The sequence below is a fragment of the Oncorhynchus clarkii genome, chromosome 3 (genome assembly GCF_045791955.1).
Source record: "Oncorhynchus clarkii lewisi isolate Uvic-CL-2024 chromosome 3, UVic_Ocla_1.0, whole genome shotgun sequence".
Classification (NCBI taxonomy): domain Eukaryota; kingdom Metazoa; phylum Chordata; class Actinopteri; order Salmoniformes; family Salmonidae; genus Oncorhynchus; species Oncorhynchus clarkii.
In genome coordinates, this window is record NC_092149.1 from 85457080 (window position 1) to 85587079 (window position 130000).

At 45.4% G+C, this 130000-nt stretch overlaps 3 protein-coding genes across 4 annotated transcripts in view; 1 reads left to right on the forward strand and 2 right to left on the reverse strand.

Moving 5' to 3' along the window:
* Positions 1–22919: 22919 nt before the first annotated feature.
* Positions 22920–101843, reverse strand: LOC139405527 (FHF complex subunit HOOK-interacting protein 1B-like). Of its 2 annotated transcripts, none has more exons than XM_071147933.1 (13): positions 101751–101843; positions 95854–96036; positions 71601–72116; positions 56049–56471; positions 55374–55604; positions 50447–50692; positions 49652–49819; positions 40278–40357; positions 39785–39954; positions 34800–36254; positions 32359–32537; positions 27987–28152; positions 22920–24313 (listed from the first exon to the last, which is right to left on the reverse strand). In XM_071147933.1, exons 3-13 carry the CDS (start codon positions 71727–71729, stop codon positions 24003–24005), a joined length of 3558 nt encoding a protein of 1185 aa, XP_071004034.1. In that variant the 5' UTR covers positions 71730–72116; positions 95854–96036; positions 101751–101843; the 3' UTR covers positions 22920–24002. The 2 variants fall into 2 exon arrangements, with proteins under 2 accessions (XP_071004034.1, XP_071004035.1); XM_071147934.1 differs by having other exon boundaries at positions 24274–24313; positions 28048–28152.
* An 11593-nt stretch (positions 101844–113436) lies between these two features.
* Positions 113437–119109, forward strand: LOC139386262 (cyclic nucleotide gated channel subunit alpha 4). Its single transcript, XM_071131761.1, has 7 exons — positions 113437–113505; positions 113819–113910; positions 114586–114692; positions 116082–116665; positions 117024–117269; positions 117895–118060; positions 118523–119109. The coding sequence occupies exons 2-7, from the start codon at positions 113867–113869 to the stop codon at positions 119107–119109; spliced, it is 1734 nt and encodes a 577-aa protein (XP_070987862.1). The 5' UTR covers positions 113437–113505; positions 113819–113866.
* Positions 119110–126371: 7262 nt separating this feature from the next.
* The window catches only part of LOC139406195 (leucine-rich repeat neuronal protein 4-like), a 6006-nt gene continuing 2377 nt past the window's right edge, over positions 126372–130000 (reverse strand). The window contains exons 3-4 of the mRNA XM_071148700.1: positions 128241–129910; positions 126372–126659 (exon numbers count right to left, since the gene is read on the reverse strand). Coding sequence (XP_071004801.1) covers positions 128878–129910 — 1033 coding nt within the window. The 3' untranslated portion in view covers positions 126372–126659; positions 128241–128877. The remainder of the gene's footprint in view (positions 126660–128240; positions 129911–130000) is intronic.

Consider the following 130000-nt stretch of genomic DNA (forward strand, 5'->3'; position numbering starts at 1 on the left):
TAACATAGCCATAACATTAGGTAACAAATCTAATTTTATTTGTCACATGTGCCGAATACAACACCTTACCGTGAAATACTTTCTTACAAGTCCCTAACCAAAAATGCAGTTCAAGAAATAGAGTTAAGAAAATATTTACTAAATAAACAAAATAAAAAATGTAAATAAAAAGTAATACAATAAAATAACAATAATGAGTCAGTGTGAGGGGGTACAGGTTAGTCGAGGTAATTTGTACATGTAGGTAGGGGTTAAAGTGACTATGGATAGATAATAAACAGCGAGTAGCAGCAGTGTAAAAACAAGGGGGGGGGGGGGGGGTTGTCAATATAAATAGTCCAGGTGGCCATTTAATTAAATGTTCATCAGTCTTATGGCTTGGGGGTAGAAGCTGTTAAGGAGCCTTTTGGACCTAGACTTGGTGCTCCGGTACCGCTTGGCGTGCGGTAGCAGAGAGAACAGTCTATGACTTGGGTGACTGGAGTCTTTGAAAAAATGTTGGGCCTTCCTCTGACACCGCCTAGTCTATAGGTCCTGGATGGCAGGACGGTCCAGTGATGTACTGGGTCGTACGCACTACCCCAGATGCTGAGCAGTTGTCATACCAGGCAGTGATGCAACCAGCTCTCGATGGTGCAGCTGTATAACATTTTGAGGATCAGAGGACCCATGCAAAGTATTTTCACAGTCTCCTGAGGGGGAAAAGGTGCTGCCGTGCCATCTTCACGACTGTCTTGGTGTGTGTGGACCATGATAGTTTGTTGGTGATGTGGACACCAAGGAACTTGAAGCTCTCGACCCGCTCCACTACTGCCCCAGTCGATGTGAATGCGGTCATGTTCGGCCCTCCTTTTCCTGTAGTCCACTATCAGCTCTTTTCTCTTGCTCACATTTTATGGGAGAGGTTGTTGTCCTGGCATCACACTACCAGGTCTCTGACTGCTTCCCTATAGGCTGTCTCATCGTTGTTGGGGATCAGGCCTACCACTGTTAATGTCGTCGGCAAACTTAATGATGGTGTTGGAGTTGTGCTTGGCCACACAGTCGTGGGTAAACAGGGAGTACAGGAAGGGAATAAGCACGCATCTCTGAGGTGCCCCCGTGTTGAGGATCAGCATGGCAGATGTGTTGTTGCCTACCCTTACCACCTGGGGGCGGCCTGTCAGGAAGTCCAGGATCCAGTTGCAGAGGGAGGCGTTTAGTTCCAGGATCCTTAGCTTAGTGATGAGCTTTGTGGGCACTATGGTGTTGAATGCTGAGCTGTAGTCAATGAACAGCATTCTCACATAGGTGTTCCTTTTGTTCAGGTGTGAAAGGGCAGTGTGGAGTGCCATTGACATTGCGTCATCTGTGGATCTGTTGGGGTGGTAAATGAATTGGAGTGGGTCTATGGTTTCCGGGATGACGGTGTAGATGTGAGCCATGACCAGCCTTTCAAAGCACTTCATGGCTACAGACATGAGTGCTACAGGGCGGTAGTCATTTAGGCAGGTTACCTTCACTTTCTTGGGCACAGGGACTATGGTGGTCTGCTTGAAAGGTATTGCAGACTCGGTCAGGGAGAGGTTGAAAATGTCAATGAAGACACTTGCCAGTTGGTCCACACATGGTCTGTGTACATGTTCTGGTAACCCGTCTGGCCCCACGGCCTTCTTAATGTTGACCTGTTTTAAGATCTTGTTAACATCAGCTACTGAAAGCGTGATGACACAGTTGTCCGGAAAAGCTGGTGCTCTCATGCATGCTTCAGTGTTGCTTGCCTCGAAGGAAGCATTAAAGGCATTTAGCCTGTCTGGTAGGCTAGCGTCACTGGGCAGCTTGTGGCTGAGTATCCCTTTGTAGTCCGTAATAGTTTGCAAGCCCTGCCACATTCGATGAGCATCAGAGCCGGTGTAGTAGGATTCAATCTTAGTCCTGCATTGACGCTTTGCCTGTTGAATGGTTCATCGGAGGGCACAGCGGGATTTCTTATAAGCGTCTGGATTAGTGTCGCGCTCCTTGAAAGCGGCAGCTCAACCCTTTAGCTCAGTGCGGATGTTGTGAACAACGTCGTCGATGCACTTATTGATGAAGCCGGTGACTGAGGTGGTGTACTCCTCAATGCCATTGGATAAATCCCGGAACATATTTAAGTCTGTAGCAAAACAGTCCTGTAGTGTAGCATCCGTGTCATCTGACCACTTCTGCATTGAGCGAGTCACTGGTACTCCCTGCTTTTGTTTTTGCTTGTAAACAGGAATCAAGAGGATAGAGCTTTGGTCAGATTTGCCAAATGGAGGGCGAAGGAGAACTTTGTATGAGTCTCTGTGTGTGGAGTAAAGGTGGTCAAGAGTGTTTTTTTCCCCTCTGGTTGCACATGTGACATGCTAGTAGAAATGAAGTATATTTACAAAATAAACTAAAGTTTGCCCACATTAAACTAAATTTTGCCCACATTAAACTAAAGTTTGCCCACATTAAACTAAAGTTTGCCCACATTAAACTAAAGTTTGCCCACATTAAACTAAAGTTTGCCCACATTAAGGTCCCCGGCCACTAGGAGCACCACTTCTGGATGAACATAGCCATAACATAAGAAAACATTTGTATTATTTGTAAAAAGTGGAGAAAAAAAACACATTTTCACATCGGGTCAGGCAATTACTCAGAAAGGCAGCTGGGCAGAATGATTGTGTTGATGAAACTTAACACATTTATGTTTCTCTGCTGTCAGCCAGCCCTCACTGCTGAGTAGGAACCTAAGACGCAAACTCCAGCACACTGACACTTTTAGGACATTCAGGAAGTGGCCCACTAACCTATATTAATCTAGTAAAATAATAAATAATAAAATAAAATTGTATAAAAATGTAATACAATAAATGTATTATTAGTCTTGTGATCTCAGGCTCTGGCTGTTGATCCCGGATTGGCTGTTGATCTCAGGCTCTGGCTGTTGATCCCGGATTGGCTGTTGATCTCAGGCTCTGGCTGTTGATCCCGGATTGGCTGTTGATCTCAGGCTCTGGCTGTTGATCCCGGATTGGCTGTTGATCTCAGGCTCTGGCTGTTGATCCCGGATTGGCTGTTGATCTCAGGCTCTGGCTGTTGATCCCGGATTGGCTGTTGATCTCAGGCTCTGGCTGTTGATCCCGGATTGGCTGTTGATCTCAGGTCGGCTGTTGATCCCGGATTGGCTGTTGATCTCAGATCGGCTGTTGATCCCGGATTGGCTGTTGATCTCAGGCTCTGGCTGTTGATCCCGGATTGGCTGTTGATCTCAGGTCGGCTGTTGATCCCGGATTGGCTGTTGATCTCGGGTCGGCTGTTGATCCCGGATTGGCTGTTGATCTCGGGTCGGCTGTTGATCTCGGGTTGGCTGTTGATCTCGGGTCGGCTGTTGATCTCGGGTCGGCTGTTGATCCCGGGTCGGCTGTTGATCTCGGGTCGGCTGTTGATCCCGGGTCGGCTGTTGATCTCGGGTCGGCTGTTGATCTCGGGTCGGCTGTTGATCTCGGGTCGGCTGTTGATCCCGGGTCAGCTGTTGATCCCGGGTCGGCTGTTGATCTCGGGTCGGCTTCGCGTTCCTAGGAAACTATGCAGTTTTTTGTTTTTTTACGTGTTATTTCTTACATTAGTACCCCAGGTCATCTTAGGTTTCATTACATACAGTCGAGAAGAACTACTGAATATAAGATCAGCATCAACTCACCATCAGTACGACCAAGAATATGTTTTTCGCGACGCGGATCCTGTGTTCTGCCTTACAAACAGGACAACGGAGTGGATCCTATGCAGCGACCCAAAAAAACGACTCCGAAAGAGAGGGAAACGAGGCGGTCTTCTGGTCAGACTCCGGAGACGGGCACAGCGCACACCACTCCCTAGCATTCTTCTTGCCAATGTCCAGTCTCTTGACAACAAGGTTGATGAAATCCGAGCAAGGGTAGCATTCCAGAGGGACATCAGAGACTGTAACGTTCTTTGCTTCACGGAAACGTGGCTTACTGGAGAGACGCAATCCGAAGCGGTGCAGCCAACAGGTTTCTCCACGCATCGCGCAGACAGGAAAAAACATCTTTCTGGTAAAAAGAGGGGCGGGGGCGTATGCCTTATGACTAACGTGACATGGTGCGATGAAAGAAACATACAGGAACTCAAATCCTTCTGTTCACCTGATTTAGAATTCCTCACAATCAAATGTAGACCGCATTATCTACCAAGAGAATTCTCTTCGATTATAACCACAGCCGTATATATCCCCCCCCAAGCAGACACATCGATGGCTCTGAACGAACTTTATTTAACTCTCTGCAAACTGGAAACAATTTATCCGGAGGCTGCATTCATTGTAGCTGGGGATTTTAACAAGGCTAATCTGAAAACAAGACTCCCCAAATTTTATCAGCATATCGATTGCGCAACCAGGGGAGGAAAGACCTTGGACCATTGTTACTCTAACTTCCGCGACGCATATAAGGCCCTGCCCCGCCCCCCTTTCGGAAAAGCTGACCACGACTCCATTTTGTTGATCCCTGCCTACAGACAGAAACTAAAACAAGAGGCTCCCACGCTGAGGTCTGTCCAACGCTGGTCCGACCAAGCTGACTCCACACTCCAAGACTGCTTCCATCACGTGGACTGGGAGATGTTTCGTATTGCGTCAGATAACAACATTGACGAATACGCTGATTCGGTGTGCGAGTTCATTAGAACGTGCGTTGAAGATGTCGTTCCCATAGCAACGATTAAAACATTCCCTAACCAGAAACCGTGGATTGATGGCAGCATTCGTGTGAAACTGAAAGCGCGAACCACTGCTTTTAATCAGGGCAAGGTGTCTGGTAACATGACCGAATACAAACAGTGCAGCTATTCCCTCCGCAAGGCTATCAAACAAGCTAAGCGCCAGTACAGAGACAAAGTAGAATCTCAATTCAACGGCTCAGACACAAGAGGCATGTGGCAGGGTCTACAGTCAATCACGGACTACAGGAAGAAACCCAGCCCAGTCACGGACCAGGATGTCTTGCTCCCAGGCAGACTAAATAACTTTTTTGCCCGCTTTGAGGACAATACAGTGCCACTGACACGGCCTGCAACGAAAACATGCGGTCTCTCCTTCACTGCAGCCGAGGTGAGTAAGACATTTAAACGTGTTAACCCTCGCAAGGCTGCAGGCCCAGATGGCATCCCCAGCCGCGCCCTCAGAGCATGCGCAGACCAGCTGGCCGGTGTGTTTACGGACATATTCAATCAATCCCTATACCAGTCTGCTGTTCCCACATGCTTCAAGAGGGCCACCATTGTTCCTGTTCCCAAGAAAGCTAAGGTAACTGAGCTAAATGACTACCGCCCCGTAGCACTCACATCCGTCATCATGAAGTGCTTTGAGAGACTAGTCAAGGACCATATCACCTCCACCCTACCTGACACCCTAGACCCACTCCAATTTGCTTACCGCCCAAATAGGTCCACAGACGATGCAATCTCAACCACACTGCACACTGCCCTAACCCATCTGGACAAGAGGAATACCTATGTGAGAATGCTGTTCATCGACTACAGCTCGGCATTCAACACCATAGTACCCTCCAAGCTCGTCATCAAGCTCGAGACCCTGGGTCTCGACCCCGCCCTGTGCAACTGGGTACTGGACTTCCTGACGGGCCGCCCCCAGGTGGTGAGGGTAGGCAACAACATCTCCTCCCCGCTGATCCTTAACACTGGGGCCCCACAAGGTTGCGTTCTGAGCCCTCTCCTGTACTCCCTGTTCACCCACGACTGCGTGGCCACGCACGCCTCCAACTCAATCATCAAGTTTGCGGACGACACAACAGTGGTAGGCTTGATTACCAACAACGATGAGACGGCCTACAGGGAGGAGGTGAGGGCCCTCGGAGTGTGGTGTCAGGAAAACAACCTCACACTCAACGTCAACAAAACTAAGGAGATGATTGTGGACTTCAGGAAACAGCAGAGGGAACACCCCCCTATCCACATCGATGGAACAGTAGTGGAGAGGGTAGCAAGTTTTAAGTTCCTCGGCATACACATCACAGACAAACTGAATTGGTCCACTCACACAGACAGCATCGTGAAGAAGGCGCAGCAGCGCCTCTTCAACCTCAGGAGGCTGAAGAAATTCGGCTTGTCACCAAAAGCACTCACAAACTTCTACAGATGCACAATCGAGAGCATCCTGGCGGGCTGTATCACCGCCTGGTATGGCAACTGCACCGCCCTCAACCGTAAGGCTCTCCAGAGGGTAGTGAGGTCTGCACAACGCATCACCGGGGGCAAACTACCTGCCCTCCAGGACACCTACACCACCCGATGTCACAGGAAGGCCATAAAGATCATCAAGGACATCAACCACCCGAGCCACTGCCTGTTCACCCCGCTATCATCCAGAAGGCGAGGTCAGTACAGGTGCATCAAAGCTGGGACCGAGAGACTGAAAAACAGCTTCTATCTCAAGGCCATCAGACTGTTAAACAGCCACCACTAATACTGAGTGGCTGCTGCCAACACACTGACACTGACTCAACTCCAGCCACTTTAATAATGGGAATTGATGGGAAATGATGTAAATATATCACTAGCCACTTTAAACAATGCTACCTTATATAATGTTACTTACCCTACATTATTCATCTCATACGCATACGTATATACTGTACTCTATATCATCGACGGTATCCTTATGTAATACATGTATCACTAGCCACTTTATACTATACTATGCCACTTTGTTTACATACTCATCTCATTTGTACATACTGTACCCGATACCATCTACTGTATCTTGCCTATGCTGCTCTGTACCATCACTCATTCATATATCCTTATGTACATATTCTTTATCCCCTTACACTGTGTACAAGACAGTAGTTTTGGAATTGTTAGTTAGATTACTTGTTATTACTGCATTGTCGGAACTAGAAGCACAAGCATTTCGCTACACTCGCATTAACATCTGCTAACCATGTGTATGTGACAAATAAAATTTGATTTGATTTGATTTGATTTGATATTTCAGGTCGGCTGTTGATCCCAGATCAAAGTGAAGTTTGTGAAGTTTGTGCCCTGCTTGTTTCTGACTGTGAGCTTATACGACGAGGACATCTCTCTCTCTTCTCCCAGTTTCTGCACCTCACCACATTCCTCCAAATGTGATGAAACTGTAATTCTACTCACATTGTCACAACTATTTCCCTCTTCTGTTCCTTGTCTCTCTCTTCCCTTTCTTGTCTCTTCCTCTTTTCTTTTTCGTCAGGTGGCCTCCAGTCTGTGTGGCCCCCATGTGACGGCCATGCCCCACCTGCGTGATGCCCAGATGTTCCGTCCTCTCTGCGTTATCGGGAAGCGCGTGGAGCGTTCGCTGCGTGTGCGTAAGGTCCGCTCCCTGTTCCCCCTAGGGCCCTTGAAGGACCTGTTAGATGACCCGGCCGGTTCCCCAGAGGTCTCCCTGAAGACTGAGGGGCCCGTGCGCTGCGACTTCCTGCACGAGGAGTTCCTGGATGCCGTGGGGAGGGTCCGTGTGCAGGTCAGCAACCTGAGGAAGGAGGCGGCAATATGTCCCTTGGCTCCACACAGACAGCTGTCCCTCAGGGACAACCTGCCCTGGCTGGACTCTGTACACCGCCTCTACCTGGTGAGACACTGGACTTAGATAAACAGAATGAATGATGTATCGCTTTTCTCGATCTCTGCTATATATTTTTTTATGCACTATATCGGGTACCTCGGACCAACTGCCATGTCTGACACAAACAGGAAGTGGGGGAATGGGACTCGCGTGGCTCCCATTGCATATGTGCACCATAGAAGTCTTGATTTTTATGACATCATCCACTCGGCAAAAACTGGTTGAATCAACGTTGTTTCCATGTCATTTCAACCAAAATATTCAATGTGATGACATTGAATCAACGTGAAAAACATGTTTGATTTTGTTAAAGGAATCAACATAAAGGATTTAGATTTTAGATTTGTTTACCTTTTTAACTTAAATCCAATGCCATGGTGAATAATTTTGATGATTTCACATTAAAGTCACTTTAGCTGAAAACTCAACCAAATGTTAATCAAAACTAAACATTGTAATCAAAACTAAACACTGATGTCTGTACCCAGTGGGCATGGTCTAATCCAAGGCTTTCCAACCCTGTTCCCGGAGAGCTTCCATCATGTAGGGTTTACACTCCAACCCTGTTCCTGGAGAGCTACCCTCCTGTAGGTTTACACTCCAACCCTGTTCTTGGAGAGCTACCCTCCTGTAGGTTTACACTCCAACCCTGTTCCTGGAGAGCTACCCTCCTGTAGGTTTACACTCCAACCCTGTTCCTGGAGAGCTACCCTCCTGTAGGTTTACACTCCAACCCTGTTCCTGGAAAGCTACCCACCTGTAGGTTTACACTACAACCCTGTTCATGGAGACCTACCCTCCAGTAGGTTTACACTCCAACCCTGTTCCTGGAGAGCTACCCTCCTGTAGGTTTACACTCCAACCCTGTTACTGGAGAGCTACCCTCCTGTAGGTTTACACTCCAACCCGTTGTAATTAACCCAATCCAGTTTGTCAACCAGCTAATTATTAGTTTCAGGTGCGCTAGATTAGGGTCCAAAAACCTACAGGACGCTAGCTCCCCGGGCACAGGTTTGGAGAGCCCTGGTGTAAACCTACAGGACGCTAAGCTCCCCGGGCACAGGTTTGGAGAGCCCTGGTGTAAACCTACAGGACGCTAGCTGTCAGGAACAAGGTTGGATCGTAAACCTACAGAACGCTAGCTATCAGGAACAAGGTTGGATTGTAAACCTACAGAACGCTAGCTATCAGGAACAAGGTTGGAGTGTAAACCTACAGGATGCTAGATCTCAGGAACAAGGTTGGAGTGTAAACCTACAGGACGCTAGCTCCCCGGGCACAGGTTTAGAGAACCCTGGTGTAAACCTACAGGACACTAGCTGTCAGGAACAAGGTTGGAGTGTAAACCTACAGGATGATAGATCTCAGGAACAAGGTTGGAGTGTAAACCTACAGGACGCTAGCTATCAGGAACAAGGTGGAGTGCCCTGGTCTAATCTCTTTCTATCTCTTGGTTCCAGGTGAGTGAGGTGTACTGCAGCTCTGATGCCAAACTGCGTGTGCTGGGGATGGAGAGGAGGACAGAGCTGAGGCTGGGGCCCAACACCCCTCTGGCCTTCTCCTGCCTCAGGCTCTCTGTCTCTCCCTCGGGCCTGGTGGAGGTGTGTGACGGCTGGGAGGGCAGCTACCTACACCCCAAGGCCAGGTGGGCCAAGTTCGACTCCCCGGACTATGCGTCTCTGGTAGCAGGTAGACCGGTGTCTGAGCCCAAGATGATGGGCCTGCTCTCCCAGTTTGGTGAGCTAACCTCCACTCTGTTGTCCAATGAATTAATATATGCAAATAATGTGCCTTTTTTTTACCTCCTGATAATGAACCTCCCTTCCTGATCTCCCACATTCAAGTTCTCCCATCCCATTTCATGGCACAAACACAATTCACACTTCCCTTACTTTCCAATTCAGATTCAGATCAATTTATAACCACCTTCCTCCCGTTCCCCCTTCAGCGTTCAACTTCTCCCACCCCTCCATAATCTCCCTGTCCAGCTCGGCCCTCCACCTGCCGGACCCATCCCCCAGCAAGGAGCAACACCAGCACCGCAAGGTGACAGACTACCAGGAGGCGCAGGAGATCTCCAGCGAGGCCCTGCTGCCCCTGGAGGAGGAAGAGGAGGAGGGAAGCTGAGGGAGGAAGGGAGGAAGGGGGCTGATAGGTAGAGGGGGAGAGGGGGAAGAGAGGAGTGTGAGGAAAGGACATTGGTGTCTCAGGGTTAAAAGCCAATTAAATGAAATTGACAGATGAGCAATGCCTAATTCCATCCGCAGTTTATTATAATACACAACAAACACAGATATTGTTAATCTACGACAACCTGTCCAGTTATCTAGTCACACAGAGAAAAGGTTATTGTGATTCCAAGAGAGTGAGTCAATTTATTGTTGAACTAGGCATTTTTATTCATTGCAGCGTGTCTGTAAAGTCCTTGATCTTGGGGACTTAAATATACAGCAGTCCTTGATCTTGGGGACTTAAATATACAGCAGTCCTTGATCTTGGGGACTTAAATATACAGCAGTCCTTGATCTTGGGGAGTTAAGTGTACAGCAGTCCTTGATCTTGGGGACTTAAATATACAGCAGTCCTTGATCTTGGGGACTTAAATATACAGCAGTCCTTGATCTTGGGGAGTTAAGTGTACAGCAGTCCTTGATCTTGGGGACTTAAATATACAGCAGTCCTTGATCTTGGGGACTTAAATATACAGCAGTCCTTGATCTTGGGGACTTAAATATACAGCAGTCCTTGAGCTTGGGGAGTTAAGTGTACAGCAGCTGGTCATGTCTTCTCTCTCTCTGACTCAGATTCATCAAACACCCATGGAGAATGTGAAGGAGGGAGGGAGGAGGAGGGAGAGAGAGCGATAGATGGATACAGAGAAGGACAGGGATATAGAAAAAGAGGAGAGGGACAGAGAGAGAGAAAGACAGAGGAATAAAAGATAAGGGACAATAACAGAGAGAACCCACACCAGATAACCCACATCAAACCAGATAACCCACATCACACCAGATAACCCACATCATACCAGATAACCCACACCATACCAGATAACCCACACCAGATAACCCACATCACACCAGATAACCCACACTAGACAACCCACATCACACCAGATAACCCACACCACACCAGATAACCCACACCGGATAACCCACATCACACCAGATAACCCACACTGGATAACCCACATCACACCAGATAACCCACACCGGATAACCCACATCACACCAGATAACCCACACCAGATAACCCACATCACACCAGATCACCCACACCACCCCAGATAACCCACACCACCCCAGATAACCCACACCAGATAACCAACACCAGATAACCTACACCACACCAGATAACCCACATCAGATAACCTACTTCACACCAGATAACCCACATCAGATAACCTACTTCACACCAGATAACCCAGACCACACCAGATAACCTACACCACACCAGATAACCAACACCAGATAACCTACACCACACCAGATAACCCACATCAGATAACCTACTTCACACCAGATAACCCAGACCACACCAGATAACCCACATCACACCAGATAACCCACACCACACCAGATAACCCACATCACACCAGATAACCCACACCAGATAACCCACATCACACCAGATAACCCACACCAGATAACCCACACCACACCAGATAACCCACACCAGATAACCCACATCAGATAACCCACATCACACCAGATAACCCACACCACACCAGATAACCCACACCACACCAGATAACCCACATCACACCAGATAACCCACACCAGACAACCCACATCACACCAGATAACTCACATCACACCAGATAACCCACATCACACCAGATAGCCCACATCACACCAGATAACCCACACCAGACAACCCACATCACACCAGATAACCCACATCACACCAGATAACTCACATCAAACCAGATAACTCACACCAGATAACCCACATCACACCAGATAACCCACATCACACCAGATAACCCACACCAGACAACCCACATCACACCAGATAACCCACATCAAACTAGATAACTCACATCAAACCAGATAACCCACACCAGATAACCCACACCAGATAACCAACACCAGATAACCCACACCAGATAACCCACATCACACCAGATAACCCACACCAGATAACCCACATCACACCAGATCACCCACACCAGCCCAGATAACCCACACCAGATAACCCACACCAGATAACCCACACCACACCAGATAACCCACATCACACCAGATAACCCACATCACAACAGATAACCCACACCAGATAACCCACATCACACCAGATAACCCACACCACACCAGATAACCCACATCACACCAGATAACCCACATCACACCAGATAACCAACAGCAGATAACCCACACCAGATAACCCACATCACACCAGATAACCCACACACCAGATAACCAACACCACACCAGACAACCCACACCAGATAACCCACACCACACCAGATAACCCACATCACACCAGATAACCCACACCACACCAGATAACCCACATCACACCAGATAACCCACACCAGATAACCCACATCACACCAGATAACCAACAGCAGATAACCCACACCAGATAACCCACATCACACCAGATAACCCACACACCAGATAACCAACACCACACCAGATAACCCACATCACACCACATAACCCACACACCAGATAACCTACATCACACCAGATAACAAACACCACACCAGACAACCCACACCACACCAGATAACCCACACTACACCAGACAACCCACACCAGATAACCCACACCACACCAGACAACCCACACCAAATAACCCACACCACACCAGATAACCCACATCACACCATCACTACTTTAGACCAGAGGCCATAGGGCGCCCCATAGGCAGCCCTGGATAAAAGTAGTGCACTATGTAGGGAATAGGGCTCTGGTGTAAAGTAGTGCACTATAGAGGGAATAGGGCTCTGGTCTAAAGTAGTGCACTATGTAGGGAATAGGGCTGCCATATGGGACGCAGACCTATTTCCGTTTGATTAGTTTAACAGAAACTTCCTGTCAGTGGCCTCAGCTGATCACACCCTTTGCCGGTCGGTCGCTGCACCCCACTATGAGACACTGTATCTAGACAAGTAGACCACCATCCTTTGAAGCCATCTCCACTTGGCATTCAATGAGTGTGTGTGTGGGTGGTTGAGTGGGCACTGAATGTTCTGTGCACGATTTACGATATCCATCACACTTCTGTCCCTACCTAGTCTATATCTTATAAATAAATAATAATATATGACATTTAACAGATGCTTTTATCCAAAGTGCTTCATCCTTAGTGCATTCTCCTTCAATGTAGTCTCATCACCTTTGACCTCTGAGATGAATTCTAAAAGTGGAATCAACATGGTGGAAATCTACAGGAAAGAAATAACTAGTTGTTTTAGATCCTGCCAGACATCAGTAAGAGATCATAGCTTTCAGCTGGTCATTCTATATCATGGAAAGACGCCGTGTTCCTAATGTTTTGTAGACTCAGTATATTTACTGTGTAAGTTACATAGTCAATATACTGAGTGTACAAAACATTAGGAACAGGTCATCTTTCCATGACATAGGCGAACCCAAGTGAAAGCTATGATCTCTTATTGATGTCACTTGTTAAATCCTCTTCAAATCAGTGCAGATTGAAGACGAGGAGACAGGTGAAAGGATTTTTAAGCCTCGAAACAATTGAGACAAGGATTGTGTATGTATGATCGGCAATTGGCAACCCATTCCCTATGGGATTAATTGACACATCAGCAAACATTACAATAATTCACTATGGTCATTAAATGATCATTTTTCTTCCGGCGTTCTCTGCATTGTGCATTACATAAAGAGTGAAAAAAAGCAATCTATACATAATAGTAAATAAAGTTATCCAAACAATAATTATATCTTTAGAGCAGTAAAATAATATATCTACAGTACCAGTCAAAAGTTTGGACACACCGACTCATTCAAGGGATTTTCTTTATTTTCTACATTGTAGAATAATAATGAAGACATCAAAACTATGAAATAACACATATGGAATCATTTAGTAACCAAGAAAAGTGTTAAACAAATCCAAATATTTTATATTTGAGATTCTTCAAATAAAACACCCTTGATGACAGCGTTGCACTGTCTTGGAATTTGCTCAACCAGCTTCACCAGGAATGCTTTTCCAACCATCTTGAAGGAGTTCCCACATATGCTGAGCACTTGTTGGCTGCTTTTCCTTCACTCTGCGTTCCAACTCATTCCAAACCATCTCAATTTGGTTGAGGTCAGGGGATTGTGGAGGCCAGGTCATCTGATGCAGCACTCCATCACTCTCCTTCTTGGTAAAATAGCCCTTACACAGCCTGGAGGTGTGTTGGGTCATTGTCCAGTTGAAAAACAAATTAGTCCCACTAACACCAAACCAGATGGGATGGTGTATCGCTGAAGAATGCTGTGGTAGCCATGCTGGTTAAGTTTGCCTTGAATTCTAAATAAATCACAGTGTCACCAGCAAAGCACCCCCACACCATAACGCCTCCTCCTCCATGCTTTACGGTGGGAAAACACATGTGCAGATCATCTGTTCACCCACACCGTGTCCCACATAGACACGGTGGTTGGAACCAAAAATCACCAATTTGGACTAAAATACAAAATTCCACCGGTCTAATGTCCATTGTTCATGTTTCTTGGCCCAAGCAAGTCTCTTCTTCTTATTGGCGTCCTTTAGACGTGGTTTCTTTGCAGCAATTCAAGCATGAAGGCCTGATTCACACAGTCTCCTCTGAACAGTTTATGTTGAGATGTGTCTGTTATTTGAACACTGAAGCATTTGTTTGGGTTGCAATCTCTGAGGCTGGTAACTCTAATGAACTTATCCTCTGCAGCAGAGGTAACTCTGGGTCTTCCTTTCCTTTGGCGGCCCTCATGAGAGCCAGTTTCATCATAGCGCTTGATGGTTTTTGCGACTGCACTTGAAGAAACTTTCAAAGTTCTTGATATGTTCCGTATTGACTGACCTTCATGTCTTAAAACTAATGATGGACTGTCGTTTCTCTTTGCTTATTTGAGCTTTTCTTGCCATAATATGGACTTGGTTTTTTACCAAATAGGGCTATCTTCTGTATTCCAAGAGCTCTACTTCCTGAGTCGGCCAGGGCAGATGTTGCATATAGAAAGGTAATATGTTCATGAATAAAAAATACCCAAATATTTATAATTTCTAGTAAACTCAATGTTTTCACCAAAACAAAACTGAAAAACACATCTTAGTAGCTGGTTTTCTAAAAGTCATTATCTGTGTTTTAGTCTGGTTGATCAGGAGTCTCCAAGTCATTATCTGCGTTTTAGTCTGGTTGATCAGGAGTCTCCAAGTCATTATCTGTGTTTTTGTCTGGTTGATCAGGAGTCTCCAAGTCATTATCTGTGTTTTAGTCTGGTTGAACAGGAGTCTCCAAGTCATTATCTGTGTTTTAGTCTGGTTGATCAGGAGTCTCCAAGTCATTATCTGTGTTTTAGTCTGGTTGAACAGGAGTCTCCAAGTCATTATCTGTGTTTTAGTCTGGTTGATCAGGAGTCTCCAAGTCATTATCTGTGTTTTAGTCTGGTTGATCAGGAGTCTCCAAGTCATTATCTGTGTTTTAGTCTGGTTGATCAGGAGTCTCCATGTTTTACACCAACAGACTGCACATTACATGTTCTGCGGGTCTTGTTCAGTGTCCGCCATCAAAATAATATCATCAGCATATAAAAGGATACTTAGCATTTCATCATCATATCTTACTCAAAATATTTATCCGTTTAATTTGTTTTGCGCCAAATCAATTATAAACAAAGCAAACGAAGTCTATGAAAAAGGCGTTTCCTTGTTTTAAACCTGAGGGTGTGTGAAACCAATCTGAACGATATTCATTAACACGCACCCAACCAATTGGTACTTTGTAAAGAGACTGAATTGCTTGATAAAATTTCACATCAATCCCTGTAACAAACTATAGGCTAAATGTGTGCCATTCAGAGGGTGTTTGGGCAAGACAAACGATTTAAGTACCTTTGAACAGGGTATGGTAGTAGGTGCCGGGCACACAGGTTTGTGTCAAGAACTGCAATGCTGCTGGATTTACAGCACTCAACAGTTTCCTTTGTGTATCAAGAATGGTCCACCACACAAAACACATCCAGACAACTTGAAACAACTGTGAGAAGCATTGGAGTCAACATGGGCCAGCAACCCTGTGGATACGCTTTTGACACCTTGTAGCGTCCATGTCCCTGACGAATTGAGGCTGTTCTGAGAGCAAAAGGGGGTGCAACTCATTGTTAGGAAGGTGTTCCTAATGTTTTGTACACTCAGTGTATATGTATAAATTATTTAAAGTGATATACTGATATTTCACTCCAAGATGCCTCTATGTATATTGCCTTCTGGAGAGACCTGAAAATAGCTGTGCGTCCCTTGGACAAGGGAGGTGACCAAAAACCTGATGGTCACTTTGACAGAGCTCCAGAGTTCCTCTGTGGAGATGGAAGAACCTTCCAGAAGGGACAACCATCTCTTCAGCACTCCACCAATCAGGCCTTTATGGTAGAGTGGCCAGACGGAAGCCACTCCTCTGTAAAAGGCATATGACAGCCCGCTTGGAGTTTGCCAAAAGGCACCAAAAGACTCTAGTCTCCCAAGATTGAACCCTTTGGCCTGAATGCCAAGCGTCACGTCTGGAGGAAAGCTGTGCGTCAACGCTCCCCATCCAACCTGACAGAACTTGAGAAGATCTACAGAGAAAAATGGGCTGTAATCGCTGCAAAATGTGCTTCAACAAAGTACGGAGTAAAGGGTCTGAAAACTATTGCAGTTAAATTATAATAAATTAGAAAAACAAATCTGAAAACCATTTTGTTTACGTTGTCATTATGGGGTATTGTCTGTAGATTGACGAGGAAAAACAAACCATTTAAAAAAAATATTTTTTTTTAGTAAGGATGTAAATGAATAACAAAATTGTGGAAAAAGTCAAGGAGTCTGAATACTTTCCCGAATCATTCTAGCTCTGAGCTAGGCTAACAAGGAAGAGTTTGAGAGTCAGCCATCTATAGAATGTGGCATGCGGTGAGATAAGAGTGCCGACACACATTCATCTAAAAGGAGATTATTAAAAGAAGAAAAGAGTGAAAGACAGGAAACGCAAAATGTCTTAATAAGTGGCAAGCTGCTACAAAACTACTTTAGACCGAGGACCTACTGTACCTATTTTGGTAGCAGCTTGCCATACAATACTGTGCATTCATCTGTACAGAAACTTCATGTGGTGTGTGTCAGAAGCTCAGAAAAAAACTCTGAAACTGGAGAGAAAAAGCCCCCTCCCCAAAAACATAATACCAGTGTTACCAGTTGACGTTATTCTTCAATAACACAAACCCCAACGCAAATCAGGGGGAGGAAAACAGGTTTATTCAAAAGAGGATAAATCATAGATGTTACGCTGAGAGGTAGATGGTCGTTCCTTCCCTGTTCTCAGTGATTCTCTCCATCCAATAGTTCCTTCCCTGTTCTCAGTGATTCTCTCCATCGAATAGTTCCTTCCCTGTTCTCAGTGATTCTCTCCATCGAACAGTTCCTTCCCTGTCCTCAGTGATTCTCTCCATCCAACAGTTCCTTCCCTGTTCTCAGTGATTCTCTCCATCCAACAGTTCCTTCCCTGTCCTCAGTGATTCTCTCCATCGAACAGTTCCTTCCCTGTCCTCAGTGATTCTCTCCATCGAACAGTTCCTTCCCTGTCCTCAGTGATTCTCTCCATCGAACAGTTCCTCCCCTGTCCTCAGTGATTATCTCCTGTGATTCTCCCCCCCCCCCCAGAACAAAGGGACAGCGTGTAGTTTTATAACCCAGCCCTAGCCTGCCTGCGGTTGACCAATTAGAATTCCTTGCAATAAAACTGAGCCAGTGGCCAAATAACAAAGTATCCTATTTCAGGCTCAATATATAGACACATTCCTCCCATGTCTGTTCATTAATCCCCTATTTCCATTGATCGCTATAAAAAACTCTATCGACTTTTAGTCTCTGCGCTGTGTATTTATCTTCCAAATATTCTTATACACAATATTGACAGGTCAAACATTTATGAATTAATAATAAAAAAAAACATGCCCTTTTATATTTTATATTTTTAAACTTTTAATTATATAAAAATATTTATTACAACATTCTTCATTTTGCGTGTAATTCATTCAATCCAGTCGATTAATTCATAGGCGTCCGTATTTATAAAGACCCATTTGGTTGGTTTCTACATGATTTAGAGACGAGACTCAGTCCACCTCCCGTTTCAATCGAAGCCTGTTTGCATAGATTCCGGGAGACATAATAACATCTCTGGGCAAGTCTATCCTTCGTTTCACAACGCAGAAACAAAAGTAGGAAAGAAGAGATGACATAACGTAAAAATGTAAAAAGTGATAAGGCGAGATTTTTGTCAATTCATTTTCTCTACTTCCTCAGAGTCAGATGAGTTAACGGATACCATTGCAAGTCATTTCATTAAAATGGTATTTACATGCTTCTGACTCTGGGTATGTTGATAAAGGTTGATAAAGGGCTCAATTGCCCCCCTCCCCCCCAAAAAATCTCGCAATATCCCTTTAAATCAAAATGAAAACACGACAACCAGAACTCCTTAAACATCATATGATTATTGATTACATGATCAGTTCATGATGTCACAGAGATGGAACAGTTGCCACATGGTGTAAACATGACGAACAGTTAACAGACCAGGAACTCATGACAATAATATTGGAGATCTTATTAAAAGCTGGACGGTGGGAGAGACATACGGAGTGGCAAAACAATTATTTTGCTGTCAGTTCCAGACAGAGATGGCTGTAAAGGGGGGGAAAGAGGTGCTGAGGAAGACGACTGCTGAGGAAGACGACTTCTGCACGCGCACATGAAGAGTTGAACACACTCACAAAACATCAAACAATCAATACAATTTGAAACGGTTGCTTGAATGTCTTAGTGTTTTCATTTGTAAAAGTTTACCATGGTAACCCCGCCAGATTCAGCCATTGACTGTACCCCTCAGCTCTGAGTCAGTCACCAATCAGTCAGTCAGTCAGTCCATCCATCCACCAATCAGTCAGTCAATCAATCAAATCAACTGAAGATAGTTTAGTGTTTGTATATGTATCCGTATACCTACTTTGCATTTCATAACGTATGATTGCTTATGGTAGATTTGCATGGCCTGTGGATTGGATTGGTGGTTTCAACACAATAGTCCAACTGTTACAATTTTTAAAAAATACCAGCTTCCCCCCCCCCCCCCTCCACAGAAAATGATTCTTCATACAAGTGAGTCTTCATGTAAAAATGTATTAATTTTCTGCATAAAAACAATCAATCAATCAGACAAAGATGAATGGACTGATTAAATGAATCATTACAACGTTAATCGGGCGAAGTGTTGTACGGCTGGCTGGCTGTAAGAACATGTATAAAACATTTATATTTTTTAAATTAACAGTCAGAAGTGAAGTTGCACAATGAGAAGAAAGAAAGAAAGAAAATAAAAAAAAAGGTCAAATTAAAAGGGGATCCTGGGATATCCCAGACATCTCAGGGGCAAATATCTGACCCGCGTAGGTCTTCCTAGAGACAGTGGACGTGGTTGAAGCTGTGAGGGGTGACTTGAAGAATATATATGTTATTCATTTGGCATGTCCATTTCAGTTCCGATATAGATTTCCTAACACAACGGCAAAAACATTGTCGTTTCACTCATCGACCAGGGATGAGTATGAAAAGTATGTGTAAAGCCAATGACAATAGAGGCTGGGTTAGAGATGGACTTTCACGTACACACACACACACACACACACACACACACACACACACACACACACACACACACACACACACACACACACACACACACACACACACACACACACACACACACACACACACACACACACACACACACGCTTAAAACAACTGCAACAGTTTTTTTTTAAATAAAAACTGAAATTAAAGTGATTAAAGTGTCTTGGCAAAACAGCTCGCTATCCTCTCAACGCTCAACAGGACACATACTAATGAATATGTGATCTACTGCAACACTGACGCGGTCAACGTTTATAAGAAATATGTCAGGGACCATCCACCAGATTCAGTCGGGGGACGATTATTTCTTGAGTGGATGGCCGGGGGGGGGTCGTTTTGTTTTTATAAAAACATTTTGCTCTGAAAACTTGGGGGAGGGAGGGGGACAAATAGAACCGGGCCGTTAGTTCCTACACACTAGGTTTCCCTTCCTTCTTTACTTAAGTATCTCAGAGACAAAAAGTAATGAGTTATTATCTCTATATATTATCTCCGTATATTATCTCTGTATATGAACTAATATGCAAAGTTTAGTATCAGGGTTTAATACAGGCTAGATCCAAGGTTTTTGTTGGGTCCAGTGCTTGTTGGGTCTAGTGTTCTTTATTCCAGGGGATGGGGACTATTTCTCTCAGGGTTTTAAGAGACAAAACTGGTTGGTTATTTTAGACTTGAGTGTGTCTCACGCACACAACAACAGATTTTGATGGACGGGAATATCCGATTAGTTCACGCAAACAAGAAGTGACTGTGATAAACCGTAGTCACATTAAACCAATATCTCCTGTCCTGAGGCAAACCATCTACCCCAACAGAGTTCAGAAAGACGGGAGGTTGAATCTCTCAGACTACTGTGAGAGCATACTATAAAGCAGGATCATTGAGTAAGCCAGCTAAATTTGCTGAAATAACTTTCAAATTTTTTTTTTTTTAGAAAGAAAAGCTTGACATGGATTCAACAAGCAAAAACTCCTAACTCTAATTGCTAGGGGGCTGGCCCACATGGGGGAAAACGGCACAGAACAGCTTCTACCTCTGAGGGTTTAGAGCTTGAGGTAGTCACCTCATACAAGTACTTGCGAGTATGGCTAGATGGTGCACTGTCCTTCTCTCAGCACATATCAAAGCTGCAGGCTAAAGTTAAATCTAGACTTGGTTTCCTCTATCGTAATCGCTCCTCTTTCACCCCAGCTGCCAAACTAACCCTGATTCAGATGACCATCTTACCCATGCTAGATTACGGAGATGTAATTTATAGATGGGCAGGTAAGGGTGCTCTCGAGAGGCTAGATGTTCTTTACCATTCTGCCATCAGATTTGCCACCAATGCTCCTTATAGGACACATCACTGCACTCTACACTCCTCTGTAAACTGGTCTTCTCTGTATAGCCGTCACAAGACCCACTGGTTGATGCTTATTTATATATATTTATATCACAGGGTCGCTCCAACAAACACATCCCTGGGTCGCTCCTCTTTTCAGTTCGCTGCAGCTAGCGACTGGAACGAGCTCCAACAAACACATCCCTGGGTCGCTCCTCTTTTCAGTTCGCTGCAGCTAGCGACTGGAACGAGCTGCAACAAACACATCCCTGGGTCGCTCCTCTTTTCAGTTCGCTGCAGCTAGCGACTGGAACGAGCTGCAACAAACACATCCCTGGGTCGCTCCTCTTTTCAGTTCGCTGCAGCTAGCGACTGGAACGAGCTGCAACAAACACATCCCTGGGTCGCTCCTCTTTTCAGTTTGCTGCAGCTAGCGACTGGAACGAGCTGCAACAAACACTCAAACTGGACAGTTTTATCTCCATCTCTTCATTCAAAGACTCCATCATGGACACTCTTACTGACAGGTTTATCTCCATCTCTTCATTCAAAGACTCCATCATGGACACTCTTACTGACAGGTTTATCTCCATCTCTTCATTCAAAGACTCCATCATGGACACTCTTACTGACAGTTGTGGCTGCTTCACGTGATATATTTTTGTCTCTACCTTCTTGCCTTTGTGTCTGTGCCCAATAATGTTTTTCCATGTTGTGCTGCTACCATGTTGTGATGTGTTGCTGCCATGCTGTGTTGTTGTCTTAGGTCTCTCTTTATCGAGTGTTGAGTTGTGTCTCTTGTCGTGATGTGTGTTTTGTCCTATATTTTTAATCCCCCATCCACGCTGGAGGCCTTTTGCCTTTTGGTAGGCCGTCATTATAAATAAGAATTTGTTCTTAACTGACTTGCCTAGGTAAATGATGGCTAAATAAAATAATTCCATAAAAACAGTCGCTTTCTGTGACTAATTGAGGTAAAATAGTAATTCTGCATGTCAGCAGTACACAATGACACATCCAGCCCAGAGTAGGAGTTTTAAGAAATATTTGGTAGTCACCTAAATTTCAGAGCACGTCTTCAATGAGGAAAAAAATCTCTAGTTATTTCTGGTTGTTTATTGAAGTTAGCTGGCTAACTCATTGATCCTTCAGCGTATTATAGTGTTCTGACTAGCCTTTCCTACCTCAGTCCCACAACACAACTTTAAGCCTTCTGAGCAGAGACATCTTTCCCATGGCAACACCAGAACAGAAACACACCTTTCCCATGGCAACACCAGAACAGAAACACACCTTTCCCATGGCAACACCAGAACAAAAACACACCTTTTCCATGGCAACACCAGAACAGAAACACACCTTTCCCATGGCAACACCAGAACAGAAACACACCTTTCCCATGGCAACACCAGAACAGAAACACACCTTTCCCATGGCAACACCCGAACAGAAACACACCTTTCCCATGGCAACACCAGAACAGAAACACACCTTTCCCATGGCAACACCAGAACAGAAACACACCTTTCCCATGGCAACACCAGAACAAAAACACACCTTTCCCATGGCAACACCAGAACAACAACACACCTTTCCCATGGCAACACCAGAACAAAAACACACCTTTCCCATGGCAACACCAGAACAAAAACACACCTTTCCCATGGCAACACCAGAACAAAAACACACCTTTCCCATGGCAACACCAGAACAGAAACACACCTTTCCCATGGCAACACCAGAACAGAAACACACCTTTCCCATGGCAACACCAGAACAGAAACACACCTTTCCCATGGCAACACCAGAACAGAAACACACCTTTCCCATGGCAACACCAGAACAGAAACACACCTTTCCCATGGCAACACCAGGTGCAGGCCTGACAACTGACTGGATATTGTTCCTCTGAGAAGGGAGACATTCTAATACAAGCACCACACACACACACACACACACACACACACACACACACACACACACACACACACACACACACACACACACACACACACACACACACACACACACACACACACACACACACACACACACACACACACACACACACACACACACACACACGTTGAGATTTTGCCACTCCCACATGGCATTGATATGTCTTAAAAAGGTTTCATTTAGAAAATAAATAATACAATTCAATTCAAAATATGAATGATAAAACATGAACACGTTTGTCCAGCACATTTTCCAGTAGAGTTACAGAGGATCTCTGTCCAGCACGTTTTCCAGGACAGTTCCAGAGGATCTCTGTCCTCTGGTTTCCTTCCCTTTCCCAGACCCCTCCTCTCCAATTCCTCCCTTCTTGTTAAATCTCCAACGCTGAGGCGATGCGTTTCAAAACACAAAACATAAGATGTGTCTTCTTGAGATGCTCTGTACCCGAACAGCGACATGAAAGTCGGGGGGGCATTTTTAGTTGTTGCCTAATTTCCTAAAAGACGGAAGCTTTAACCTTGTTCTCCTTTTTGAGCTGGTACAAATGTCTAATGAGCATCATTTACTAAAGAGAGGAGAGTGGAAAGAGCTGACTCAGCACCACGTACCCATGTACACTACAGACCCCCCTCTAAAATCTACATGTACTGAGAGTTAGTGTTCATAGTATATATCCACATAAATTATATTTACATGATATGCACAGTCTCATAACAGAAGAGTTTTGTAGTCTCTCCCCTAATACTCTTTCACATACAGCAATTCCCTTCTTCGATTTCTCATTGTCCGAATTAACCTTGTCCCCCCTCCCCCCTCCCCCTCGTCTCTTCCCTGCAGCGCCAGCCCTGTCAGTGCTCCCCTCTGCCCCCTGCAGGAGGGAAGGGGGTTAAACGGTAGCTGGACCGAGGAAAGAGCCCACATCCACAAAGTGTCTCCGAGGAGGGGTGCCCGTCTAGGACCTGTCCATGTGATCTAAAAGTTTAAAACGGATGATACTCTGAGATGTTTTGTGGACATGGGGGGTCCAGACATTCCCCAGATCACATTCCATCATAGATTTAAAATGGTAGGGAAAGAAATGCCGTCAGCCAATGCTTTTCAATCAATGATGGGGAGTCTGCAAGACCACACATTGGGAGGATGGTGCAGAATTGGGAGCATCACTCCTCAGGAAGGGCACGGAGACTGACAGCATCACTCCTCGGTGTCGTGGCTCTGGAGAAAGGGCATGGAGACGGCGTGCTCCTGGGCCAGAGCGGCCAGCTCCTTGAGGAACTCAGAGAAGATGACGGCGCAGTAGACGGCGTTCTTCACCCTCAGAGCCTCCACCTGTTTCTCCAGCCCGGACGCCCCTCCCCCAGTCCCTCCCCGGAACAGGGCACTGTGCAGCGATTGGCCGCCGTCTCGTACGTGGGCCAGGGCAAGCTGGGCGGCGTGGCGTGCCCGCGTGGGGCTGTTGGTGTGTCTCATGATCAGGTCGCCTAGCGAAGGTTTCCGGCTCTTCACTGAAAAGGAGACAGCAACACACAGCATAGCAAGTGGTTAAGATAAAACAGACTGACACAACAGACAGACAGGACAGGTGGCCCATTTAAAACAGGTCTGTTATGTCAGTTTAAAACAGGTCTGTTATGTCAGTTTAAAACAGGTCCGTTATGTCCGTTTAAAACAGGTTCGTTATGTCAGTTTAAAACAGGTCCGTTATGTCAGTTTAAAACAGGTCCGTTTAAAACAGGTTCGTTATGTCAGTTTAAAACAGGTCCGTTTAAAACAGGTTCGTTATGTCAGTTTAAAACAGGTCCGTTATGTCAGTTTAAAACAGGTCCGTTTAAAACAGGTTCGTTATGTCAGTTTAAAACAGGTCCGTTATGTCAGTTTAAAACAGGTCCGTTTAAAACAGGTTCGTTATGTCAGTTTAAAACAGGTCCGTTATGTCAGTTTAAAACAGGTCCGTTATGTCAGTTTAAAACAGGTCCGTTTAAAACAGGTTCGTTATGTCAGTTTAAAACAGGTCCGTTATGTCAGTTTAAAACAGGTTCGTTATGTCAGTTTAAAACAGGTCCGTTATGTCAGTTTAAAACAGGTCCGTTATGTCAGTTTAAAACAGGTCCGTTTAAAACAGGTTCGTTATGTCAGTTTAAAACAGGTCCGTTATGTCAGTTTAAAACAGGTCCGTTATGTCAGTTTAAAACAGGTCCGTTTAAAACAGGTCCGTTATGTCAGTTTAAAACAGGTCCGTTATGTCAGTTTAAAACAGGTCCGTTATGTCAGTTTAAAACAGGTCCGTTATGTCAGTTTAAAACAGGTCCGTTATGTCAGTTTAAAACAGGTCCGTTTAAAACAGGTCCGTTATGTCAGTTTAAAACAGGTTCGTTATGTCAGTTTAAAACAGGTCCGTTATGTCAGTTTAAAACAGGTCCGTTATGTCAGTTTAAAACAGGTCCGTTATGTCAGTTTAAAACAGGTCCGTTATGTCAGTTTAAAACAGGTCCGTTTAAAACAGGTTCGTTATGTCAGTTTAAAACAGGTCCGTTATGTCAGTTTAAAACAGGTCCGTTATGTCAGTTTAAAACAGGTCCGTTATGTCAGTTTAAAACAGGTCCGTTATGTCAGTTTAAAACAGGTCCGTTTAAAACAGGTTTGTTATGTCAGTTTAAAACAGGTCCGTTATGTCAGTTTAAAACAGGTCCGTTATGTCAGTTTAAAACAGGTCCGTTTAAAACAGGTCCGTTATGTCAGTTTAAAACAGGTCCGTTATGTCAGTTTAAAACAGGTCCGTTATGTCAGTTTAAAACAGGTCCGTTATGTCAGTTTAAAACAGGTCCGTTATGTCAGTTTAAAACAGGTCCGTTATGTCAGTTTAAAACAGGTCCGTTATGTCAGTTTAAAACAGGTCCGTTATGTCAGTTTAAAACAGGTCCGTTATGTCAGTTTAAAACAGGTCCGTTATGTCAGTTTAAAACAGGTCCGTTATGTCAGTTTAAAACAGGTCCGTTATGTCAGTTTAAAACAGGTCCGTTATGTCAGTTTAAAACAGGTCCGTTATGTCAGTTTAAAACAGGTCCGTTATGTCAGTTTAAAACAGGTCCGTTATGTCAGTTTAAAACAGGTCCGTTATGTCAGTTTAAAACAGGTCCGTTATGTCAGTTTAAAACAGGTCCGTTATGTCAGTTTAAAACAGGTCCGTTATGTCAGTTTAAAACAGGTCCGTTATGTCAGTTTAAAACAGGTCCGTTATGTCAGTTTAAAACAGGTCCGTTTAAAACAGGTCTGTTATGTCAGTTTAAAACAGGTCCGTTATGTCAGTTTAAAACAGGTCCGTTATGTCAGTTTAAAACAGGTCCGTTATGTCAGTTTAAAACAGGTCCGTTTAAAACAGGTCTGTTATGTCAGTTTAAAACAGGTCCGTTATCTCAGTTGAAAATAGGTCCGTTATGTCAGTTTAAAACAGGTCCGTTATGTCAGTTTAAAACAGGTCCGTTATGTCAGTTTAAAACAGGTCCGTTATGTCAGTTTAAAACAGGTCCGTTATGTCAGTTTAAAACAGGTCCGTTTAAAACAGGTCCGTTATGTCAGTTTAAAACAGGTCCGTTATGTCAGTTTAAAACAGGTCCGTTATGTCAGTTTAAAACAGGTCCGTTATGTCAGTTTAAAACGGGTCCGTTATGTCAGTTTAAAACAGGTCCGTTATGTCAGTTTAAAACAGGTCCATTATGTCAGTTTAAAACAGGTCCGTTATGTCAGTTTAAAACTCTAAAACGTGCATATATAGACATAGACATATTAGGTGCCCATGTCTGTGTGTGATTGTTCATGTGGCCAGAACACAGTTCCAGACTGGTTCACTAGAGACAGTGATGATGTAATAACCAGTGTCAGATGACCAACTGCACCAGCCTGGCTGACTGCTGCAGCCACACCAGAACTATTCAGACAGTAGCAGCCAAACCAGAACCATCCAGACAGTAGCAGCCACACCAGAACCATCCAGACAGTAGCAGCCAAACCAGAACCATCCAGACAGTAGCAGCCAAACCAGAACCATCCAAACCAGAACCATCCAGACAGTAGCAGCCACACCAGAACCATCCAGACAGTAGCAGCCAAACCAGAACCATCCAGACAGTAGCAGCCAAACCAGAACCATCCAGACCAGAACCATCCAGACAGTAGCAGCCAAACCAGAACCATCCAGACCAGAACAATCCAGACAGTAGCAGCCAAACCAGAACCATCCAGACAGTAGCAGCCAAACCAGAACCATCCAGACAGTAGCAGCCGAACCAGAACCATCCACACAGTAGCAGCCAAACCAGAACTATCCAGACAGTAGCAGCCAAACCAGAACCATCCAGACAGTAGCAGCCAAACCAGAACTATCCAGACAGTAGCTGCCAGACCAGAACCATCCAGACAGTAGCTGCCAAACCAGAACCATCCAGACAGTAGCAGCCACACCAGAACCATCCAGACAGTAGCAGCCAAACCAGAACCATCCAGACAGTAGCAGCCAAACCAGAACCATCCAAACCAGAACCATCCAGACAGTAGCAGCCACACCAGAACCATCCAGACAGTAGCAGCCAAACCAGAACCATCCAGACAGTAGCAGCCAAACCAGAACCATCCAGACCAGAACCATCCAGACAGTAGCAGCCAAACCAGAACCATCCAGACCAGAACAATCCAGACAGTAGCAGCCAAACCAGAACCATCCAGACAGTAGCAGCCGAACCAGAACCATCCAGACAGTAGCAGCCGAACCAGAACCATCCACACAGTAGCAGCCAAACCAGAACTATCCAGACAGTAGCAGCCAAACCAGAACCATCCAGACAGTAGCAGCCAAACCAGAACTATCCAGACAGTAGCTGCCAGACCAGAACCATCCAGACGGTAGCTGCCAAACCAGAACCATCCAGACAGTAGCAGCCACACCAGAACCATCCAGACAGTAGCAGCCGAACCAGAACCATCCAGACAGTAGCAGCCGAACCAGAACCATCCAGACACCCTCCCTGCTGCTGCCTATCCAATTCCATTCAACCCAGTAACCCTGTGAACAGATGGCACAAATCCCCCAAATCAACTACAACACAGCCTCTGCATTATTCATTCTCTCTAGCTTTCCAATGTGCTACTACAGGCTGTGTGTGTGTGTGTGTGTGTCTCTCTCACCCAGGGAATCAGAGCGTCGCAGGGTGGGTACCCCCATGGGGGAAGAGTCAGCCCAATCCACCTTGCCCCTGGCAACCAGGTAGCGCTGGGCTTTCCTCAGCATGGCAGGGAAGTCCTCATGGGATGCTGCAAACACCTCAATGCGGTTCTTTACTGAGCCCAGAACCTGAGGCAGGGGAGAGAGTTGGAGAGATTGGGGGGGGGGGGGGAGAGTGGGGAGAGAGGAGGAAGGAAAGAGAGGAGGAAGACAGGAGGAAGGGGGGAGAGAGAAGAGAGAGGAGGAAGGGGGAGAGAGAGAAGAGAGAGGAGGAAGGGGGAGAGGGAAGAGAGAGGAGGAAGGGGGGAGAAAGAAGAGAGAGGAGGAAGGGGGGAGAGGGAAGAGAGAGGAGGAAGGGGGGAGAAGGAAGAGAGAGGAGGAAGGGGGGAGAAAGAAGGAAGGGGAGAGAGAGAAGAGAGAGGAGGAAGGGGGAGAGGGAAGAGAGAGGAGGAAGGGGAGAGAGAGAAGAGAGAGGAGGAAGGGGAGAGAGAGAAGAGAGAGGAGGAAGGGGGAGATGGAAGAGAGAGGAGGAAGGGGGAGATGGAAGAGAGAGGAGGAAGGGGGAGATGGAAGAGAGAGGAGGAAGGGGGAGATGGAAGAGAGAGGAGGAAGGGGGGAGAGAGGAGGAAGGGGGAGAGGGAAGAGAAGGGAGAGAGAGAAGAGAGAGAAGGAAGGGGAGAGAGAAGAGAGAGAAGGAAGGGGAGAGAGAAGAGAGAGAAGGAAGGGGAGAGAGGAGAGAGAGGAGGAAGGGGGGAGGGAAGAGAGAGGAGGAAGGGGGGAGGGAAGAGAGATGAGGAAGGGGAGAGGGAAGAGAGATGAGGAAGGGGAGAGGGAAGAGAGAGGAGGAAGGGGGGAGGGAAGAGAGAGGAGGAAGGGGGGAGAGGGAAGAGAAAGGAGGAAGGGGGGAGAGGGAAGAGAGAGGAGGAAGGGGGGAGAGGGAAGAGAGGGGAGGAAGGGGGAGAGGGAAGAGAGAAAAGAGAGAAGGAAGGGGAGAGAGAAAAGAGAGAAGGAAGGGGGAGAGGGAAGAGAGAGGAGGAAGGGGGGAGGGAAGAGAAGGGAGAGAGAAAAGAGAAGGAAGGGGAGAGAGAAAAGAGAGAAGGAAGGGGAGAGAGGAGAGAGAGGAGGAAGGGGGGGAGGGAAGAGAGAGGAGGAAGGGGGGGAGGGAAGAGAGAGGAGGAAGGGGAGAGGGAAGAGAGAGGAGGAAGGGGGGAGGGAAGAGAGAGGAGGAAGGGGGGAGAGGGAAGAGAGAGGAGGAAGGGGGGAGAGGGAAGAGAGAGGAGGAAGGGGGGAGAGGGAAGAGAGGGGAGGAAGGGGGAGAGGGAAGAGAGAAAAGAGAGAAGGAAGGGGAGAGAGAAAAGAGAGAAGGAAGGGGAGAGAGGAGAGAGAGGAGGAAGGGGGGGAGGGAAGAGAGAGGAGGAAGGGGGGGAGGGAAGAGAGAGGAGGAAGGGGAGAGGTAAGAGAGAGGAGGAAGGGGGGAGGGAAGAGAGAGGAGGAAGGGGGGAGAGGAAAGAGAGAGGAGGAAGGGGGGAGAGGGAAGAGAGGGGAGGAAGGGGGGAGAGGGAAGAGAGAAAAGAGAGAAGGAAGGGGAGAGAGAAAAGAGAGAAGGAAGGGGGAGAGGGAAGAGAGAGGAGGAAGGGGGGGAGGGAAGAGAGAGGAGGAAGGGGGGAGAGGGAAGAGAGGGGAGGAAGGGGGGAGAGGGAAGAGAAGGGAGAGAGAAGAGAGAAGGAAGGGGAGAGAGAAAAGAGAGAAGGAAGGGGGAGAGGGAAGAGAGAAGAGGAAGGGGGGAGGGAAGAGAGAGGAGGAAGGGGGGGAGGGAAGAGAGGAGGAAGGGCAGAGAGAGAAGGCAGAGCAGGCAGAGGAGGGAGATGGGAGGGAGGAGACAGGGGAATGAGGAGACAGGGAGATAGTAAGTAATCTGATCATTACAAAAAACATACAGCCATATGGCTTCCAGCTATTCTGATGTACGGTGCATTCAGAAAGTATTCAGACCCTTTCCCACATGTTCTTACGTTACAGCCTTATTTAAAAATGGATGAAATACAATGATTTTCCTCATCAATCTACACACAATACCCCATAATGACAGTGAAAAAGTTTTTAAAAAAAGGTTTTGCAAATTTATAATAAATAAATAAATAGAAATACCTCGTTTACATAAGTATTCAGACCTTTTGCTATGAGACTCAAAATTGAGCTCAGGTGCATCCTGTTTCCATTGATTATTCTTGAGATTTTTTCAACAACTTGCTTGGAGTCCACTTGTGGTAAATTCAATTGATTGGACATGATTTGGAAAGGCACACACCTGTCTATATAAGGTCCCACAGTTGACAGCGCAGGTCAGAGCAAAAACAAAGCCAGGATTATGTCGAGGCACAGATCTGAGGAAGGGTACCAAAAACATGTCTGCCGTATTGAAGGTCCCCAAGAACACAGTGGCCTCCATCTTTCTTAAATGGAAGAAGTTTGGAACCACCAAGACTCTTCCGAGAGCTGGCCGCCCGGCCAAACTGAGCAATCAGGGGAGAAGAGGCTTGGTCAGGGAGGTGACCTAGAACCCAATGGCCACTCTGACAGAGCTCCAGAGTTCCTCTGTGGAGATGGGAGAACCTTCCAGAAGGACAACCATCTCTACAGCACCCCACCAATCAGGCCTTTATGCTAAAGTGGCCAGACGGAAGCCACTCCTCAGTAAAAGGTACATGACAGCTTTGAGTTTGCCAAACTGCAACTAAAGGACTCAGAGCATGAGAAACAATATTCTCCGATCTGATGTAACCAAGATTTGAACCTGATCGAACATCTCTGGAGAGACCTGACAATAGCGTCGTCCAACCTGATAGAGAGGATCTGCAGAGAAGATTGGGAGAAACTCCCCAAATACAGGGGTGTCAAGCTTGTGGTGTCATCCCCAAGAAGACTCGAGGCTGTAATCACTGCCAAAGGTGCTTCAACAAAGTACTGAGTAAAGGGTCTGAACACATATGTCAATTTGATATTTCAGATTTTTAATTTCTATATACATTTGCAAACATGTCTAAAAACCAGTTTTTGCTTTGTCATTATGGGGTATTGTGTTTAGATTGAGGGGGGGGGGGGGACTATTTAATCCATTTTAGAGTAAGGCTGTAATGTAACAACATGTGGAAAATGTCAAGGGGTCTGAATACTTCCTCAATGCTCTGTATAAACAGTCCATTGAGAGAGCAGCAGAGGGCAGAGGTCAGAGGAGAAAGTGGTCAGCGGTTGAAGGAAACAGAGCGAAGATGAGTGATGGAGGTCAGCAGAGGACAGCCAGGTGATGTTAGGGCAAGAGATTAGAAGAGATGGGCAACTGACCCTTGAGGCAGAATATGGTCATTTACAATATGACAGCTACTTAGCAAACATCACACAACCCCCGATGTTTGCCTGGAAATATACACTTTCTACCAGACCAGGAACACAGCGATGTCTTCCTACCTGCATGAGAGACTTTCTACCAGACCAGGAACACAGTGATGTCTTTCTACCAGACCAGGAACACAGCGATGTCTTCCTACCTGTATGAGAGACTTTCTACCAGACCAGGAACACAGTGATGTCTTTCTACCAGACCAGGAACACAGCGATGTCTTCCTACCTGTATGAGAGACTTTCTACCAGACCAGGAACACAGTGATGTCTTCCTACCTGTATGAGAGACTTTCTACCAGACCAGGAACACAGTGATGTCTTCCTACCTGTATGAGAGACTTTCTACCAGACCAGGAACACAGCGATGTCTTCCTACCTGTATGAGAGACTTTCTACCAGACCAGGAACACAGTGATGTCTTTCTACCAGACCAGGAACACAGTGATGTCTTTCTACCAGACCAGGAACACAGCGACGTCTTCCTACCTGTATGAGAGACTTTCTACCAGACCAGGAACACAGTGATGTCTTCCTACCTGTATGAGAGACTTTCTACCAGACCAGGAACACAGCGATGTCTTTCAAACAGACCAGGAACACAGTGATGTCTGTCTACCAGACCAGGAACACAGTGATGTCTTCCTACCTGTATGAGAGACTTTCTACCAGACCAGGAACACAGTGATGTCTTTCTACCAGACCAGGAACACAGTGATGACTTCCTACCTGTATGAGAGACTTTCTACCAGACCAGGAACACAGTGATGTCTTTCTACCAGACCAGGAACACAGTGATGTCTTCCTACCTGTATGAGAGACTTTCTACCAGAACAGGAACACAGTGATGTCTTTCTACCAGACCAGGAACACAGTGATGTCTTCCTACCTGTATGAGAGACTTTCTACCAGACCAGGAACACAGTGATGTCTTCCTACCTGTATGAGAGACTTGACGCTGGGCTGGAACACCATGTTGGTGTTGAGGAGGAAGGATCGGAGCAGGGGCTGAGGGTAGCAGGCTAGCTGGCACAGGATCCCTGTCAGCAAGATGTTCACATACAGAGAGTTCTGGAGCATGTTCTCCAGCTTGGCAAACAGAACCACCATAAACGGACCTGACGGGGGGAGGGAGAGAACGTGAGAACGCAGGGAGAGGGTGCACCAGCACACTAACGGATGGCTAGATCCAACATGAAAAAACAAGACAACACTAAATATCAAAAGGAAGCAACGGTCTGTATTAATTTACTGTGTCACACCAAACGGTCTGTATTAATATACTGTGTCACACCAAACAGTCTGTATTAATTTACTGTGTCACACCAAACGGTCTGTATTAATTTACTGTGTCACACCAAACGGTCTGTATTAATTTACTGTGTCACACCAAACAGTCTGTATTAATATACTGTGTCACACCAAACAGTCTGTATTAATATACTGTGTCACATCAAACAGTCTGTATTAATATACTGTGTCACACCAAACAATCTGTATTAATTTACTGTCACACCCAACTGTCTGTATTAATTTACTGTGTCACACCAAACAGTCTGTATTAATATACTGTGTCACACCAAACTGTCTGTATTAATTTACTGTGTCACACCAAACGGTCTGTATTAATATACTGTGTCACACCAAACTGTCTGTATTAATTTGCTGTGTCACACCCAACTGTCTGTATTAATTTACTGTGTCACACCAAACGGTCTGTATTAATTTACTGTGTCACACCCAACGGTCTGTATTAATATACTGTGTCACACCAAACGGTCTGTATTAATATACTGTGTCACACCCAACTGTCTGTATTAATTTACTGTGTCACACCCAACGGTCTGTATTAATATACTGTGTCACACCCAACTGTCTGTATTAATTTACTGTGTCACACCCAACTGTCTGTATTAATTTACTGTGTCACACCAAACTGTCTGTATTAATATACTGTGTCACACCAAACAGTCTGTATTAATATACTGCGTCACACCCAACTGTCTGTATTAATTTACTCTGTCACACCAAACGGTCTGTATTAATTAACTGTGTCACACCAAACTGTCTGTATTAATTAACTGTGTCACACCAAACGGTCTGTATTAATTTACTGTCACACCAAACGGTCTGTATTAATTTACTGTGTCACACCAAACTGTCTGTATTAATATACTGTGTCACACCAAACTGTCTGTATTAATTTACTCTGTCACACCAAACGGTCTGTATTAATTAACTGTGTCACACCAAACTGTCTGTATTAATTAACTGTGTCACACCAAACGGTCTGTATTAATTTACTGTGTCACACCAAACTGTCTGTATTAATTTACTGTGTCACACCCAACGGTCTGTATTAATATACTGTGTCACACCAAACACCAAACGGTCTGTATTAATATACTGTGTCACACCAAACGGTCTGTATTAATTAACTGTGTCACACCAAACTGTCTGTATTAATTAACTGTGTCACACCAAACAGTCTGTATTAATTTACTGTGTCACACCAAACGGTCTGTATTAATATACTGTGTCACACCAAACGGTTTGTATTAATTTACTGTGTCACACCAAACAGTCTGTATTAATATACTGTGTCACACCCAACGGTCTGTATTAATATACTGTGTCACACCAAACAGTCTGTATTAATTTAATGTGTCACACAAAACAGTCTGTATGAATATACTGTGTCACACCAAACTGTCTGTATTAATTTACTCTGTCACACCAAACAGTCTGTATTAATTAACTGTGTCACACCAAACTGTCTGTATTAATTAACTGTGTCACACCAAACAGTCTGTATTAATTTACTGTGTCACACCAAACTGTCTGTATTAATTTACTGTGTCACACCAAACAGTCTGTATTAATTTACTGTGTCACACCAAACGGTCTGTATTAATATACTGTGTCACACCAAACGGTTTGTATTAATTTACTGTGTCACACCAAACAGTCTGTATTAATATACTGTGTCACACCTAACGGTCTGTATTAAAATTACTGTGTCACACCAAACGGTTTGTATTAATATACTGTGTCACACCAAACGGTTTGTATTAATTTACTGTGTCACACCAAACGGTCTGTATTAATTTACTGTGTCACACCAAACGGTCTGTATTAATTTACTGTGTCACACCAAACGGTCTGTATTAATTTACTGTGTCACACCAAACAGTCTGTATTAATTTACTGTCACACCAAACATTTTTTTTAAATATATAAAACCAACATTAAATGTCAAACAATTGAGCATCATCCAACATCAAACACCAAATCAATATTTAGCAACTGACATCATCCCCAAAAACAAACATCAAAACAGATTGATACACATTATACTGTAGTGTGGTGGTCTTTCTCACCTGTGTAGGGCTGAGCGGATGGCTGTCCTAAAGGCCTGGCAGGGCTGAACAGCCCCACAGCTGACCCCACTACCTTGGGCTCCACTCCAGCCCCTGCCCCAGTCCCAATCAGGTCAGCGTCCAGGGGTGAGGGGGGCAGTGGTCCCTCTGAGTCTGGGTCTCTGGTGGTCTCCTCCAGCTGTCTGAGAAGCCCCACCCCCCTGCTCCTCTCCCTCACCCTCTCCTCCAGCTCCCGGAGTTCCTGGGTGAAGGCCTCGATGCTGATGCCCTGGCCGTTGGAGTCTCCAGGCCCCTGCTGGCCCCCCTCCCCAGGCCCCTGCTGCCCCCCCTCCCCCGGTCCAGCCCCATCCAGGAGCTCAGAGATCAGCCTCTCCACTGCCTCTGACTGGGTAGAGAGCGTTGCCTCTGGAGGTCCGGATCCAGGGAACTGAGGGGTCAGGCTGACGTTGGAGGAGTTGGCACAGGATGCTGGAGTCCACGGAGCAGGCTGATCCTGGGTGTAACTCTGTACGTGTGATGTTAGACGTCTGGAGTGTTCCCCAGTCACACTTCCATTCCCTTCCCTGTGCAACCCCTGTAGGGGCCCACAGGACTGGGCCGGGGTAGGGACCGGGGTTGGGCTGGCACCTACTGCAACGTTCTGACTAGAGTCTCCGTGCTGCTGCTGCTCGTCCAAATCTCTCTTCACCTTCTTAACCTCCATCCCTCCATCCTGGCTGTCTGGACACCCGTCCTCCTGACCCCCCGACGACGTTCCATTGAAGATGGCCTGGTGAGGGCCTATGGAGAGGCCGGAGGGGAGGTGGGGGGCAGCAGAGGGGTCAGGGACGGAGGCAGAGGTAGAGTCAGGAGGGAGGTGGAGAGGTTTGGGGAGGGGGAACTCCTCTCTCTGCAGGCTGCGTTTCTTGGTGCGGGGCGTGAGGCTGATGGTACAGTTGTTCTTACCGATGGTGACGTCCCACTCTCCACTGTCCCTCTCTGTACTGCTCCACTCTGACCGCGCTGCTGCCACCACCGCTGCCCTCTGCTGGCCGTGGGATGTACTACCACCACCTCCTCCCTGCTGGAAGGAGAAGTGCTCTGGGAACATGGCCAGCGAGGGGTTGGAGGTGGGGGGCGGGGGCAGTAGAGGGGCCGTGTTGGGTGAGGGGTCCTCTCCGTCGTAGGGGGCTGACCAGTTCCGGCAGGCCCAGGAGCACAGCTCTACCCCCCTACGGGCGTCCCTGAGGTACTCCAGGTACCCCGACTCCCAGTCCAGCCCCTCTGGGACGGGGTGCATGGGGCTGTCGGGGGACAGGGGGGTGCTAGGGCCCCCGCGGGGGGACGAGGGGACCGTCTCAGTGGGGGAGGGGGTGAAGGGCAGAGCGGTGCTCTGCTGGCGCATGAAGAGGGCCAGGCGGGACGGAGTGCTCGGTTTGGGGTGCACAGGAGACTCTGAGCTGGGGCTGTTCAGTACTGCAGACAGACACAGGGAGAGACAGAGAGACGGATGGACGGATAGGGAGAGATGGATGGACGGATAGGGAGAGACAGACAGGGGGAGAGACAGACAGACAGCCAGGGGTAGACAGACAAACAGACAGATGGGGAAGACAGACAAATGAGGAAGACAGACAGATGGGGAAGACAGACAGACAGGGGAAGACAGACAGACAGACAGATGGGGAAGACAGACAGACAGATGGGGAAGACAGACAAATGAGGAAGACAGACAGATGGGGAAGACAGACAGACAGGGGAAGACAGACAGACAGACAGATGGGGAAGACAGACAGACAGATGGGGAAGACAGACAAACAAACAGACAGATGGGGAAGACAGACAAATGAGGAAGACAGACAGATGGGGAAGACAGACAGACAGGGGAAGACAGACAGACAGACAGATGGGGAAGACAGACAGACAGATGGGGAAGACAGACAAACAAACAGACAGATGGGGAAGACAGACAAATGAGGAAGACAGACAGACAGACAGACGGGGAAGACAGACAGACAGACGGGGAAGACAGACAGACAGACGGGGAAGACAGACAGACAGACGGGGAAGACAGACAGACAGACAGACGGGGAAGACAGACAGACAGACATACGGGGAAGACAGACAGACGGGGAAGACAGACAGACAGACAGACGGGGAAGACAGACAGACAGACAGACGGGGAAGACAGACAGACGGGGAAGACAGACAGACGGGGAAGACAGACAGACGGGGAAGACAGACAGACGGGGAAGACAGACAGACGGGGAAGACAGACAGACGGGGAAGACAGACAGACGGGGAAGACAGACAGACGGGGGGATGGAGACAGACAGGGGGACGGAAACAGAGACGGACGGAGACAAAGAGCACATAACAGGGAGGAACGTCAGTCATGGTTATCCTTCAACACTTCAACTTCCTCCAACTTTTAACACAACACCATGGCAGGGGTCCCTCTGCATTCATTTTAGCGTGGCGCTGCTCCACGACAGAACCATTGCCGATCACACTAAAAGAAACATCCCCATTTCTACCAAACACAGTTTAAATAAAGATCTGTTAAAGCACATTCGCCTTTCTTTGGCAAATAGATCATCTGTCTGGGTTCAACACAGTTCTGCAGGTTATTTATCTCTGTGAGCTGTGGCAACTCAAAAACACAGCGCGGCAGGGATCAGGTGGGGGGACAGCGGAGTGATCAGGTGGGGGGGACAGCGGAGTGATCAGGTGGGGGGGACAGCGGAGGGATCAGGTGGGGGGACAGCGGAGTGATCAGGTGGGGGGGACAGCGGAGGGATCAGGTGGGGGGACAGCGGAGTGATCAGGTGGGGGGACAAATCAAATCAAATTTTATTTGTCACATACACATGGTTAGCAGATGTTAATGCGAGTGTAGCGAAATGCTTGTGCTTCTAGTTCCGACAATGCAGTAATAACCAACAAGTAATCTAACTAACAATTCCAAAACTACTGTCTTGTACACAGTGTGAGGGGATAAAGAATATGTACATAAGGATATATGAATGAGTGATGGTACAGAGCAGCATAGTCAAGATACAGTAGATGGTATCGAGTACAGTATATACATATGAGATGAGTATGTAAACAAAGTGGCATAGTTAAAGTGGCTAGTGATACATGTATTACATAAGGATACAGTCGATGATATAGAGTACAGTATATACGTATGCATATGAGATGAGATGAATAATGTAGGGTAAGTAACATTGTATAAGGTAGCATTGTTTAAAGTGGCTAGTGATATATTTACATCATTTCCCATCAATTCCCATTATTAAAGTGGCTGGAGTTGAGTCAGTGTCAGTGTGTTGGCAGCAGCCACTCAATGTTAGTGGTGGCTGTTTAACAGTCTGATGGCCTTGAGATAGAAGCTGTTTTTCAGTCTCTCGGTCCCAGCTTTGATGCACCTGTACTGACCTCGCCTTCTGGATGATAGCGGGGTGAACAGGCAGTGGCTCGGGTGGTTGATGTCCTTGATGATCTTTATGGCCTTCCTGTGACATCGGGTGGTGAAGGTATCCTGGAGGGCAGGTAGTTTGCCCCCGGTGATGCGTTGTGCAGACCTCACTACCCTCTGGAGAGCCTTACGGTTGTGGGCGGAGCAGTTGTCGTACCAGGCTGTGATTCAGCCCGCCAGGATGCTCTCGATTGTGCATCTGTAGAAGTTTGTGAGTGCTTTTTGGTGACAAGCCGAATTTCTTCAGCCTCCTGAGGTTGAAGAGGCGCTGCTGCGCCTTCTTCACGATGCTGTCTGTGTGAGTGGACCAATTCAGTTTGTCTGTGATGTGTATGCCGAGGAACTTAAAACTTGCTACCCTCTCCACTACTGTTCCATCGATGTGGATAGGGGGGTGTTCCCTCTGCTGTTTCCTGAAGTCCACAATCATCTCCTTAGTTTTGTTGACGTTGAGTGTGAGGTTATTTTCCTGACACCACACTCCAAGGGCCCTCACCTCCTCCCTGTAGGCCGTCTCGTCGTTGTTGGTAATCAAGCCTACCACTGTTGTGTCGTCCGCAAACTTGATGATTGAGTTGGAGGCGTGCGTGGCCACGCAGTCGTGGGTGAACAGGGAGTACAGGAGAGGGCTCAGAACGCACCCTTGTGGGGCCCCAGTGTTGAGGATCAGCGGGGAGGAGATGTTGTTGCCTACCCTCACCACCTGGGGGCGGCCCGTCAGGAAGTCCAGTACCCAGTTGCACAGGGCGGGGTCGAGACCCAGGGTCTCGAGCTTGATGACGAGCTTGGAGGGTACTATGGTGTTGAATGCTGAGCTGTAGTCAATGAACAGCATTCTCACATAGGTATTCCTCTTGTCCAGATGGGTTAGGGCCTGAGGTCCCGAACTATAATAATTTAATCCCAATTCTTTATTGAGCTAACTTCTGGGGGTGGAAATTATATTTTAGATGGTTTATTTTAATGTTTTTCCTTTTAACCCCCCCCCGCCCACAGGAGACTAGGGAACAACCCAACCGTCCACCCCCACCCCCAACACAGGAGACCAGGGATCACCCCCCCCCCAACACAGGAGACCAGGGATCAACCCCCCCCCCCCCCCCAACACAGGAGACCAGGGATCAACCCCCCCCAACACAGGAGACCAGGGATCAACCCCCCCAACACAGGAGACCAGGGATCAACCCCCCCCCAACACAGGAGACCAGGGATCAACCCCCCCCCCCCCCCCAACACAGGAGACCAGGGATCAACCCCCCCAACACAGGAGACCAGGGATCAACCCCCCCCCCCCCCCCCAACACAGGAGACCAGGGATCAACCCCCCCCCAACACAGGAGACCAGGGATCAACCCCCCCCCAACACAGGAGACCAGGGATCAACCCCCCCCCCCCCACCCAACACAGGAGACCAGGGTTCAACCCAAGCGTCAAACCTTCCCACTGTCTCCCATTCTTCTGTCTCCCCGTCTCATTTCCTTACTATCTGAATAAAGTGTCAATAACAGAGTGTCCAGTTGGTTACCTTTCCCCCAGAAGGCAGGTTCTTCCTCCCGCTCAGCAGAGGGCAGTACGCTGAGGCGGCAGCACTCTGGGATGAGGGACAGGAACTTGTCAGCTGATTTACCATAGAGATCGGTGTCCCTGACGGCACGCCTCTGACTCAACATCACATGGGTACAGGGTAGAAGATACCTGCACGACAACAATACAATGACTACGCAGGCATTCCACATAGACTACGCAGGCATTCCACATAGACTACGCAGGCATTCCACAGACTACGCAGGCATTCCACAGACTACGCAGGCATTCCACAGACTACGCAGGCATTCCACAGACTACGCAGGCATTCCACATAGACTACGCAGGCATTCCACATAGACTACGCAGGCATTCCACATAGACTACGCAGGCATTCCACATAGACTACGCAGGCATTCCACATAGACTACACAGACATTCCACATAGACTACACAGACATTCCACATAGACTACACAGACAGACAGTTTCTACCTGAGAACGAGCTGCAACATGAGGTCTTCACAGTTGAGAGAGAGCAGAGTCCTAAACAGGCTCAAAGACACCATACACAGCTGTAGGAGAGAAACAACAGAACATTAGACACAGCTGTAGGAGAGAAACAACAGAACATTAGACACAGCTGTAGGAGAGAAACAACAGAGCATTAGACACAGCTGTAGGAGAGAATCAACAGAGCATTAGACACAGCTGTAGGAGAGAAACAACAGAACATTAGACACAGCTGTAGGAGAGAAACAACAGAACATTAGACACAGCTGTAGGAGAGAAACAACAGAGCATTAGACACAGCTGTAGGAGAGAAACAACAGAGCATTAGACACAGGTAGAGATAGATAGAAACAGCAGAACATTAGACACAGCTGTAGGAGAGAAACAACAGAGCATTAGACACAGCTGTAGGAGAGAAACAGAAGAACATTAGACACAGCTGTAGGAGAGAAACAACAGAGCATTAGACACAGCTGTAGGAGAGAAACAACAGAGCATTAGACACAGGTAGAGATAGATAGAAACAGCAGAACATTAGACACAGCTGTAGGAGAGAAACAACAGAGCATTAGACACAGCTGTAGGAGAGAAACAGAAGAACATTAGACACAGCTGTAGGAGAAACAACAGAACATTAGACCCAGCTGTAGGAGAGAAACAGCAGAACATTAGATCCAGCTGTAGGAGAGAAACAGCAGAACATTAGACCCAGCTGTAGGAGAGAAACAGCAGAACATTAGACCCAGCTGTAGGAGAGAAACAGCAGAGCATTAGACACAGCTGTAGGAGAGAAACAGCAGAACATTAGACCATGCTGTAGGAGAGAAACAGCAGAACATTAGACCCAGCTGTAGGAGAGAAACAGCAGAACATTAGACCCAGCTGTAGGAGAGAAACAGCAGAGCATTAGACACAGCTGTAGGAGAGAAACAGCAGAACATTAGACCATGCTGTAGGAGAGAAACAGCAGAACATTAGACCCAGCTGTAGGAGAGAAACAGCAGAACATTAGACCCAGCTGTAGGAGAGAAACAGCAGAGCATTAGACACAGCTGTAGGAGAGAAACAGCAGAACATTAGACCCAACTGTAGGAGAGAAACAACAGAGCATTAGACACAGCTGTAGGAGAGAAACAGCAGAACATTAGACACAGCTGTAGGAGAGAAACAACAGAACATTAGACACAGCTGTAGGAGAGAATCAACAGAGCATTAGACACAGCTGTAGGAGAGAAACAACAGAACATTAGACACAGCTGTAGGAGAGAAACAACAGAACATTAGACACAGCTGTAGGAGAGAAACAACAGAGCATTAGACACAGCTGTAGGAGAGAATCAACAGAGCATTAGACACAGCTGTAGGAGAGAAACAACAGAACATTAGACACAGCTGTAGGAGAGAAACAACAGAACATTAGACACAGCTGTAGGAGAGAAACAACAGAGCATTAGACACAGCTGTAGGAGAGAAACAACAGAGCATTAGACACAGGTAGAGATAGATAGAAACAGCAGAACATTAGACACAGCTGTAGGAGAGAAACAACAGAGCATTAGACACAGCTGTAGGAGAGAAACAGAAGAACATTAGACACAGCTGTAGGAGAGAAACAACAGAGCATTAGACACAGCTGTAGGAGAGAAACAACAGAGCATTAGACACAGGTAGAGATAGATAGAAACAGCAGAACATTAGACACAGCTGTAGGAGAGAAACAACAGAGCATTAGACACAGCTGTAGGAGAGAAACAGAAGAACATTAGACACAGCTGTAGGAGAAACAACAGAACATTAGACCCAGCTGTAGGAGAGAAACAGCAGAACATTAGATCCAGCTGTAGGAGAGAAACAGCAGAACATTAGACCCAGCTGTAGGAGAGAAACAGCAGAACATTAGACCCAGCTGTAGGAGAGAAACAGCAGAGCATTAGACACAGCTGTAGGAGAGAAACAGCAGAACATTAGACCATGCTGTAGGAGAGAAACAGCAGAACATTAGACCCAGCTGTAGGAGAGAAACAGCAGAACATTAGACCCAGCTGTAGGAGAGAAACAGCAGAGCATTAGACACAGCTGTAGGAGAGAAACAGCAGAACATTAGACCATGCTGTAGGAGAGAAACAGCAGAACATTAGACCCAGCTGTAGGAGAGAAACAGCAGAACATTAGACCCAGCTGTAGGAGAGAAACAGCAGAGCATTAGACACAGCTGTAGGAGAGAAACAGCAGAACATTAGACCCAACTGTAGGAGAGAAACAACAGAGCATTAGACACAGCTGTAGGAGAGAAACAGCAGAACATTAGACACAGCTGTAGGAGAGAAACAACAGAACATTAGACACAGCTGTAGGAGAGAAATAGCAGAACATTAGACACAGCTGTAGGAGAGAAACAGCAGAACATTAGACACAGCTGTAGGAGAGAAACAACAGAGCATTAGACACAGCTGTAGGAGAGAAATAGCAGAGCATTAGACACAGCTGTAGGAGAGAAACAGCAGAACATTAGACACAGCTGTAGGAGAGAAACAACAGAACATTAGACACAGCTGTAGGAGAGAAACAGCAGAACATTAGACACAGCTGTAGGAGAGAAACAACAGAACATTAGACACAGCTGTAGGAGAGAAACAGCAGAACATTAGACCCAGCTGTAGGAGAGAAACAGCAGAACATTAGACCCAGCTGTAGGAGAGAAACAGCAGAACATTAGACCCAGCTGTAGGAGAGAAACAGCAGAGCATTAGACACAGCTGTAGGAGAGAAACAACAGAACATTAGACCCAGCTGTAGGAGAGAAACAGCAGAACATTAGATCCAGCTGTAGGAGAGAAACAGCAGAACATTAGACCCAGCTGTAGGAGAGAAACAGCAGAACATTAGACCCAGCTGTAGGAGAGAAACAGCAGAGCATTAGACACAGCTGTAGGAGAGAAACAGCAGAACATTAGACCATGCTGTAGGAGAGAAACAGCAGAACATTAGACCCAGCTGTAGGAGAGAAACAGCAGAACATTAGACCCAGCTGTAGGAGAGAAACAGCAGAGCATTAGACACAGCTGTAGGAGAGAAACAGCAGAACATTAGACCATGCTGTAGGAGAGAAACAGCAGAACATTAGACCCAGCTGTAGGAGAGAAACAGCAGAACATTAGACCCAGCTGTAGGAGAGAAACAGCAGAGCATTAGACACAGCTGTAGGAGAGAAACAGCAGAACATTAGACCCAACTGTAGGAGAGAAACAACAGAGCATTAGACACAGCTGTAGGAGAGAAACAGCAGAACATTAGACACAGCTGTAGGAGAGAAACAACAGAACATTAGACACAGCTGTAGGAGAGAAATAGCAGAACATTAGACACAGCTGTAGGAGAGAAACAGCAGAACATTAGACACAGCTGTAGGAGAGAAACAACAGAGCATTAGACACAGCTGTAGGAGAGAAATAGCAGAGCATTAGACACAGCTGTAGGAGAGAAACAGCAGAACATTAGACACAGCTGTAGGAGAGAAACAACAGAACATTAGACACAGCTGTAGGAGAGAAACAGCAGAACATTAGACACAGCTGTAGGAGAGAAACAACAGAACATTAGACACAGCTGTAGGAGAGAAACAGCAGAACATTAGACCCAGCTGTAGGAGAGAAACAGAAGAACATTAGACCCAGCTGTAGGAGAGAAACAGCAGAACATTAGACCCAGCTGTAGGAGAGAAACAGCAGAGCATTAGACACAGCTGTAGGAGAGAAACAACAGAACATTAGACACAGCTGTAGGAGAGAAATAGCAGAACATTAGACACAGCTGTAGGAGAGAAACAGCAGAACATTAGACACAGCTGTAGGAGAGAAACAACAGAACATTAGACAGCTGTAGGAAGGAAACAACAGAGCATTAGACACAGCTGTAGGAGAGAAATAGCAGAACATTAGACACAGCTGTAGGAGAGAAACAGCAGAACATTAGACCCAGCTGTAGGAGAGAAACAGCAGAGCATTAGACACAGCTGTAGGAGAGAAACAGCAGAACATTAGACCATGCTGTAGGAGAGAAACAGCAGAACATTAGACCCAGCTGTAGGAGAGAAACAGCAGAACATTAGACCCAGCTGTAGGAGAGAAACAGCAGAGCATTAGACACAGCTGTAGGAGAGAAACAGCAGAACATTAGACCCAGCTGTAGGAGAGAAACAACAGAGCATTAGACACAGCTGTAGGAGAGAAACATCAGAACATTAGACACAGCTGTAGGAGAGAAACAACAGAACATTAGACACAGCTGTAGGAGAGAAACAGCAGAACATTAGACACAGCTGTAGGAGAGAAACAACAGAACATTAGACACAGCTGTAGGAGAGAAACAGCAGAACATTAGACACAGCTGTAGGAGAGAAACAACAGAACATTAGACACAGCTGTAGGAGAGAAACAACAGAACATTAGACACAGCTGTAGGAGAGAAACAACAGAACATTAGACACAGCTATAGGAGAGAAACAGCAGAACATTAGACCCAGCTGTAGGAGAGAAACAGCAGAACATTAGACCCAGCTGTAGGAGAGAAACAGCAGAGCATTAGACACAGCTGTAGGAGAGAAACAGCAGAACATTAGACCCAGCTGTAGGAGAGAAACAACAGAGCATTAGACACAGCTGTAGGAGAGAAACAGCAGAACATTAGACACAGCTGTAGGAGAGAAACAACAGAACATTAGACACAGCTGTAGGAGAGAAACAACAGAACATTAGACACAGCTGTAGGAGAGAAATAGCAGAACATTAGACACAGCTGTAGGAGATAAACAGCAGAACATTAGACACAGCTGTAGGAGAGAAACAACAGAGCATTAGACACAGCTGTAGGAGAGAAACAACAGAACATTAGACCATGCTGTAGGAGAGAAACAGCAGAACATTAGACCCAGCTGTAGGAGAGAAACAGCAGAACATTAGACACAGCTGTAGGAGAGAAACAACAGAACATTAGACAGCTGTAGGAAGGAAACAACAGAGCATTAGACACAGCTGTAGGAGAGAAATAGCAGAACATTAGACACAGCTGTAGGAGAGAAACAGCAGAACATTAGACACAGCTGTAGGAGAGAAACAACAGAGCATTAGACACAGCTGTAGGAGAGAAACAGCAGAACATTAGACACAGCTGTAGGAGAGAAACAGCAGAACATTAGACACAGCTGTAGGAGAGAAATAGCAGAACATTAGACACAGCTGTAGGAGAGAAACAACAGAGCATTAGACACAGCTGTAGGAGAGAAACAACAGAACATTAGACACAGCTGTAGGAGAGAAACAACAGAACATTAGACACAGCTGTAGGAGAGAAACAACAGAGCATTAGACACAGATAGAGATAGATAGAAAAAGCAGAACATTAGACACAGCTGTAGGAGAGAAACAACAGAGCATTAGACACAGCTGTAGGAGAGAAACAGAAGAACATTAGACACAGGTAGAGATAGATAGAAAAAGCAGAACATTAGACACAGCTGTAGGAGAGAAACAACAGAGCATTAGACACAGCTGTAGGAGAGAAACAGAGCATTAGACACAGCTTTAGGAGAGAAACAACAGAGCATTAGACACAGCTGTAGGAGAGAAACAACAGAGCATTAGACACAGCTGTAGGAGAGAAACAACAGAGCATTAGACACAGCTGTAGGAGAGAAACAGCAGAACATTAGACACAGGTAGAGATAGATAGAAACAGCAGAATATTAGACACAGCTGTAGGAGAGAAACAGCAGAACATTAGACACAGGTAGAGATAGATAAAAATAGCAGAATATTAGACACAGCTGTAGGAGAGAAATAGCAGAATATTAGACACAGCTGTAGGAGAGAAATAGCAGAACATTAGACACAGGTGTAGGAGAGAAACAACAGAGCATTAGACACAGCTGTAGGAGAGAAACAGAAGAACATTAGACACAGGTAGAGATAGATAGAAAAAGCAGAACATTAGACACAGCTGTAGGAGAGAAACAACAGAGCATTAGACACAGCTGTAGGAGAGAAACAGAAGAACATTAGACACAGGTAGAGATAGATAGAAAAAGCAGAACATTAGACACAGCTGTAGGAGAGAAACAACAGAGCATTAGACACAGCTGTAGGAGAGAAACAGAGCATTAGACACAGCTTTAGGAGAGAAACAACAGAGCATTAGACACAGCTGTAGGAGAGAAACAACAGAGCATTAGACACAGCTGTAGGAGAGAAACAGCAGAACATTAGACACAGGTAGAGATAGATAGAAACAGCAGAATATTAGACACAGCTGTAGGAGAGAAACAGCAGAACATTAGACACAGGTAGAGATAGATAAAAATAGCAGAATATTAGACACAGCTGTAGGAGAGAAATAGCAGAATATTAGACACAGCTGTAGGAGAGAAACAGCAGAACATTAGACACAGGTAGAGATAGATAGAAAAAGCAGAGCATTAGACACAGCTGTAGGAGAGAAACAACAGAGCATTAGACACAGCTGTAGGAGAGAAACAGAGCATTAGACACAGCTTTAGGAGAGAAACAACAGAGCATTAGACACAGCTGTAGGAGAGAAACAACAGAGCATTAGACACAGCTGTAGGAGAGAAACAGCAGAACATTAGACACAGGTAGAGATAGATAGAAACAGCAGAATATTAGACACAGCTGTAGGAGAGAAACAGCAGAACATTAGACACAGGTAGAGATAGATAAAAATAGCAGAATATTAGACACAGCTGTAGGAGAGAAATAGCAGAATATTAGACACAGCTGTAGGAGAGAAACAGCAGAACATTAGACACAGGTAGAGATAGATAGAAACAGCAGAACAATAGCATGTTTGTGAGTCAGTGAGTGAGAGGAGAGAGTTTGTGAGTCAGTGAGTGAGTGTTAATGTCAATGTGAGTAGGCACCTGAGCTGAGCCATTGGGCAGACAAAGCCTCTACAACCCCACTATCAGATGGGGGGGGGGGTGCTTTTTGGCCCCACCCCCACATCTGATATCACCATTCCCTGATTAACTGGCCATTTTTGAAGGTTTTGAGCTAGTACTATGTCAGTATTTATATTTTGAGACTAGCATGGCATTTAGCCAATGAATAAAATGCAGCTTTTTCATTTTTACCCCCGTCTCTCAAGAGCGAATGGTTTGGACCGTTTGGAATTTGGAATGCGGAAATGATTACTGTCCTTTTATGAAATGATACCCTGTTCATGTAAAAAAAAAAAAAATGACCAAGCACACCGACTGTTTAAACCAAAGCCAATTTTACAAAGCATTTGAATGCTGAAGGTGCCAGATTTAGGAACAGCCTACGAAAAGAACAGGGGTTGGCATACAATCTGGTTGTCTCGATCAGCTGTGTCTCCGACACCGTGCTCACTTATCTGACAGTCATTCGCAGTCACATGCATAACAGTTGGGATAGGCTACTGAACCGAAGGAGAGGATGCATCAATTCAGTCACAACAGATAAAGAGGTATTTTTGGAATTAAAATATGAGTGAACCGGCGAATTGTAAACATGGCCAAATACAAACTGTAGTTATTCCCTCCGCAAGGGGGAGGAATACCTATATAACAATGCTGTTCATTGACTACAGCTCAGCATTCAACACCATAGTACCCTCCAAGCTCATCATCAAACTGGGTCCTGGACTTCTTGACAGGCCGCCCCCAGGTGGTGAAGGTAGGAAACAACATCTCCACTCTGCTGATCCTCAACAATGGGGCCCCACAAGGGTGCGTTCTCAGCCCCCTCCTATATCAATTATCAAGTCTGCAGGTAGGCTTGATTACCAACAACGACGAGACCCTCGGAGTGTGGTGCCAGGAAAATAACCACTCACTCAATGTCAGCAAAACAAAAAATATGATCGTGGACTTCAGGAAACAACAGAGGGAGCACCCCCCTATCCACATCGAAGGGACAGCAGTGGAGAAGGTGGAAAGTTAAGTTCCTCTGTGTACATACCGGCAAACTGAAAAGGTCCACGCACACAGACAGAGTGATAAAGAAGGCACAACAGCGCCTCCCTCAACCTCAGGAGACTGAAAAAAATGTGGCTTGTCACCTACAACCCTGACTAACTTCTACAGATTCACAATTGACAGCATCCTGTCGGGCTGTATCACCACCTGGTACGGCAACTGCACTGCCCACAACCGCAGGGCTCTCCAGAGGGTAGTGAGGTCTGCCCAACACATCACCAGAGAGCAAATTAATTGCCCTCCATGACAACTACAGCACCCGATGTCAGAGGAAGGCCAAAAAGATCATCAAGGACAACAATCACCCGAGCCACTGCCTGTTCACCCCGCTATCATCCAGAAGGCGAGGTCAGTACAGGTGCATCAAAGCAGGGGACCGAGAAACTGAAAAACAGCTTCTATCTCAAGGACATCAGACTGTTAAACAGCCACCACTAACATTGAGAGGCTGCTGCCAACATACAGACCTGAAATCACTGGCCACATTAATAAATGGATCACTAGTCACTTTAATAATGTTTACATATCTCGCTTTACACATCTCATATGTAAATACTGTATACTGTATCCTTCAATATATATTATTTACTATCTATTGCATCTCAGCCACTCTGTCACTGCTCAGCCATATATTTTATACTTAATATATTCTCATTCCATTCCTTTACTAGATTGTGTGTATTAGGTTTTGTTGTGGAATGTGTTAGATATTAGGTTTTGTTGTGGAATGTGTTAGATATTAGGTTGTGTTGTGGAATGTGTTAGATATTAGGTTTTATTGTGGAATGTGTTAGATATTAGGTTTTGTTGTGGAATGTGTTAGATATTAGGTTGTGTTGTGGAATGTGTTAGATATTAGGTTGTGTTGTGGAATGTGTTAGATATTAGGTTTTGTTGTGGAATGTGTTAGATATTAGGTTTTGTTGTGGAATGTGTTAGATATTAGGTTTTGTTGTGGAATGTGTTAGATATTAGGTTTTGTTGTGGAATGTGTTAGATATTAGGTTTTGTTGTGGAATGTGTTAGATATTAGGTTTTGTTGTGGAATGTGTTAGATATTAGGTTTTGTTGTGGAATGTGTTAGATATGACCTGTTAGATACTGCTGCACTGTTGGATCTATAAAGTATTTCACTACACTCACTCACAATAACGTCTGCTAAGCATGTGTATGTGACCAATAACATTTCATTTGATTTGTATCGGTTTTCTGACCAACGCATGCTTAATTAAATCGGTTTGGGCTCCCGCGGACCGATCCACCAGTACGTTAAACATTTGAACCCAGGGACCGATACCTACATCTCTGCTATTAATGCACCACACACCGTTACTGTACTACTGACCCTGGAGTTGCTGCTGACGCGCGTCAGCAAGGTGTCCAGGATGGTGTCGTTGTCATGGCGATGCATGAGGATGAAGCGTAGGAAGGTTTTGAGGAGAGCTGTTTCCGTCACGCTGCGCAGGAACAGATCCAGGTAGGCTGTACTGGCTATCATCTCATCTACAGATGACTGGAGGGAGGGAGTGAGGGGAGGGAGGGAGGGAGGGAGAGGGGGGAGGAAGAAAGAGTGAGAGGGAGGAAGAAAGAGTGAGAGGGAGGAAGAAAGAGTGAGAGGGAGGGAGGGAGGGAGAGAGAGAGAAAGGGGGAGGGAGGGAGAGAGGGAGAGAGGGAGGGAGGGAGGGAGGGAGGGAGGGAGGGAGGGAGGGAGGGAGGGAGGGAGGGAGGGACAAAGAGAGTGGGAGGGAGGGAGAGAGAGAGACAAAGAGAGAGTGGGAGGGAGGGAGAGAGAGAGACAGAGAGAGAGTGGGAGGGAGAAATACAGGATGGTCAACACATTAACATTTTAGTGTTTTATCAGACGCTCTTCTCCAAAGCGACTTAAAGTAGTTTTCATACTTTAAAAAATATATATATTTTCTACATATTAAGATATAATTCTGATGAAGGTTGTTGGCAGCATGACATGTTTTAACAACTAGAGTATAATAAATGTTTTGAACATGGCTAATACTGAGGAGCAGCCTAGCTACTACTTTTAATGATCACATAATTGCAATCAATCAATCAATCAATCAATCAATCGATCAATCGATCAGTGAAAGCGATGCTCAGGCTAGATGACGTCCCCCCCCCCTACCTTGTGTAGAGCGGGTCCCATGACAGGGACCAGGAAGCCGTTGTGAACGTAGTCGACCAGCTGGCTACGGACCAGGGGGTGAGCCACCTGGATGACAGCGTTACAGAACTCCAGAGAGTTCATGAAGAGCACCAGAGAGGACACGCCCATCCAGTCCTCCCTGCGCAGAGCGTGCCAGTCATCCCCCCGTACCTCTATCTTCCTCGGCAGGGAGGAGTAGAGAGCACTGAGGCCCGTGGCCAGCACCTGGAGAGGGTTAGCAGAGGAAGAGGAGAGGTAAAGGGGGGGTTAGAACTGAATTAAAGAGGAAAGGGAAGACCATATTTGGATATTTGTCCAAGATGAGAAGGATTTAAGGCGTGTTGGCAGCACAGTAAGAGAATTCTGGGGGAAAGATAAACAGGTTGAGATTTATGAACACCTGTAGCTGATATAAAAAATGTTTTAAAAAAATAAGGCCTTAAACGATGAAGTCATATCGATGTATTTTTTACATATTGGCAAAGCCAGTCCACAAGGTGGAGCAGCGGCCCTCTTACATTCTTTGGGGAGAACAATGTGTAGCGTGAGCTAAACTCTGAGATAAACTCTCATCTACAGCCTGACATTACCAATAAACCCCCATCTACAGCCTGACATTACCAATAAACCCCCATCTACAGCCTGACATTACCAATAAACCCCCATCTACAGTCTGACATTACCAATAAACCCCCATCTACAGTCTGACATTACCAATAAACCCCCATCTACAGCCTGACCATTACCAATAAACCCCCATCTATAGCCTGACATTACCAATAAACCCCCATCTACAGCCTGACATTACCAATAAACCCCCATCTACAGTCTGACATTACCAATAAACCCCCATCTACAGTCTGACATTACCAATAAACCCCCATCTACAGCCTGACCATTACCAATAAACCCCCATCTATAGCCTGACATTACCAATAAACCCCCATCTACAGCCTGACATTACCAATAAACCCCCATCTACAGCCTGACATTACCAATAAACCCCCATCTACAGCCTGACCATTACCAATAAACCCCCATCTATAGCCTGACATTACCAATAAACCCCCATCTATAGCCTGACATTACCAATAAACCCCCATCTACAGCCTGACATTACCAATAAACCCCCATCTACAGCCTGACATTACCAATAAACCCCCATCTACAGCCTGACATTACCAATAAACCCCCATCTACAGTCTGACATTACCAATAAACCCCCATCTACAGTCTGACATTACCAATAAACCCCCATCTACAGCCTGACCATTACCAATAAACCCCCATCTATAGCCTGACATTACCAATAAACCCCCATCTACAGCCTGACATTACCAATAAACCCCCATCTACAGCCTGACATTACCAATAAACCCCCATCTACAGCCTGACCATTACCAATAAACCCCCATCTATAGCCTGACATTACCAATAAACCCCCATCTATAGCCTGACATTACCAATAAACCCCCATCTACAGCCTGACATTACCAATAAACCCCCATCTACAGCCTGACATTACCAATAAACCCCCATCTACAGCCTGACATTACCAATAAACCCCCATCTACAGCCTGACCATTACCAATAAACCCCCATCTACAGTCTGACCATTACCAATAAACCCCCATCTATAGCCTGACATTACCTATAAACCCCCATCTATAGCCTGACATTACCTATAAACCCCCATCTACAGTCTGACCATTACCAATAAACCCCCATCTACAGCCTGACATTACCAATAAACCCCCATCTATAGCCTGACATTACCTATAAACCCCCATCTACAGTCTGACCATTACCAATAAACCCCCATCTACAGTCTGACCATTACCAATAAACCCCCATCTACAGCCTGACATTACCAATAAACCCCCATCTACAGCCTGACCATTACCAATAAACCCCCATCTACAGCCTGACCATTACCAATAAACCCCCATCTACAGCCTGACATTACCAATAAACCCCCATCTACAGCCTGATCTTACCAATAAACCCCCATCTATAGCCTGACCATTACCAATAAACCCCCATCTACAGCCTGACCATTACCAATAAACCCCCATCTACAGCCTGACATTACCAATAAACCCCCATTTACAGTCTGACATTACCAATAAACCCCCATCTACAGCCTGACATTACCAATAAACCCCCATCTACAGCCTGACATTACCAATAAACCCCCATCTACAACCTGACATTACCAATAAACCCCCATCTACAGCCTGACATTACCAATAAACCCCCATCTACAGCCTGACATTACCAATAAACCCCCATCTACAGCCTGACATTACCAATAAACCCCCATCTACAGCCTGACATTACCAATAAACCCCCATCTACAGCCTGACATTACCAATAAACCCCCATCTATAGCCTGACAACTCACAGACAACGCACAGATCTCTGTCAACTCACAGAGATCCATAGGACTAGATGTAGCTCAGTAGGTGATGGTGATGTCAGATAAAAATGACCTACCAAAATCACTACCATGCAGACTGGTCTGTAGACTGTAGCTAGTTAACACTGCAGCAGGAGACTGGTCTGTAGACTGTAGCTAGTTAACACTGCAGCAGGAGACTGGCCTGTAGACTGTAGCTAGTTAACACTGCAGCAGGAGACTGGTCTGTAGACTGTAGCTAGTTAACACTGCAGCAGGAGACTGGCCTGTAGACTGTAGCTAGTTAACACTGCAGCAGGAGACTGGCCTGTAGACTGTAGCTAGTTGACACTGCAGCAGGAGACTGGCCTGTAGACTGTAGCTAGTTGACACTGCAGCAGGAGACTGGCCTGTAGACTGTAGCTAGTTAACACTGCAGCAGGAGACTGGCCTGTAGACTGTAGCTAGTTGACACTGCAGCAGGAGACTGGCCTGTAGACTGTAGCTAGTTAACACTGCAGCAGGAGACTGGCCTGTAGACTGTAGCTAGTTAACACTGCAGCAGGAGACTGGCCTGTAGACTGTAGCTAGTTAACACTGCAGCAGGAGACTGGCCTGTAGACTGTAGCTAGTTGACACTGCAGCAGGAGACTGACCTGTAGCTAGCTAACCATTATTTTGTGGTGGTGGTGGTAGAAGAGAGAGAGAGAGACACAGCGAGAGAGCAAGAGAGCCAGACAGACAGACAGAGACAGGGACACAGAAAGAGAGAGAGAGAGAGAAAGAGAGAGAGACACAGAGAGAGAGAGACTGCTACCGCACGGCAAGCGGTACCGGAGCGCCAAGTCTAGGTCCAAAAGGCTCCTTACCATCTTCTTCCCTCAAACCATAAGACTGCTAAACAATTAATCAAAACGGCCACCTGGACTGACTCGGGTTCAAAGGGCAAGCTCCAACTGGTCCAGTAACTTCAGGTTCAACGGTATACATCAGAGTGACAGGACCAATATGAAACGTTGATAAGACGTTATCTATCAGTTAAGAGGGCTGGTTGACGAGGAAGACGAGGAGGAAGATTAACCACAGACTTTTCTTTCCTCTTATCTCACACACACACAGTCATCATCATCACCGTGAGATCAGCATGTGTCTGTCAGTCAGCAGGAAACGTTCCAGATCCTCAGTGAGATAACAAAATCAGCCCACAAACACACAGACAAAGTTAGTGAGGCAATATTGAATTAATCCTGGGTTTAAAACCATGTAGAGTGTTGTCAGGGTGTTTGTTCTAGATCAGGGGGGTTTCTTTAGAATCCAGATAATCCACAACTCTACACCAGCTAATCTCATCGCCCCCCGAGGTAGTTGATTCGTAACGCTCTCCTCTAGCCAACTGGATTTTCTAAGGTTTTCTTCAAACCACAAGTGAAAGAACAGAATGAATGGTCAGTGAAAGAGGTATCATAACGGTCCATAACACCCACAACCCCTTGGTTCACGTCTTGAAAAACATGGGACTCTTGAATCTCTACCCGGCAGCTCTCAGACCCTGGTTCCTGTCTACCCGGTACAGCCAGAAGAGGACTGGCCAGCCCTCAGACCCTGGTTCCTGTCTACCCGGTACAGCCAGAAGAGGACTGGCCACCCCTCAGACCCTGGTTCCTGTCTACCCGGCACAGCCAGTAGAGGACTGGCCAGCCCTCAGACCCTGGTTCCTGTCTACCCGGTACAGCCAGAAGAGGACTGGCCAGCCCTCAGACCCTGGTTCCTGTCTACCCGGTACAGCCAGAAGAGGACTGGCCAGCCCTCAGACCCTGGTTCCTGTCTACCCGGTACAGCCAGAAGAGGACTGGCCACCCCTCAGACCCTGGTTCCTGTCTACCCGGTACAGCCAGAAGAGGACTGGCCACCCCTCAGACCCTGGTTCCTGTCTACCCGGTACAGCCAGAAGAGGACTGGCCACCCCTCAGACCCTGGTTCCTGTCTACCCGGTACAGCCAGAAGAGGACTGGCCACCCCTCAGACCCTGGTTCCTGTCTACCCGGCACAGCCAGTAAAGGACTGGCCAGCCCTCAGACCCTGGTTCCTGTCTACCCGGCACAGCCAGTAAAGGACTGGCCAGCCCTCAGACCCTGGTTCCTGTCTACCCGGCACAGCCAGAAGAGTGGCCAGCCATCAGACCCTGGTTCCTGTCTACCCGGCACAGCCAGAAGAGTGGCCAGCCCTCAGACCCTGGTTCCTGTCTACCCGGCACAGCCAGAAGAGTGGCCAGCCATCAGACCCTGGTTCCTGTCTACCCGGCACAGCCAGAAGAGTGGCCAGCCCTCAGAGCATGGCTCTTCTCTAGGTTTCTTCCTAGGTTCCTGCATTCTAGGTAGATTTTCCAAACCCTCTGCATTACTTTCTCTCTGGGGTATTTAGCCTGGGTATCTGTAAAGCACTTTGTGACAACTGATGATGGAAAAGGGGCTTTATAAAATACATTTGATGAATTGATCGATCACTCACCGGGCAGAAGTAGGAGTTCTCTGCGATGTAGCGTGCCACGCCCTGGTTGCTGGCGGATGTTGCCATGACGAGGAGCAGGGCGTCTCGGGCCTGCTGTCCGATGGCCCCGTCACGGTGGAGGAAGGGGACCAGCAGGGAGAAGATGAGCAGGTTGGTAGGACCGTGTTGGGCCGGGGCCGACCTGAACAACAGCTCCAACACCGCAGGGGCACGCGCCATCGACACACAGATCTGGTGATGAGAGCAGAATATCTTATTCAGTTCAGGAAACATGAAAACAAATTAAAACAACACAATGTCCACCACTTAAGCCCCTTTTCAAGCCAGAAGAAACCTTTAGAACAATCCTACTAACAGTTAAGAGTACATTATATGGATAAGAAGGTTCAAACAGCACAAAACGATAGTTCATGCTACTTTTTTTTTAGCTAAATGCCTTCCGTGCCTCCATGATCCACACCTCTTTCAATCAATCAATCAATCAATCGTATTTTATAAATCCCTTTTTCCTCCAGCAGTTGTCACAGAGTGCTTTACAGATACCGAATCGTTTCGAAACTAAACGTATTGTTCCTGTATCGTATCAGAGCCCATGTAACTAGATAGGTATGGAATGGTGCTTGTACAGAGGAGATCCCTACTAGAGAGTACGCCCTGTTCCGCTGTTCCTCCCACCTGGTTGAGCAGCAGTACCAGACTGTTCTCCAGAGAGGGAGGGCAGCCCAGCTGGGGCTCAGCACAGGCCCCCAGCAGACCCAGTAGAGGCTGCAGCACCGCCTTGTGTTGGAGCAAGGGCTGCTGAGACTGGCCAATCAGCATCTCGAACAGCTTGAGTAACGCCCCCTGGCTGTCGGGGTCCAATCCGCGACGCAGGTGCCACTGCACCACTCGCTCCAGGACGTTCTCGGTCACCACCAGACCCAGGATGGGTCCCACCGGGGGGACGTTCCCGGAAGTTAACGTCCCGGGGGGGCCCTCGCCCACTTCCCCCGGACGCTCTTCAGCCAGGAGGCACAGCATCTGATCGGTGTGGTTCCGCACCGCGGTGAGGTCATCGCTGCATCCTGACGGCTCCTGCTGCTCCAGTACCCAGGACAACTACAGCAGAAGGAGAGAGAGGTGAGTGTGTTTTACAGATGAATGTGGGGTCTTGAACACTGTTTTTTTTTTTTCATCCTGAGTGTTGTCTAGATTTAAAATCATTAAATACTAACTGCGTTGTTCCGTCAATCATTTAAATTCTTAACTTTGTTCACATAGAAAGGAAGAAAGGAAACATCGACAAAACACATGTTATGATACACGAAGTGTGTGTGTGTGTATGTGTGTGTGTGTGTGTTGACTCCTAACAGCCAGAGAAAGACTGCAACATGACCATCGAACAAGCAGGAAGAATGTTTCTAGACTGAGAGGTCTGCTTGTGTCGTGTCGTGGTGTGTCGGGTCGTGGTGGGTCGGGTCGTGGCGTGTCGGGTCGTGTCGTGGTGTGTCGGGTCGTAGTGTCGGGTCGTGGCGTGTCGGGTCGTGGCGTGTCGGGTCGTGGCGTGTCGGGTCGTGGCGTGTCGGGTCGTGGCGTGTCGTGGTGGGTCACGGAATGTCGTGGCGTGGTGGGTCACGGCGTATCGGGTCGTGGCGTGTCGGGTCGTGATTCCAGAACCCTGGCAGTAAAACACTCTGCTGTTTGCAGTGATTCCAGAACCCTGGCAGTAAAACACTCTGCTGTTTGCAGTGATTCCAGAACCCTGGCAGTAAAACACCCTGCTGTTTGCAGTGATTCCACATTCGGGCACTCCACATTCCACATTCACACGGGCACCCTCATAGATATCATCCTAACCAACTTGCGCTCTAAATACACCTCTGCTGTCTTCAACCAAGATCTCAGCGATCACTGCCTCATTGCCTGCATCCGTAATGGGTCAGCGGTCAAACGACCTCCACTCATCCCTGTAAAACGCTCCCTGAAACACTTCAGCGAGCAGGCCTTTCTAATCGACCTGGCCGGGGTATCCTGGAAGGATATTGATCTCATCCCGTCAGTAGAGGATGCCTGGTTATTTAAAAAAAATGCCTTCCTAACCATCTTAAATAAACATGCCCCATTCAAGAAATTTAGAACCAGGAATAGATATAGCCCTTGGTTCTCCCCAGACCTGACTGCCCTTAACCAACACAAAAACATCCTATGGCGTTCTGCATTAGCATCGAACAGCCCCCGTGATATGCAGCTGTTCAGGGAAGCTAGAAACCATTATACACAGGCAGTTAGAAAAGCCAAGGCTAGCTTTTTCAAGCAGAAATTTGCTTCCTGCAACACTAACTCAAAAAAGTTCTGGGACACTGTAAAGTCCATGGAGAATAAGAACCCCTCCTCCCAGCTGCCCACTGCACTGAAGATAGGAAACACTGTCACCACTGATAAATCCACCATAATTGAGAATTTCAATAAGCATTTTTCTACGGCTGGCCATGCTTTCCACCTGGCTACTCCTACCCCTGTCAACAGCACTGCACCCCCAACAGCAACTCGCCCAAGCCTTCCCCATTTCTCCTTCTCCCAAATCAGCTCAGCTGATGTTCTGAATGAGCTGCAAAATCTGGACCCCTACAAATCAGCCGGGCTAGACAATCTGGACCCTTTCTTTCTAAAATTATCTGCCAAAATTGTTGCCACCCCTATTACTAGCCTGTTCAACCTCTCTTTCGTGTCGTCTGAGATTCCCAAAGATTGGAAAGCAGCTGCGGTCATCCCCCTCTTCAAAGGGGGTGACACTCTTGACCCAAACTTCTACAGACCTATATCTATCCTACCATGCCTTTCTAAGGTCTTCGAAAGCCAAGTCAACAAACAGATTACCGACCATTTCGAATCTCACCATACCTTCTCTGCTATGCAATCTGGTTTCAGAGCTGGTCATGGGTGCACCTCAGCCACGCTCAAGGTCCTAAATGATATCTTAACCGCCATCGATAAGAAACATTACTGTGCAGCCGTATTCATTGATCTGGCCAAGGCTTTCGACTCTGTCAATCACCACATCCTCATCGGCAGACTCGACAGCCTTGGTTTCTCAAATGATTGCCTCGCCTGGTTCACCAACTACTTCTCTGATAGAGTTCAGTGTGTCAAATCGGAGGGTCTGCTGTCCGGACCTCTGGCAGTCTCTATGGGGGTGCCACAGGGTTCAATTCTTGGACCGACTCTCTTCTCTGTATACATCAATGAGGTCGCTCTTGCTGCTGGTGAGTCTCTGATCCACCTCTACGCAGACGACACCATTCTGTATACTTCTGGCCCTTCTTTGGACACTGTGTTAACAACCCTCCAGGCAAGCTTCAATGCCATACAACTCTCCTTCCGTGGCCTCCAATTGCTCTTAAATACAAGTAAAACTAAATGCATGCTCTTCAACCGATCGCTACCTGTACCTACCCGCCTGTCCAACATCACTACTCTGGACGGCTCTGACTTAGAATACGTGGACAACTACAAATACTTAGGTGTCTGGTTAGACTGTAAACTCTCCTTCCAGACCCATATCAAACATCTCCAATCCAAAGTTAAATCTAGAATTGGCTTCCTATTTCGCAACAAAGCATCCTTCACTCATGCTGCCAAACATACCCTTGTAAAACTGACCATCCTACCAATCCTCGACTTTGGCGATGTCATTTACAAAATAGCCTCCAATACCCTACTCAACAAATTGGATGCAGTCTATCACAGTGCAATCCGTTTTGTCACCATATACATTTGTCACCATATACTACCCACCATTGCGACCTGTACGCTCTCGTTGGCTGGCCCTCGCTTCATACTCGTCGCCAAACCCACTGGCTCCATGTCATCTACAAGACCCTGCTAGGTAAAAGTCCCCCCTTATCTCAGCTCGCTGGTTACCATTGCATCTCCCACCTGTAGCACACGCTCCAGCAGGTATATCTCTCTAGTCACCCCCAAAACCAATTCTTTCTTTGGCCGCCTCTCCTTCCAGTTCTCTGCTGCCAATGACTGGAACGAACTACAAAAATCTCTGAAACTGGAAACACTTATCTCCCTCACTAGCTTTAAGCACCAACTGTCAGAGCAGCTCACAGATTACTGCACCTGTACATACCTATAATTTAGCCCAAACAACTACCTCTTTCCCTACTGTATTTTATTTATTTATTTATTTTGCTCCTTTGCACCCCCATTATTTTTATTTCTACTTTGCACTTTCTCCCATTGCAAATCTACCATTTCAGTGTTTTACTTGCTATATTGTATCTACTTTGCCACCATGGCCTTTTTGCCTTTACCTCCCTTATCTCACCTCATTTGCTCACATCGTATATAGACTTGTTTATACTGTATTATTGACTGTATGTTTGTTTTACTCCATGTGTAACTCTGTGTCGTTGTATGTGTCGAACTGCTTTGCTTTATCTTGGCCAGGTCGCAATTGTAAATGAGAACTTGTTCTCAACTTGCCTACCTGGTTAAATAAAGGTGAAATAAATGATGTGACCGGCACTTCAAGAAAAACTCTCTAAAAAGGGGCAATCAAAAACCTTCTGATGGGAGCTGACTATTCACAGGCTAGTCCATCCTTCTTCACAGCCAGGCACCCACACCTATTGACTCACACCCCCCATGCACACGCTTTGCAGGCACTTCACACATACCAGTATACAATGAGGCCGAAAGACATAGAAAGTGCCTCCACTCTCCATACACATAATAACCCTCCCCGGATAGGTCTATTTCTATAGATAAAGACATAGAAAGTGCCTCCACTCTCCATACACATAATAATCCTGCCCAGATATGTCTATTTCTATAGATAAAGACATAGAAAGTGCCTCCACTCTCCATACACATAATAACCCTGCCCGGATATGTATATTTCTATAGATAAAGACATAGAAAGTGCCTCCACTCTCCATACACATAATAACCCTGCCCGGATATGTCTATTTCTATAGATAAAGACATAGAAAGTGCCTCCACTCTCCATACACATAATAACCCTGCCCGGATATGTCTATTTCTATAGATAAAGACATAGAAAGTGATTTTCTTGCAGCTCCACATGTGTAATTCCAGGAATAAAAGTCTAGGTAGGCACAGCGAGACCAGAACTCCACCTAGCAACAACAACACATCAATGTCACATGAAACCGTATGTTTCTTTGTCGTGGCTAGTTGCCAGGACTGTTTGTGCTTTAGTCGTCAACTTCTCTTTCATTTATAGCCATCTTAAACATTCCTGAAGAATTACAAAAGATAAAACGGCAACATTTCTTTCTGCGTTCATAGTTGATATAATAATATAATACAATACAACGTGTTCTGTCAGAAAAAGCATAGAGAATAACAAACAATGAAATCCTTATAAAATCAGTAAACTCTTCAAGCATTGTGTGGGTAAGTGCATTGTAGCCTGAGGCGAGGAACCACTTTCCTCTCCCCCAATGAGCTTTGAGAGGGAAGTGAGGAATGGGGGAAAGAAGAGGAGAATTTCAATTGCATTTTGCTGATTCCTCACAACCCATTGGATAAGATGACAACAGGGGAGGGACCTCTGACCTTCTCATCCAATGGGTTTTGATGGAGGAGACAAGGAGAGAGGATGCAATGAATCAAGGAAAATGCCATTGAGATTCTCCCAAGGAAAGAGGAAGCAAGTATTTGAAAGCTATTGAAGCCCTCATGCAGTCATTGTCATGTTAAATCACTGTATTTAAAAAATAAATAAAATACCTTGTTTATTTCCCTGAGCCTCCATTGGCCCTTAAAAAGCTTAGTCGGATAGTGTGGGCGTTTGGAAACACATTAAGATATTTACATACACAGCTCAGATTGGCTGATAGAATGGTCTTGAGCCCACCCCCTTACCCAGATGAACAGTAATTGGTCTATTATAAATCAGATTACATTGTGAGGTCACGTGTGTCATAAATTCCATCCCACCAGAACAGGATGAAATTCCGGGCCTTTTATTCCCCAAACAGCACTTACACAAAAAGGGAATCATCATTTTCACAATTTGTGTTATTATAAAGCGTTATTTATAATAACACAAATTAGTGTTTTGAATTATTATTTTTATATTACAGGAACATGAGCCGCCCCTTGAAAATTGCAAGACTGACTGAGCTACCATAATACCCTTGTCCTGTCCAGACTGACTGAGCTACCATAATACCCTTGTCCTGTCCAGACTGACTGAGCTACCATAGTACCCATGTCCTGTCCAGACTGACTGAGCTACCATAGTACCCATGTCCTGTCCAGACTGACTGAGCTACCATAATACCCATAGTACCCATGTCCTGTCCAGACTAACTGAGCTACCATAATACCCTTGTCCTGTCCAGACTGACTGAGCTACCATAGTACCCATGTCCTGTCCAGACTGACTGAGCTACCATAGTACCCATGTCCTGTCCAGACTGACTGAGCTACCATAATACCCTTGTCCTGTCCAGACTGACTGAGCTACCATAGTACCCATGTCCTGTCCAGACTGACTGAGCTACCATAGTACCCATGTCCTGTCCAGACTGACTGAGCTACCATAGTACCCATGTCCTGTCCAGACTGACTGAGCTACCATAGTACCCATGTCCTGTCCAGACTGACTGAGCTACCATAATACCCATAGTACCCATGTCCTGTCCAGACTAACTGAGCTACCATAGTACCCATGTCCTGTCCAGACTGACTGAGCTACCATAATACCCATGTCCTGTCCAGACTGACTGAGCTACCATAGTACCCATGTCCTGTCCAGACTGACTGAGCTACCATAATACCCATGTCCTGTCCAGACTGACTGAGCTACCATAATAATACCCATAGTACCCGTGTCCTGTCCAGACTGACTGAGCTACCATAATACCCATAGTACCCATGTCCTGTCCAGACTGACTGAGCTACCATAGTACCCATGTCCTGTCCAGACTGACTGAGCTACCATAATACCCATAATACCCATGTCCTGTCCAGACTGACTGAGCTACCATAATACCCATAGTACCCATGTCCTGTCCAGACTAACTGAGCTACCATAGTACCCATGTCCTGTCCAGACTGACTGAGCTACCATAATACCCATGTCCTGTCCAGACTGACTGAGCTACCATAGTACCCATGTCCTGTCCAGACTGACTGAGCTACCATAATACCCATGTCCTGTCCAGACTGACTGAGCTACCATAATAATACCCATAGTACCCGTGTCCTGTCCAGACTGACTGAGCTACCATAATACCCATAGTACCCATGTCCTGTCCAGACTGACTGAGCTACCATAGTACCCATGTCCTGTCCAGACTGACTGAGCTACCATAATACCCATAATACCCATGTCCTGTCCAGACTGACTGAGCTACCATAATACCCATAGTACCCATGTCCTGTCCAGACTGACTGAGCTACCATAATACCCATAGTACCCATGTCCTGTCCAGACTGACTGAGCTACCATAATACCCATAGTACCCATGTCCTGTCCAGACTGACTGAGCTACCATAATACCCATAATAGCCATGTCCTGTCCAGACTGACTGAGCTACCATAGTACCCATAATACCCATGTCCTGTCCAGACTGACTGAGCTACCATAATACCCATGTCCTGTCCAGACTGACTGAGCTAGAATAATACCCATGTCCTGTCCAGACTGACTGAGCTACCATAATACCCATGTCCTGTCCAGACTGACTGAGCTACCATAATACCCATAGTACCCATGTCCTGTCCAGACTGACTGAGCTACCATAATACCCATAGTACCCATGTCCTGTCCAGACTGACTGAGCTACCATAATACCCATAATACCCATGTCCTGTCCAGACTGACTGAGCTCGAATAATACCCATGTCCTGTCCAGACTGACTGAGCTACCATAATACCCATAATACCCATGTCCTGTCCAGACTAACTGAGCTACCATAATACCCATAATACCCTTGTCCTGTCCAGACTGACTGAGCTACCATAATACCCATAATACCCATGTCCTGTCCAGACTGACTGAGCTACCATAACACCCATGTCCTGTCCAGACTGACTGAGCTACCATAATACACTTGTCCTGTCCAGACTGACTGAGCTACCATAATAATACCCATAATACCCATATCCTGTCCAGACTGACTGGGCTACCATAATACCCATAATACCCATGTCCTGTCCAGACTGACTGAGCTACCATAATAATACCCATAATACCCATGTCCTGTCCAGACTAACTGAGCTACCATAATAATACCCATAATACCCTTGCCCAATCCAGACTGACTGAGCTACCATAGTACCCATAATACCCTTGTCCTGTCCAGACTGACTGAGCTACCATAGTACCCATGTCCTGTCCAGACTGACTGAGCTACCATAGTACCCATGTCCTGTCCAGACTGACTGAGCTACCATAATACCCATGTCCTGTCCAGACTGACTGAGCTACCATAATACCCATATCCTGTCCAGACTGACTGAGCTACCATAGTACCCATGTCCTGTACAGACTGACTGAGCTACCATAGTACCCATGTCCTGTCCAGACTGACTGAGCTACCATAATAGCCATAGTACCCATGTCCTGTCCAGACTGACTGAGCTACCATAGTACCCATGTCCGGTCCAGACTGACTGAGCTACCATAGTATCCATGTCCTGTCCAGAAACAACCTCTAACTAGGAATAATAAGGGGCTTTGTGTCGTTTCTGGACAGGATCCCACAACCCTCTGAGTGTTTGCTGGACCAACAACACGATTCGAAGGCAATGGTTGGATGTTTAATTTCATTGCCCCACACACACACACGGGTAGCTGGGGTACATTCGTTAAAGCAGTAAAAAATGAGACATTTACATATCTACTATTAACACACTGGCTTCATTCCAGCTAGTTAGGTGTGGAAATTGACTGACTGTAGCATATCTTTAGTCTTTTTAAATTTTTTTAAATTTATTTTACCTTTATTTAACTAGTCAGTTAAAGAACAAATTCTTATTTTCAATGACGGCCTAGGAACAGTGGGTTAACTGGCCTAGTGGGTTAACTGCCTGTTCAGGGGCAGAACGACAGATGTCAGCTCGGGGATTTGAACTTGCAACCTTCCGGTTACTAGTCCAACACTCTAACCACTAGGCTACCCTGCCACCTCTACACTCTAACCACTAGGCTACCCTGCCGCCTCTACACTCTAACCACTAGGCTACCCTGCCACCTCTACACTCTAACCACTAGGCTACCCTGCCGCCCCTCCACTCTAACCACTAGGCTACCCTGCCGCCCCTCCACTCTAACCACTAGGCTACCCTGCCGCCTCTACACTCTAACCACTAGGCTACCCTGCCGCCCCTCCACTCTAACCACTAGGCTACCCTGCCGCCTCTACACTCTAACCACTAGGCTACCCTGCCACCTCTACACTCTAACCACTAGGCTACCCTGCCGCCTCTACACTCTAACCACTAGGCTACCCTGCCGCCTCTACACTCTAACCACTAGGCTACCCTGCCACCTCTACACTCTAACCACTAGGCTACCCTGCCGCCTCTACACTCTAACCACTAGGCTACCCTGCCACCTCTACACTCTAGACACTAGGCTACCCTGCCGCCTCTACACTCTAACCACTAGGCTACCCTGCCGCCTCTACACTCTAACCACTAGGCTACCCTGCCGCCTCTACACTCTAACCACTAGGCTACCCTGCCGCCTCTACACTCTAACCACTAGGCTACCCTGCCGCCTCTACACTCTAACCACTAGGCTACCCTGCCGCCTCTACACTCTAACCACTAGGCTACCCTGCCACCTCTACACTCTAACCACTAGGCTACCCTGCCACCTCTACACTCTAACCACTAGGCTACCCTGCCACCTCTACACTCTAACCACTAGGCTACCCTGCCGCCTTTACACTCTAACCACTAGGCTACCCTGCCGCCCCGGGGGCACCAATAAATACTGCTGTTTTGGCTGTATGGCGTCATTGAATGAATGATGCCATAATATAGCGCACGTTAAAACTAACGTTAATACTACTTCACGACAATGTTGCCGTTATCAGGTCCGTTACGTTAACAGCATCATTCGTACCAAGGCTACTCGTATCATAGACCACAATTCAACTGTGGTATAAATTGGGTACGTAAAATAGCCTGCTAAAACTGGAGGTACTTTTCTTCATGTTCTTTCCTTTAGTTGAGCGGACACCCTGTGCTGTGGAGAAACAGCAGTGCCTGGATCTTGCGCCAACAACAAAAAACACCAGATAGGCCAAGCAAACGCCCCAGAACTGACATGAACTAAACTCATATTGATGTTTTGGAGCTGGAGAGAGAGAGAGAGAGAGAGAGAGAGAGAGAGAAATCTACTGCAGATTGGAGGTCCTGAATTTACAAAAAGAGCTACTGTGAATTCACAAACAAAAACTCCTTCAGAGAAACAAATGCCCACTGTGTAAAGAACACTGATCTTTTTAATTATTTAAACAATTATTTATTAAAATATTTATTAAAACAATTATTTATTAAAACAATCCATTCCCAAGCAATTGGGGGGGCCCTCCTCAGATAGGCCCTCCTCTACAGTCCCCTCGGGCAGGCCCTCCTCTACAGTCCCCTCGGGCAGGCCCTCCTCTACAGTCCCCTCGGGCAGGCCCTCCTCTACAGTCCCCTCGGGCAGGCCCTCCTCTACAGTCCCCTCGGGCAGGCCCTCCTCTACAGTCCCCTCGGGCAGGCCCTCCTCTACAGTCCCCTCGGGCAGGCCATCCTCTACAGTCCCCTCTGGGCAGGCCCTCCTCTACAGTCCCCTCGGGCAGGCCCTCCTCTACAGTCCCCTCTGGGCAGGCCCTCCTCTACAGTCCCCTCTGGGCAGGCCCTCCTCTACAGTCCCCTCGGGCAGGCCCTCCTCTACAGTCCCCTCTGGGCAGGCCTTCCTATACAGTCCCCTCGGGCAGGCCCTCCTCTACAGTCCCCTCTGGGCAGGCCCTCCTCTACAGTCCCCTCGGGCAGGCTCTCCTCTACAGTCCCCTCTGGGCAGGCCCTCCTCTACAGTCCCCTCTGGGCAGGACCTCCTCTACAGTCCCCTCGGGCAGGCCCTCCTCTACAGTCCCCTCTGGGCAGGCCTTCCTATACAGTCCCCTCGGGCAGGCCCTCCTCTACAGTCCCCTCGGGCAGGCCCTCTTCTACAGTCCCCTCGGGTAGGCCCTCTTCTACAGTCCCCTCGGGTAGGACCTGCACAGTCTCCTCGGGTAGGACCTGCACAGTCTCCTCGGGTAGGACCTCCACAGTCTCCTCGGGTAAGTCATCTCCTTGTCCCCTGCCAAAGTTCTACAGTACCTCCACTGCAATAACGAGTCCAAAAAGATCCACATCCGCCATCTGGAAAAATCCGGTTGCGTAGAACCTTAGGCGCTGAAGTAGTGTGTGTCCAGCCTCGTTCATATCACTCCCATGCTTAATGGTTGGCGCAACCTTTTCTTTCCAGTTGCATTACAAGAGTCCATGGAGAAGCGGTATCTCCTTGAAAACTCATCATTATCATAAAGCTCAACGGGATTCAACCTGCCTCTAATTATTCTCTGAGGAACTCTTGTCGTTTTGGTCTCTTCACGGTAGATATGCTGCCCTTTTAAAATCAGTTCAACCACCTCAAGAACCAGTTTAGAATTAACCTTTAGTCTAGGTTTATATTAAAATGTATCTAGGTTTTAAAGTGAAAACTAAATTTAGATTTAGAGAAAGGAATTTAACTAGTATTAATTTAAAACTAGGTTTAAAATTTGGTGCAACAAGATGAAAAGATAAAACATTGATTTAATCCAGCTTAAAGAGCTAATCCATGTTGGTGCAACCTACCCCAAATGTTCTGTCCTTCCAGATTAACATTAATTCCCTCACCTTGGCCGTTGTTAAATCGCGTGCAGTATCACACCAGCTCTTTATCACTTGACTGTCATTCAGAAAATCATTTCCTGAACCAGTTGATGTTGTGTGATAATGTCCCTGTGTAACTAAACAGCTAGACATCATTCTCGTATGATTAAATCTTGTTAAAAGTTACTATTTCTGTTAGAAGCATTTGGTTTTGCAATCGCGTTCATTATTTTGGGATGCGTGTCAATGAACTGGTTTCACACCGTAACATACCAACCGTTACGAGGTGTCAATGAACTGGTTTCACACCGTAACATACCAACCGTTACGAGGTGTCAATGAACTGGTTTCACACCGTAACATACGGCGATATGAACCGTTACGAGGTTACAATGAACTGGTTTCACACCGTAACATACCAACCGTTACGAGGTTACAATGAACTGGTTTCACATCGTAACATACCAACCGTTACGAGGTGTCAATGAACTGGTTTCACATCGTAACATACCAACCGTTACGAGGTGTCAATGAACTGGTTTCACATCGTAACATACCAACCGTTACGAGGTGTCAATGAACTGGTTTCACATCGTAACATACCAGCCGTTACGAGGTGTCAATGAACTGGTTTCACATCGTAACATACGGCGATACGAACCGTTACAATGAACTGGTTTCACACCGTAACATACGGCGATACGAACCGTTACGAGGTTACAATGAACTGGTTTCACACCGTAACATACGGCGATACGAACCGTTACAATGAACTGGTTTCACACCGTAACATACGGCGATACGAACCGTTACGAGGTGTCAATGAACTGGTTTCACATCGTAACATACGGCGATACGAACCGTTACGAGGTGTCAATGAACTGGTTTCACATCGTAACATACGGCGATACGAACCGTTACGAGGTTACAATGAACTGGTTTCACACCGTAACATACGGCGATACGAACCGTTACAATGAACTGGTTTCACACCGTAACATACGGCGATACGAACCGTTACGAGGTGTCAATGAACTGGTTTCACATCATAACATATGGCGATACGAACCATTACGAGGTTACAATGAACTTCCGAGATCGGCATACAAATAAGAAGACCAACAGCAATATCCAATATAATATATAATAATATATAAAAATATACAAACATTATACAGGATCCAATTCAAAAGTGTAATTCAACTGTTAAATGCTAATGTACGATCTTTAGTCATTATGTCAAATATGTACGGAAAGGTAGTGTTTTATGTCACAGGATTTTGGACAAATCTGTGAAGACTAAGCATGAGAGAGGGTTTATAGGTTTTGATCCAATATATTGAATGTGTCTATGTTCCCCTTTTATATCTTAATGTATTCACATGAAGATAAAAAAAAATGGGGGAAAACTATGTGAATTATTATCAATGACCTTATAAAGAGCTACAAATAGTTGTCCACAACAAGAAATGCTCACTGATCCCCTAGTTTATAGAAATACCCTGATACGCAGTCATTTGAGAGAGAGAGAGAACGAGCTAGAGCGCGCGTGCGAGAGAGAGAGAACGAGCTAGAGCGCGCGCGCGAGAGAGAACGAGCTAGAGGGGGAGAGAGAGAGCGAGAGAACGAGCTAGAGGGGGAGAGAGAGAGCGAGAGAACGAGCTAGAGGGGGAGAGAGAGAGCGAGAGAACGAGCTAGAGGGGGAGAGAGAGAGCGAGAGAACGAGCTAGAGGGGGAGGGAGAGAGCGAGAGAACGAGCTAGAGGGGGAGAGAGAGAGAGAACGAGCTAGAGGGGGAGAGAGAGAGAGAGAACGAGCTAGAGGGGGAGAGAGAGAGAGAGAGAACGAGCTAGAGGGGGAGAGAGAGAGAGAACGAGCTAGAGGGGGAGAGAGAGAGAGAACGAGCTAGAGGGGGAGAGAGAGAGAGAACGAGCTAGAGGGGGAGAGAGAGAGAGAACGAGCTAGAGTGGGAGAGAGAGAGAGAACGAGCTAGAGTGGGAGAGAGAGAGAGAACGAGCTAGAGGGGGAGAGAGAGAGAGAACGAGCTAGAGGGGGAGAGAGAGAGAGAACGAGCTAGAGTGGGAGAGAGAGAGAGAACGAGCTAGAGTGGGGAGAGAGAGAGAACGAGCTAGAGTGGGGAGAGAGAGAGAACGAGCTAGAGTGGGGAGAGAGAGAGAACGAGCTAGAGGGGGGAGAGAGAGAGAATGAGCTAGAGTGGGAGAGAGAGAGAGAACGAGCTAGAGGGGGAGAGAGAGAGAGAACGAGCTAGAGTGGGGAGAGAGAGAGAACGAGCTAGAGGGGGGAGAGAGAGAGAGAATGAGCTAGAGTGGGGAGAGTCAGCTGCAGCAGTATTGAGTCATGTACAGGCTGCAGCATTGTGATGGAAGAGCTTTTTAATACTGCCTGCAGAGTTTAACAGTGTATGTATTCGGGCTGGGTATTGCCAGGGACCTCACGATACTCACGATTAGGCTTTTAGTGGTCATAAAATTGTGTCAGCTGTTTATTGTCATGCAAAAGACTGCCGGTCTCACGGTAATTGACCGTTAATGAACAAACACATTTAGCATCTCAAGGCCTTCATGCATAGCTGCCAAATACGTGATTTTGGAACGTCAACATTTATATAAAAAAAAATATTTTAGGCAGGTTGAAGAAAATGTATTTCAGGAGAAAAGAAAATGTGTCTATCCTCCATTCTGTAGGCTGTAGGCTTGTTCATTTAGCTTTATAAGTACCAGTGCTATGATTTTATAGAAGAATATCATTTTTTTATTTTTTTATACCTTTATTTAACAAGTCAGTTAAGAACAAATTCTTATTTTCAATGACGGCCTAGGAACAGTGGGTTAAACTGCCTTGTTCAGGGGCAGAACGACAGAATTGTACCTTGTCAGCTCGGGGGATTTGAACTTGCAACCTTCCGTTTACTAGTCCAACGCTCTAACCACTAGGCTACCTACCTCCTCTAACACTCTAACCACTAGGCTACCCTAATTGAACTTAACCTAATGACATAGAAAGAAAGGTACATTCTGGAGTGAGTGAGTATATGAAGTGGTTATGTGGAGTGTAAAAGTGATCATTTGAAACGGGGTCCTTTGTGGTAGATTTAAAGTTACATAATAATCACAACAACCATTTCTAAGATTTTACTGAGTTACAGTTCAGAAGGAAATCAGAAATAAATTAATTAGGTCCTAATCTATGGATTTCACATAACTGGGAATACAGATGTGAATCTGTTGGTCACAGATATAATACCTTTAAAAAACAAAAAGTAGGAGCATGGATCAGAAAAACCAGTCAGTATCTGGTGTGAACACAATTTGCCTCATGCAGAGCAACACATCTCCTTCGCATCGAGTTGATCAGGCAGAGAGAACAGTCTATGACTTGGGTATCTTCAGTCTGACAATTTTCTGGGTCTTCCTCTGACACCGCCTAGTATATACAGTGGGGAGAACAAGTATTTGACACACTGCCGATTTTGCAGGTTTTCCTACTTACAAAGCATGTAGAGGTCTGTAATTATTATCATTAGGTACACTTCAACTGTGAGAGAAGGAATCTAAAAAATCAACAACAAAAAAATCAAAAATCCAGAAAATCACGTTGTATGATTTTTAAGTAATTAATTAGCATTTTATTGCATGACATTAGTATTAAACTCATCGAGCTGATCCTGGGAGAACTGTAAACTGTTCATCAGGTCCTGGACCTCTCTGGTCAGGTCGTCCATTATTTTATTAGTTGACTCCACCAGTAATCGAACACAACACTTGAAGCGATTTTCTTGTTGTAACAACTGCTTGACAAACTCCTTTGAAAGAGACACACCACTGTCCTCAACGGTACTCCCGCCGGCTTTGGTCTTTGTCATGGTAGCAACGTAGGCTACGCGGTTACTCCTCACAGTTTCAGACAGGGCATGTCGCAGGGAAGCTAGAAAATGCAACAAACAGCAGTGATCTAGAGAGTTACAAGCACGGGACAACCCGCCGTCCCAGCAACAAGGTCTAACCGTGTCGCGGGCTGTGTTCAAAGCCCTCAAGGAAACCCTGCTAGCTTGATAGGCAGCTAATAGTGGCAGCTAGGCTAGCTGCTACGCCAAGCAGCTCATCAGACCCTTGGTCGGCAGGATTCCTGGACAGATAGCAGCGGTCCCAGCAACACATGCCAACCGTGTCACGCGATCCAAATGCAAAAAGGTAGCTAGCTAGTAACTTTTTCAAACTTTCCAAAATGATCAAAAACAACAAACAGAGTACTCCCTTGTTCCGAGATCAACCGTGAGTGAGTGAGTGAGTGAGTGAGTGAGTGAGTGAGTGAGTGGAGTTTCTCACCTGTCTCCAGTGGTTCTCGAACACCATGAGGCAGGTCTCTGGGTCAGCAGTACAGGGACTGGAAGAGGCTACGTTCCTACTGGACCTGCCCCCCGGACCCCGGGGGGTCAGCCGGCTCAGCCAACTCATCCTGACCTCCAGAGGGATCAAGGGTCAGAGGTCAATGTTCAGGGTTCAGACAGGAGCAGGAGAGAGGTGCTGGCACATGGACAACAAGGTAGGAGAGAAGGAAGAGATTGAGAGTAGGGAAGAGGAGGGGAGGGAGGAGGGAAGGTGAGGGAAAAGGAGGAGAGGAAAGGGAAGGGAAGGAGGGGGCAGTAGAGGGGACCAGGAGAGAGTCCAGATAGAGTCGGATGAGGAAAAAGAGGTAGATTCTGTTGTGGTCGCCGGGGTGAGGATGTCTCTCGCCGTCAGTGTTACCGTAACGTAACGGATTAGCAGTGGGCTATCCCCGAAGACCCTGTCATCCAGTCTGCAGCTGACACCACTCCATTCCCAGGCAGAGGACCCACAGCACTGGAGGAAAACAAACACAACACAGGAGGTTAGAGAGTTAGGGTTGTATTATAAACTGGGTGGTTCCAGCCCTGAATGCTGATTGGCTGACAGCCGTGGTATATCAGACCGTATAATCTAGAGCCAAAAGAAACCCACACCTGTTTAGGCGAGGTGCTGGCTAGCAGGAGTTTAACACTTGAAAATTAAAAGGAGAGCTGAAAACTCCAGGAGCTCAGATGCAATCATTTAATAACCTAATATCCAACGTTTGGACAGACAAGCTGTCCTCATCAGACTGTATACCACGGGTATGATAAAATATGTATTTTTACTGCTCTAATTACGCTGGTAACCAGTTCATATTAGCAATAAGGCAACTCAGGCGTTGGTGATATATGGCCAATATACCACGGCTAAGGGCTGAATCTAAGCACTCCGCGTTGCGTCGTGCGTAATAACAGCCCTTAACAGGGGTATATTGGCCTTAAACACCACATCTCCTCTGCCCTTATTGCTTAAAATATAGAAATGTTTTTATACAGAGGGTAGGGTTGTAATATATTTGAGAAAGGCCATTTATTGGTCGCCAACTCATCTGCCAAAAAATAAAGAATTATAGACCATGGTAGCATGCACGATGGCAACTCACAAATCAACCACCCCGGCTGGCCGCTCACTTGGATACATCATGTCAATTCCCACCACAAAAGGACATTATACAGTTGAAGTCAGAAGTTTTACATACCCTGTCTTAGGTCAGTTAGGATCACCACTCTATTTTAAAAGGGAAATGTTAGAATAATAGTATTTCAGCTTTTATTATTTCAGCTTTTATTATTTTCATCACATTCCTAGAGGGTCAGAAGTTTACACACACTCAATTAGTATTTGGTATCATTGCCTTTAAATTGTTTAACTTGGGTCAAATGTTTCAGGTAGCCTTCCACAAGCTTCCCACAAGAAGTTGGGTGAATTTTGGCCCATTCCTCCTGACAGAGCTGGTGTAACCGAGTCAGGTTTCTAGGCCTCCTTGCTCACACACGTGTTTTCAGTTCTGCCCACAAATGTTCTATAGGATTGAGGTCAGGGCTTTGGGATGGCCACTGCAATACCTTGACTTTGTTGTCCTTAGGCCATTTTGCCACAACTTTGGAAGTATGCTTGGGGTAATTGTCCAATTGGAAGACCCATTTGCGACCAAGCTTTAAATTCCTGACTGATGTCTTTAGATGTTGCTTCAATATATCCACATAATTTCCTTCCTCATGATGCCATCTATTTTGTGAAGTGCACCAGTCCCTCCTGCAGCAAAGCACCCCCACAACATGATGCTGCCACCCCCGTGCTTCACGGTTGGGATGGTGTTCTTCGGCTTGCAAGCCACCACCTTTTTCCTCCATTCATAACGATGGCCATTATGGCCAAACAGTTCTATTTTTGTTTCATCAGACCAGAGGACATTTCTCCAAAAAGTACGATCTTTGTCCCCATGTGCAGTTGCAAACCGTAGTCTGGCTTTTTTTATGCCGGTATTGGAGCAGTGGCTTCTTCTTTGCTGAGCGGTCTTTCAGGTTGTGTCGATATAGGACTTGTTTTACTGTGAATATAGATACTTTTGTACCCGTTTCCTCCAGCATCTTCACAAGGCCCTTTGCTGTTGTTCTGGGATTGATTTTCCCTTTTCACACCAAAGTACGTCTCTAGGAGACAGAATGCGTTTCCTTCCAGAGCGGTATGATGGCTAAGTGGTCCAATGGTGTTTGTACTTGCATACTATTGTTTGTACAGATGAACGTGGTACCTTCAGGCATTTGAAAATTGCTCCCAAGGATGAACCAGACTTGTAGAGGCCTACAATTTTATTTCTGAGGTCTTGGATGATTTCTTTTGATTTTCCCATGATTTCAAGCAAAGAGGCACTGAGTTTGAAGGTAGGCCTTGAAATACATCTGCAGGTTCCCTCCAATGGACTCAGATAATGAAAATTAGTCTATCAGAAGCTTCTCAAGCCACAACATCATTTTCTGGAATTTTCCAAGCTGTTTAAAAGGCACAGTCAACTTAGTGTATGTAAACTTCTGACCCACTGGAATTGTGATATGGTGAATTATAAGTGAAATAATCAGTCTGTAAACAATTGTTGGAAAAATTACTTGTGTCATACACAAAGTAGATGTCCTAACAGACTTGACAAAACAATAGTTGGTTAACCTCACTAGGGTAGGGGGCAGCATTCGGAATTTTGGATGAAAAGCGTGCCCAAAGTAAACTGCCTGCTACTCAGGTCCAGAAGCTAGGATATGCATATAATTGGTAGATTTGGAGAGAAGACTCTACATTTTCAAAAACTTAAAATAATGTCTGTGAGTATAACAGAACTGATATGGCAGGCGAAAACCTGAGGAAAATCCATCCAGGAAGTGCTATTTTGAAATGCCTGTTTTTCCATTGAAAGCCTATCCACCATACAAAGACTTATGATGCAGTTCACGATCCCTATGGCTCCCACTACATGTGGCCAGTCTTTAGGCATTGTTTCAGGCTTTTACTCTGAAAAATGAGGGAGAAACACCACTTTCAATGAGAGGACATTGGACATTTCCAGACATGAGTCCTGCGTGTGACCGGGACCGTGCCTTTCTTGTTTTCCCTTTCCAATGACGAAGGTATTGTCCGGTTGAAATAAGACCGATTATTTATGACAAAAACAACCTGAGGATTGATTATAATGTTTGACATGTTTCTACCAAATTTTATGATACTTTTTTGATTTTTCGTCTGTCTGTTGTGACCGCGCTTTGTTCCAATGGATTACTGAACAAAACTGAGGTTTTTGAATATAAAGAGGGACATTATCGAACAAAACGAACGTTTATTGTGTAACATGGAGTTTTGGAAGTGCAATCATATGAAGATCATCAAAGGTAAGTGATACATTTTATCGCTATTTCTGACTTTTGTTACTCCTCTACTTGGCTGGTTACTGTTTGTAATAATTTGTCTGATGGGCGCTGTTCTCAGATTATCGCATGATATGCTTTCGCTGTAAAGTATTTTTGAAATCTGACACAGCGGTTGGATTAACAAGAAGTTTATCTTTAATCTGGTGTATAACATGTGTTTATTAAATGTATGTTTATTATGAGAATTTCTGTTTTGTTGAGTTTCACACTCTGCAATTTCACCGGATGTTGTTTGAAACAGTGGATTACTGAACAAGACCCGCTAACAAAACTGAGGTTTTTGGATATAAAGAGGGACTTGATCGAACAAAACAAACATTTATTGGGTAACTGGGAGTTTTGTGAGTGTAACCATATGAAGATCATCAAAGGTAAGTGATACATTTTATCGCTATTTCTGACTTTTGTTACTCCTCTACTTGGCTGGTTACTGTTTGTAATGATTTGTCTGCTGGGCGCTGTTCCCAGATTATCGCATGGTATGCTTTCGCTGTAAAGTATTTTTGAAATCTGACACAGCGGTTGGATTAACAAGAAGTTAATCTTTAAACCAATGTCTAACACTTGTAAAGTGGGGCAAAAAAGTATTTAGTCAGCCACCAATTGTGCAAGTTCTCCCACTTAAAAAGATGAGGCCTGTAATTTTCATCGTAGGTACACTTCAACTCTGACAGACAAAATGAGGAGAAAAAAATCCTGAAAATCACATTGGGGCGGCAGGGTAGCCTAGTGGTTAGAGCGTTGGACTAGTAACCGGAAGGTTGCAAGTTCAAACCCCCGAGCTGACAAGGTACAAATCTGTCGTTCTGCCCCTGAACAGGCAGTTAACCCACTGTCCCTAGGCCGTCATTGAAAATAAGAATTTGTTCTTAACTGACTTGCCTAGACTTGCCTATAAAGGAAAAATAAATAAAAATTGTTGAATTTTTAATGAATTTATTTGAAAATTATGGTGGAAAATAAGTATTTATGTATGGTGACTAATATATACATATCAATATATCTCTCTCTATTTCTATCTATCACCATAATTTGCAAATAAATTCATTAAAAATCCTACAATGTGATTTTCTGGATTTTTTTCTCCTAATTTTGTCTGTCATAGTTGAAGTGTACCTATGATGAAAATTACAGGCCTCTCATCTTTTTTAAGTGGGAGAACTTGCACAATTGGTGGCTGACTAAATACTTTTTTGCCCCACTGTACACATCTATCTCCATTTTAAATTTATTTTACCTTCATTTAATATTTTACCATTATCTATATATCTATACAGTTCATCGAACCTACGGTATACATTCAACCATCTACACAAAGAGGTAGATTTAGTAAAAAGAAAAAATGGGGTCGAGGACAGAGCTTTGTGGTGATGTCTCTTCCTGTCTTCCAATCCACTGACCGGTGGGCAAGAGCAGAGAAGCAATTGCGTGAGCAAGCAGAAAATGTGTTTAAAAGTTGGCATAAAAAAAAAGGTTGTCAACAGGAAGTTTCCGGCATTTCCAGAGAAAGGACGCGTTTAAAAAAAGAAGAAGAAGAAGTGGTGACAGTGGGATGTTATGCTCCAGTCTAAAACACGCAGAAAAAAAGGTGGACCTTATTACGCTTTTATGTAAATGGTTCAATCTCAAATACCATTCCTCAATTTAAAAACACACCCATGTCACAGAAAGAGTTAAAAGAAAAACAAAATAAATAAATAGTAAAAGCTCTAAGGAGTAGTTTAATCGATATCGTACGTTTTAATTTAGTAAAGATTAGTATATGGCTGATGTATTTTATAATTAGGAAGCACAGCGTATGAATTTAAAAATAATTCATATTAATGAGGGTAAAGCAAATCATGAATATCCAACGGAGATTGGTAATAAATAAATGGTAGACTAGATTAAAGCACCAACACATACAGTAAAATGGTAGACTAGATTAAAGCACCAACACATACAGTAAAATGGTAGAGTAGATTAATGCACCAACACATACAGTAAAATGGTAGATTAAAGCACCAACACATACAGTAAAATGGTAGACTAGATTAAAGCACCAACACATACAGTAAAATGGTAGACTAGATTAAAGCACCAACACATACAGTAAAATGGTAGATTAAATCACCAACACATACAGTAAAATGGTAGATTAAAGCACCAACACATACAGTAAAATGGTAGATTAAAGCACCAACACATACAGTAAAATGGTAGATTAAAGCACCAACACATACAGTAAAATGGTAGACTAGACTAAAGCACCAACACATACAGTACAATGGTAGACTAGATTAAAGAACCAACACATACAGTAAAATGGTAGACTAGATTAAAGCACCAACACATACAGTAAAATGGTAGACTAGACTAAAGCACCAACACATACAAGGTCTAACGGGGAGTGGCCTCTCCTCCCGGAGGTTTGGGACCAAGCCAAGGTCAAAAGGTCATTGTTGCTAAACATTAACTATTAGGCCCTTAAGCCTACGACTTTCACGAGGGGGTGGGGTAGATGGGCCTTGGGATGAGAGGTGCTTTCTAGGGGGTGGGGTAGAGATGGGCCTTGGGATGAAAGGTGCTTTCTAGGGGGTGGGGTAGAGATGGGCCTTGGGATGAAAGGTGCTTTCTAGGGGGTGGGGTAGAGATGGGCCTTGGGATGAGAGGTGCTTTCTAGGGGGTGGGGTAGAGATGGGCCTTGGGTTGAGAGGTGCTTTCTAGGGGGTGGGGTAGAGATGGGCCTTGGGATGAGAGGTGCTTTCTAGGGGGTGGGGTAGAGATGAGCCTTGGGATGAGAGATGCTTTCTAGGGGGTGGGGTAGAGATGGGCCTTGGGATGAGAGGTGCTTTCTAGGGGGTGGGGTAGAGATGGGCCTTGGGATGAAAGGTGCTTTCTAGGGGGTGGGGTAGAGATGGGCCTTGGGATGAGAGGTGCTTTCTAGGGGGTGGGGTAGAGATGGGCCTTGGGATGAAAGGTGCTTTCTAGGGGGTGGGGTAGAGATGGGCCTTGGGATGAAAGGTGCTTTCTAGGGGGTGGGGTAGAGATGGGCCTTGGGATGAAAGGTGCTTTCTAGGGGGTGGGGTAGAGATGGGCCTTGGGATGAGAGGTGCTTTCTAGGGGGTGGGGTAGAGATGGGCCTTGGGATGACTTGAGGCCTGATAACTACTACCCACAAACAACAACCATAGCACAACACAAGGGATTGATAGAGGCTTTAGCAGGTAGAGATTGGCAGGAGGAATAGAATGAAGTGAGGAGGAGCGTACCAAGCGACTACAGGAGGAGGCATAGAATGAAATGAGGAGCGTACCAAGCGGCTACAGGAGGAGGAGGAATAGAATGAAATGAGGAGCGTACCAAGCGGCTACAGGAGGAGGAGGAATAGAATGAAATGAGGAGGAGCGTACCAAGCGGCTACAGGAGGAGGAGGCATAGAATGAAATGAGGAGCGTACCAAGCGGCTACAGGAGGAGGAGGAATAGAATGAAATGAGGAGCGTACCAAGCGGCTACAGGAGGAGGAATAGAATGAAATGAGGAGGAACGTACCAAGCGACTACAGGAGGAGGAGGCATAGAATGAAATGAGGAGCGTACCAAGCGGCTACAGGAGGACGAGGAATATAATGAAGTGAGTAGGAGGGTACCAAGCGGCTACAGGAGGAATAGAATTAAGTGAGTAGGAGGGTACCAAGCGGCTACAGGAGGAGGAGGAATAGAATGAAATGAGGAGGAGAGTACCAAGCGGCTACAGGAGGAATAGAATGAAATGAGGAGGAGCGTACCAAGCGGCTACAGGAGGAATAGAATGAAGTGAGTAGGAGGGTACCAAGCGGCTACAGGAGGAATAGAATTAAGTGAGTAGGAGGGTACCAAGCGGCTACAGGAGGAGGAGGAATAGAATGAAATGAGGAGGAGAGTACCAAGCGGCTACAGGAGGAATAGAATGAAATGAGGAGGAGCGTACCAAGCGGCTACAGGAGGAATAGAATGAAATGAGGAGGAGCGTACCAAGCAGCTACAGGAGGAATAGAATGAAATGAGGAGGAGCGTACCAAGCGGCTACAGGAGGAATAGAATGAAGTGAGTAGGAGGGTACCAAGCGGCTACAGGAGGAATAGAATTAAGTGAGTAGGAGGGTACCAAGCGGCTACAGGAGGAGGAATAGAATGAAATGAGGAGGAGAGTACCAAGCGGCTACAGGAGGAATAGAATGAAATGAGGAGGAGCGTACCAAGCGGCTACAGGAGGAATAGAATGAAATGAGGAGGAGCGTACCAAGCAGCTACAGGAGGAATAGAATGAAATGAGGAGGAGCGTACCAAGCGGCTACAGGAGGAGGGGGAATGAAATGAGGAGGAGCGTACCAAGCGGCTACAGGAGGAATAGAATGAAATGAGGAGGAGCGTACCAAGCGGCTACAGGAGGAATAGAATGAAATGAGGAGGAGCGTACCAAGCGGCTACAGGAGGAATAGAATGAAATGAGGAGGAGCGAACCAAGCGGCTACAGGAGGAATAGAATGAAATGAGGAGGAACGTACCAAGCGGCTAGAGGAGGAGGAATAAAATGAAATGAGGAGGAACGTACCAAGCGTCTACAGGAGGAGGAGGAATAGAATGAAATGAGGAGCGTACCAAGCGGCTACAGGAGGAGGAGGAATATAATTAAATGAGGATTAGCGTACCAAGCGGCTACAGGAGGAATAGAATGAAATGAGGAGGAGAGTACCAAGCGGCTACAGGAGGAGGAGGAATAGAATGAAGTGAGGAGGAGCGTACCAAGCGGCTACAGGAGGAGGAATAGCATGAAGTGTACACCTGCAGGGGTAGACTGACAGAGGGGTATTGATCCTTTATTCTTGCCAATCTCAGCAGAAAAGCAGCCCACAGGCATAGAGCCTGGAGGTGGGAAGTGCCAGGTTTCTTAAACTTCCTTCTTCACGTATGTCCACATATTAAATACGTTACTCCACTGTATCTGTTACATTTGTGCTATTACACTCCTAGGTCCCTGACAGAACTCTAAACAATAATCTTGAGGCCATCTTTCTTTTAGCTGGTGTGGGAGTTCGTTTCTCCGGCCCTTTGTACTCTCATAGAAACTAGGTTATCGCTACTCTATGTACAGAATGGAAGGAGTCTGAGTTGACAACAACAGAGCACATTTTAGAGTGTAGGCTAGTCCTGCTTCAGGTCAGAGTAGGGTTGTTCTTCTCCAGCAGGCAGGTCAGATGGGATGTTCTGCCTTGTGAGGTCCTCCAATTACTTTCTGTCCTCATTAGGAGACTGTTCAGTATTTGCTGTGGGTAGAAACAAACCGTTTGCTAGAGGCCGAGAGAGAGAGAGCGAGAGGCTGAGAGAGAGAGAGAGAGAGGCAGAGAGAGAGAGATAGCGAGAGAGAGAGAGAGAGCGAGAGGCCGAGAGAGAGAGATAGCGAGAGAGAGAGATAGCGAGAGAGAGAGATATCGAGAGAGAGAGAGAGAGAGAGAGCGCGAGAGGCCAAGAGAAAGAGAGAGAGAGAGAGAGAGAGAGAGAGAGAGGCCGAGAGAGAGGCCGAGAGAGAGAGGAGAGCGAGAGGCCGAGAGAAAGAGAGCGAGAGGCCGAGAGAGAGAAGGCGAGAGGCCGAGAGAGAGAAGGCGAGAGGCCGAGAGAGAGAAGGCGAGAGGCCGAGAGAGAGAAGGCGAGAGGCCGAGAGAGAGAAGGCGAGAGGCCGAGAGAGATGATGTTGATGATGCCATTCTTACTCTCCTCAACATGGTCTACAGACATCTAGAGGGTGTTGAATCCCATGTCAGGGTTCTGTTTGTTGACTTTTCTTCTGCCTTTAATTACAATCCAGCCTTACATTCTGGCACAAAGACTCATTCGGGACTTCTCTTTAGATGGGGGGGGGCTGGTTTTGTGGCTGTTGGGACTTCCTGAGCAGGTCAAAATGGGTCCCCACGTGTCAGACATACGCAATACCAACACAGGCGCTCCTCAGGGATGTGTTTTGTCCCCACTCCTGTACACTAATAGTTGTACTAGTTCCCATCCTGACAGACACCTCGTTAAGTTCTCTGATGGCACTGCCTTGATCAGCCTGTTGCATGATGACGAGGAACATCATGGCCGAGTCCTAGATGACTTTGTAGAGTGCTGTGAGGAATCACACTTGGTCCTCAATACCGACAAGACCAAAGAGATGTGCATAGACTTCAGGAAGCGTACAACACCTGCCTCTAACATCTATCAGAGGTCAGAACATAGAGATTGTAGAGGAATACAAATACCTGGGTGTCCTCTTGGACAATAAGCTTCAGTGGAGTAAATGTACAGACCTGATCTACAAAAAAGAGCCAACAGAGACTGTACTTTCTCAAAAAGCTGGGATCTTTTAATGTTAATTGTACAATGTTGTTTGGCAATGCCACTGCCAGCCAGAGAAATATGCTGAGAAGGATTATTACCACAGCAAGCAAGGTACTAGGAGTCAAACAGACAGGCCTGGATGAGATCTTTAAGGTCAGGGCCCTCTGTAAAGGCTCACAAAATCATTTTAGACCCAAGCCACCCCTATACCTGGACTTTGAACTACTCCCCTCTGGGCGCAGGTATAAGGCAACCCTCAGCAGGAAAAACAGAACTAGACAATCATTTGTGCCAGGTGTGATATCACTCCTAAATAACTCGGCTAATGTTCCTATCCACCCAGTAAGGCCAGCAGGCTAATGTTCCTATCCACCCAGTAAGGCCAGCAGGCTAATGTTCCTACCGTCCCAGTAAGACCAGCAGGCTAATGTTCCTACCGTCCCAGTAAGACCAGCAGGCTAATGTTCCTACCGTCCCAGTAAGACCAGCAGGCTAATGTTCCTACCGTCCCAGTAAGACCAGCAGGCTAATGTTCCTATCCATCCAGTAAGACCAGCAGGCTAATGTTCCTATAGACTCCGTAAGACCAGCAGGCTAATGTTCCTATAGACTCCGTAAGACCAGCAGGCTAATGTTCCTATAGACTCAGTAAGACCAGCAGGCTAATGTTCCTACCGTCCCAGTAACACCAGCAGGCTAATGTTCCTACCGTCCCAGTAAGACCAGCAGGCTAATGTTCCTATCCATCCAGTAAGACCAGCAGGCTAATGTTCCTATAGACTCAGTAAGATCAGCAGGCTAATGTTCCTATAGACTCAGTAAGATCAGCAGGCTAATGTTCCTATAGACTCAGTAAGATCAGCAGGCTAATGTTCCTATCGACTCAGTAAGACCAGCAGGATAATGTTCCTATAGACTCCGTAAGACCAGCAGGCTAATGTTCCTATAGACTCAGTAAGACCAGCAGGATAATGTTCCTATCCACTCAGTAAGGCCAGCAGGCTAATGTTCCTATCCACTCAGTAAGGCCAGCAGGCTAATGTTCCTATCCACTCAGTAAGGCCAGCAGGCTAATGTTCCTATAGACTCAGTAAGACCAGCAGGATAATGTTCCTATCCACCCAGTAAGGCCAGCAAGCTCATGTTTCTATCCACCCAGTAAGGCCAGCAAGCTCATGTTTCTATCCACCCAGTAAGGCCAGCAAGCTCATGTTTCTATCCACCCAGTAAGACCAGCAGGCTAATGTTCCTATCCACCCAGTAAGACCAGCAGGCTAATGTTCCTATCCACCCAGTAAGACCAGCAGGCTAATGTTCCTACCGTCCCAGTAAGACCAGCAGGCTAATGTTCCTATCCACCCAGTAAGACCAGCAGGCTAATGTTCCTATAGACCCAGTAAGGCCAGCAGGCTAATGTTCCTATAGACTCAGTAAGACCAGCAGGCTAATGTTCCTATCCACTCAGTAAGGCCAGCAGGCTAATGTTCCTATCCACCCAGTAAGACCAGCAGGCTAATGTTCCTATCCACCCAGTAAGAACAGGACTCTTGTCTCTTTTTATTGGTATGTAACAATTATGAAAGTTGTATTGTCAACTTGTTTGGTTATTTTAAAAACGCCACTTTAAAACGTGTACATGACACCAACAAACTGTCCCCATGGGGACAATAAAGTCAGTACAGTAAAGACAGCAGGAGAGTGGGAAAACAAGAGAGAGCTGAAGCATGTGAGAGGGAGAGCAAGAGAAGGAGAGAACCAACGTGAAAGAGTAGAGGAGAGAAAGAGCGTGGGAGGATGAGTCTCCACTTATGAGCATAATATCTAAATTAACCTCGGGTTGGAACCAAAATTATTTCCCAATAGCTTTCAAAAATGTTTTTAACAAGTGTAGGGTACGATATGTGACTGAAACTTTGCAGGTGAGGAGAACTCTGGGTAATAAGGCGCTGGGCATCTTGTTGTTATGACGTGCATGACTTGAATTTGCAAAATTATACCTACGGAGGAGTAGCTTCTATAGAGGAACTTTGAATGTCTTAACTTCAGAGAGTTGGCTTAACTAACGTTGGACCAGAACTAGCACTTGGCCATGACTCAGTTCCATTGCATTACACATGATGTCGCCTAGAGTTTGAGAGAGCTAGACCTGAGCTAGCTAACGGGCTAGCTAACGGGCTAGCTAACGGGCTAGCTAACAAGAAAGCTTGTGTGTGTGCAGAGTGGCACCAGAAATAAAGTAAACAATCCAATGTGAAACGTGATAACTGTAGTATCCTTAACTAGCATTGAACAAGTTCAGAACTGTTCTCTAATTAAACCACTCTCTAATTTCTGAATCAGTCCTGTAAAGGTAGTAGCTACAGTAGACTCTGCACGCCTGGGGGAGGCGAGGGGCTACAGTAGACTGCACGCCTGGGGGGGAGGGGCTACAGTAGACTGCACGCCTGGGGGGAGGGGCTACAGTAGACTAGGCACGCCTAGGGGGGGAGGGGCTACAGTAGACTAGGCAGGCCTAGGGGGGGAGGGGCTACAGTAGACTAGGCAGGCCTAGGGGGGAGGGGCTACAGTAGACTAGGCAGGCCTGGGGGGGAGGGGATACAGTAGACTAGGCAGGCCTAGGGGGGGAGGGGCTACAGTAGACTAGGCAGGCCTAGGGGGGGAGGTGCTACAGTAGACTAGGCAGGCCTAGGGGGGAGGGGCTACAGTAGACTAGGCACACCTGGGGGGAGGGGCTACAGTAGACTGCACACCTAGGGGGGGAGGGGCTACAGTAGACTCTTTACTTAGGAGGGAGGGGCAGGTAGCCTACACAAACACAAAGATTTTCAGCTGGCAGGCAGAGACTGGAATAAGTTTGAGTGACAGTGAGGGCAGTGAGTGACAGTGAGGGCAGTGAGTGACAGTGAGGGCAGTGAGTGGCAGTGAGGGCAGTGAGTGACAGTGAGGGCAGTGAGTGGCAGTGAGTGACAGTGAGGGCAGTGAGTGACAGTGAGGGCAGTGAGGGCAGTGAGTGACAGTGAGGGCAGTGAGTGACAGTGAGGGCAGTGAGTGACAGTGAGGGCAGTGAGGGCAGTGAGTGACAGTGAGGGCAGTGAGTGGCAGTGAGTGACAGTGAGTGACAGTGAGTGACAGTGAGGGCAGTGAGTGACAGTGAGGGCAGTGAGTGACAGTGAGGGCAGTAAGTGACAGTGAGTGACAGTAAGTGACAGTGAGGGCAGTGAGGGCAGTGAGTGACAGTGAGGGCAGTGAGTGACAGTGAGGGCAGTGAGTGACAGTGAGTGACAGTGAGGGCAGTGAGGGCAGTGAGTGACAGTGAGGGCAGTGAGTGACAGTGAGTGACAGTGAGTGACAGTGAGGGCAGTGAGTGACAGTGAGGGCAGTGAGTGACAGTGAGGGCAGTGAGGGCAGTGAGTGACAGTGAGGGCAGTGAGGGCAGTGAGTGACAGTGAGGGCAGTGAGTGACAGTGAGGGCAGTGAGTGACAGTGAGGGCAGTGAGTGACAGTGAGGGCAGTGAGTGACAGTGAGGGCAGTGAGTGACAGTGAGGGCAGTGAGTGGCAGTGAGGGCAGTGAGTGACAGTGAGGGCAGTGAGTGGCAGTGAGGGCAGTGAGTGACAGTGAGGGCAGTGAGGGCAGTGAGGGCAGTGAGTGACAGTGAGGGCAGTGAGTGACAGTGAGGGCAGTGAGGGCAGTGAGGGCAGTGAGGGCAGTGAGTGACAGTGAGGGCAGTGAGGGCAGTGAGTGACAGTGAGGGCAGTGAGGGCAGTGAGGGCAGTGAGGGCAGTGAGTGACAGTGAGTGACAGTGAGGGCAGTGAGTGACAGTGAGGGCAGTGAGGGCAGTGAGGGCAGTGAGGGCAGTGAGTGACAGTGAGTGACAGTGAGGGCAGTGAGGGCAGTGAGGGCAGTGAGTGACAGTGAGTGACAGTGAGTGACAGTGAGTGACAGTGAGGGCAGTGAGTGACAGTGAGGGCAGTGAGTGACAGTGAGTGACAGTGAGTGACAGTGAGGGCAGTGAGTGACAGTGAGGGCAGTGAGTGACAGTGAGGGCAGTGAGGGCAGTGAGGGCAGTGAGTGACAGTGAGTGACAGTGAGTGACAGTGAGGGCAGTGAGGGCAGTGAGTGACAGTGAGTGACAGTGAGTGACAGTGAGTGACAGTGAGGGCAGTGAGGGCAGTGAGGGCAGTGAGGGCAGTGAGTGACAGTGAGTGACAGTGAGTGACAGTGAGGGCAGTGAGGGCAGTGAGGGCAGTGAGTGACAGTGAGTGACAGTGAGGGCAGTGAGGGCAGTGAGGGCAGTGAGGGCAGTGAGTGACAGTGAGGGCAGTGAGGGCAGTGAGGGCAGTGAGGGCAGTGAGTGACAGTGAGGGCAGTGAGGGCAGTGAGTGACAGTGAGGGCAGTGAGGGCAGTGAGTGACAGTGAGGGCAGTGAGTGACAGTGAGTGACAGTGAGGGCAGTGAGTGACAGTGAGGGCAGTGAGGGCAGTGAGTGACAGTGAGTGACAGTGAGTGACAGTGAGGACAGTGAGTGACAGTGAGGGCAGTGAGGGCAGTGAGTGACAGTGAGTGACAGTGAGTGACAGTGAGGGCAGTGAGTGACAGTGAGGGCAGTGAGTGACAGTGAGGGCAGTGAGTGACAGTGAGTGACAGTGAGTGACAGTGAGGGCAGTGAGTGACAGTGAGTGACAGTGAGTGACAGTGAGGGCAGTGAGTGACAGTGAGTGACAGTGAGGGCAGTGAGGGCAGTGAGTGACAGTGAGTGACAGTGAGGGCAGTGAGGGCAGTGAGTGACAGTGAGGGCAGTGAGTGACAGTGAGGGCAGTGAGTGACAGTGAGGGCAGTGAGTGACAGTGAGGGCAGTGAGTGACAGTGAGGGCAGTGAGTGACAGTGAGTAAAGGTGAGGGCCGTGAGGGACAGTGAGGGCAGTGAGGGCAGTGAGTGACAGTGAGGGCAGTGAGGGCAGTGAGTGACAGTGAGGGACAGTGAGGGCAGTGAGGGCAGTGAGTGACAGTGAGTGACAGTGAGGGCAGTGAGTGACAGTGAGTGACAGTGAGGGCAGTGAGGGCAGTGAGGGCAGTGAGGGCAGTGAGGGCAGTGAGTGACAGTGAGGGCAGTGAGTGACAGTGAGGGCAGTGAGTGACAGTGAGGGCAGTGAGTGACAGTGAGGGCAGTGAGTGACAGTGAGGGCAGTGAGTGACAGTGAGGGCAGTGAGTGACAGTGAGTGACAGTGAGTGACAGTGAGGGCAGTGAGTGACAGTGAGGGCAGTGAGTGACAGTGAGTGACAGTGAGTGACAGTGAGGGCAGTGAGTGACAGTGAGTGACAGTGAGTGACAGTGAGGGCAGTGAGTGACAGTGAGTGACAGTGAGTGACAGTGAGTGACAGTGAGGGCAGTGAGTGACAGTGAGGGCAGTGAGTGACAGTGAGGGCAGTGAGGGCAGTGAGTGACAGTGAGGGCAGTGAGTGACAGTGAGGGCAGTGAGTGACAGTGAGTGACAGTGAGTGACAGTGAGGGCAGTGAGTGACAGTGAGTGACAGTGAGTGACAGTGAGGACAGTGAGGGCAGTGAGTGACAGTGAGGGCAGTGAGGGCAGTGAGGGCAGTGAGTGACAGTGAGGGCAGTGAGTGACAGTGAGGGCAGTGAGTGACAGTGAGGGCAGTGAGTGACAGTGAGTGACAGTGAGTGACAGTGAGGGCAGTGAGTGACAGTGAGTGACAGTGAGTGACAGTGAGGGCAGTGAGTGACAGTGAGGGCAGTGAGGGCAGTGAGTGACAGTGAGGGCAGTGAGTGACAGTGAGTGACAGTGAGTGACAGTGAGGGCAGTGAGTGACAGTGAGGGCAGTGAGGGCAGTGAGTGACAGTGAGTGACAGTGAGTGACAGTGAGGGCAGTGAGTGACAGTGAGGGCAGTGAGTGACAGTGAGGGCAGTGAGTGACAGTGAGTGACAGTGAGTGACAGTGAGTGACAGTGAGTGACAGTGAGGGCAGTGAGGGCAGTGAGTGACAGTGAGTGACAGTGAGTGACAGTGAGTGACAGTGAGTGACAGTGAGGGCAGTGAGGGCAGTGAGTGACAGTGAGTGACAGTGAGGGCAGTGAGGGCAGTGAGGGCAGTGAGTGACAGTGAGGGCAGTGAGTGACAGTGAGGGCAGTGAGGGCAGTGAGGGCAGTGAGTGACAGTGAGTGACAGTGAGTGACAGTGAGGGCAGTGAGGGCAGTGAGTGACAGTGAGTGACAGTGAGTGACAGTGAGTGACAGTGAGTGACAGTGAGGGCAGTGAGGGCAGTGAGTGACAGTGAGTGACAGTGAGTGACAGTGAGTGACAGTGAGGGCAGTGAGTGACAGTGAGGGCAGTGAGTGACAGTGAGGGCTTTGCATTGGCGCTTTGTTGCATTTTTCTTTTGTGGGACTGAGAAAAAAAAAATGGCCAGAACGTAAAAAGAACGTTATCAACCGGTTCAAAAGCTTTTAAAATAACAGTTACGTTCCAGTGTTGCTCTTTGTGACAGAGTAGCAACAGGCAGCTCATGATGACGATTTTACAATAGCATCGTTTGATGACAATGATTGACAGGATCTGACAATTAAATCTTGATGATTGTACAGTCGTCTCCAATAAAAAACTGTGAAGGACCTCGACGTTACCCTGGACCCTGATCTCTCTTTTCACGAACACATCAAGAATATTTCAAGGACAGCTCCCCCCCCCCCCCCCCCCCCCCATCTTCGTAACATCGCAAATATCTGAAACTTTGTCCAGAAATGATGCAGAAAATAATCTATGCTTTTGTCACTTCTAGATTAGACGACTGCAATGCTCAACTCTCCGGCTTGATCTCTGGCTTCCTCAAGTCATTTGTGTGTCTTAATTATTTGATCAAAACAGTGTGCTTAAAAGCATCAGACAAACTTAGTACATATAGTTGTTTTTATTAAAACAGATGGGGTGTGCCTATGCATGGAAAAATAAATGTTTTAAAATAGGCTACACTACCACCCCCCTTAATCTGATAGTGGTAGTGGGGTGGTAGATGTCCAGTCTCCTTTATGGATCTAATCTGATAGTGGTTGTGGGGTGGTAGATGTCCAGTCTCCCTTATGGATCTAATCTGATAGTGGTAGTGGGGTGGTAGATGTCTAACCTCCCTTATGGCTCTAATCTGATAGTGGTAGTGGGGTGGTAGATGTCCAGTCTCCCTTATGGATCTAATCTGATAGTGGTAGTGGGGTGGTAGATGTCTAGCCTCCCTTATGGCTCTAATCTGATAGTGGGGTGGTAGATGCCAAGTCTCCCTTATGGCTCAGTACAGCTGCCTAAATAGTACATACACTATAGTAGGACTGACCCCATTTAGTCGATTGCTTGATGGACTGTTGATCGACCCCCAAAAATGTTTTAATTGAGCAGTCTAAAATATACACCTATTTTTGTTGGCACATGAGACACTGGTCTGATTCACGGCTGTCTCAGTGGACTAAACCATTGTGGAGGATGCGGGGGTGGCATACCGAGAATTTTGATTAACCACATGATACAGTGGCTTGCGAAAGTATTCACCCCCCTTGGCATTTTTCCTACTTTGCTGCCTTTCAACCTGGAATTAAATCTGATTTTTGAGGGGTTTGTAATCATTTGATTTACACAACATGCCTACCACTTTGAAAAATATTTGTTTATTTATACTGTGGAACAAACAGGAAATAAAGACAAAAAACAGAAAACTTGAACGTGCATAACTATTCACCCCCAACCAAAGTCAATAATTACTAGAGCCACCTTTTGCAGCAATTACAGCTGCAAGTATCTTGGGGTGTCTCTATAAACTTGGCACATCTAGCCACTGGGATTTTTGCCCATTCTTCAAGGCAAAACTGCTCCAGCTCCTTCAAGTTGGATGGGTTCCACTGGTGTACAGCAATCTTCAAGTCAACCACATATTCTCAATTGGACTGAGGTCTGGCCATTCAAAATGTTTCCCCTTAAACCACTCGAGTGTTGCTTTAGCAGTATGCTTAGGGCCACTGTCCTGCTGGAAGGTGAACCGCTGTCCCAGTCTCAAATCTCTGGAAGACTGAAACAGGTTTCCCTCATGAATTTCTCTGTATTTAGTGCCATCCATCATTCCTTAAATTCTGACCAGTTTCCCAGTCTCTGCCGATGAAAAACATCCCCACAGCATGATGCTGCCACCACGCTTCACTGTGGGGATGATGAACTCGGGGTGATGAGAGGTGTTGGGTTTACATTTTCCTTGAAAGCCAAAAAGCTCAATTGTTTCCTCATCTGACCAGAGTACCTTCTTCCATATGTTTGGGGAGTCTCCCACATGCCTTTTGGCGAACACAAAACATGTTTGCTTACTTTTTTCTTTAAGCAATGGCTCTTTTCTGGCCACTCTTCCGTAAATCCCAGCTCTGTGGAGAGTACAGCTTAAAGTGGCCCTATGGACAGATACTCCAATCTCCGCTGTGGAGCTTTCCAGCTCCTTCAGGGTTATCTTTGGTCTCTTTGTTGCCACTGATTAATGCCCTCCTTGCCTGGTCTGTGAGTTTTGGTGGGCAGCCCTCTCTTGGCAGGTTTGTTATGGTGCCATATTCTTTCCATTTTTTAATAATGGATTTAAATGGTGCTCCGTGGGATGTTCAAAGTTTCAGATATTTTTTATAACCCAACCCTGATCTGTACTTCTCCACAACTTTGTCCCTGACCTGTTTGGAGAGCTCCTTGGTCTTCATGGTGCCCCTTGCTTAATGGTGTTGCAGACTCTGTGGCCTTTCAGAACAGGTACTGAGATCATGTGACACTTAATTGCCCACAGGTGGACCGTAATTTAACTAATTACGTGACTTCCGAAGGTAATTGGTTGCACCAGATCTTATTTAGGAGCTTCATAGCAAAGGAGGTGAATACATAAACACAAACCACTTTTGCGTTTACATTTTTTTACATTTATTTTTGAAACAAGTTATTTTTTTCATTTCACTTCACCACTTTGGACTATTTTGTTTATGTCCATGACATGAAATCCAAATAGAAATCCATTTAAGTTACAGGTTGTAATGCACAAAATAGGAAAAACACCAAGGAGGTTGAATACTTTTGCAAGGCACTGTAATGATTTAGATACGAAGACATTATTATAAATTAAACAAAATGTGCTTATAAAAGCATAACTAGCACGCAGATCGGTACAAATGGTTAAATAAATTGGCACTCTAAATGGAGAAGTTGGTGTGGTCTATTTGGTGAGTAACAGTAGGATGTGAAGACCAGCAGCAGCGGGAGGAGGATCTCTTGCTCCCATGAGTCATTTGTGTGTCTTAATTTTTTTTATTTCACCTTTATTTAACCAGTCTCTGCTAGGTAAAGCCCCACCTTATCTCAGCTTACTGGTCACCATAGCAGCACCCAACCGTAGCACGCGCTCCAGCAGGTATATCTCACTGGTCACCGTCAAAGCCAATTCCTCCTTTAGCCGCCTTTCCTTCCAGTTCTCTGCTGCAAATGACTGGAACGAACTGCAAAAATCACTGAAGCCTCACATCTCCTTCACTAGCTTTAAGCACCAGCTCACAGATCACTGCACCTGTACATACCCCATCTGTAAATAGCCCATCCAACTACCTCATCCCCATACTGTATGTATTTATTTATTTATTTATCTATCTTGCTCCTTTGCACCCCAGTATCTCTACGTGCACATTCATCTTCTGCACATCAATCACTCCAGTGTTTAATTGGTATATTGTATTTACTTCTTACCTCATTTGCACAAACGGTATATAAACTTTTTTTTCTACTGTATCATTGATTGTATGTTTGTTTATTCCATGTGTAACTCTGTGTTGTTGTTTGTGTCGAAGTGCTTTGCTTCATCTTGGCCAGGTCGCAGTTGTAAATGAGAACTTGTTCTCAACTGGCCTACCTGGTTAACCTGTTGGATCTCTAGGGGCGCTATTTCATTTTTGGATAAAAAACGTTCCCGTTTTAAGCGCGATATTTTGTCACGAAAAGATGCTCGACTATGCATATTCTTGACAGTTTTTGAAAGAAAACACTCTGAAGTTTCAGAATCTGCAAAGATATTGTCTGTAAGTGCCCCAGAACTCATTCTACAGGCGAAACCAAGATGATACGTCAACCAGGAAATGAGCAGAATCTCTGAAGCTCTGTTTTCCATTGTCTCCTTATATGGCTGTGATTGCGCAAGGAATGAGCCTACACTTTGTCGTTTTCCCAAGGTGTTTACAGCATTGTGACGTATTTGTAGGCATATCATTGGAAGATTGACCATAAGAGACTACATTTTCCAAGCGTCCGCCTGGTGTCCTAAGTGGAATTCGGTGCGCAAACGCCAGCTGCTTGTACTTTTCCATTTGATTGAGGGGAGAAACCATGCTTCCACGAACGATATATCATTGAAGAGATATGTGAAAAACACCTTGAGGATTGATTCTAAACAACGTTTGCCATGTTTTCAGTCGATATTATGGAGTTAATTTGGAAAAAAGTTCGCGTTTTGAGAACTGAATTTTCGTTTTTTTTTTGGTAGCCAAATGTGATGTGCAAAACGGAGCTATTTCTAATACACAAAGAATCTTTTTGGGAAAAACTGAGCATCTGCTATCTAACTGAGTCATCTAAAGTTCTTCAAAGGTAAATGATTTTATTTGAAGGCTTTTATGTTTTTGTTGAAATCTTGCGTGCTGGATGCTAACGCTAATGCTAACGCTAAATGCTACGCTAGCTAGCCACTTTTACACAAATGATTGTTTTCCTATGGTTGAGAAGCATATTTTGAAAATCTGAGATGACAGTGTTGTTTACAAAAGGCTAAGCTTGAGAGATGGCATATTTATTTCATTTCATTTGCGATTTTCATGAATAGTTAACGTTGCGTTATGGTAATGAGCTTAGGTCTGTAAATAGAATCCCGGATCCGGGTTTGGTCGACACAACAGGTTAAATAAAGGTAAAATAAATCATAATCGAATTGAAAATTCTAGCCCCGATGATCACACCACGTTCAAAGTTCCTTAGGTCACTCGTTCTGCCCATTCTAACGTCGCGTGTGAAAAGCCCAGGAGGCCGGCCGTTTCTGAGGTACTGGAACCAGTGCGCCTGGCACCGATGATCACACCACGTTCAAAGTTCCTTAGGTCACTCGTTCTGCCCATTCTAACGTCGCGTGTGAAAAGCCCAGGAGGCCGGCCGTTTCTGAGGTACTGGAACCAGTGCGCCTGGCACCGATGATCACACCACGTTCAAAGTTCCTTAGGTCACTCGTTTTGCCCATTCTAACTTTCAATCAAACAGTAACTGGATGCCTCGATGCCTGTCTGCTTTATATTTTTTTATTTCACCTTTATTTAACCAGGGAGGCCAGTTAAGAACAAGTTCTCATTTACAACTGCAACCTGGTCAAGATAAAGCAAAGCGTCAAAAACAAACTCATGGAATAAACAAACGTACAGTCAATAACACAATAGAAAAATCTATATACAGCGTGTGCAAATGAAGTAAGGAGGTCACAGTCACGTGACTCACTGTGTATATGAATGGTGTGTATAGACAGTATATGACTAGAAAAGGTGTGTGTGTGTACATTAGGTAGTCATTATAGGATGAGCCATGACTAGATTACAGGATGGTTTTCCTGACTGAACCAAATGACTATCGCCTCAGGCACTCACCAGCAATACATGTTAAAGTGAGTTTTACCACTCGTCGTTCACTCCGTCAACACTTCATATTACAGAAAGGAAATTAGCGATAGCACGGTATATCACGATAGGACAACGTTTGACCCCGCCCCCAAAACCTAGACGACAGCAACACGCCCCCCCCCACATTCCGAGGCAACAACCATTTCCACAGGCCGTGTGATTTATCACAGCATGTTCAGCTGCATATCAATCCCTTTCATGGATGTTCACTGCACATTACGTCAGCCAGCTCTGTCCTTTAGGCACAAAAACAAGGTTACAACGCTACGGAGATGGAAAGTACTGATTTCAGACAACCTGGAATCCGAACATGTAATAGCATGTAACATAGAATAACATTAACCTTCCGCGTCCACAATTTAAAAACAGGATTTCTTCTCTAACTTTGTTTATCATGTCAAAAGAAAAGACAGACCACAAAGCAAAAGTATTAGTAGGACACAGGGCATCTCTTACGTAACTTCTGAAATGGTCAGTCAAAGAGCTAACAGCAGACAGACTCAAACAACAAAAACAGAGCTGGTAAATCCTCCCTGCCCCACCCGGTCATGCCTTTCCCCCCCAAAAAACTTCCCTGGAACATCCTGTGACAGTTTCCTTCCAAGAGCCAGCCTGAGATGGGGCCCGGCCTGGTCCGAAGTTCCAATGACATCATCTGTCGCTGGGTGCGTCCCTTCAAAGGAGCTCTGACTGAACCCAACAATTTTTTTATTATTTTTTATTTCACCTTTATTTAACCAGGTAGGCTAGTTGAGAACAAGTTCTCATTTGCAACTGCGACCTGGCCAAGATAAGGCATAGCAGTGTGAACAGACAACACAGAGTTACACATGGAGTAAACAATTAACAAGTCAATAACACAGTAGAAAAAAGGGGAGTCTATATATACATTGTGTGCAAAAGGCATGAGAAGGTAGGCAAATAATTACAATTATGCAGATTAACACTGGAGTGATAAATGATCAGATGGTTATGTAAAGGTAGAGATATTGGTGTGCAAAAGAGCAGAAAAATAAATAAATAAAAACAGTATGGGGATGAGGTAGGTGAAAATGGGTGGGCTATTTACCAATAGACTATGTACAGCTGCAGCGATCGGTTAGCTGCTCAGATAGCAGATGTTTGAAGTTGGTGAGGGAGATAAAAGTCTCCAACTTCAGCGATTTTTGCAATTCGTTCCAATCACAGGCAGCAGAGAACTGGAACGAAAGGCGGCCAAATGAGGTGTTGGCTTTAGGGATGATCAGTGAGATACACCTGCTGGAGCGCGTGCTACGGATGGGTGTTGCCATCGTAACCAGTGAACTGAGATAAGGCGGAGCTTTACCTAGCATGGACTTGTAGATGAACCCAACAATCACCCCCCCACACACACACACACACACACACACACACAACCACTGTTTGTCTAACTACGTAAAGCTGTTAAAATGTGAGTTTGTGTCTCTGCTAAGAGGAGGAAGACAAAGTAGAGGAAGAGAACAGCTTGAGAAAGAGAGAGAAGCAGCAGTATCCTCCTGCTGTCTTTCCAGCTCTGTTCCCAGGCCCAGACGAACTGAAAATGTAGTGGTGGTACCACTCACCTCAGAATGAGATGAGGATAACAAACCTTAGCACCCCGTATTATCGGCATAGCGTTATCAACAGCGTTTAAAAAAAAATATATATATATATATATATATATATATATATATATATATATATATATTACCTTCAACAAGTGTTATCTTGTGATCAAGCCATCAATGGATTTGTGATTATTGGTGTCATAAAAATGTTAGCTAATGTTAGCAATTAGCATGTTTGACATTTCAGTGGAAATAAGCTTTTTGATAAGCAGTTTACACAACAACAAAAAAAGTAACGTATTATCAAATCAATCAATTACAATATATATATATATATATATATTTTTTTTTTATTATTATTTATTTTTATAAATACAACCTTATATCCGAAGTGTTTACTAGATAATTGGCTAGCCTTCGAGTTAAAAAAAAAAATTACTTGCCTGAAATCCGTTATCTATATTTCAGAGAAAAAAAGTTGTATATTAAATGACGTGTGGTCTAATTTTACAATATACAGAGTGTCCCACAAAATGTGTGTATAAATTAAAAATGTTTAAAAATTAACTTTCAAAACCTAACTTACATAAATAGCCATGTATATCGGTGGTCAGCTAGCTGGAAGGGTGTCTTTAGTCGCAAAACGTACCAATATTTTACAGTCCATTTAAAATGTTGAGCTCGAGGTGATTTATTCCTCTAACCGCTAGAGTGTCCGATGTTGGGGAAAAAATTTGCGAGTACACTGTCCAAGAAAAGTTTAAATTCCCTATACTGTTCTCCTAAAACCTATTAGGCTACAGTTCAGAGGCATTTGAGATGCTCCGACCTACAGCAAAAAGTTAAAAAGAAACTGAAAGTGAACATATTAAGGATGGGCTACCCCCGGCAGCATGATCTGCTCCACCATCATCAGTCTACATTCTTTACCAGCTACCATCATTCTTCACAGAAGCAGTGTCTTGAACATTTCCTCAAAACAATTCAATCACGACAACGCACTGCTATACTTGGCTCAAGACGAGAACAGAGGCTGCTGGGAGATAAAGTACGTTTCGTAGCACCTCAGAGAGTCACTACGATTCATTGCGGTTTCGTTTGCTTACATCACGTGTACAGAGAGAGAGAGAGAGAGGTCCTGTAAAAAAAAAAAACACCATCTTACCTGAACACTTGCTCGGCGTCTGTCTGGTCTAAACCTCCATGTTGGCTCTGGTCCACAGAGGGAAGAAGGACTTCTGGCTCATGGCCCTAGCTGGCTACTCCAGTCCAACACCAGCTTCTAAGGGAAGTCACCAGCCAGCAGCAATCAGCTTAGCCTTCCTTAGCCCCAACTGCTACCCCGGGACTGAATATTGAAAGACAGAGAGACAGACGGAGAGACAGAGTTTGGTTATAGGCTGTGGTAAACCATTGTATTATACTAAACTACAGGTCTAGTCTGGTGAAGACAGACAGACAGTAGTGACAGTGAAGGTGTACTGTTAGAGCACTGTCTCCGAATGCTGGGCTACGACAGGCAGTGTTCGGTTTCATCCCAGTGGCACGCCGTCCTCTGGGAGTCCCAGCCATTACTCACCAGTCTAAACAACCACTATTAGGCTGTTTCAAAACACAAGACAAGAGGTCAGAAGTCTTCCAGTTTAACGACTGGAGTAGAACAGAATCAAATCAAATGTATTTATATAGGCCTTTGTACATCAGCTGATATCTCAAAGTGCTGTACAGAAACCCAGCCTAAAACCACCAAAACAGCAAGCAATGCAGGTGAAGAAGCCCGGTGGCTAGGAAAAACTCACTAGAAAGGCCAGAACCTAGGAAGAAAGCCTGGTTCCTCTCTAGGTATGTGGGGTGGCCAGTCCTCTTCTGGCTGTGCCGGGTGGAGATTATAACAGAACATGGCCAAGATGTCCAAATGTTCATAGATGACCAGCAGGGTCAAATAATAATAATCACAGTAGTTGTCGAGGGTGCAGCAAGTCAGCACCTCAGGAGTAAATGTCAGTTGGCTTTTCATAGCCGATCATTAAGTATCTTTATCACTCCTGCTGTCTCTAGAGAGTTGAAAACAGCAGGTCTGGGACAAGGTAGCACGTCCGGTGAACAGGTCAGGATTCCATAGCCGCAGGCAGAACAGTTGAAACCGGAGCAGCAGCACAGCCAGGTGGACTGGAATCCTCCTCGTGTTCTGTTTTGTTAACGGTTGTTTACGGAGCGCAGGACAAACCGCTAAAACCACAGCTCAGGTCAAGTCAGAGACAACGTGGGAGTGCTTCTTCAGGATGGCAGAGGGTACTGTATCATCTCTCATCAACAACACGTGGGAGTGCTTCTTCAGGATGGCAGAGGGTACTGTATCATCTCTCATCAACAACACGTGGGAGTGCTTCTTCAGGATGGCAGAGGGTACTGTATCATCTCTCATCAACAACACGTGGGAGTGCTTCTTCAGGATGGCAGAGGGTACTGTATCATCTCTCATCAACAACATGTGGGAGTGCTTCTTCAGGATGGCAGAGGGTACTGTATCATCGCTCATCAACAACATGGGGACATAAGAACAAGTGAGTCAGTGCACAAATGTCCCAGTGTTGTCCGGGTTAGGGGAAGGGTTTTGGCCGGCCGGGATTTGTCCCATTGAGATCTAGCAACTCCTTGTGGCGGGCTGGGCGCAATGCACGATGACTTCAGTTGCCAGCTGTATGGTGTTTCCAACAAGACATTGGTGCGGCCGGTGCTTCCCGGGTTCAACGAGCAGTGTGTTAAGAAGCAGTGTGGCTTGGAAGCGTCATGTTTCGGAGGACGCATGGCTCTCGAACTTCGCCTCTCCCGAGTCCGTACGGGAGCTGCAGTGATGGGACAAGACTGTAACTACCAATTGGATATCATGAAATTGGAGAGAAAAAGGGGGTGAAAAGTACCATAAATAAAACAGGGAATGTAAAAGAGGATAACAAGTAGGGATGTTAATAGTTAACCGCTAATTAACATAGTTAACCTTCGGCGGCAGGTAGCCTAGTGGTTAGAGTGTAGAGGCGGTAGGTAGCCTAGTGGTTAGAGTGTAGAGGCGGCAGGTAGCCTAGTGGTTAGAGCATTGGACTAGTCACCAAAAGGTTGCAAGATCAAATCCCCGAGCTGACAAGGTAAAAATCTGTCGTTCTGCCCTTCAACAAGGCAGTTAACCCACTGTTCCCCCGTAGGCAGTCATTGAAAATAAGAATGTGTTCTTAACAGACCTGTCTAGTTAAATAAATGGGAGAAAAAAAAGATTAAAAAATTGCTTAACCGCCGAAAAAAATTGCCCAGTCATGCTTATTGGTCTATAGGTTAATATGCATAGTGTAATTAAATTGGGTATTTGTTTGTCGTCATGTATCACACGCCACAGAGCCTAGTTAGAGGAATATCACCTGTCAGGCAGCATTGCGCAATCTGAGCTCGAGGTAGCATAATTGTTTGAAACCTGAGCGTTTTACTTTACTTAAAATAACGAGCCATGTCTTACCTTGCTTCAAAGTAGCCTTGCAAAAAAAATCCATCCGTAAAAACTTAAGAGGCAATTTTTTAAATAAATCTTCATCATTCCATTAACCAGAATTTCTCTCCTGTTCTATTGGTTTTCATATCAACTTTCTTTCGTTGTCCAAAAGCCAAAGGCACAATCTTAGTCATATAAGTCAGGGAGAGTAGAAGGGGTCCTCAAGAATGAAGGAAATGGCCAGTCCGAACTCAAACTTTAACAAAAACCTTAACGAACGGCTAACAATCTACGGTATGTTGAATCCAGGCGCATTTCAGTCATGTTTCCTCTGTTTTCTTGCCTGTTGTACAACATCATATAATCAACTCATAGGCAGTGCTCCCACAAAGCACCTTAGCCATACAGGCCTATCCCATGGCAGAACTTGTGTTTGCGGGTTTATAAGCTGAACAGCAGCTAAGCTTAAGGCTCAATATGTCTGACAAAACAAAGAAGTCAGCCTTTCAATCCCTGAGCTAAATGTGGGGAAAGAAAATAAGCTTGGAGGTGTGCCACGGCAGAACTATGTATCCGGCTAATGTACAAAAACGGTGGGGATTTTATTTCCAGGTCACATTCTTCAGGTGCTATAAAAGTCAGTAAGTTGAGCTCAAAGTCCACCTGCTCATATTCTAACACTGGGAGATTACGGCTGCACGTACACAATAAGGATGTAGAAAGGAAAGACAAAGGTCAGTTATGAGGTGAACAGAACTAAAAACGTGTGTAGCTCTGTCCTTGAGCTGTTCGTGTCTATTAATGTTCTGTATTAGGTTTCATGTTATGTGTTCTGTGTGGAACCCCAGGAAGAGTAGCTGCTGCTTTTGTAACAACTAATGGGGATCCATAATAAACCCCAGGAAGAGTAGCTGCTGCTTTTGTAACAACTAATGGGGATCCATAATAAACCCCAGGAAGAGTAGCTGCTGCTTTTGTAACAACTAATGGGGATCCATAATAAACCCCAGGAAGAGTAGCTGCTGCCCTGATAGGAACTAATGGGGATCCATAATAAACCCCAGGAAGAGTAGCTGCTGCTTTTGTAACAGCTAATGGGGATCCATAATAAACCCCAGGAAGAGTAGCTGCTGATTTTGTAACAACTAATGGGGATCCATAATAAACCCCAGGAAGAGTAGCTGCTGCCTTGGCAGGACCTAATGGGGATCCATAATAAACCCCAGGAAGAGTAGCTGCTGCCTTGGCAGGACCTAATGGGGATCCATAATAAACCCCAGGAAGAGTAGCTGCTGCCTTGACAGGAACTAATGGGGATCCATAATAAACCCCAGGAAGAGTAGCTGCTGCCTTGGCAGGAACTAATGGGGATCCATAATAAACCCCAGGAAGAGTAGCTGCTGCCTTGGCAGGACCTAATGGGGATCCATAATAAACCCCAGGAAGAGTAGCTGCTGCCTTGGCAGGACCTAATGGGGATCCATAATAAACCCCAGGAAGAGTAGCTGCTGCCTTGGCAGGACCTAATGGGGATCCATAATAAACCCCAGGAAGAGTAGCTGCTGCCTTGGCAGGAACTAATGGGGATCCATAATAAACCCCAGGAAGAGTAGCTGCTGCCTTGGCAGGAACTAATGGGGATCCATAATAAATCCCAGGAAGAGTAGCTGCTGCCTTGGCAGGACCTAATGGGGATCCATAATAAACCCCAGGAAGAGTAGCTGCTGCCTTGGCAGGACCTAATGGGGATCCATGATAAACCCCAGGAAGAGTAGCTGCTGCTTTTGTAACAACATTATTAATTATTATTAACATAATAAAATGCCAAAATAAACTTAACCAAACCTTGAAACCGTTCTGTCGACGCGGACAGTCAGAGCAGAAATTAGACGTTAGGCTGCCTCACTCAGCACAGTGAGAGGCCTTTATGGGATCTCTAGATAGGTTGGGTTCTAAGGCTGCTCTTTATGGGATCTGTAGTTATGTTGGGTTCTACTGTTGCTCTTTATGGGATCTCCAAGAGTGTCTATATTTCTGTCGAGAGAGAGAATATGAGAGAGAGAGAGAATGAGGTGTGTGTATGAAAGGAAGAGATGAGAAACTGGGTGAATATGCTAGATATGATTCTGCTGAGATCCAGCAGGCCTGAGGCAGAGAGGCAGAGTCAGTTCCCAGAGAGGTAGTCTATATATGATGTTATCAGACCTCCCACACACAGACACACACACATCCTAAAGACTCAGTGAAAGCCATGTAACGCTCACAAATGGGCAGAGATAAAATATGAGGGTAGGGAAGAGTTTCTCATGAGAGGCCAACTGACCAGTCATGTTTGTTGAACTCTTGTGCCTGCATCTGAAATGACACCCTATCCCCTGTATAGCACACTACTTTTGACGGTCAAAAGTAGTGCACTACATAACTTAGGTAATAGGGTGCTCTCTCTCTCTGGCCACAGAAAGATGCTTCTCCGTGATAAATGATTGAGTGGCAAGTCAGCCACCATTGCTCCTCAGCCTGTCGTGTCAAGTCCATCTCAACAAAGAACCTCCTGACCTGGACAGTTCGGTCATGTCTCAAATGTTCTCAATAACCAACTTAAAAATGTGCTGAAGAATTATAAATCATTCGCAGAATAATTTCAGGGTCTGTGCCAGTGTTGAAGTAGACCGAGAGGAATGTAAAATGCAAGCTGTTGCACTCTGAAAACAATGAAGGTTAACTAGAAAGACTAGTAGATCATACAGTCAAAAAGGTGAAGATCGTGTCTCAACAAGTTTTTAGAAACACTAGCTACAACATCCTCAGCCAACCTTGACATGATGCAGGTCAATTATTAATAAAGAAGGTTAGACATTTGATAGATATGAGCTTAGAATAAAAAAAAATAGAAAATATTTATCCCAATCCTAAAATAACCAGCAACAAGCTAGCTAACTAGCAATTGATTGGCTAAGCTAAATAGCCAGTTAGCTTCGTTTATTAGCATTGCTGACGTTAGCAATTACAATCACTGGGAAATGGTGCTAGCTACACATTTCAAAACTCCCAAAGTGAATATAAAGTAACATTAAGGGAATATTTTAGGAACTAGTGTGCCTGCCTGCTGGTCGTTGGCATAACATCCCTCTGTCACAGACTGTATTCACAGTGCTGATGTTTGATGCAGTGTTTAGCTAATAACACAATAATGTGTTTCAATAAGGCGCTAATTTAGCTAATAAAAACTGTTTATCTAGCTACCTCATATAACGTTATGTCTCCTTCTTCGGCGATTTAAACGTTAGCAACAAAAAAAACTGATTTGTTCACACTCAACGTGGTTAAATAACGTTAGCAAGCAAAATGACAAAAGTCATATTAAACCAGCAAAATACTCACCGTTTGGGTTTGCATTATTTAACAACAAAACCGCTAAACTGCTGCGGAGGAGCAGTGATTTCCACAGGATAACTTCGCTAGCTAGCTAGCCAACAGAAAAGCTAATTTATCAGTTTACTATCCAGGATATTCCACTGTCAGTCGACCAGTGTACAGTAAAATAATAATTACACAACACTGTGAAAACGTAATTAGCTACTCACCGACGCAAAAGAAGATCGCCGTTGAATTGTTTACATTTTTTTTGTCGCATAGGTTATTCCTTCAGACAACAACAACCCGTTTTCATGATTTCACAATCTCTCTCTCTTCGCCACCTTCTCGAATTCCTCTGTCTCACACGCACACACACGCAAGGGACGCGATGACGTTGTGTGATAGAAAGCGCGTCTCCGTGTCCTCTTCCACCTGTGTGATGCTAGACGCAATAAGGAATTAGTTAGCCGCAATTGTGGAATTTGTGCTTTGCCTTCAGAAAAAGAAAAGTCCACATCTGAAAGTGATTAAACAGATACAAATAATGGAATCATGCCATATTTGGACTAGATAATGCGAAACAAAGTCTGAATGTTGTTAAACAAATTTATAACAAAAGATGATAATTAGTTAAATTGAAAGTAAAAATCTGTCGGAATTGCACTGTGGCTGTAACAGACTTTAGACTTGCATTGGGGGCATACTTATACACTTTACAGCCTAACCTATTATGCACCCATTAAATGGGGTATCAACCTACTCAGAAACATTCACTTTAGCTCTCATTGCAGGACGTTGACTGTGGGAATTAACCTTTCCAGTCAGTCTATAGTGTGTATCGAACAGTTATATTGCACTGTGCACACTGGCAAGGCGGGTGTGTGTGTGTGTGGGAGGGGGGGGGGGGGGGGGGTGCTACATACTCTGGGGTCCCCCACAATCCCCCCATATAGCATATGAACATGTCAATAGCCATGATTTTTTATATGTGTATATATATATAATTACACAAAATTAGCTTAAAACGAAACGTTTTCTTTCAGCCTCATGGCTAAATGAGTAGAATAGCAGGAAATTAGCTCAGTGATTCTTGAAAGTCGGGACAATTCTTATCCGGCAGGAAAAATAAATTTTTATGGTTGAAAAAAAATGACTTTCTTGCATTATTTGAGCTTAAAATGTATATTAAGGGAATTTTATAAGGAAAATATTTGTTTTGGGAATTTTCTAAATACTTTCAATCTTATTTTGTTTCCATGTCGACTCTATGCCTGGAAATGCCCTTGTCCTGAGCAAAGGATCCAAATTTCAAACTCTCCAAAAAGGTGTTCTAAAAACTGGCAATAATGGATATTAACTGATGTCATCTCAATAATGGGTATTAACTGATGTCATCTCAATAATGGATATTAACTGATGTCATCTCAATAATGGATATTAACTGATGTCATCTCAATTATGGATATTAACTGATGTCATTTCAATAATGGATATTAACTGACGTCGTCTCAATAATGGATATTAACTGATGTTATTTCAATCACGAATATTAACTGATGTCATCTCAATAATGGATATTAACTGGTGTCATTTCAATAATGGATATTAACTGATGTCATTTCAAAAATGGATATTAACTGATGTCGTCTCAATAATGGGTATTAACCTATGTTATTTCAGTAATGGATATTAACTGATGTCATCTCAATAATGGGTATTAACTGATGTCATTTCAATAATGGATATTTGTTCTTAACTGATTTGCCTAGTTAAATAAAGGTAAAAAAATAAAATAAAAATACAATTAATGGATATTAACTGATGTCATTTCAATAATAGCTATTAACTGATGTCATATCTTGCAATAACCCTCTGTGACTTTAAAGAATATTTCTCTCAAAACTTAAAGATGTGTCCGGAGATTTGGTCAACTCCGTCAGATATGTCTAAATTGAATCAGGAATGAGCAGTGACAGCTATACCATAAGGACCCTTTATTCATGTCCTCATTACATGTAGTGAAACAAGACCACTCATGGTCTGGAAGGTTCTCTACTTTTAATAGATTTAAACAAACCATATTGGAATCATCATTGGAGTCACAACCATAAACTGTAAACTCCTTCTGCCTGATAGATTATGATTCATTTAATTAGGTATTAGTGTCATAAAGCAACTGAGGGAGAAAAAAATTGCTACGGTGTATACTACTCCGTAAAACATAAACTCCGTCCAATTTTTTGTCTAAAGTCAAGCGTCAGATTGACTACAACACAACAGTAGTAGGTTTAGAGGTGGAATTATCTGGTGAAATCTTGCTTTCAAAATAAGTCTGTGAAATCTGTATTAATGCCTCCTGCTTTTCTTAGCCAAATATTTTCAGAACCTCTTTTGGAGAAAACAAAGATGTTCTGCCTAAGGTCCCCATAGCAGAGTTCACTTGCTGGTGTTCTGAGCTAGGTTTAGTGATAATTCCAGGGAATTTCAGTTCCTCACATTGGGTTGGCATAACAATTGACATGGAGCACCGAGCGAGACAACCATTACATTAAACTGTAGAATAATGAGACCAGACCATTAAACTGTAGAATGAGACAACCATTACATTAAACTGTAGAATAATGAGACAACCATTACATTAAACTGTAGAATAATGAGACCAGACCATTAAACTGTAGAATAATGAGACCAGACCATTAAACTGTAGAATAATGAGACCAGACCATTAAACTGTAGAATGAGACAACCATTACATTAAACTGTAGAATAATGAGACAACCATTACATTAAACTGTAGAATAATGAGACAACCATTACATTAAACTGTAGAATAATGAGACAACCATTACATTAAACTGTAGAATGAGACAACCATTACATTAAACTGTAGAATAATGAGACCAGACCATTAAACTGTAGAATAATGAGACCATTACATTAAACTGTAGAATAATGAGACAACCAGACCATTAAACTGTAGAATAATGAGACCAGACCATTAAACTGTAGAATGAGACAACCAGAACATTAAACTGTAGAATAATGAGACCAGACCATTAAACTGTAGAATAATGAGACAACCAGACCATTAAACTGTAGAATAATGAGACCAGACCATTAAACTGTAGAATAATGAGACAACCATTACATTAAACTGTAGAATGAGACAACCATTACATTAAACTGTAGAATAATGAGACCAGACCATTAAACTGTAGAATGAGACAACCATTACATTAAACTGTAGAATAATGAGACCAGACCATTAAACTGTAGAATGAGACAACCATTACATTAAACTGTAGAATAATGAGACCAGACCATTAAACTGTAGAATGAGACAACCATTACATTAAACTGTAGAATAATGAGACCAGACCATTAAACTGTAGAATAATGAGACAACCATTACATTAAACTGTAGAATAATGAGACCAGACCATTAAACTGTAGAATGAGACAACCATTACATTAAACTGTAGAATAATGAGACCAGACCATTAAACTGTAGAATAATGAGACAACCAGACCATTAAACTGTAGAATAATGAGACCAGACCATTAAACTGTAGAATAATGAGACAACCAGACCATTAAACTGTAGAATAATGAGACCAGACCATTAAACTGTAGAATAATGAGACAACCAGACCATTAAACTGTAGAATAATGAGACCAGACCATTAAACTGTAGAATAATGAGACAACCAGACCATTAAACTGTAGAATAATGAGACCAGACCATTAAACTGTAGAATAATGAGACCAGACCATTAAACTGTAGAATGAGACAACCAGAACATTAAACTGTAGAATGAGACAACCATTACATTAAACTGTAGAATATAAAATAAATAATAGAGTTGTGATGGATATTGTCCTTTACTATGAATTCTGGCATCGATGAAGTAAATAAAAAACTGTCAGATTGTAGCAGTTGTGGTATCTACAGTACGTTTGTTTTCCAAAGCGGTCCTTTCACGGCAAAGCATTAAGTGATTTTTGCAACAAAGCAATGAGAGATTGCCTGTTCTATGAGTTGACAGAATACAAAGTATTTGTTTAGAAAGATCTAGCTGTGTGATATCATTTAACGATAAGCCTGTTATGAAATCATTATTTTTGAATGAATCATTTCATGAATTAAGTAATCTAATGAAATGAAGATGGTGCTGGGATCTCAGAGGTTTAATTTTGTCTTTCGGGAGCTGAAAGTCTGGGACCTTTCTGTCAGGTATCAAGGTAAGACCCAGTGGTAGACCGTGTCGAAGTAACAATGTTTATTACAGCAACAGGGGCAAAGGTACAGGACGGCAGGCAGGCTCAAGGGCAGGCAGAGTGGTCAGGCGGGTGGACACAGGGTCAGGCAGAGGGGTCAGGCGGGTGGACACAGGGTCAGGCAGAGGGGTCAGGCGGGTGGACACAGGGTCAGGCAGAGGGGTCAGGCGGGTGGACACAGGGGCAGGCAGAGGGGTCAGGCAGGTGGACACAGGGTCAGGCAGAGGGGTCAGGTAGGTGGACACAGGGTCAGGTAGAGGGGTCAGGCAGGTGGACACAGGGTCAGGCAGAGGGGTCAGGCAGGTGGACACAGGGTCAGGCAGAGGGGTCAGGCAGGTGGACACGGGGTCAGGCAGAGGGGTCAGGCGGGTGGACACAGGGTCAGGCAGAGGGGTCAGGCAGGTGGACACAGGGGTCAGGCAGAGGGGTCAGGCAGGTGGACACAGGGTCAGGCAGAGGGGTCAGGCAGGTGGACACAGGGTCAGGCAGAGGGGTCAGGCAGGTGGACACAGGGTCAGGCAGAGGGGTCAGGCGGGTGTTCACAGGGTCAGGACAGGCAGAGGGGTCAGGCAGGTGGACATAGGGTCAGGACAGGCAGAGGGGTCAGGCAGGTGGACACAGGGTCAGGCAGAGGGGTCAGGCAGGTGGACACAAGGTCAGGCAGAGGGGTCAGGCGGGTGGACACAGGGTCAGGACAGGCAGAGGGGTCAGGCAGGTGGACACAGGGTCAGGCCAGGCAGAGGGGTCTGGCAGGTGGACACAGGGTCAGGACAGGCAGAGGGGTCAGGACAGGTGGACACATGGTCAGGACAGATGGACACAGGGTCAGGACAGGTGGACACAGGGTCAGGTCAGGCAAGGGTCAAAAACCAGGAGGACAAGAAAAGAGAGAGGGGAAACGCAGGCGCTGAGACAAAAAACGCTGGTTGTCATGACAAACAAGATGAACTGGCAACAGACAAACAGAGAACACAGGTATAAATACACAGGGGATAATGGGGAAGATGGGCGACACCTGGAGGGGAGTGGAGACAATCACAAAGACAGGTGAAACAGATCAAATCAAATGTTATTTGTCACATACACATGGTTAGCAGATGTTAATGCGAGTGTAGCAAAATGCTTATGCTTCTAGTTCCGACCGTGCAGTAATATCCAACGAGTAATATAACCTAACGATTTCACAACAACTACACAAGTGTAAAGCAATGAATACAAATATATGAATGAGTGATATCCGAAAGGCAAGATGCAGTAGATGGCATAGAGTACAGTATATACATATGAGATGAGTAATGTAGGGTATGTAAACATTATATAAAGCATCATTATTTAAAGTGACACATTTCAGGGTGTGACACTTTTTACCTTTTTTTAACTAGGCAAGTCAGTTAAGAACAAATTCTTATTTTCAATGACAGCCTAAGAACAGTGGGTTAACTGCCTGTTCAGGGGCAGAACGACAGATTTGTACCTTGTCAGCTCGGGGGTTTGAACTTGCAACCTTCCGGTTACTAGTCCAACCACTAGGCTACCCTGCCGCCCCACTTTGAGATGTGATGTTACTCACCATGGGAATTTGCTTGAAATCACAAATAGAGAACCAATATTGAAGCTGTGTTGATCTCCAAAAGCACATCTTATGGCATTTGTGTTAGCGTAGGACTAATTCTATATTTTGTAACACTTGTATAACGACGACTATTTCCTAACAGTATGTCATTCATTACAGTATTTGTCAAGGAGTGCCTCACCCTTCTCTCAACCACAGGACACGGAAGGCTTTTGGTTCAATCATCATTCTACCACACCTATGTTTACTAATCAACTGCTCTACGTGACCAAGAGAGGTAGAATCAGGTGTGGTAGGATTGGTCTGAAACAAAAGCCTGAACAGCCTGCAGGTGGTAAAGAACAGTCCTGATAGGTAGAGAACAGTCCTGATAGATAAAGAACAGCCCTGATGAGTAAAGAACAGCCCTGATAGGTAAAGAACAGCCCTGATAGATAAAGAACAGCCCTGATAGGTAAAGAACAGCCCTGATAGATAAAGAACAGCCCTGATAGGTAAAGAACAGCCCTGATAGGTAAAGAACAGCCCTGATAGATAAAGAACAGCCCTGATAGGTAAAGAACAGCCCTGATAGATAAAGAACAGCCCTGATAGGTAAAGAACAGCCCTGATAGGTAAAGAACAGACCTGATAGAAAAAGAACAGACCTGATAGAAAAAGAACAGTCCTGATAGATAAAGAACATCCCTGATGACTAAAGAACAGCCCTAATAGGTAAAGAACAGCCCTGATAGGTAAAGAACAGCCCTGATAGATAAAGAACAGCCCTGATAGGTAAAGAACAGCCCTGATAGATAAAGAACAGTCCTGATAGGTAAATAACAGCCCTGATAGATAAAGAACAGTCCTGATAGGTAGAGAACAGTCCTGATAGGTAAAGAACAGCCCTGATAGGTAAAGAACAGCCCTGATAGGTAAAGAACAGCCCTGATAGATAAAGAACAGTCCTGATAGGTAAAGAACAGCCCTGATAGGTAAAAGAAAAGCCCTGATAGGTAAAGAACAGTCCTGATAGGTAAAGAACAGCCCTGATAGGTAAAGAACAGCCCTGATAGGTAAAGAACAGTCCTGATGAGTAAAGAACAGCCCTGATAGATGAAGAACAGCCCTGATAGGTAAAGAACAGTCCTGATAGATAAAGAACAGTCCTGATAGGTAAAGAACAGTCCTGATAGGTAAAGAACAGCCCTGATAGGTAAAGAACAGCCCTGATAGGTAAAGAACAGTCCTGATGAGTAAAGAACAGCCCCGATAGGTAAAGAACAGCCCTGATAGATAAAGAACAGCCCTGATAGGTAAAGAACAGTCCTGATAGGTAAAGAACAGCCCTGATAGATAAAGAACAGTCCTGATAGGTAGAGAACAGTCCTGATAGGTAAAGAACAGCCCTGATAGGTAAAGAACAGCCCTGATAGGTAAAGAACAGTCCTGATAGGTAAAGAACAGCCCTGATAGGTAAAGAACAGCCCTGATAGGTAAAGAACAGTCCTGATGAGTAAAGAACAGCCCTGATGAGTAAAGAACAGCCCTGATAGGTAAAGAACAGTCCTGATAGGTAAAGAACAGTCCTGATAGGTAAAGAACAGCCCTGATAGGTAATGAACAGCCCTGATAGGTAAAGAACAGTCCTGATAGGTAAAGAACAGTCCTGATAGGTAAAGAACAGCCCTGATAGGTAAAGAACAGCCCTGATAGGTAAAGAACAGTCCTGATAGGTAAAGAACAGTCCTGATAGGTAAAGAACAGCCCTGATAGGTAAAGAACAGCCCTGATAGGTAAAGAACAGTCCTGATAGGTAAAGAACAGCCCTGATAGGTAAAGAACAGTCCTGATAGGTAAAGAACAGCCCTGATAGGTAAAAGAACAGCCCTGATAGGTAAAGAACAGTCCTGATAGGTAAAGAACAGCCCTGATGAGTAAAGAACAGCCCTGATGAGTAAAGAACAGCCCTGATAGGTAAAGAACAGCCCTGATAGGTAAAGAACAGTCCTGATAGGTAAAGAACAGTCCTGATAGGTAAAGAACAGTCCTGATAGGTAAAGAACAGCCCTGATAGGTAAAGAACAGTCCTGATAGGTAAAGAACAGTCCTGATAGGTAAAGAACAGTCCTGATAGGTAAAGAACAGCCCTGATAGGTAAAGAACAGTCCTGATAGGTAAAGAACAGTCCTGATAGGTAAAGAACAGTCCTGATAGGTAAAGAACAGCCCTGATAGGTAAAAGAACAGTCCTGATAGGTAAAGAACAGCCCTGATAGGTAAAGAACAGTCCTGATAGGTAAAGAACAGCCCTTTATTCTACATTATCTTGTAAATAGTTGATGGGTGTATGTTGATGCTTTGTGTAGTTTCCAGGAGCTTGCTCGCTTATCTTGTTAAAAAGAGATCAGGGAACATTTTCAGTTTCTCACATATTGGCTCAAATGGGTTACTGTTTTTCGATTCCCTCTGAAAAATAATTTATTTAAATAAACACGGATTAAAAACATTTATATTTGCAATTTGTTATCGTTGGGTATCTTCGATACTGTCACATGTATGATTTCACACAGTTAAAGTTCACAAATATTGGGTAAACACTTCAGAATTGTAATCTGTGGATGTCACTGAGTAGGCTGATATCCCATTTCATGGACCCAAAGATCCACAGGTTAGGCTGTACAGTGTACATAGCAATATGAATGTTGCTCATTTCACACTGTTTTCAAAGTCCAGCAATAAGAGCTAAGACCATAATATATACATAGTTGTGTCCTGTAAATGTCACTGAGTAGGCTGATATCCCCATTTCATGGGTGCACAATCCATAGGTTAGGCCTATAATTGCATATAAGTATGCCCCCAATTCAACTATGTAGTCTAATACACCCACAGCAGGATTTAAACAGTTTTTTTCAGTTTATTACCAAAATAATTAATTACTGTATTTAACTGTAAATTATGTTACAACATTACAACCTTGTTTAGCATTATATACCCCAAAAATGTCTTGATTCCGTTTGCATCACTTTCAATGGGGGACTTTTACTTTGAAGGCAAAACTCAAATTCCACTATTGTGGCTATTCCTTATTGTGGCTAGTTTCACACAGGTGCACAATCCCTCCACCACCCTTGAAGGCAGCCTCCTATCTGAAAGTCAGTACTATTGAGTATCCTTGGGATGTCCTTACCCTAAACCCTAACCTTAAACCCTACCTTAATCTTAATCAAAACCATAACCCTTACCTAACCTTGACCCTAACCTTTTTAAAAGTCAACTTAAATTGAGCAGGGACATTCACCCATGAGTTTAAAAACACATTTCCCATTTAAGCTGGTGGCCAATCTTCATAAAAGGGCCTCATTTTCTTTTTAGACACCCCTACCTGAGGTAGAACAAAACACAACCATCTCTTACGTCTCACATTTATGAAATGGATGGTCGTGTAAAACATATTTTACTGCTGAAGCGGTTAAATTGACAGAAACGGTCAAACAAGAGGCTCCTCAGGGTGGGTCAAACTTGCCCAGAATGACCAGTTAGCTGTGCAAGCTGGTCAGGTCCCAGAACTACAACCACTACTGGTTAACCTTGTCTCCACACGCTGTTAGAATCAACACACTTAAGTTTCAGTGTACATAGCAGCGCCTCTAGAAAGCTTTCATACCCTTTGACTTGTTCCACATGTTGTCACAGCCTTAATTGCAAAATGGAGGAAATAGATTGTTTTTTCTCTCTCTCTCTCTCTCTCACCCATCTATCTATACACTATACATAATGACAAAGTGAAAACATGTTGTTTTTTTTAGAAATGTTAACATATTTATTGAAAAGGGAATACAGAAATATCTCATTTACATACTTTAAGTATTCACACCCTTACGTTGTAGAAGTACCTTTGGCAGTGATTACAGCTGTGAGTCTTTCTGGGTAAGTCTCTATGAGCTTTCCACACCTGGATTGTGCAACATTTTAATTCTTCAAGCTCTGTCAAATTGGTTGTTGATCATTGTTAGACAACTGTTTTCAGGTCTTTCCATAGTCAAAACTGTAACTCGTCCACTCAGGAGCATTCCCTGTCTTCTTGGTAAGCAACTCCAGTGTATATTAGGCCTTGTGTTTTAGGTTATTGTCTTGCTGAAAGGTGAGTTTGTCTCCCAGTGTCTGGTGGAAAGCAGACTGAACCAGATTTTCCTCTAGGATTTTGACTGTGCTTGGCTCAATTCCATTTTTTTTTATCTTGAAAAACACCCCAAGTACGGATTACAAGCATACCCATAACATGATGCAGCCACCACTATGCTTGGAAATATGGAGAGTGGTACTCAGTAATGTGTTGTATTGGATTTGCCCCAAACATAACACTTTGTATTGAGGACAAAAAGGGAATTTCTTTGCCACATTGTTTGCAGTTTTACTTTAGTGGCTTGTTGCAAACAGGATGAATGTTTTCAAATGTTTTTATTCTGTACAGGATTCCTTCTTTTCACTCTGTCAATTAGGTTATTATTGTGGAGTAACTACAATGTTGTTGATCCATCCTCAGATTTCTCCTATCACAGCCATTCAACTCTGTAAGTTACAGATACTCGTGTGTGTGTGTGTGTGGTACAGAGATGATGTAGTCATAAAATCATGTTCAACACTATTATTGAGTACATGCAATTTATGTGACTTGTTAAGTACATTTTTACTCCTGAATTTATTTAGGCTTGTCATAATTTAGGGGCGGCAGGTAGCATCGTGGTTAGAGAGTTGGGCCAATAACCGGAAAGGTTGCTAGATGAAGTCCCTGAGCTGACAAGGTAAAAATCTGTTGTTCTGCCCCTGAACAAGGCAGTTTAACCCACTGTTCCCCAGTAGGCTGTCATTGTAAATAAGAATTTGTTCTTAACTGACTTGCCTAGTTTTAAAAAAACAAAGGGATTGAATACTTATTTACTCAAGCCTTTTCATTTTTAATGAATTTGTATATTTTGTTTTTTAGAAAAACATGATTCCATTTTCACATTATGGGGTAGTATGAAGGCCAGTACATTCAGGCTGTAACACAACAAAAGGTCAAGGGGTGTGAATACTTTCCGAAGGCACTGTGTTTGCAAACGCTACTAGAGAGGCTGGTTGTCGTATCACAGGTCGCTTTCCTGTAACTTGGATACGTAACTGTGTGCCTGTGTCGTAAAAAGCCTTGTTACATTTCACAGAATGGCCCATTGTTGATATGCTATGAAAGTGTAAATCTATTTGGCTTCAGGTATTCAAACACAACAGAGTTGTGGCAGTGCCACTTCATGCAAAATGTATATTTACATGTCATCAACCTCCATCAAATGGTATTATGGAAGCCATATTGGATTTCGGAAGCCATATTAGATTTCGGAAGCCATATTGGATTTCGGAAGCCATATTAGATTTCGGAAGCCATATTGGATTTCGGAAGCCATATTGGATTTCGGAAGCCATATTGGATTTCAGGCAAAATCCATGGTAGCCTGAAAGATAATCTGTGGTGGTCCTCTGATTTAATTACAAGAGTAGGTGCTAAGATGTACATCCTCCAAGGAATCTTGGACTCCCACAAAATACATAAGATGTGAGGGTTAAACCAGAGGAGGACTGTAAAACCACAGGCTAAGATTACATCATTGTTTGTTTTATAGCCTATCCTTATCAAATGAACTGAGAAGTCGACACCATCTAAACCCTTTGGGATTTGTTGCGGCAGGACTAGTTGGTTCATGAACAAATGAGGTCCCTGAAGGGATCTACCTGCCGCCTGGATAGAGAGTCACCTGCTCCCCTCCCGCGGAGACAGTTCAGCGTGATCAACAGGTGTGCCGCTGCTCAGGTAGGCTTGGCTTGTTGTCATGTTAACACAGCAATGCCGCTATAACACCAGACAACAGAGTTGTGCAGGGCAGCTTACACTTCTACTCCCTTATTACTACCAGGTACCTCTGCTGGACCATCAGGGCGAAGGGTTAGGGAGGGCCTATGACTGAGGCAAAACCTTCTGACAGATTAGATAAGGGCAGAATGAACCGATGGGCGAGGGTGTTCAGGTGGCATCGGATGCAGAAAGAGGACGATGAAGTAGAGGAGAAGAAAGAGGAGGGGAAAGATGAGAAGAAGCTTCCGGCAAAGCCCAAAGTGAAGTAAGAGACTTGGGCAAAACATGACGGATACATGATAGCATGGATACAATTGATCATTGAAAATAAATTATAACATTATAGATGCTTTTCCCAGCTCTAGATTGATGTTGTTGTATGTTACTCCTTTAATCTAATCACCTTTACTAATTTATTTTTATTTTTTATAACCTTTATGGTTATTGTTGATGTCATTATCTCACTTCGCTTTAGAAACAGTGGCTTTGTGCCATTCATGCTAATAAAGTTGATCTGAATGTGAATCACCCAGGATGTTTCTATCTGTCCGTCTCCTGATCAGATGGACGGAGTGGGTGGTTGACCCATCAGAGGAGTTTTATTATGGATGGCTCCAGGTCATGATCTTCCCCGTCTTCTACAACTGGATCATCATCATCTGTAGGTGAGTGTCTCAAATGTACAATAATAATAATAATAATATTTCATTTCCCTGGCTCAATATAAATTTTAGCATCGTAGTATAATTTCTACAGGTGCCAGTGGTCTATAATCCACCTGAATAAGAAATAGACCTCACAGAAACCTGAAACATGTAAACCGATTGAAATGTCATTTTGTAGCCTCCCGGGTGGCGCAGTGGTCTAGGGAACTGCATTGCTAGCTGTGCCACCAGAGACTCTGGGTTCGCGCCCAGGCTCTGTTGCAGCTGGCTGTGACCGGGAGGTCTGTGGGGCGATGCACAATTGGCCTAGCGTCGTCCGGGTTAGGGAGGGTTTGGCCGGTAGGGATATCCTTGTCTCATTGCACACCAGCGACTCCTGTGGTGGGCAGGGTGCACCACAGCACGCTAACCAGGTCGCCAGGTGCATGGTGTTTTCTCCGACACATTGGTGCGGCTGGTTGGATGCGTGCTGTCTTAAAGAAGCAGTGCGGCTTGGTTGGGTTGTGTTTCGGAGAGGACGCATGACTTTCGACCTTCGTCTCTCCCGAGCCCGTACAGGAGTTGTAGCGATGAGACAAGATCGTAACTACTAACAATTGGATACCATGAAATTGGGTAAAATTTAAAATAAAAAAAAGATGATATTTGAAAATGGAATTTTACCTACTTTTCTAGGACATGCTTTAAGGAAATAGAGGATGAATTCCTGACACTGTGGCTCACGCTGGACTACTGCTCCGATCTCCTGTACGTGGCTGATACCATCATCAAATTTCGCACTGGTAAAGATAAAACATTTTTTTTACATATAGGAACTGTGTGTGGTCTGCCAGTGGTGGGTTAGAGAACATCTTTTGTCATTATTGTACTTACTAGATCACGATTCACAGTGGTATTTTAAAGAGTCACTGAACAACACGATCCACAGTGGTATTTTAAAAAGTCACTGAACAACACGATCCACAGTGGTATTTTAAAAAGTCACTGAACAACACGATCCACAGTGATATTTTAAAAAGTCACTGAACAACACGATCCACAGCGGTATTTTAAAGAGTCACTGAACACGCCAATTGGCACGTGTTTTTTTTCTCGATTCCTGGTTTGGTTAATGATGATTGTCCCTCATGAGACACTGTAGACACGGAAGCCAATATCACTTGCTCAAAATCCCCAGAATGAATCTAAGATAACACAAGAAATCTGTTTTTCACCGTGGATGTTTTAGTTGCGCAATTTTACATCTAAGGTGTTTGGTGCAGTATTTGCAAAGTGTTGTCTTGTGTAAACTAAGTCGGTCTGCTGGACAGGTCTGTTTGCCAATCCTATTGGATAAGGAGCAATCGCCACAGCTGTTCACACCATGGTAGTGGGCAAATGAACATCGTCAAATCAAAACCCAACCTTCATTTACCTATTGTGACACACGGATGTTCCACACTCTGTTTTAGACCAGACTTTGTTTATTCATTGTGTCAAAGTAGAATCCCAAAAGGTGTTGGTGGGTCACAGCACAGAATTGTATTTAATTAACTAGACAAATCGGTTAAGAACAATTTCTTGTTTACAATGACGGCCTACCCAGGGCCAATTCTGCACCCGCCCTATGGAACTCCCAATCACGGCTGGATGTGATGCAGCTTGGATTCCAACCAGGGTCTGTAGTGACGCCTCTTGCACTGAGATGCAGTTGATTAGACCGCTGCGCCACTCGGGAGACCCATTTCTTTCTGGGGAACAGACAGACATTTGCTCCTTGGTTCTTAATATGACTTTGCACTGTCACAGATTTGTATTGAGATCCTGTGGGACTTGTCTTACGATTGTATAACATTTCCTATTCAGATACTTCCATTGCTGTGATAATATAACTATGCTAGAATAATAGTTTCTGACTCATATCGACGCCACATAGGCCGTTTTCAAAGGATTTATTTTTTATTTTTTTAAAGGCAGTTGCTCTTTAATGCTCTTAAAAGCATGTGAAAAGCCCATGTGGAGAGCCCATGACTGAATTCTGTAAGAGGACGGAGAGAGAGTTAATGACTTCCTTTTCTTTCGTGATGACTCCGAGGCTTAGTTAAGTTATGAAATACATATTTTTTTATATCTCTGGTGATATGAACTTAACTCTGACCCAGACTGTATCTGTGCTGTGTTGCCACCTGCAGGTTTCCTAGAACAGGGTATCCTGGTGCAGGACAGGGACCGTCTGAAGAAGCGGTACCTCTTCTCCTCACATTTCCTGTTGGACCTGGCCTCCCTACTGCCCACTGACCTCCTCTATCTGTACTTCGGCATCAACCAGCCACTGGTGAGGGTCAACCGCTTCCTCCGTATCTCCCGGCTCAACGAAGCCATGGACCGCATGGAGACCCGTACCTCTTACCCCAACACCTTCCGCATCTCCAAGCTTATGCTCTACATCTTCGTGCTCATCCACTGGAACGCCTGCATCTACTTCGCCCTGTCCAGTTACATCGGCTTCGGGGTGGACCGCTGGGTTTACCCAAATATCACCGACCCTATGTTCTCCCCAGTGAGGCACCAGTACATCTACTGCTTCTGGTTCTCTGCGCAGATCTTCACCACGGTGGGCGACACGCCACTGCCCGACCGTGAGGAGGAGTACCTGTTTATGATTGCTGATCTGCTGATCGCCGTGCTGGTGTTTGCCTCCGTCGTGGGGAACGTGGGGAACGTCATCACCAACCTCAGGGACCGAGACAACGTCTTCTTCCCCAACCACGAGCTGGTGAGGGGCCGGGCCAGAGTATTGTTTTCTCCTCTATTATATAGTCAGGGTCGGGGGGGTGGTGGGTCGGGGTCAAGGTCGGGGGGGGGTTGGGTTCAGGCAGCCTTAGTTTTTCCTAGCCCCTGTGCTTCTGCCTCTACATTGCTTGCTATTTGGGGTTTTGGCTGGGTATCTGTACAGCACTTTGCAACAACTACTGATGTAAAAAAATAGATTTATCAAATAAATTTGATTGATAGCTCTGTTACCCTTTCACCTAAAAGAGTTTGCCTTGCATTCTCTCCCAGTGGCAATATACTTTCTGAAGGATCCCAGGATTTGTGACAGGCCTGGCTAATTCTACTTTATTTCATTCCAGGTCAAAGGTTACCTGCGCAACAGGTACATCAGCAAGGAGTTGCGTAACCGTGTCAACGACTGGTACCAGCACCTGTACATCAACCGTAAGATCACGAGGGAGAACGAGATCCTGCAGCAGCTTCCCGTCCAGCTGCAGACGGAGATCGCTGTGAGCGTACATCTGCCAACGCTCTCCAAGGTCACCATCTTCCAGAACTGTGAGACCAGTCTGCTGGAGGAGCTGGTGCTCAAACTCATCCCGCAGGTCAGAGGTCAAGGGTGAAATGGACAATCTGCAGTTGCTACATCCATTTTTGGACTTATAAATTTAAAATATATACAACCATTGATTCTTGAAGGATACAACTTACTCCGTCAGAACCCAAAATGTAAGCTTCTTTAACTCCTTTGTTTGTAAACAAAGTAAATTAAAACAAACACATTTAGCTGACGATTCTTATCCAGAGTGATTAGGGTTAAGTGCCTTGCTCAAGGGCACGTCTACAGATTTCACCTAGTCAGCTCGAAGACTCGAACCAGCTGCTTTTCAGTTATTGGCCTGACACTCTTAACCGCTAGCCTACCCACTGTTAATCCTGGTTGAAAGTATCACTTTGATATCATGGATGGCCAGTCATTTCTCCAGCCCCGTCCGTTAGCTGTTCACAAACTTAGCGGTGGGGTATCAGCTTTGTTCTTTTTCTAACTGCAAATTGTCCCTTTAAAGCCGGGTGCAATTCTGGTTATGTCTGCGTAGTCAATGGCGGTTGACATGTATATGACTGCTAACTTGACTCATGCTAGAGAACAATATTTCAGTTAAACATTACTTTGTTGTTTTTTTGTGCGACTGTAGCCATGACTTCCCAGACATGTCCTCTTGCCTGTAGGTGTATAGTCCCGGGGAGTACGTGTGCAGAAAGGGGGACGTGGGACATGAGATGTACATCATTAAGGATGGGAAACTGGCTGTGGTGGCAGACGATGGCATCACACAGTTCGCTGTGTTGAGTGACGGCAATTTCTTCGGGGAAATTAGCATCCTGAACATCAAAGGTGAGGAGTAATTCAGCACATTTATAGCATGTCCCTAACATTTTAACATTCCAACAATCCAACATTCCAGCATTCCAACATTCCAACAATCCAACATTCCAGCATTCCAACAATCCAACATTCCAACATTCCAACAATCCAGCATTCCAACAATCCAGCATTCCAACAATCCAACATTCCAGCATTCCAACAGTCCAACATTCCAACTTTCCAACATTCCAACATTCCAACATTCCAACAATCCAACATTCCAACATTCTAGTATTCTAACATTCCAACACAATGTCTCAATGGACAATCATGTCCCTAATAACTCAACACAATGTCTTAATGTACAGTCATGTCCCTAACATTCCAACACAATGTCTCAATGGACCCACAGTACAGACTTTAGAGTAGAAGTCAAGCAAATGAAATGTCAAAATGCCTCACACAAATACAACATTCCTCATCCTCTGGCAGGAAACAAATCAGGCAACCGTCGGACGGCCAACATCCGCAGCATCGGCCACTCAGACCTGTTCAGCCTTTCCAAGGAGGACCTGACAGACGTGCTGTCTGAGTTCCCAGCTGCCAAGCGACACCTGGAGGAGAAGGGTCGTCAGATCCTCACTAAGATGGGCATGTTGGTGGAGGCCGCGGAAGGCGAGGAGGAGCAGGACGAGGAGAAGGTGGAGGTCAAGGTGGAGAGACTGGAGGGTAACCTGAACACCCTGCAGACCAAGCTGGCCCGTTTAATGGCAGAGCTGGAGTCCAGCAACCGCAAGATCCTGGCCAGGGTGGAGCAATTGGAGCTAGAGACAGAGGGCTGGGAGGACAACTCGCCTGAGGAGGGAGAGGGAGGGGAGGTGGAGAGAAGGGATGGGGTGGGGATGGAAGTTGAGGGGGAGCGAGGAGAGGCGGAGGGAGAGGACCAGGCAAAGGGGACTAAAAGAGAGAATGAGGGAGAGAAGCACGCGGAAGACACTAAAAGAGAGGATGAGGGTGAGGGAAAGGATGAAGGATATGGAGAGGATAAAGGAGGAGAGGAAGGAGAAACAAGAGACTGAGAGAAGAGGACAGGAAGACATGTAGAGGACAATAAGGGAGATGAGGACAGGAAGACATGTAGAGGACAATAAGAGAGATAAAAGGAAGACATGTAGAAGACAATAAGAGAGGACAGGAAGACATGCAGAGGACAATAAGAGAGGACAGGAAGACATGCAGAGGACAATAAGGTAGATGAGGACAGGAAGACATGTAGAGGACAATAAGGTAGATGAGGACAGGAAGACATGTAGAGGACAATAAGAGAGATGAGGACAGGAAGACATGTAGAGGACAATAAGAGAGATGAGGACAGGAAGACATGTAGAGGACAATAAGGTAGATGAGGACAGGAAGACATGTAGAGGACAATAAGATAGATGACAGGAAGACATTTAGAGGACAATAAGGGAGAGGACAGGAAGACATGTAGAGGACAGGAAGACATATAGAGGACAATAAGGTAGATGAGGACAGAAAGACATGTAGAGGACAATAAGAGAGAGGACAGGAAGACATGTAGAGGACAATAAGGTAGATGAGGACAGGAAGACATGTAGAGGACAGGAAGACATGTAGAGGACAATAAGGGAGAGGACAGGAAGACATGTAGAGGACAGGAAGACACATAGAGGACAATAAGGTAGATGAGGACAGAAAGACATGTAGAGGACAATAAGGGAGAGGAAAGGAAGACATGTAGAGGACAATAAGAGAGAGGATAGGAAGACATGTAGAGGACAAAAAGACCAGGAGTAAAGACCAGGAGGGAAAGCAGGACTAAAGACCAGGAGGGGAAGCAGGACTAAAGACCAGGAGGGGAAGCAGGACTAAAGACCAGGACGGGAAGCAGGACTAAAGACCAGGACTAAAGACCAGGACTAAAGACCAGGACTAAAGACCAGGAGGGGAAGCAGGACTAAAGACCAGGACTAAAGACCAGGACTAAAGACCAGGAGGGGAAGCAGGACTAAAGACCAGGAGGGGAAGCAGGACTAAAGACCAGGAGGGGAAGCAGGACTAAAGACCAGGAGGGGAAGCAGGACAAAAGACCAGGAGGGGAAGCAGGACTAAAGACCAGGAGGGGAAGCAGGACTAAAGACCAGGAGGGGAAGCAGGACTAAAGACCAGGAGGGGAAGCAGGAAAAATGACCAGGAGGGGAAGCAGGACTAAAGACCAGGAGGGGAAGCGGGACTAAAGACCAGGACGGGATGCAGGACTAAAGACCAGGAGGGGAAGCAGGACTAAAGACCAGGAGGGGAAGCAGGACTAAAGACCAGGAGGGGAAGCAGGACTAAAGACCAGGACTAAAGACCAGGAGGGGAAGCAGGACTAAAGACCAGGATGGGAATCAGGACTAAAGACCAGGAGGGGAAGCAGGACTAAAGACCAGGAGGGGAAGCAGGACTAAAGACCAGGAGGGGAAGCAGGACTAAAGACCAGGAGGGGAAGCAGGACTAAAGACCAGGAGGGGAAGCAGGACTAAAGACCAGGACGGGAAGCAGGACTAAAGACCAGGACTAAAGACCTGGAGGGGAAGCAGGACTAAAGACCAGGACTAAAGACCAGGAGGGGAAACAGGACTAAAGACCAGGACTAAATACCAGGAGGGGAAGCAGGACTAAATACCAGGATGTGAAGCAGGACTAAAGACCAGGACGGGAAGCAGGACTAAAGACCAGGAGGGGAAGCAGGACTAAAGACCAGGACTAAAGACCAGGAGGGGAAGCAAGACTAAAGACCAGGACTAAAGACCAGGATGGGAAGCAGGACTAAAGACCAGGACTAAAGACCAGGAGGGGAAGCAGGACTAAAGACCAGGACTAAAGACCAGGAGGGGAAGCAGGACTAAAGACCAGGACTAAAGACCAGGAGGGGAAGCAGGACTAAAGACCAGGACTAAAGACCAGGAGGGGAAGCAGGACTAAAGACCAGGACTAAAGACCAAGAGGGGAAGCAGGACTACAGACCAGGACGGGTAGAGGAACAAAAGGAAAAATAAGATGTGGAGCAGTAGAGAGGAGAGAGGATGACAGACGGGGATCAAGGGAAGGAGAGAATGGGATTGGTGTGGAGAGGACTGCAAAAAAGAATACAACTATACCTCAATCTTGACAGGACTGCAAAGTACTGACCAATGTACCACGATGACAACAAGTTCCCGAACCCTGATTGGTTTGAATGGTGTCAGCAATTTTTTACATCGTGTTTTTTTTAACTTAACCACATGAATTGGGAGTGTTTGGAGTACTATATAGATAGAGAACATTGAACACAACAAGTCAATAACTCGATTTTGACAAGAAATCTGATAGAACCTTATAGTTCCAAGCTTTCGATAGGCTACCACTATTCTATTATCACTTTAATGCTTAAACGCTGAAAATTAGCTACAATAGTTTTACAGTTAAAGTAGGACGTTTACTTACATCCACTTAGGGTCAATAGAAGTCATTAAAACTTGTTTTTCAACCACTCCACAAATGTATTGTTAACAAACTATAGTTTTGGTAAATTGGTTAGGATGACACAAGTAATTTTTACCAAAAAATGTATACAGACAGATTATTTCACTTATAATTTACTGTATCACAATTCCAGTGGGTCAGAAGTTTACATACACTAAGTTGACTGTGCCTTTAAACAGCTTGGAAAATTCCAGAAAATGATGTCATGGCTTTAGAAGCTTCTGGTAGGCAAATTGACATAATTTGAGTCAATTGGAGGTGTACCTGTGGATGTATTTCAAGGCCTACCTTCAAACTCAGTGCCTCTTTGCTTGACAACATGGGAAAATCAAAAGAAATCAGCCAAGACCTCAGAAATAGAATTGAAGATCTCCACAAGTCTGGTTCATCCTTGGGAGCAATTTCCAAACGCCTGAAGGTACCACGTTCATCTGTACAAACAATAGTATGCAAGTATAAACACCATGGGACCACGCAGCCGTCATACCGCTCAGGAAGGAGACACATTCTGTCTCCTAGAGATGAACGTACTTTGGTGCGAAAAGTGCAAATCAATCCCAGAACAACAGCAAAGAAACTTGTGAAGATGCTGGAGGAACAGGTACAAAAGTATTTATATCCACAGTAAAACGAGTCCTATATCAACATAACCTGAAAGGCCGCTCAGCAAGGAAGAAGCCACTGTTCCAAAACCGCCATAAAAAAATCCAGACTATGGTTTGCAACTGCACATGGGGACAAAGATCGTACCTTTTGGAAAAATGTCCTTTGGTCTGATGAAACAAAAATAGAACTGCTTGGCCATAATGACCATTGTTATGTTTGGAAGAGAAAGGTGGTGGCTTGCAAGCCGAAGAACACCATCCCAACCGTGAAGCATGGGGGTGGCAGCATCATGTTGTGGGGGTACTTTGCTGCAGGAGGGACTGGTGCACTTCACAAAATAGATGACATCATGAAGCAGGAAAATTATGTGGATATATTGAAGCAACATCTCAAGACAAGAGTTAAAACTTGGTCACGAATGGGTCTTCCAAATAGACAATGTCCCAAGCATACTTCCAAAGTTGTGGCAAAATGGCCTAAGGACAACAAAGTCAAGGTATTGGAGTCGCCATAACAAAGCCCTGACCTCACTCTTATAGAACGTTTGTGGGCAGAACTGAAAAAGTGTGTGTGAGCAAGGAGGCCTACAAACCTGACTCAGTTACACCAGCTCTGTCAGGAGGAATGGGCCAAAATTCACCCGACTTATTGTAGGAAGCTTGTGGAAGGTTACCAGAATATTTGACCCAAGTTAAACAATTTAAAGGCAATGCTACCAAATACCAATTGAGTGTATGTAAACTTCTGACCCACTGGAAATGTGATGAAAGAAATAAAAGCTGAAATAAATTATTCTCTCTACTATTATTCTGACATTTCACATTCTTATAATGAAGTGGTGATCCTAACTGACCTAAAACAGGGAATTTTATACTAGGATTAAATGTCAGGAATTGTGACATACTGAGTTGAAATGTATTTGACTAAGGTGTATGTAAACTTCCGACTTCAACTGTATATAATAGTCATTCAGAATAGTCATTGCAATCAAACATTCATCACAGGAGGTTGGTGGCATCTTAATTGGAGCTCGTGGTAATGTCTGGAGTGGAATAGATGTGGAATGATATAAAACACATGGTTTCTATGATTCCATTCCATTTGGTGTCATCTTAATTGGAGCTTGTGGTAATGGCTGGAGTGGAATAGAAGTGGAATGATATAAAACACATGGTTTCTATGATGCCATTCCATTCGCTTCGTTCCAGACATTATTATGAGCCGTCCTCCCCTCAGCAGCCTCCACTGAGATTTATATTTTTCAACAAACCTATTTGAAAGGCACATATTTCTTGAATGTATTGATTGAATGTTTGCAGTTAGGAACTTCACCTGGTGTTGAATTTCTGTCAGGCGTTTCTCTGTCAGGCATATCATGTATGAATTTTTTTTTATCCAGGGAAGCAACATTATGTGGCTGCATTCTCTTTAAGCTAGTAGAATAAAGGCGTATTCCAGGATGCGTAAAGGGACACGTCACAGCGTTTGGATTTGCTCACCTCCTCATCTCTTCTTCTTGTTGGTGTCCTTTAGTAGTGGTTTCTTTGCAGCAATTCGACCACGAAGGCCTGAATCACACAGTCTCCTCTGAACAGTTGATGTTTCAGATGTGTCTGTTTGTTGAACTCTGTTTGAAGCATTTGTTTGGGCTGCAATCTGAGATGCAGTTAACTCTAATGAACTTATCCTCTGCAGCAGAGGTAACTCTGGGTCTTCCTTTCCTTTGGCGGCCCTCATGAGAGCCAGTTTCATCATAGTGCTTGATGGTTTTTACGACTGCACTTAAAGAAACTGTCAAAGTTCTTGAAATGTTCCATAATATGGACTTGGTCTTTTACCAAATAGCGCTATCTTCTGTATACCACCTCTACCTTGTCACAACACAACTTATTGGCTCAAATGCATTAAGAAGAAAATAAATTAGCTTTTACCAAGGCACACCTGTTAATTGAAATGCATTCCAGGTGACTACCTCATGAAGCTGGTTGAGAACATGGCAAGAGTGTGCAAAGCTGTCATCAAGACAAAGGGTGGCTACATTAACCCCATCACTAGAGCCCCGATGAACTACATTAACCACATCACTAGAACCCTGATGAACTACATACACCACATCACTAGAGCCCGATGAACTACATTAACCACATCACTAGAGCCCCGATGAACTACATTAACCACATCTCTAGAGCCCTGATGAACTACATACACCACATCACTAGAACCCTGATGAACTACATTAACCACATCACTAGAACCCTGATGAACTACATTAACCACATCACTAGAGCCCTGATGAACTACATTAACCACATCACTAGAGCCCTGATGAACTACATTAACCACATCACTAGAGCCCCGATGAACTACATTAACCACATCTCTAGAGCCCTGATGAACTACATTAACCACATCTCTAGAGCCCTGATGAACTACATTAACCACATCACTAGAGCCCTGATGAACTACATTAACCACATCACTAGAACCCTGATGAACTACATTAACCACATCACTAGAACCCTGATGAACTACATTAACCACATCACTAGAACCCTGATGAACTACATTAACCACATCACTAGAGCCCTGATGAACTACATTAACCACATCACTAGAACCCTGATGAACTACATTAACCACATCACTAGAGCCCTGATGAACTACATTAACCACATCACTAGAGCCCTGATGAACTACATTAACCACATCACTAGAGCCCTGATGAACTACATTAACCACATCACTAGAGCCCTGATGAACTACATTAACCACATCACTAGAGCCCTGATGAACTACATTAACCACATCACTAGAACCCTGATGAACTACATTAACCACATCACTAGAACCCTGATGAACTACATTAACCACATCACTAGAGCCCTGATGAACTACATTAACCACATCTCTAGAGCCCTGATGAACTACATTAACCACATCACTAGAGCCCTGATGAACCACATCACTAGAACCCTGATGAACTACATTAACCACATCACTAGAGCCCTGATGAACTACATACACCACAATCATCTGTTTTCTCTTTCTTCTTCTTCATCTTCCTGTTCAGACTGAGATCTATCAGACTACCGTGTCTCTCCTCTTCAATCTGAGATCTATCAGACTACCGTGTCTCTCCTCTTCAATCTGAGATCTATCAGACTACCGTGTCTCTCCTCTTCAATCTGTGATCTATCAGACTACCGTGTCTCTCCTCTTTAATCTGAGATCTATCAGACTACCGTGTCTCTCCTCTTCAATCTGAGAACTATCAGACTACCGTGTCTCTCCTCTTCATTCTGAGATCTATCAGACTACCGTGTCTTTCCTCTTCAATCTGAGATCTATCAGACTACCGTGTCTTTCCTCTTCAATCTGAGATCTATCAGACTACCGTGTCTCTCCTCTTCAATCTGAGATCAGACTACTGTGTCTCTCCTCTTCAATCTGAGATCTATCAGACTACCATGTCTCTCCTCTTCAATCTGAGATCTATCAGACTACCGTGTCTCTCCTCTTCAATCTGAGATCAGACTACTGTGTCTCTCCTCTTCAATTTGAGATATATCAGACTACTGTGTCTCTCCTCTTCAGACTGAGATCTATCAGACTACTGTGTCTCTCCTCTTAAATCTGAGACATATCAGACTACTGTCTCTCCTCTTCAGATAGATCTATCAGACTACCGTGTCTCTCCTCTTCAATCTGAGATCAGACTACCGTGTCTCTCCTCTTCAATCTGAGATATATCAGACTAGTGTCTCTCCTCTTCAGACTGAGATCTATCAGACTACCGTGTCTCTCCTCTCCGGACAGATCAGACTACCGTGTCCCGGAGATGGGAGAAGGCGCACATTGCCAAACCCTGCGGAGATACTGAGGCCTTTAGCCAAGGCAATCTCACCCCTCCCTCAAACTTCTGAATGAAACTCAAACTCACCAAAGCCCTGAGTAGCCTGTATGACTGTGTGTATGCTTGTTCAGGTAGACCGATGGAAATTGAGTGTTTACTTTACACACATTCCCCGGCTCCTTCTCACCTTTCACCATTCTCACACCCAATCCCAGTCTAGTTCCCACATTGTAATGCTTGTAGTTATACTGCCCTCATCTGGCCACCATACATACTGTTGTGGAAATAAATGTGATATGCAAATATAGCCTCCCTGTCTTTTCTCTGCAGGGTTCTACAACATTAAAACAATACAAGTAGGAAAATATAATTTTATTACAACTTAATGGAAAATGAGATGTTCAAAACAAAAATGATTTTACTTTATTTCTTAAAATCGACTTTTTTGAGTTGAGTACTGTGTGGTGAGATGTATAAACTGCTGTAGGGTGGTAGGTATGTGGGTAAGGGTGGTAGGTATGTGGGTAAGGGTGGTAGGTATGTGGGTAAGTATGTGGGTAAGTGTGGTAGGTATGTGGGTAAGGGTGGTAGGTACGTGGGTAAGGGTGGTAGGTACAGTGCCCTGCGAAAGTATTCGGCCCCCTTGAACTTTGCGACCTTTTGCCACATTTCAGGCTTCAAACATAAAGATATAAAACTGTATTTTTTTGTGAAGAATCAACAACAAGTGGGACACAATCATGAAGTGGAACGACATTTATTGGATATTTCAAACTTTTTTAACAAATCAAAAACTGAAAAATTGGGCGTGCAAAATTATTCAGCCCCTTTACTTTCAGTGCAGCAAACTCTCTCCAGAAGTTCAGTGAGGATCTCTGAATGATCCAATGTTGACCTAAATGACTAATGATGATAAATACAATCCACCTGTGTGTAATCAAGTGCACCTGCACTGTGATAGTCTCAGAGGTCCGTTAAAAGCGCAGAGAGCATCATGAAGAACAAGGAACACACCAGGCAGGTCCGAGATACTGTTGTGAAGACGTTTAAAGCCGGATTTGGATACAAAAATATTTCCCAAGCTTTAAACATCCCAAGGAGCACTGTGCAAGCGATAATATTGAAATGGAAGGAGTATCAGACCACTGCAAATCTACCAAGACCTGGCCGTCCCTCTAAACTTTCAGCTCATACAAGGAGAAGACTGATCAGAGATGCAGCCAAGAGGCCCATGATCACTCTGGATGAACTGCAGAGATCTACAGCTGAGGTGGGAGACTCTGTCCATAGGACAACAATCAGTCGTATATTGCACAAATCTGGCCTTTATGGAAGAGTGGCAAGAAGAAAGCCATTTCTTAAAGATATCCATAAAAAGTGTCGTTTAAAGTTTGCCACAAGCCACCTGGGAGACACACCAAACATGTGGAAGAATGTGCTCTGGTCAGATGAAACCAAAATTGAACTTTTTGGCAACAATGCAAAACGTTATGTTTGGCGTAAAAGCAACACAGCTGAACACACCATCCCCACTGTCAAACATGGTGTTGGCAGCATCATGGTTTGGGCCTGCTTTTCTTCAGCAGGGACAGGGAAGATGGTTAAAATTGATGGGAAGATGGATGGAGCCAAATACAGGACCATTCTGGAAGAAAACCTGATGGAGTCTGCAAAAGACCTGAGACTGGGACGGAAATTTGTCTTCCAACAAGACAATGATCCAAAACATAAAGCAAAATCTACAATGGAATGGTTCAAAAATAAACATATCCAGGTGTTAGAATGGCCAAGTCAAAGTCCAGACCTGAATCCAATCGAGAATCTGTGGAAAGAACTGAAAACTGCTGTTCACAAATGCTCTCCATCCAACCTCACTGAGCTCGAGCTGTTTTGCAAGGAGGAATGGGAAAAAATGTCAGTCTCTCGATGTGCAAAACTGATAGAGACATACCCCAAGCGACTTACAGCTGTAATCGCAGCAAAAGGTGGCGCTACAAAGTATTAACTTAAGGGGGCTGAATAATTTTGCACGCCCAATTTTTCAGTTTTTGATTTGTTAAAAAAGCTTGAAATATCCAATAAATGTCGTTCCACTTCATGATTGTGTCCCACTTGTTGTTGATTCTTCACAAAAAAATACAGTTTTATATCTTTATGTTTGAAGCCTGAAATGTGGCAAAAGGTCGCAAAGTTCAAGGGGGCCGTATACTTTCGCAAAGGCACTATATGTGGGTAAGGGTGGTAGGTATGTGGGTAAGGGTGGTAGGTATGTGGGTAAGGGTGGTAGGTATGTGGGTAAGGGTGGTAGGTATGTGGGTAAGGAGGGTAGGTATGTGGGTAAGGATGGTAGGTACGTGGGTAAGGGTGGTAGGTAGGTGGGTAAGGGTGGTAGGTACGCGGGTAAGGGTGGTAGGTACGTGGGTAAGGGTGGTAGGTACGTGGGTAAGGGTGGTGGTTATGTGGGTAAGGGTGGTAGGTACGTGGGTAAGGGTGGTAGGTACGTGGGTAAGGGTGGTAGGTATGTGGGTAAGGGTGGTAGGTATGTGGGTAAGGGTGGTAGGTATGTGGGTAAGGCTGGTAGGTACGTGGGTAAGGGTGGTAGGTATGTGGGTAAGGCTGGTAGGTACGTGGGTAAGAGTGGTAGGTATGTGGGTAAGGGTGGTAGGTATGTGGGTAAGGGTGGTAGGTATGTGGGTAAGGGTGGTAGGTATGTGGGTAAGGGTGGTAGGTATGTGGGTAAGTATGTGGGTAAGTGTGGTAGGTATGTGGGTAAGGGTGGTAGGTACGTGGTTAAGGGTGGTAGGTACGTGGGTATGGGTGGTAGGTACGTGGGTAAGGGTGGTACAGATGGTTACAGGTGTCATTTTTCATTGCGTACGTTAGTGGATAACTTCAGCTGGTCTGTCTGCGTGTATCGTGCAGAGGGAGGCACAGTGTGTTCGTCGGTGTGTGTGTAGGCCGGGTTAGTGATTGAAACCAGGCTGGTGAGACGTGGGTTGTAGAGTGTGTGTGCCCGCGGCTCAATCAGAGAGTGTGTGTTTTGCATCTTCCAGATCCTGTGAAGAAACACACTCATCACAACAACCGTCATCCCCAGGGCTACACACAGTCCCGTCAGCACGTACAACACAACCGTCTCTACACCTACTGGGGTGGACACAGGCACACAGCGGGTGTGTGACGTTCCAGCTCCATTCAGTGCGCTTACACACACTCCATATCTCCCTCCCGCTTTTAGCCCGAACACACTGGCCTGGCGTGACCAGGCGCTCACGCTGCCGTTACTGAACACACTGCCGTTCTCTCTCAGCGCCCACACACCAAACTTACTCACAGCCGAGTAGGGGGCGCACCAACGCACCCTCACAGCCTCAGGCCATACCCCCCACACCTCCAGCGCCACCACAGGGTCAGGGGTCACAGAGGTTGGAGTCAGGCCCGGACAGCGGCAGCTCTGACCCTTGGCCTCTCTGACCTCTGGACAGGGTCTCTGCAGGTGCAAGCAGGGGTTAAAGTCACACAGATTCTCCTTGATGAGTTTGCCTCCTTCGTCCTCCTCCGTTACTTCCTCCTCTTCTTCAGACTCATCGTCATAGTCGCCCTCGTCACCTATGAACTGATGAGGGGGAAGGGTGGGCATGCGAGTGGGGTGAGGACAGCAGGGTGGCTTTTTGGGGGCGCGAGATGGTGCTGGAGTTGTTGCCATGGGGTTTGTCGCCACCGGTGATATGACTGTGTGAGGGATGTGTGGCTGGGTGCTTGAGTCTTTAGGGGGGACTGTTGCACTGGTTACTACTGTTGTCATGGCAGCACTGGTCTGGGTGGTCCCTGCAATGGTCGTCACGGTCACTGTTTCTAGAACTCTCTGTGTGGATCTCCCCAACCTCTCATATCTGTAAGCACAGTAAACATAATATATATTAACTCTGTATTGAAGATAATGGTAAGAAAAATGCACAAGCTCTCTGGGCTATCACTCCAGT

What these genes read in the sequence shown, in the direction of transcription:
- LOC139405527 (XM_071147933.1), bottom strand. Translation starts at nt 71,729, where the DNA reads ATGAGTTGGCTGAGCCGGCTGACCCCCCGGGGTCCGGGGGGCAGGTCC. An exon ending in GCGTCAAGTCTCTCATACAG is followed by an intron (nt 28,153 to 32,358) that starts GTAGGAAGACAT and finishes CCCCTGCCTCAG; the next exon opens with GTTCTGGGCTCAGTAAAGAA. An exon ending in GCGACGCTCTGATTCCCTGG is followed by an intron (nt 24,314 to 27,986) that starts GTGAGAGAGACA and finishes TCTCCTTTTCAG; the next exon opens with TGAAGAGCCGGAAACCTTCG.
- LOC139386262 (XM_071131761.1), top strand. Translation starts at nt 113,867, where the DNA reads ATGATCTTCCCCGTCTTCTACAACTGGATCATCATCATCTGTAG. An exon ending in TGGATCATCATCATCTGTAG is followed by an intron (nt 113,911 to 114,585) that starts GTGAGTGTCTCA and finishes CTACTTTTCTAG; the next exon opens with GACATGCTTTAAGGAAATAG. An exon ending in TGCTCAAACTCATCCCGCAG is followed by an intron (nt 117,270 to 117,894) that starts GTCAGAGGTCAA and finishes TCTTGCCTGTAG; the next exon opens with GTGTATAGTCCCGGGGAGTA.